Raw genomic sequence first — 128,820 nt, 5'->3', positions numbered from 1 at the left:
GAAAATATTAAAAATATGTTTTTGTTACCTTAATATCTGCCTTAAATCACATTGCTATTTGCCTAGCGTACTTGTTTGTAGCCTAAATACTGAAATGTGCACCTAAAAATGTAATTTAGTAATTTTTGTGAAATGCCAGTAAAAACATGGCTGCGCCAGTAAATTTCGGGTGTCGTGCCAGTAAATTTCAATCTGGTAGGTTGGCAACACTGGTTGTAGGAACTCTATTTTTGTTCTTGTTTACAAACTCTGAGGTATGTGGTAATAACCTATTGAACCAATATAAATGAGAGAGTGGGTAACCGCTCAAAGAGAACCAGGTAATCTGATTCCTGTGGTCCGAGCCAAGGGTGCAGGCAGTGCAATCAAAATGCAGGTTAGGATGAAGGAAAAAAGCTGGGACAGCTGCACTCCAAAAAAACTTCTCCTTTAATTAAAAATCACAAAATACATGCCACAGCAAAAAACAGCACAACAAAAGAAAAGCTGACTTTTCGCACTATGCCTTAGTGCTTCTTCATAGCTAGTGTGTAAGCAGTAAAATGAGTGAATATATACCTTACAACCCAATGAGTGGGAGGGGGCTCTGGAAACAATTAAGTTGAACAGGGTCCCCTGTGAAGTTTGGGTGTGTCTCGACAGACAATCAGAGAGTGTCTCATGTGGACTATGTCTCATACAAATTCATAGTGAATAGTGAACATTGGATAAAATGATGTGTTGACCCAATAGAGAAGTGGGGTGCAGAAAAATGTGAAAGAGAGTGTAGGAGTATGTGTAAGTGTGAAGAAATATATTTGAGTGTAAGAGAAGTGAATTAAGGAGGACAGGAAATGGAATGATATGTGTAAAACATGTATAAGTAACAAATAAAATGAAATGAAGAAAACAAAAAATATGATATGAATTAAAGTGCAATAAAGTAAAGTGAAATGAATTAAAAAAGAAGAAGAAAGAAAAACAAATGAAAAGTGAAATGGAAAAAAAAAAAAAAATGGGGGTGAATATGACGGTGAACCATATGAAGGACGATGCATAGACCATAAAATAATATGGTGTAATGTAGTGAACAAAAAATGCCTAAAGATTAATACAATTAATACAATCATAATACAACAAAAACAAAAATAATATAACAATAATCATAAAAATAATAAAAAACACAAGTTAATATACTATAAAACAAATAAGACCATTAGAATTAAGGTGCACCTTTTCACTATGCTCAATCTTTAGGCATTTTTTGTTCACTACATTACACCATATTATTTTATGGTCTATGCATCGTCCTTCATATGGTTCACCGTCATATTCATCCCCATTTTTTTTTTTTTTTCCATTTCACTTTTCATTTGTTTTTCTTTCTTCTTCTTTTTTAATTCATTTCACTTTACTTTATTGCACTTTAATTCATATCATATTTTTTGTTTTCTTCATTTCATTTTATTTGTTACTTATACAAGTTATACATGTTTTACACATATCATTCCATTTCCTGTCCTCCTTAATTCACTTCTCTTACACTCAAATATATTTCTTCACACTTACACATACTCCTACACTCTTTTTCACATTTTTCTGCACCCCACTTCTCTATTGGGTCAACACATCATTTTATCCAATGTTCACTATTCACTATGAATTTGTATGAGACATAGTCCACATGAGACACTCTCTGATTGTCTGTCGAGACACACCCAAACTTCACAGGGGACCCTGTTTAACTTAATTGTTTCCAGAGCCCCCTCCCACTCATTGGGTTGTAAGGTATATATTCACTCATTTTACTGCTTACACACTAGCTATGAAGAAGCACTAAGGCATAGTGCGAAACGTCAGCTTTTCTTTTGTTGTGCTGTTTTTTGCTGTGGCATGTATTTTGTGATTTTTAATTAAAGGAGGAGTTTTTTTGGAGTGCGGCTGTCCCAGCTATTGAACCAATATACATGTTGCTGTAATTAAGATTGGAATTGACGTTTACAATAATTCTTATTCTAGTGCTCAGCTGCAATATATTGCGGGCTGAAGAAGCAGGCTATGTCTCGTGAAACGCATCTGCGACGAAATCACAGCAAACTACTCATCCCCTAACTGCAGAGGGGTCTATGAGAAAAATGTTAAGAAAATTACACATATTGTTATTGTCATATCTGCATAGCTCCCAACTGTCCCTGTTTTCGAGCAATGTCCCTCTGTCCCTCATTCCTCCTCATGTGTCCCTAATTTTGGTCTGATCTATATAGATTTATATAAAATGCACTTTCTATTTATCAAAAAGTGTTTTCCAGTGATAAACCTTTCATCTGATTTCTAAATTGCTGCATTTGTAAATTCCAAAAGCCAATATAAGGAAATAGTAGTGGTAAAAAAGCACTTGTGAGTTTAACCTTTTTTTTGTACAATTCTCCTTTAAGGGGGCCTAACAAGGGTTGTGTTCTATGCCTGCATACTTTTGCTGATAGGTGTCCCTCATTCCCATCTCAAAAAGTTGGGAGGTATGTATCTGTTTGTGGTATCATTATATCTGTCTTTATTACATTACAAAGACAGATATAAATATACCACAAACAGAAATTACAATAACAATGGGGTAGATTCAGGTAGATTTGCGCAGTTTTTTACGTAGGCGCAGGGCACCGGTTTTGCCCTGCGCCCCCGCAAATTATCTGTGCTACCCTTGATTCACGGAGCAGTAGCTCCGTAAATTGCGTGGGCGCTCCGGCAAAATACCCCGCGTAAGCGCGCGCAATTTAAATGATTCTGTAGGGGGCGTGGATCATTTAAATTAGGCGCGTTCCCGCGCCGAGCGTAGTGCGCATGCTTCTTTGGGAAAATTTCCCGACGTACATTGCGGTAAATGACGTTGCAAGGACGTCATTTGCTTCAAAGTGAACGTGAATGGCGTCCAGCGCCATTCACGATTCACTTACGCAAACAACGTAAATTTCAAATTTTGCGACGCGGGAACGACGGGTATACGTAGCATTGGCTGCCCCTGCTATTAGCAGGGGCAGCCTTACGCAAAAACCGACGTACGCAAACGACGTAAACTGCGTACGCAGGGCTCGCGTAGGGTTGTGAATCGGCGTTAACGTGCAATTTGCATACTATATGCTGACCACAACGGGAACGCCACCTAGCCGCCTGCGTAAGAATGCAGCCTAAGATATGACGGCATAAGGAGCCTTATGCCAGTCATTTCTTAGGCTGCAGTCGGCGTAACGAGGTTCCTGAATCAGGAGCATTCGTAACGCAGGTAAGCAATTGCGCTGTGTAACTATGGTTTCGCAGACGCAATTGCTCTTTGAATCTACCCCACTATGTGTAATGTTTTTAATATGTTTCTCATCGACCCTACTGCAGTTAGGGGATGAGTAGCTTGCTGTGATTTCTGTGAAAATCAGTGTCTCTCTTAGAAGAGTTTATAATCTAATGTCACTTATGTACACACGATTGGGCTTTTGCCGGGCCAAAAGCACATCGGAATTCCGACAGAATTCCAACGGAGTAAAATAGAACATGTTCTATATTAAAAATCCGATGGAATTCATCGGAATTTTCGATGGATTTTCTCCGATGGGGCATACACATGGTCGGAATTTCCGATGGAAAAAGTCAGTTGGACTTTTTCCATCGGAAATTCTGATTGTGTGTACGCGGCATTACAGCAGTTACAGCAGGTTTTTTTTTCCTTTTGGGATAAAAGTTTACCATGCTGATCATTATAAGCACCCCTGTCAGTGGTAAATGATTTGTCACAACAATCTAACTGCTAACTTTTCTGCACAGCTTGCTTTGTTAAAAGCTGTTGAAAGATAACAGACTTGCTGGCAGGTGGGAAAAAAAAAGAAGAAAACTAATGATTGGTAAAGGATTGGTAAACTGCAATATAATAAATTATAAATAATGTTTGCTTTTGTGTTATAAATCAAACATATAATATTGTTGCGCTGTAATTTGAAAAACTCAGATCAATAGTGCAAATACAGCTAAAGCGCAATTCATTAATGAGCAAATTATTTACTGTGTAAATATCATAAATAGTGCAAATATGCAAATAAATAACACATTAATCAATATAAAAGTTCATAGCTTGTATCATCAAATAATAAAGTTCATTCCATTATTCCATTCTGTGCAAACACTGTCATGTGATATGTACAGACTCCTCTGTGGCATATACTGTAGATGACTCCTCCACTCCACCACATATTAATATCAGCCTCTTACCCCAATATTAGACCCCAGGTTATAGGTGATCACCTTGAGAACATCTTCCTATGATCAAACGTATTTCGATGGGGCTAAGCTGATGTCATCACACTCCAGGACCCACAGCTGGTCCATCTGTAATGCTGCTCTGTTTCTTGTAGACATGTGCGCCGTCAATAAATTTGTTTCGTTCCGTTCTGTTTCGTATTAGGCTAAAATTAGTATTTCGTAATTCGTGTCCGAAATTCAATTTGGATTTGTTACGTACGAAATACGAATTTTCGTTAGATTCATTAAATTTTTATAACAATTACGAACATTCGTTATGATGAATTTAAAAAGCAAAAAATACCTTTCTTAATATGGCAGTCGTCAACTCATTATGCTCATTATGAGGGGCTCCCACCATCCCTGTGCTGTGCTCATTATGAGGGGCTCCCACCATCCATGTGCTGTGCTGACTTCCTCCTGGGGCTGTACCCCTGTTGTGCTCATTATGAGGGGCTCCCATCATTCCTGTGCTGTGCTGACTTCCTGGGTTTTTAACTTCATCATAATGAATAATCGTAATTATTATGACAAAAATAAAATGATATTAACCACTTCCCGACCGCCGCATGTAAATGTACGTCCACAGAATGGCACGTACAGGCAAATGGGCGTACATGTACGTCCTTGCCTTTCCGCGAGTCGGGGGTCCGATCCGGACCCCCCCCCCCCCCCCTACATGCGGCGGTCGGGTTCCCTCAGGGAGCGATACGGGACGACGGCCCGGCTATTTGTTTATATCCGCTCCGTCGCGATCGCTCCCCGGAGCTGAAGAACGGGGAGAGCCGTATGTAAACACGGCTTCCCCGTGCTTCACTGTGGCGGCGTATCGATCGAGTGATCCCTTATATAAGGGAGACTCGATCGATGACGTCAGTCCTACAGCCACACCCCCCTACAGTTGTAAACACACACTAGGTGAACCCTAACTCCTACAGCGCCCCCTGTGGTTAACTCCCAAACTGCAACTGTCATTTTCACAATAAACAATGCAATTTAAATGCATTTCCCAAAAATGTGTCAAAATTGTCCGAAGTGTCCGCCATAATGTCGCAGTCACGAAAAAAATCGCTGATCACTGCCATTAGTAGTAAAAAAAAAATAATTAATAAAAATGCAATAAAAATATTTTGTAAATGCTATAAATTTTGCGCAAACCAATCGATAAACGCTTATTGCGATTTTTTTTAAAATAGGTCGAAGAATATGTATCGGCCTAAACTGAGGGAAAAAAAATGTTATATATGTTTTTGGGGGATATTTATTATAACAAAAATTAAAAAATATTGCATTTTTTTCAAAATTGTCGCTTTATTTTTGTTTATAGCGCAAAAAATAAAAACCGCAGAGGTGATCAAATACCACCAAAAGCAAGCTCTATTTGTGGGGAAAAAAGGACGCCAATTTTGTTTGGGAACCACGTCGCACGACCGTGCAATTGTCTGTTAAAGCGACGCAGTGCCGAATCGCAAAACCTGACCTGGGCATTTAGCTGCCTAAAGGTCCTGGGCTTATGTGGTTAACGAACATCCTTATTTTGTCCTATTCCAAATCTCCCATCGACTACTAGTATCAGTCTGAGCAGTCTCCCACTCCCAAAACAAAATTCGTCAACAAAATTTCATATAAAATTCATAAGAATAGAAATTCGTATTTCAGATGCTTCCGAATGTACGAATTTTTGGAAATTACTACAAATTTTTGATTCGTACAAATTTTTGATTCGTACGAAATGAATCGCACATGTCTAGTTTCTTGTGAGTACCTTTCTTGTCACAATAAAAGCGGCATATGGGAGAGAGGTGACTACCAGACCGTGCGTAGGAAAAATAATGGATCCATTCAAAATAAAAGAATCATCATTTTTTTTTGACTGTGGGCCTCCTCTTTAAAAAAAATAGTTAGGGGTTTATTATTATTTTAACCCTTTCACTGCTGTTTTTTTTTTCCATATACATTTTAAAATCCCAAATGCATACTTACATTGTGCCAAGCTGTATGTAGGCAGGTACAGTCTGTACTCTCCACTGTAGGTATGCGCTTGATTGAAATTAAAATAAGTTTGGACTTTTTAGGCACGGGTACACATATTTTTTTCATAAAAATAATGTTTTATTACAAAAAGTTAAAAGCACATAAACAGAAAAATTCACATTAAACACAAAATGCTAGGAGGAATAAAAACATAACCAAAACCACTCGCACCACCATAACCTTGTATTTATAGTAATCATGCGTCTATTGAGAGACGATAACATGTATCCATAAAGGCTCGGTGAACGTGGATATGGTGTAAAATTGCTTTGCTCTACATGTTGCACGCCTTAGCGCTTCCTCAGGAGCTTTAGGTAAGTGTTAAATTGTACAATGCAGCCAGGAGGATTTTTTCCTGCTTTATCACCTGGTTGGGCTACGTTCTATCTTTTGGTAGCCCCTTACTCCTCGTGAGCAACAGTCTCCTTAGCCATTTGAAAATTACTCCTGGCTGTATTGTATAATTTAACACTTGCATAAAGCGCCTGAGGAAGCGCTAAGGCACGCAACATGTAGAGCAAAACAAATTTTACACCATATTCACAACCAAACCTTTATGGATACGTAGACCAGGAAGAATTGGGTCCGACTAATGGCAGAAACACCCATAAGGATCAGCACCTCAACCCATAGATAAAGTATATAAAGTAGGAAGGAAAGGGAGAGGACTTTTGCGGTGAGGTACATATAGTAATTATATATATTGTGACAGGAAGTCAGGAAAATCTGTGGGTGTTGTCACATTCTGCCTTGTTTAGACAATATACCAATTATTATCAGGTGTCGACTGCAGAAGCAGCCAGAAAGATTTAAGGGCGTTGGAAAACTTCAGCTGTTCAGAATGAGGCAATTAAGGCCTCTATAAGTAATCCAGAGGATTACTACTGATTGCTGCATCCTGAGGCTTTTTGAGTGAAAGAGAGCAGTGAACAGAAATACTTCTGAAGAAGTGAGGTGCTGTTGATTTTTCTGTGTGATAAAAATCAAAAAGACTATTTGTTTTTCTGCTGTATGACCAGCAGTGTCTGCTCAGCAGTAGACTGTGCCAGACTCCATAGATAGGTTCCTGTGTGGTAAAGGTAGACGCCCCAAGTGGAGAAAATGTTGTCACTGAGCAATTGAGGGACCCCACATTGCTAAGAGCCCGGGAGAATGTAGTGAAGATAGACGGGGAGTTAGTAAACCCTGACGAGAGGGTTGCCCTCCCTTACTTCATTATTGAAAGGGACCTGTTATATCGAGTGTCACAGAGGGTAGAGGACACCATTGAGCAACTGGTAGTGCCTAAAACGTACCGCAAGATGGTTTTGGAACTGGCCCATGGGCACATTCTTGGGGGACATTTGGGAGTAGAAAAAACCCGGGAGAGGATCACCCAGAGGTTTTATTGGCCTGGGATCACTAAGGAAGTGAAATTGTACTGCTCTTCCTGTCCAGTGTGTCAGATTACTGCACCCATGCCACATTTCCGCAGTCCGTTGGTACCCCTGCCCATTATCGAGGTCCCTTTTGAGATCGCCATGGACTTGGTTAGCCCCTTACTGAAGTCCACTAGAGGGCACCAGCACATCTTGGTAATAATGGACTATGCCACCCGTTACCCAGAAGCGATTCCTCTCCGAAACACCTCTGCTAAAACCATTGCCAAAGAGTTATTTCAGGTTTTCAGCCGTGTGGGTCTTCCTAAGGAAGTCCTAACTGACCAGGGCACCCCGTTTATGTCTAGGGTGACCAAATAACTTTGTAAACTCCTGAAAGTAACCCAATTACGTACATCAGTATATCACCCTCAAACAGATGGGTTAGTGGAAAGGTTTAATAAAACCTTAAAACAAATGTTGAAGAAGGTGGTGGATAAAGATGGAAATAATTGGGATTATCTGCTCCCTTACCTGATGTTTGCCATAAGAGAGGTTCCCCAATCGTCCACAGGGTTCTCTCCGTTTGAGCTACTGTATGGGAGGCACCCCCGGGGCCTACTGGACATTGCCAGGAAAACATAGGAGAGTGAGAGTTCCCCTCATCAAAGTGTGATTGAACATGTGGCCCAAATGCAAGATAGAATTGCCCAAGTGATGCCGACTGTGAAGGAACATTTAGCCCAAGCCCAATTGGTTCAACAAAGGATTTACAATCGTGGGGCCCAGATCCGTTCCTTTGCACCTGGTGATAGGGTGTTGGTGCTGGTCCCCACGGTCGAAAGTAAATTCATAGCCAAATGGCAGGGTCCCTATGAAGTGTTGGAGAAAATGGGGGTGGTGAATTATAAAATTAGCCAAACCGGGAAGACGAAAACCTGAGCAGCTCTATCAGGTGAACTTGCTGAAACCCTGGAAGGATTGAGAGTCCTTGGTCGCTAAGACTACCCGATTTTCTGCTCCATTTAACCTGGATGTCCCTGAAGTTGGGATAGCGGAGACTCTTTCCAAAACTCAGCAACAGGAGGTTAAAGAATTTGTGCTCCGTAATAAGGAGACGTTTTCAGACCTGCCAGGTTGGGTCTCCGGAGTTGAACATGACATTATCACCACACCAGGGGATAAGGTCACTTTGAAGCCTTATAGAATTCCAGAAGCCCGGCGAAAGGCAATTCGCCAGGAAGTAAAAAAAATGCTTAAGCTGGGGGTGATAGAAGAGTCAAATAGTGATTGGTCAAGTCCCATTGTCTTAGTGCCCAAACCAGATGGAAGTTGGCGGTTTTGTAATGACTTTCGCCGCCTGAATCAAATCACTAAGTTTGACACCTATCCTATGCCCTGCATAGATGAACTGATTGATCGCCTAGGCCCTGCCCGGTACATGACGACGTTAGACCTGACCAAGGGTTATTGGCAAATACCTCTCTCAGAGTCGACCAGGAAAAAAACAGCATTTGTAACTCCAGACGGATCTTTTCAATATCGGAGGATGCCTTTTGGGTTACAGAATGCTCCCGCCACATTTCAACGCACCATGGATAAGACCCTTCGGCCTCATCGAGCCTATGCTGCTGCATACCTCAATGACGTTGTCATCCACAGTGAGGATTGGGACTCACACTTACCAAAAGTTCAGGCTGTGTTGGATTCCATCTGGAAAGCCGGGTTTACAGCCAATCCAAAAAAATGTACCCTTGGGCTAGAAGAGGCGAAGTATCTGGGGTATACCATTGGAAGAGGTCTAATCAAGCCCCAAATAAACAAAGTTGAGGCTATTCAGGATTGGCCACGTCCCACCAACAAGAAACAGGTTCGTGCATTTTTGGGGATCGCGGGATATTATTGCCGCTTTATCCCCCATTTTGCCTCACAGGCTGCTCCCCTGACCAATTTGACCAAAGGGAAGGAGTCTGTCATGACCAAATTGACTCCCGAAGCAGAAACAGCTTTTCAGGTTTTAAAACAGGCCTTATGTAGTAGGCCAGTTTTAAACTTGCCTGATTTTTCACAGGACTTCGTGGTTCAGACAGATGTGTCAAATGTGGGGTTAGGAGCTGTACTGTCCCAGATTATCAAGGGGGAGGAACACCCTGTTATGTACCTCAGCCGAAAGTTGAAGGCCCATGAGGAGAATAATGCCACCATTGAGAAAGAATGTTTGGCGTGAAATGGGCATTGGATTCTCTCCGGTACTACCTCGTGGGTAGACAGTTTGAACTGGTGACGGATCATGCCCCATTGAAGTGGATGGCACAGAATAAAGAGACCAATAGGAGAATAAATAGATGGTTCCTGGCCCTCCAGGAATTTAGTTTTGTGGGAACGCATCGCCCCGGTGCTAAAATGGGGAATGCAGACGGCTTGCCCCGAGTGCATGCCTGCCTGGCAACCCGTGTCCCAACCCTAGGGTTGAAACAAGATGGGGGGTATATGACAGGAAGTCAGGTAAATCTGTAAAGCCCCATACACACTATCAGTTTTCCTGACAGTTTTCTCTTCAGGTTTACCAAAACCATCTAATATGAGGTAAAACCTCAAGAGTTTCAATTTGTATGCAATCAGGCAGGCCCTTGCACTACATGGTTTTGGTAAACCTGAAGAGAAAACTGACAGGAAAACTGATAGTGTGTATGGGGCTTGAGTGTTGTCACAGATGGGAGATACATTTCTGCCTTGTTTAGACAATATACCAATTATTATCAGGTGTCCGCTGCAGAAGCAGCCAGAAAGATTTAAGGGCGTTGGAAAACTTCAGCTGTTCAGAATGAGGCAATTAAGGCCTATATAAGTAATTCAGAGGATTACTACTGAATGCTGCATCCTGAGGCTTTTTGAGTGAAGGAGAGCAGTGAACAGAAATACTTCTGAAGAGGTGAGGTGCTGTTGATTTTTCTGTGTGATAAAAATTAAAAAGACTATTTGTTTTTCTGCTGTATGACCAGCAGTGTCTGCTCAGCAGTAGGCTGTGCCAGACTCCATAGATAGGTTCATTTGTGGTGAAGGTAGACGCCCCAAGTGGCCAGGGTTTATTTTAAGTTTGATTTTGTTTATGCTGTTTGGATGCTTGCACTTGTTTCCAGCAAGATGGAAGAATAAACCAAATTCTTTGTTCTTTGTTTTCAACCGTCTTCGGCTGTTTCTCTGTATCGTTCCGTGTGTAGTGAACCCATCCAGGGGGTCACACACCCCCGCTACCGAGCTAACCCCTTACAATATATATATATATATATATATATATATTAGTACTATATGTAGAGCACCGCAAAAGTCCCCTCCCTTCCCTTCCTACTTTATATACTTTATGGATACGTGTTATCATCTCTCAGTTACGGTGGTGCCAGTGGTTTTGGTTATGTTTTTATTCCATCTAGGCATTTTGGCCCGGATTCACATACATCGGCGCATATTTATGCCGCCGTAGCGTATCTCTTTTACGCTACGCCGGCGCAGCGCACAGAGGCAAGCACTGGATTCACAAAGCACTTGCTCCCACTTGCTGTTAAAGATACGCTAGGTTTCCTCGGCGTAAGCCAGTGTAGGTGGAAGTGGGCGTGAGCCATGCTAATGAGGCGTGACCCCATGCAAATGATGGGCCAAGCATCATAAAAGTACTGAAAATGAACAACGCATGTGCCGTCCCGTGGCCGCATCCCAGTGCGCATGCTCAGAATCACATCGAAACAACTGGCTAAGATACGTCGAATCACTGCCTACGACGTGAACGTAACATACGCCTAGTCATATTCACTTACAACGTAAACTACGTAAAATACGACGGCTTGTGTTCCCTGGTCCATTACTTTGCATGAGTTGCCTTCTATATGGGGAATAACTTTACGCCGGACGTACGACTTACGGAAACCGCATATATTATGCGCCGGGCGCAACTACGTTCATGAATCGCCGTATCTCCCTCATTTGCATATGTGCATAGAAAATCAATGGGAGCTGCAAATGCGCCCAGCGTAAATATGCGCCCACGATACGACGGCGTAGGAAAGTTACGTTGGTCGGATAAAGCCTATTTTCAGGCGTATCTCAGTTTATGGGCACGGCGCATTGATACGACAGCGCATACTTACACTTACAGTACGCGGCGTATCTGAAGATACATCGGCGTAAGTGCTTTGTGAATCCGGGCCCTGCTGTTTAATGCAAATTCTTCTGTTTATGTGCTTTTAACTTTTTGTAATAAAACATTATTTTTATGAAAAAAATATGTGTACCCATGCCTAAAAAGTCCAAACTTCTTTTCAATTCAAATCTAGCCCTATTAGGACATGGCACTGTTTAACCTTTATGTATCCACAGTTCCACCCTGTGTTGATGCAAGTTGTTTTATCTAATGGGCTCGATTGAAGCGACAATGCAGTAGAGGAATGAAGTCATGAGGAACTTGGTTCCTCTATGATTTCTTGCAGTCTCCAGGGAAACAGTTGTCCGATAGGAACGCTGGTGTCCCTCATGACATTGGCGGCCATCTTGGGTCAGGGCAGTGTCTATTTAAGATTTTGTTCACTGGGTGTGGTGCTCAGTGTGCGAGTGGTTAGTGTAGGGACAGCCAAAGCTATTTTGGCTATACTTCTCCTATGGATCACAGAAGTGCAGTTAATTCTGCACTCCTGTAACCCCTGAAACCTGCTGTCAGCTGATATCACAGAGCCGGTCCAGACTCTGAAAAGATCCACCCAGAACCCTGGGCCCATAGCTGGCTCAGCATCTCAGCGAGCCACTGGTATTCAGGTTGAAATAGTTTTTTTTTTGTTTCATAAAGTTTTATTAAGTGAGTATGGGATCAAACATAATATCGCATAGATACATCATATGAATGCATATTAAAACAATAGAAAACCATATCTGAGAAAAATGATGACGCAAGTCAGAATCCTATGTTAATACAGTCATCACTCAGAGAACATAAACTATGAAGAGAGATCAACGAATGAGAGAGCATTATATAGTATATATATATACATATATATATATATTTTTTTATTATACCTATCTCGACCAGGGAGTGTGTTGTTCAATTGTGTATTGCTTCTGTGGTCGAGGTATGGGGAGAAGGGGTGGGGGAGGGAGGGGTAAGGGAAGAGACAGAGAGAAAGAGAAAGAGAAAGAGAAAGAGAAAAGAGAAAGGAGAAAAAAAAAATGGATTTATTTGCTAGACTTAGGATAAATTACTGGAATACTCCATTCAAACTAACGAGATATTCTATAGCCTCGCATAGGGTGATACTGAATATTACTGAATGAGAGTTTTATATGATTGTGAGTCTTTGAAAACCGTCCAATCGTACCAAGTCGACGAGAGATTCGTTATCTTTTCCTGTGAAATGCTTATGAGTTCTTCTATTCTTTCTATGTAATTGATCCGCCTGAACCATTCTGTCTTAGAGGGTGTATTATTTGTGAGCCAATGGGCAGGGATGCATTGTCGTGCGGCGTTTATCATAAACATTGGTAGCGACTTTAGATAGCGCTTTCTTGGGAGGGAATTGAAGTGGAGGAGGTATTGCGCTGGAGTAAAGTCAAGGTTTTCCGAAGTGACTAGAGAAATGGTGTTATGGACTAATGTACAAAAGTTCTGTATCAGTGGGCAGGTCCACCATATGTGGAGCATCGAGCCCTCTCCCTGTTTACACCTCCAGCATCTGTCAGAGATAGATGGTGAGAATTTGTGAAGAATAGAGGGTGTCCTGTACCATCTAGTGATAATCTTAAAACTGCATTCTTGTGTGGCAACATTTAATGACCCTTTGTGTGCATACGTATATATTTTTTCCCAGTCTTCATCAATCAGGGAGGTGCTTATATCTTTTTCCCAATTTCGACATGAGGAGCTGGAGAAATCTGTCCTATCCTCAAACATTGAGTTGTACAATGATGAAATAATATGTCTTTGGGGCGTTACTTTTGTGCAGAGGTCTTCTAATTTCGTAAGGGGTTTTGTCCAGTAGTGCGCTGTGTCGGTCTTAGTCAAATAATGTCTAATTTGGATAAACGGAATTGAGAAAGGCTTGATGTCTCTGTTCAGGTCTTCTCTAGACAACAGCTTCTTATTTTTGAAGAAGTGTTTGGAAAGGATTCGGTCATGTGGCCAATGAAGGCTTAAAAAATCCCATGACACTTTCTGACCACCATCCCATAACTACTACGCTGACCTTCCCTGAAAAAAAAACAATCACAAAAATGTGGAGACTTAACCCTACGATACTGAAAGATCCAGCAGATGTACTCGAGATACAGGACAAGCTTTCAGATTACTTCGAGAGGAATGAAAATGACGACACTTCTTCTCTAGTCCAGTGGGAAGCACACAAATGTGTAATCAGAGGGGAATTTATTAAAAAACTAGCCAGGTTAAAAAGAGAGCGCCAATCGAAAATTAAACTCCTCATAGAACAGATCCACAAATTAGAAATTTTGCATAAGAGAAACTTGGCTGTTTCAACACTCGAAGAGCTAACTAAAAAAAGAACAATCCTGACAGAGGAACTTAATTTAAAAACGAAAAGACAATACGTGTTGCGGCATAAGGTTTATTATGAGCAGGGTAATAAAAGTGGGAAACTTCTGGCCAAGGCAGTTCAAAGCAAAAAAATATCTTCAACTGTACACCAAATTAGAGACTCCCAAGGGAAATCACACTCCACTAACGAGGGGATCGCCAAACAGTTCGAAGCATACTACCAATCCCTTTATGACCTCCCGTCAAACCCAAAATGCCCTCTAAATTCAGAAAAAAGATCAAAAATGATTCGGGATTTCCTAGAGAAATATAGCCCACCTAAGCTAACTAGCGAAAAAACACAGGAACTAGAAGCCCCTATATCAGGCCCAGAATTCGATAGAGCTATCAAGGAGATGAGAATAGGTAAAGCACCTGGACCAGATGGCCTGCCCCTACAATATTATAAGACGTTCACCGATATCTTAAAACCAAGATTTTTAAAGACCTTCCAATCACTTGCATCAGATCGCCAACCTCCTTTACAATTGCTAGAGGCACATATTACAGTAATTCCTAAAGAAAGTAAAGACACAACGCAAGTCACGAATTACAGGCCCATATCATTAATAAATGTTGATGTAAAAATCTACGCAAAAATCCTAGCTAACAGGTTAGTGCCCTTACTTAACTCCCTTATATCCTTAGATCAGGTGGGATTCATCCCAGGTAGAGAGGGACGCGACAACACAATTAAAGCCCTTAACATTAGCCATTGGTTGACTTCCAACAAGAAACAGGGCTTCTTTCTTTCCCTGGATGCCGAAAAGGCGTTCGATAGAGTGGCCTGGGACTACATCGACGCAGTTCTGGATCACATAGGCATCTTACCCCAAATGAAGGCTTACATTACTGCACTCTACACTAACCCAACCGCTAGAGTGCGAGTCAATGGTCACCTATCGGACGCCTTCAAGCTTCGCAACGGAACGAGACAGGGATGCCCCCTGTCCCCTCTACTTTTCGTATTGACCCTCGAACCACTTCTAAATAAAATTAGAGCCAACCAAAATATTAAAGGGATTGAGATACAGAAGAATACTTATAAAATCGCGGCATTCGCTGATGACATGCTACTGTTCCTCTCTGAACCTCACATTTCCATCCCAAACCTCTTAAAGGACTTAGACTATTTTAATCTATTGTCTAACCTAAAAATCAATCACTCTAAATCTAATGCCCTAAACATCACGTTACCATCAAGAATTGTAGACATATGTAGGACAAATTTCCCGTTCACATGGGCCAAACATAACATAACATACCTTGGAATAGAAATCCCTAAAAATCTAGAAGACCTCTATAAACTAAACTTTTTGCCTATTTTAAAAGAGACACAAGAAGACCTAAAAAGATGGAGCTCTTTGAATATCTCCTGGTTTGGTAGAGCCTCCCTAGTCAAAATGACAACATTACCCCGTTTCCTTTACATTATGCAGACAATTCCCATTTTTTTACCTTCATCCTTCTTTATTACCTTTTGCAGAGCGTGCTCAAAATTTGTCTGGAGAGGCAAATCCCCCAGGATAAAAATTTCCAGACTATACTTACCTAAAAACAGGGGTGGAATAGCACTACTGGATCTTAAAAAATACCACCAGGCGGCTCTTCTGACACGTATTGTAGATTGGAACATACATCAATCAGTTAAGGATTGGGTAACATTGGAACAGGCGCAGTTCACCCAAGAACTTCGTACCCTACCATGGTTAGACCCTAAATATCACTTGAAGATTGTTAAGGCACATCCCCTTGTTAGCCCTACTCTAAGAATCTTTCATAGCACATTTAAATCCTCAAATACCACCCCCTGGCTTAGCCCTTTGACTTCTCTGAAAAATAATCCTGAAATAGTTAAATAGTTGCTGTGCAGGCTGGAATAGTTGTTGGAGTGGAATAGAGTTGGTGCAGTAGAGCCCAGAGGGTTGAGCTGCAAGGCCCGTAAGGGATGAGGAAGGCCAAAGAGACCTGTAGGAGCAGGAGGATGTCACTCATCATGGCCTGCTCATAGAGACTCTTTACTTGGGGCTTGCCCTGAAGACGCCATTGCTGGAGAAAGCCTCTTAAGGACTGCAATTACTGGAATACTATCACACAAGCCTGTAGCCATAGTTAGGGAACTAGTAGCTAGATTCACATACATGGCCGCAACTTTAAGGCGGCGTAGCTTAAGGCATTTAAGCTACGCCGCCGTAAGTTAGCGAGGCAAGTACATGATTCACAATGTACTTGCCTGCTAAGTTACGGCGGCGTAGCCTAAAGCGGGCGGGCGTAATGGCGCCTAATTCAAATTTAGCTGAGGGAGCGTGTTTTATGCTAATGGGGCTTGACCTGACGTTTTTTACGTGCGCCTACATTTCCCAGTGTGCATTTCGGCTACGTCCGCCGCACAGGCCTATTGATTTAGACGTGGACGTAAACGACGTAAATCCCTATTCACGGACGACTTACGCAAACCACGTAAAATTTTCAAATTTCGACGCGGGAACGGCGGCCATACTTAGCATTACTATTCCATCTATTTGATGGAATAACTTTAGGCGGCCTATCTCTTACGTAAACCGCGTAAATGTACGGCCGGGCGTACGTTCGTGAATAGGCGTATCTACTGATTTGCATATTCTACGCCGACCGCAATGGAAGCGCCACCTAGCGGCCAGCAGAAATATTGCAACCTAAGATAGGACGGCGCAAGCCGTCGTATCTTAGATATGTTTAAGCGTATCTCTGTTTGAGAATACACTTAAACATAGGTCGGCGCAGATTTTGAGTTAGGTCGGCGTATCTACTGATACGCCGACCTAACTCTTACTGAATCTAGCTATAGGAAAATATTATGTTTTGCCTGTTGGACTGTGAAATGTCTATTTTTGCACTTCTCTAGGCAAAGTATTGAAACGTTGTCCATGCCTGGTCTGAAGTTACTAAAGAGGTGTATCGTAAGTAACCAGCGCAGACATAGTTCACCGATTGGGTCTTAGCACATTGGGGTAAGATGATATTGGTGTGGGGTGAAGTAATGTAAAGACACATGTGGTTGCAGCCTGTTGATAGCATGTACCTGTTTTATTGGCATGGCCTCTAGCAGCGAGGGAGATATTGTTGGCACTTCTTCCAGCGATCTGTCTCCCATAGCAACAGGAGCAGATTTCACTGCAGATTTCTATACAGATGTACGGAAGAGGTGCACTGTGGAGCCGTGCAGAATGGGAGTAGTAGTGGAAAATGCTGACCAGTTGCATGTGGGCATTGGCTCAGCATGTCCCTCTAAAAGTCACTGAGAAGGTGTGCATTGTCACAGAGAACCGGGAGTGAACTGGAGAACAGTCGCGGTGCCAGTGTACATGGTGTACGTTCATCTCTAATCTTCCCACAAATAGAGCTTTCTTTTGGTGGTATTTGATCACCTCTGCGTTTTTTAGTTTTTGCGCAATAAACAAAAATAGAGCGACAATTTTGAAAAAAAATAATATTTTTTACATTTTGCTAAAATAAATATCCCCCAAAAATATATAAAAAAACATACGTATGCATATTTTCCATTAAAAAAAAAAAAACGCAATAAGCATTTATTGATTGGTTTGCGCAAAAGTTATAGCGTTTTATGGCATTTTTCTTAATATTTATTTTTTTACTAGTAATGGCGGCGATCAGCGTTTTTTTTCGGTACTGTGACATTATGGCGGACACTTCGGACACATTTTTGGGACCATTGGCATTTTTATAGCGGTTTTATGCGCGCCCCTATTGGCTGCTGTGAGAGATGACGTATAGCTACGTGATCTCGCCCAGCAGAGCCAACCTGCCGGCAAGCAGTTAATAAAGTAGCTGAAAGCCACGGGGGAGAGGAGGAGAAATGTCTGTCAGCTGCTTTAAGCCTCGTACACACGGTCGGACATCCGACAAACTTTCCCTTGGATTTTTGTCCGAAGGGAGTTGTCCGGTCACACCCATAGCATACACACGCTCGGACTTTTCTGCAAACTTTTCTAAAACTTTTTCCAACATCACATGGTTTTTCTGCTCTTTACCGCCACCCTTTGGTTAACTTCTGCTATTGTTGGTTGATTTTAACCACTTGCCGCCCGCCAATGACAGATTGACGGCGGCAAAGTGGTTGCTTAATCCTGACTGGACGTCATATGACGTCCTCAGGATATTGAGCCGCTGCGCGCCCCCGGGGAGGTGCATCGCGGCGATCGTTGTTGCGGGGTGTCAGTCTGACACCCCGCAACACCGATCTAGGTAAAGTGTCTCTCACGGAGACACTTTACCACGTGATCAGCCGTGTCCAATCACGGCTGATCACGATGTAAACAGGAAGAGCCGTTGATGGCTCTTCCTCACTCGCGTCTGACAGACGCGAGTAGAGGAGAGCCGACCGGCGGCTCTCCCGACAGGGGGGGTTTATCAGCGCAGCCCCCCCTCGGATCGCCACACTGGATCACCAGGGAATTAAAAAAAAAAAAAAATGGGCAAAAAAAAACTGGTAAAAAAAAAAAAAAAAAAAAAGATGCCAATCAGTGCCCACAAATGATTGGCAACATGGATCCATCAGTGCCACCCCTCAGTGTCCATCAGTGCCACCCCACAGTGCCAATCCATGCCCAGTGCCCACCTATCAGTGCCCATCTGTGCCACCCATAAGTACCATCAGTGCCACCCATAAGTGCCCATCAGTGCCACCCATATGTGCCGCCCATGAGTGCCCATATGTGCCGCCTATGAGTGCCCAGTGCCGCCTATGAGTGCCCTTCAGTGCCGCCCATCAGTGCCGCCTATGAGTGCCCATCAGTGCCGGATACCAGCGCCCATCAGTGACGCATACCAGCGCCGCCTATCAGTGCCACCTCATCGGTGCCCATCAGTACTACCTCATCGGTGCCCATCAGTGCCACCTCATCTGTGCCCATCAGTGCCACCTCATTGGTGCCCGTAATTGAAAGAGAAAACTTACTTATTTACAAAAAATTAACAGAAAAAAATAAAAACTTTATTTTTTTTCAAAATTTTCAGTCTTTTTTTAGTTGTTGCGCAAAAAAAAAAAATTGCAGAGGTGATCAAATACCACCAAAAGAAAGCTCTATTTGTGGGGAAAAAAGGACACCAATTTTGTTTGGGTACAGTGTAGCATGACCGCGCAATTGTCATTCAAAATGCGACATGGCTGAAAGCTGAAAATTGGCTTGGGCGAGAAGGTGCGTAAGTGCCCTGTATGGAAGTGGTTAACATTGGTTCTGAGCATGCGTATTTGCACTTTGTACAAAAGTCCGATGGCTTGCTGTACACACGGTCGGACTAGGCACCATCGGGACTTTTGTTGTCCGTTTGCAAACCAAACTTTTTGTCCGATGAAACCCGAAAAAGTTGGTCCGATGGAGCGTACACACGATCAGACAAATTTGAAAACTTGGGAGATTTTGAAGTTTGTTGGCAAAAAGTCTGACCGTGTGTACGGGCCTTTATTGAAATGTATACAGGGAGATCGGTGATTGTAATGCCTCCCCAGCACCGCACCGATCACCCCTGACCGCCCAGGTATCAGATTAAGCATCAGAGAATTTGCCTGAATACAAGTACACGGGCAAATGCTCAGTATCCGGTATTAGTGCAACCCTAAGTTCTAGTGAAGAAGAAAAGATAATAATGAACAATCTAGGAAGTCCTGAAAAATGCCCTTTACAAAGTGATGAAAAGTAACTGGCACATTGCAAAGTCCAAAGGGCATCACAAGATATGCAAAGTGCCAAAAGCGAGTCAGGAGGACCTTCCATCCCAGCTTTATAACCCTACTAATAAACCCCTCCCCCCACAGACGACTGTCTGCCAAACTTTACACTCCCATATTAGCGGTGTCACGTGACACAGGAGAAACACACAAAGGAGAAACATGTATCCCCACAGCCTGTACTCCCACACAAAGACAGGGGCGCCCTACCTATAGTGTCAGGAGGAGATATGAGGATAATCGCCCCCTTCTCCATAAGCCCATACTGATCTCTGTAACGTCATTCTACCTCATATACAATACAATCCACAAACCCCGCCCTCTTCACTGACATCACCGCACACGAAAACACCACAACGGCTTTGTGATTGGCCAGCACTGTAGCCGGTCACGTTGCCACACTGTTTACATCCTCTCAGCTGTTCACCCCCACCTTCTCCCACAATGCACCGCACATATCAAAACAAATAACGAGTCGGGATTTTCCCACAGGAGGCATCCCCGGCCTCCCTTTAGATGTGTGTCCCTCTGTCAGCTCAGACACCCATTGTTTACAGGGGGGGGGGCTAGACCTTGTATTGCTGGCACCGACCCCTCTAATTGTACTGAAAGTGAGGGGAACATCAACATTTTACAGGTGTCCCCAGAAGAAAAAGTGAGGCACATCCTCCGATGGGGGTTACCTGTCTAAGAGGGGGGGGGGGGGGGTTCTTCTCACTTTGGGGGATTTACTTTAACGGAAGATTTACCCCCTTCAAGACCAGGCCATTTTTTTTGCGATACTGCACTACTTTATTTTTTATTTTTTAATTGCACAGTTATGTGACACTGTATCAAAGTACAATTGACGTCGCCCCCCCCCCCCCCCCCTTTCTTTTGGTGGTATTTAATCACCTTTGTGTTTTTTCTTTCTTGCGCTAGAAACAAATAACGACAATTTAAAAAAATAAATAAAAAAAATTAACTTTCTGCTATAAAACATATCTAATAAAAATGTAATTTCTTCATCAGTTTAGTCCAATATGTATTCTGCTACATGTTTTTGGTAAAAAAAAATCCAATAAGCATATTTTAAAAGTTATTGCATCTACTGGCCGCTAGCATCTCATCAACCACTGTGCGACCTGGCCGCTAGTATCTCATCAACCACTGTGCGACCTGGCCGCTAGTATCTCATCAACCACTGTGCGACCTGGCCGCTAGTATCTCATCAACCACTGTGCGACCTGGCCGCTAGTATCTCATCAACCACTGTGCGACCTGGCCGCTAGCATCTCATCAACCACTGTGCGACCTGGCCGCTAGTATCTCATCAACCACTGTGCGACCTGGCCGCTAGTATCTCATCAACCACTGTGCGACCTGGCCGCTAGTATCTCATCAACCACTGTGCGACCTGGCCGCTAGTATCTCATCAACCACTGTGCGACCTGGCCGCTAGCATCTCATCAACCACTGTGCGACCTGGCCGCTAGTATCTCATCAACCACTGTGCGACCTGGCCGCTAGTATCTCATCAACCACTGTGCGACCTGGCCGCTAGTATCTCATCAACCACTGTGCGACCTGGCCGCTAGCATCTCATCAACCACTGTGCGACCTGGCCGCTAGTATCTCAGCAACCACTGTGCGACCTGGCCGCTAGTATCTCATCAACCACTGTGCGACCTGGCCGCTAGTATCTCATCAACCACTGTGCGACCTGGCCGCTAGTATCTCATCAACCACTGTGCGACCTGGCCGCTAGTATCTCATCAACCACTGTGCGACCTGGCCGCTAGTATCTCATCAACCACTGTGCGACCTGGCCGCTAGTATCTCATCAACCACTGTGCGACCTGGCCGCTAGTATCTCATCAACCACTGTGCGACCTGGCCGCTAGTATCTCATCAACCACTGTGCGACCTGGCCGCTAGCATCTCATCAACCACTGTGCGACCTGGCCGCTAGCATCTCATCAACCACTGTGCGACCTGGCCGCTAGCATCTCATCAACCACTGTGCGACCTGGCCGCTAGTATCTCATCAACCACTGTGCGACCTGGCCGCTAGCATCTCATCAACCACTGTGCGACCTGGCCGCTAGTATCTCATCAACCACTGTGCGACCTGGCCGCTAGCATCTCATCAACCACTGTGCGACCTGGCCGCTAGTATCTCATCAACCACTGTGCGACCTGGCCGCTAGCATCTCATCAACCACTGTGCGACCTGGCCGCTAGCATCTCATCAACCACTGTGCGACCTGGCCGCTAGTATCTCATCAACCACTGTGCGACCTGGCCGCTAGTATCTCATCAACCACTGTGCGACCTGGCCGCTAGTATCTCATCAACCACTGTGCGACCTGGCCGCTAGTATCTCATCAACCACTGTGCGACCTGGCCGCTAGCATCTCATCAACCACTGTGCGACCTGGCCGCTAGTATCTCATCAACCACTGTGCGACCTGGCCGCTAGTATCTCATCAACCACTGTGCGACCTGGCCGCTAGCATCTCATCAACCACTGTGCGACCTGGCCGCTAGTATCTCATCAACCACTGTGCGACCTGGCCGCTAGCATCTCATCAACCACTGTGCGACCTGGCCGCTAGTATCTCATCAACCACTGTGCGACCTGGCCGCTAGCATCTCATCAACCACTGTGCGACCTGGCCGCTAGTATCTCATCAACCACTGTGCGACCTGGCCGCTAGCATCTCATCAACCACTGTGCGACCTGGCCGCTAGTATCTCATCAACCACTGTGCGACCTGGCCGCTAGCATCTCATCAACCACTGTGCGACCTGGCTGCTAGTATCTCATCAACCACTGTGCGACCTGGCCGCTAGCATCTCATCAACCACTGTGCGACCTGGCCGCTAGCATCTCATCAACCACTGTGCGACCTGGCCGCTAGTATCTCATCAACCACTGTGCGACCTGGCCGCTAGCATCTCATCAACCACTGTGCGACCTGGCCGCTAGTATCTCATCAACCACTGTGCGACCTGGCCGCTAGCATCTCATCAACCACTGTGCGACCTGGCCGCTAGTATCTCATCAACCACTGTGCGACCTGGCCGCTAGCATCTCATCAACCACTGTGCGACCTGGCCGCTAGTATCTCATCAACCACTGTGCGACCTGGCCGCTAGTATCTCATCAACCACTGTGCGACCTGGCCGCTAGTATCTCATCAACCACTGTGCGACCTGGCCGCTAGCATCTCATCAACCACTGTGCGACCTGGCCGCTAGTATCTCATCAACCACTGTGCGACCTGGCCGCTAGCATCTCATCAACCACTGTGCGACCTGGCCGCTAGTATCTCATCAACCACTGTGCGACCTGGCCGCTAGTATCTCATCAACCACTGTGTGACCTGGCTGCCAGCGTCCTAGCAACCAGTGATAATGTGTGACCTGGCTACCAGTGTCCTAGCAACCAGTGATGCTGTGTGACCTGGCCGCTGGCATCTCAGCAACCACTGTGTGATCTGGCTGCCAGCGTCCTAGCAACCAGTGATAATGTGTGACCTGGCTGCCAGTGTCCTAGCAACCAGTGACGCTGTGTGACCTGGCTGCCAGCGTCCTAGCAACCAGTGACGCTGTGTGATCTGGCTGCCAGCGTCCTAGCAACCATTGACGCTGTGTGACCTGGCTGCCAGTGTCCTAGCAACCAGTGATAATGTGTGACCTGGCTACCATTGTCCTAGCAACCAATGATGCTGTGTGACCTGGCTGTCAGCATCTCAGCAAACAATGACGCTGTGTTTCCTAGCAGCCAAGGGTTTTTGCAAAAATGATGCCGCCACATGCTTCCTAGCAACCAAAGATGCTGCCAGCATCCTAGCAACCAAGGACAGGAAGGAGAGATGGCAAACCTCAAGTGGCGTCCGCCCTCAGCACTGCTCCACATCATTGATCTGGCAGATGAAAAATGCTCCGATATTTACACTAACAAAAATGATGAATTTCCTTTCTTTATTCCCCCCAAAGTTTGAAACCAATCACATGATCCTGTGTAAGTTTATAGGAGATTGTAGTTCTTCGATCTATTGAAGGGCTGTGGGGAGCCCCCTGGTGGCTGATGGAGGGGGTGTTTTCCCGTGTAGAGGGAGGCTGGGGATGCGGCCTGACAGAACCCAGGCTGTACACGGGCCTGTATGCGCTCCGCACTCCCCCCGTGTCCTGCATCGCCACAGACAGCTCGGGTCAGATCCTAGAAGACGGCGGGCGAGCAGGGACCGAGTGTGCCGCCAACCCTGACACCCTTCCCCGCTTCTCATGGTGAGTGGCTCAGGAGAAGATAAAGAGGAGATCTCTCCCCCTCCCGGCTTGTGGCGCAGTCACAGCTGTTTGTGTGCCAGGCAATTCAGGGGCCCTGACAGGAGGAGGGGGCGGGGCCTGCTGCTGCTGGGACTTGTAGTTCTTCAGGGTCATCCTTGTTTAGTGTCCCCCCCCCCCTCTGTACATGTGGCATTGTCTCCCCCTCCCCCACTGACAGCTCTCCTATGACAACTGTGACTGAACTTTTCCCTGTCTTCCCAAATCCTGGGGCTCATTCACACACTATAGAATGGTTCCCTGTGTGCCCATCACACCGTATCGCTGTGTAATGCGTACACCTGGCTGCCGGGTCACTTTGTGACACTCTAATAAACTTTAATCTCTTGCTGACCACCAGCAGTACAGGTACCGAGGGCGAGCAGCTGTACTTCCTGGTTTAGAAGCGTGCGCCCCCTGGTGGCATGTGCTGTGATCGGACACGAGTTTGTCAGCAGGTTACAGCCAATTGTTTTGGCTGTATGCCTGCCGATTGTCTGTAGCCAATCACAGGACAGAGATCTGTCTGGGTTTCTCCCTGCTATCAGGCACAAGATGTGATCTCGGGAGTGTTTGGGATCTTAGTCCCAATCCACCTTTCCAAAACTCAAAAAGAAAATATGGACGGCCGCACACCAAAAAAACTTTAAAAGTTAGCCTTTAATGGTAAAAAAGGAACATTTTGTTTTAGCTATGACTAAGCACTGAACCCCAGTGTGAAACGCGTCAGATATATACCCCACTGCTCGCTGTGCTTTGTAGTGCTGTTTTCCTTTTTTACCATTAAAGGCTTTTTTGGTGTGCGGCCGTCCATATTTTCTTTTTGAGTTTTGCTTCGTGCATTGCCGACACCCACGGTTCCTGAGAGGACACTGATTGCACTCACCTAGAGCGGCAGTTTCTCCCTTCCCACCTTTCCAAAACCCGCCAGGAAGTCGACACCACATGCCGCTAATCACGGGCTCAGGTGTGTTCATAACCCGCACGTGCAAAGCCCGCCAGGAAGCCGACACTACATACAGCTAATCACTAAGGATGGGCTCAGGCGTGTTTGTAACCCACACGTGCAGAGCCCACCAGGAAGCTGACACTACATACCACTAATCACTAAGGATGGGCTCAGGCGTGTTTGTAACCCACACGTGCAGAGCCCGCCAGGAAGCCGACACTACATACCGCTAATCACTAAGGATGGGCTCAGGCGTGTTTGTAACCCACACGTGCAGAGCCCGCCAGAAAGCCGACACTACACAACGTTAATCAAGAATGGGCTCAGGCGTGTTTGTAACCCACACGTGCAGAGCCCGCCAGGAAGCTGACACTACATACCGCAAATCACTAAGGATGGGCTCAGGCGTGTTTGTAACCCACACGTGCAGAGCCCGCCAGAAAGCCGACACTACACAACGTTTATCACTAAGGATGGGTTCAGGCGTGTTTGGAACCCACACGTGCAGAGCCCGCCAGGAAGCCGACACTACATACCGCTAATCACTAAGGATGGGCTCAGGCGTGTTTGGAACCCACACGTGCAGAGCCCGCCAGGAAGTCAGCACAGAGCTAATTGCAGGCAGTGAGAAATTTCTCGATCTCTGCAGCCACGGATCAGGAAAATGTCTCACTGCCTGCGATAAGTGCAGTGCCGACTTCCTGGTGGGGGTTCTGAACACGCCTGACAAATACAGGGGGAACGCACAAGAAGTAAGGTAGGCACTACTTTTTTAAGGTGGCACCGTACCAAACTGCACAGTACCATGCAGTTTGGTGGCTGCAAACAGCAACAAGGTCAGGGTGTTCCTGTGCGGCGCAGGAAATGTACACAGCGTGTGATTTTCCCATAATTGGCATGGGCCGTGCCAGCGATGTAAGCTGAGCTGCGCATGCTCGGCTCAGTCTACATACCAGGGAAGGCTGCAAGCAGGCAGGTAGGTGTAGTTGCAGAAGAGGCATTGCAGAAAAGAGCCCCCTTCTCGCAGTTTGTGACTTTAGTTAGGTTTTAACTTACCACAGATCCTTAGTCAATTCTGGGGGCTCAATTAAACGCTGAACTATATTTAGTTTGCCCAAGCAAGGTTTTTTTTTTTTTTTAAACCCTTTAGGACAGCATTATGTATATACATCACTGTTGTGGGGTGCACTCTATTAGGGCTCCCAGAACTGTGAAAAATGGGAGCCAGTAGGCGTGACTCCCTGTGATGCCAGCACTGTGTAGCCAGTCACAGTGTGGGAAGATCGGGAGCCCCACCCACCAGCTCCTGGCATCACAGACAATTTAAAGTGGAACTAAATCCATCAACTTAAAGGGGTTGTAAAGGTACAATTTTTTTCCTAAATAGCCTCCTTTACCTTAGTGCAGTCCTCCTTCACTTACCTCATCCTTCCATTTTGCTTTTAAATGTCCTTATTTCTTCTGAGAAATCCTCACTTCCTGTTCTTCTGTCTGTAACTACACACAGTAATGCAAGGCTTTCTCCCTGGTGTGGAGTGTCGTGCTCGCCCCCCTCCCTTGGACTACAGGAGAGTCAGGTCTCTACGTTGCAGATGGAGAAAGGAGCTGTGTGTTAGTGGGCGTCCTGACTCTCCCGTAGCCCAAGGGAGGGGTCGAGCGCAACACTCCACACCAGGGAGAAAGCCTTGCATTACTGTGTGGAGTTACAGACAGAAGAACAGGAAGTGAGGATTTCTCAGAAGAAATAAGGACATTTAAAATCAAAATGGAAGGATGAGGTAAGTGAAGGAGGACTGCACTAAGGTAAAGGAAGCTATTTAGGGGGAAAAAATTGTACCTTTACAACCGCTTTAAAGTAAAACGAATGGCAAATCCTTTTTTCATTTTGGGTAGCGCATGGGATAGATATACCCCGTAATTTCTTTATTTTAATTTTTTTGCCATCTGTGTCCTATAGGGGAGATTGCCCTTCACTTCCTGTCCCATAGCCAAAGCAGGAAGTGAGAGGGAATACCTCCAAAGTGAGGAAATCCTGGGTTGTCATAAGAACTAGTGTCTCCACTTTCCCTTTCAATGATATTGGTAAACAGAAGAAAATAGAGAGGGTGGAGCTCCCCAACAGCAGCACATAAAAACTGTCAGGTGTTCTAATCCCTCTCCACTTTTATCCAAAACCTAAAAGTAAAGTTTGCCTTTAGTTATACTTTGTTTCCAAAAACTGTTCCTGTACATTCAAGACATGCCTTGAATGATGGCTGGTGTCATAGCTGATCACATGTGCAGCACCATGGCAACTGCACATCAAACAGAGGCTAGCTTTCTTGGCTGTAGGGGTTTAGTTCTGTTTTAAAGCCCTGGCAATAGCCAGTATAAAAGGGGTTAATAAAATACTTATTAAAGTGTTACTAAACCCAGAACCCTGCATTCTCTATATCTGGTCTCCCACAGAGCATGGAAATGCAATTATTTTAGTAAGTATAAACTGCTAAATACCCTTTTTCATCAGCAGTATATAACAGTCTTATGACTTTTATCAGTGTCTGGTTAAAGCTTGTAGGAGGAGTTTTCATTCTCCTCTGACTGTCCTATGAGGCTGACCCCTGACCCTCTGTCTGGACAGTGCTGATTGGCCCTGTGCTGATCACATGCACTCTCCCAAGTAAAAGAAAAGCTCTCTAGCGATACCCACCAAACTGAGCATGTGCAGAGTGCCCCAAAGGCTCTGTACTATCAGAAGATGGTTAGGGGACAGTTGAACAATGGGAGGATCAGAGAACACAGGATCAAACAGCCTTTTAACACAGTGCAGAGGATTAACCCTTTAGGTTCCACAGCAAGTATAACAAGGATGCTTTACTGAATATACAGACTCATTTTACTGTTGTGGGTTTAGTAACACTTTTTAATACCTTTCTATCCTGTGTTACTTCTCCTGCAGACCCTTTGCAGCTACTTGTACATATTTGGCATTTCTCAGCAGGTTCAGATGGTGAGAATACCCGATCATGCCTGTGTAATGTACACTGACATGGACGCTTGTAGTCTCCATTGGGAGAGCATGTGACAGGGTGACAACGCAGGAGAACAATTAGGAACAGTAAAGTCCTGTACACACGATCGGATATCTGATGGACTCCAATCCGATGTATTTTTTCGCCGGATATCCGATGAAGCTGACTTTCATCAGTCTTGCCCACTCACCATCAGACTAAAATCCGACCGTGCCAAAACGCGGTGACGTAAAACACTACGACGAGCCAAAAAAAATGAAGTTCAATGCTTCCGAGCATTCCGATGGACTTCCACACACACGATCGTTTTTTTATATCGTTTTTTTATCCATACGAAAAATTTTAAACGTGTTCTATTTTTTTTTCACCGATGAAAAACCAAACCGATGGGGCCCACACACGATCGGTTTGACAGTCCATTGGTCTGTTTTCATCGGACAAACCGATCGTGTGTACAGGGCTTAAGTGTTGTCACCCTATGAGGACATATTCAGACTGGCGCATGCCCGTACACACGATTTAAAAAGAGGGGGAAATATACTGCTTTTGATGTGATCGTGCGATAATCGGATCGTTAGTACAGAGATTTTGAGAGCCAAACACAACAGTTCATCCGGACACGAAAATTTTCCTCGTACTATACCTAATTGTACAATTTTTGTTTAGTCAGTACAGTTGTCATCCGAAAATACACTACAACACATTACATCAGGGTTTGACAAATTTGCTTGGAATCTAGGAGCCAGCTAAAAAAGTTAGGAGCCAGAAAACGCACCCGTCCCAACGAGCTTGCGCGCAGAAGCAAACACATATGTGAGTAGCGCCCGCATATGTAAACGGTGTTCAAACCACACATGTGAGGTATCGCTGCGATTGGTAGAGCGAGAGCAATAATTCTAGCCCTAGACCTCCTCTGTAACTTAAAACATGCAACATGGAAATTTTTTTAAACGTTGCCTATGAAGATTTTAAAGGGTAAAAGTTTGTCGGCATTCCACGAGCGGACACAATTTTGAAGCGTGACATGTTGGGTATGAATTTACTCGGCGTAACATTATCTTTCATAATATTAAAAAAAAAAAAATGGGGATAACTTTACTGTTGTCTTATTTTTTTTAATTAAAAAAAGTGTAATTTTTTCCCAAAAAAGTGCGCTTGTAAGACCGCTGCGCAAATACGACATGACAGAAAGTATTGCAACGATCACCATTTTATTCTCTAGGGTGTTAGGATAAAAAATATATATAATGTTTGGGGGTTCTAATTAGAGGGAAGAAGATGGCAGTGAAAAATAGTGAAATGACATTAGAATTGCTGTTTAACTTGTAATGCTTAACTTGTAATACCAACGGCCACCACCAGATGGCGCCAGCTCACATCTGGTGGTAATAACTTGTAATACCAACGGCTCACCACCAGATGGCGCCAGCTCACAAAAAAAAACAACATTTTTTTTTGGCCCACCTTCCAAGCCAAGTCGCCAGGACACTATTTCTAGTCGCCATGGCGACCTGGTGACCGGGATTTGTCGAGCCCTGCATTACATCACTTCCGATTTTTTTTTTTTGCTGACATTTTTTTTTTTTGCTGACTTTAGTTACCTATTCAATTTCTACTTGCGACTAGTAAGCGAAAAAATTCGGACGATCTGTCGTCTGATTTTCGGGTCGTGTGTACGGGCATAACAGTACAATTTTTTCTGTGTGTGAACATCTGTAGCCAGATTTATACTCCCATTTGTAGAAATCGATGGTCGGCGCCGCTATCGTTCTCATGTAACTGCTCATCTGCAGTTGCATACAATTACCGCCCCCCACCGACAGTTTACATCCAAGTTCTGCCTGCACACAAGCTAGACACAGCTGATCATCCAGTATGTATACAAGCATTGATCAGAGTGACACCTCTGAATAGAGACCTTCATATCAGGATCACCCTTCAGAGCAGAGCCTATATCAGATTTTAGTAGTTGGCTTTCTGTATACTGTATTTGGACTGCTGACCATCCATCAGCAACAAAGTACCGTTTTTCTCATCACCCAGGCGGTGGCGTCATACTGCCTGTGTTGTCACAGCAGTGTTTACCGTGAGCCTCGGAGCAGTTCTCATCTGTCATACAGTTCAGCAAGCTCTAAACTCTGCTTAGAAGAAAGCCTGAAGATCTGTCAGGTTACTTCCACTTTCTTTGTTCTTCTCAGCTCAGCACTGCACTTGGACGTTATGCAACTTGCAGGCCCTTCCCCATAAATAGACAGACGTTTACCTGCCATAAATAATAATAAACATGACATCAGTGCAGCTCCGCAAACCAAACAACTGCTTCAATGAGTCATCCTTATCAGATAATAGAAACATGGATTTTCATAGTCATGATCCTTATTTAAAAACATGTTGTCTGTGTGGGAAATATGCTAAATTGTTTCACATGCTGACAATAAATAAACATCCCAAGACACGTGTGTAGGTAATCTATGGAGGATACAGTTACCTGTAGAATGGGCAGATTGGGTAAACTGCAGTGCAAAGAGCAGATTGCAGTCTATTGCTGCAAGGTTAGGATTTGACAGGAGTAGCGAATATAATAAATGGCCAGGTTGTGTAAGCTCAGTGTTTTTAGCATTTTTCCAGGATTTTTTCTAACCTTTGTATGGACACAGGTGTCAGGCTTTAACGTGTTTTTTTTTTTTTTTTTTTTTTTGGAAAGCTAGTTACTAGGCAAGAAAGCACACAAAAACGAGTGTTACAGGCATGTTCACACAGTCCCATAGAAGTCTGTTGTGGTCAAAACATGTGAAGCTCCCTTCTTTTTTTTTTTGGTTGAGTAGGGGGGGGGGGGGCTTCAAGCAACACTGTGCTCAGGTATGATTAGTCTTCTATAAAAATAATAGTTCTAGTGTAGTGCTCTAAAGCATTTCTGGTAAAGCGTAAAGTCGTGCTTCGAATGGCTCGGCCTTATTCTAGACGCTACAATTTTCATCCAGCTTTTGACCTCAGAAATAATAGAGGGATCAAGGCAATCTGCCACAAACTGTTTTGATTGTGACACAGTTGGGACCCTTACACAAGGGGTGGGCTCCGTTGGAGTCTGCCTGCTTAGCGGGGAATCTGTTTGCTGGTCTGTGTCCGAATCGCTTATGCAGAGGAGATGCAGCCTGCTCTCCTCTTTGGGCAGTCGGAAGTAAACAGACCACCTGTCCTTTTACGTTGATAAAGGACAATCTGCAACTCCATACATGCTTGAGCATGTATGGAGTTGCGGATGGTCATTTATCACTTTGGCAGCTGAGCAACTGCACATCCTGCACCCGACTAGTCGCTCAGGAGGAGTTTCACTAAGGCCCCTTTCACACTGGGGCGGGGGTGGCGTCAGCGGTAAAGCGCCGCTGTTTTTAGCGGCACTTTACCGTCAATTTTGTGGCGCTATTCGGCTGCTAGCGGGGCGCTTTTACCCCCCCCACTAGCGGCCGAGAAAGGGTTAAAACCACCGCAGAGACGCTTTGCCGGTGGTATAGCCACGGTGCCCCATTCAATGGGCAAGAGCGGTATGCACACCGCTCCAAAGATTCTGCTAGCAGGACTTTTTTTTACCATCCTGCTAGCGCAGCGCTCCAGTGTGAAAGCCCTCGGTGCTTTCACACTGGAGAGACAGCAGCGGCTCTTTCAGGGCGCTTTGCAGGCGCTATTTTTAGCGTTTATAGTGCTTACAAAGCGACCCAGTGTGAAAGGGATCTAATCTGGGGCAGTAGCACCTTTTTGTTGTTGTTTATGTCCTGTCCGTTTACACCTGACTGCCATCCGATCCACTAGATGGATGGGGATCGGATTGCTTATCCATCTGTTTTTAGCAGACAGGATCGGATATCGCCGGATGTCAATGGACATATATCCATTGACTCCATAGGGGAGAATGGAGTGTCCGATAAGATCCACCTGAAAAACTGACAGACCGACCCGACGGATCCGCCCGTATGAAAGTGCCTTTAGTGGAAGGTTGTGTTTATCTTTTGATGGTTGAAAGCTGTTTGAAAAGCATGAAATTGCTTGAAAATTGTCATGTGTATAATCGGCATTGCCAAGCACCCGGTACCATTAGTACCATCTTTCCTTTTGTGGGCTTCCAGTGAAAGTATCCTTTGACTTTTTCCTGTGGGATAGTTTGAATCAGTCCTGATTTTGTACCATGTGCTTTAACAGTATATAAAGAGTTGCATGTAAACATGACTGACCATTTTTCTCTTGGTTTTTATCTGTGGTTTACAGAGTAGTGTGGTTCTATAGCTGGCCCACCCCTTCTCCACCATTATCTGACCAGGCTGAACTTAAGAGACAGACTTCTGACTGACTGCTCACAACCCCTGCCTCCTTTGAACACTGCCAGAAGAGATATCTGCATCCCTCCTTGCCATGCAACCCTTTGCCTCTTCTGTTTTCTTTGTATTAACTGAGCCGAAGACCAGCTAGTTCGGAGAACTTTACTACCGTAGTAGCCACCATTTCCAAATAAAACAAGCTGACAACAAACACGTTGGCTACTACATTTGTTCCAGAAAGAATATTGTGTGTGTGTGTGTGTGGTGTATTGGTCTTGTGTTTTAATGAATTACAGGGCTTCTCTTAAAGTGGAGGTTCCATCAAAAAAACAATTTTGCTTTAAACTGTAGCTTGCACCTAAAAAAGAAAAGAAAAAAAGATTTTTTTTTTTTTACTCATCTGGAAATGCCTGTTGCTATGTGGTCCCACGAAATCTGCCTTTGAAACCACCTAGGATTCTGACATCCTCTCCCTCTAATGCTCCTGGGAAATGTGTGTCATCATTTCCCATGATGCAGTGCGCTGTCCAATTATCACTCTCCATCCAAGACTTCCAGGAAGTTAGGCCCAGATTCACAAAGGAGATACGACGGAGTATCTCAGATACTCCGTCGTATCTCAGATACTCCGTCGTATCTCTCAGAGTATCTATGCGACTGATTCATAGAATCAGTTACGCATAGATAGCCATAAGATCCGACAGGTGTAATTGTTTTACACTGTCGGATCTTAAGATGCAATACCGCGGCTGCCGCTGGGGGGAATTTGCGTCGTAAACCAGCGTCGGGTATGCAAATTAGGAGTTACGGCGATCCACAACGGTTTTTCGCGTTTTGCTACGTTGCTGCTCGTTTTTGGTGCTTTAACTTTACACAGCACACGTATGTGCTGTATAAAGTATGGCCGTCGTTCCCGCGTCGAAATTTAAAAAATCACGTCGTTTGCGTAAGACGTCCAGGAATACGGAAGTACGCTACGCACGTCGCCGTTCGAAAAAATGACGTCACTTCGCGCAAAGCACGGCGGGTAATTCAAAAGGGAGCATGCGCAGTAGGTCCGGCGCGGGAGCGCGCCTAATTTAAATGGCACACGCACCTTTGAATTACGCGGGCTTACGCCGGAGGCCGCCGGCGTAGGTTTTCATTGCAAGTGCTTTGTGAATCAGGCACTTGCGATATACGTTACGCCGCCACACTTCTACCTGAATCTGGGCCATAGTGCTTGTAGGCTTCACAATGCCCACAAGCAAAATGACAATGGTGTAGATATAGTTTTATAAACTCTCTTTTTTGAATATCTATGCGGATCGGCGGCGGATTCTAAAATAGTAAGTGACCGGATTTATATTATAAAAACGCAGGATGAAAGGACATACATTTAAAAAATGCTAATTGTGGTTGGAACTCCGCTTTAAGCCACTGCCATTTACAACACAATCCACTGCTACTGTCGTAATCTTCTCTGAACTAGCTGGCAGCTCCACGAGGTCACGGACTTAGTGTTTTATTAGTACAAACAGAGGAGTTAAAACCTAACCAGTTTCTTGTGACTTTAAATAGTTTGGACCAAGATGGTCCAACAAACTTTTTGCTTCACTAACAGATGCAGCGACTGTGAATGCTGTATAAACTGTATGTAGTCTCAGCTTCCTGCTCCCAGGAGAAAATCAAGCCAGGCTGAGCGCTGCTCACCATTCACAGGAAACCCTGTATTTCATCAATGGATTCAAGGCTACCTCTGAGGTGGAGAGGCAGACAGATGCTGTCACAAACCCCACCTCACTCAATCAGAGGAAGCTTTGTATTGATGAAATACAAAGCTTTCCTGTGAATGGTTGAGCAGCACTCAGCCTGACTTGATTTTGGTCTAGAAGCAGGGTGGAAGTCCCTCATCTTACTGCTGAACACAGAGCTGTATACTATATGTAGCTGTACAGCACTTCCAATGGGTGCATCTGTTAGTAAAGCAAATAATTCAAATTGTGAAAGGAAAAAAAAACCTTTGTCCGACCAAACTCGCATCGGAATTCCATCGGAGTAAAAGAGAACATGTTCTCTATCTAAACTACGACGAAATTCATCAGAACATCCAATGGGCATACACACGATCGGAATTTCCGATGGAAAAAGTCAGACGTTTTCCATCGAAAATTCCGATCATGTGTACGAGGCATAAAACTGCGCACCCTAAACTAACAAATACCAATGAGAATTACAAGTGAATGCAAATACTTGTGTATGCAGAGCTGCTCATACTGAGACCAAAGGTCTAAAAAGTGAAGGGAACATTTTGCAAAAAAAAAATTCATACCGCGCTCTATCATAAATATAATTCAATGTTAAAGTCCATAAATTGCCACTGTGAATGTGCGCAAATCTCCTACTCACCACACAAACACGACACCCATTACAGATAGTATAATGGGCCTGAGTGACACCAGGATGGATCCTCCAATGGAAGAAACGGTCAACACCAGTATAAAGCAACACGATATGGTTCATATATCAAAGAGAGAAAGGGAACTCCTCATGGTGTAGTATAAAACTAATTTATTTCATAAACAAACATAGGCACTTACAGTTCAGTAAACTTCAAACGGCTTGTGGACAACAGCAGGTATGCCAATTGCATTGCATCTGCATTCCAGGGAGCAGAAGTGACGTGTCACGCACTAGCGAACCAATGCGTTTCTTCAGGGGTCATATCATAAAAAGTATATTTACTTCACTTGATTGGAGATTTATCGGCGGCAGTTTATGGACTTTAATATTTATTTATATTTATGATAGAGCAGGGTATGAAAATTTATTTTGCAAATTTTTCCTACAAATAATTTAAATAGACTAGCTTGGTCCAACAAATTATTTATTTTTAACGCTTTATTTTCATTTTATATAGAGAAATACAGGAAAATATGTGAAACTTTAATATGTTACAGTTAAAAACAGGTCACAATAACGTTTCACATTTTTTTAGACCAATCGTAGATATTACATCGGTCAATATTCTCTAGATGAAATCTACCACAAAAAATATCACATCTTTAGTAGTACATCAGAAAACAAGACTATATCATTAAAGTGGAACTTTAGCCAGCAAATTTAGTCCTGCTCCTCGCTTCAGGCTGCCCTCTTTTGCAGGTATAGCGATGGAAAACATAAAAAATATGTGTCTGTACTCTTTAAAATCCAGTAATACCCTATCACCCCCTGCTCTGCACATGCTCCGTTGCTCTCCATTTTTAGACACTGCCGAGTTTGTAGAGACCGATCTGCTGACAGCTTTAAATTGGAATTAAACCCTCCTATCCTTTACAGCCAAGGAAGCTGCTTCTGTTTAATCTGCAACTGCCATGGTGCTCACACATAGAGTTAGCTCAGTTGTGACACCAGTAATTTGATGGTTTGACAGTTTGGATGAGGACACAAGCAAATGTGACAGTTGGCAATTCCAGGAATGTAACTGTTTTTTAAAACTGTTAAATCAATGTGTTTAGTTCAGCTTTATGATTTACTGCTGTTCAGGGGCTCTGGGCTTCAGCAAAATGGCAGCAAGAAGAAACAGGAGCAATGCTGGAGGCAATTTACAGCATGCACTTATTTTGGTAGCATAATTATTAAAGCTGAACTCCACCCAAAAGAGGAAGCTCCGCTTGTTAGCACACTCCTCCTTTTCACTGTCACATTTGGCACGTTTTGGGGGGAGCACAGGTACCCGCTCCCACTTCAGATTGTGGCCCTCCTCCTTCCCCCACAGTCTTCTGGGACACAAAAAAGGTCTAAATTTAGTTATTGGTACTGTACCACCAAAGTCCATTCTTGCCTCCTATTCCCAATTTCTTGCTTTCATACTGTCGGGACAAATGTACCATATATAAATACTCTCTGTTGTGGCACTCCTCTTCACAATTCTGCAAAGAAACCAATCGGCTTCCAGATTTTATTGCCAAAGCTTAATTGAACAAGCTGAGGTTAGAAGCTGATTGGTTTCAATGCAGAAATGTGACACATTTTGCCCTCTCTAGCTTTTGTAAATAAACCCCTCCATGTCTAATGGGGTAAGAGGTGGATCCAAGTTAGTCAAATGCAGTCTAGTTTAGGAAGTAGCAAAGTTGAAAAGCCTGCCACTGGGAAATGGGAGGGTCTGTCGTGCATTGAATTTCAGATAATGAACTTTTGGCTAAATTCTATTTTTTTTTTATGTTTCCTATCATACGATTACATGAATTACTTATTTAAAGCGGAGCTCCACCCTAAAGTGGAACTTCCGCTCATCGAATCCCCCCCCCCCCTTCGGCGCCACAATTGGCAACTTTCAGGGAGAGGGGGGACAGAATACCTATCTTTGACGGGTATCCTTTCCCACTTCCGGGAGTCTGGCCGTGGCCGTGATGTCACCGTGGGGCTCCCTCCTCCCCCCTACCCTGGCCATCGGCTACAAGGAGAGAGGAGTGGGGCCTCGCACATGCGCAGTAGGGTTCCCGGCGTGAAGCCAAAAGGCTACACTGCCGGGTTCCCGTACCCGCAATGGCGGCGGCAGTGTAGCCTTTCGGCTTCACGCCAGGAACCCTACTGCCGACATCGCTGGACTCCAGGACAGGTAGGTGTCCATTTATTAAAAGCCAGCAGCTGCTGTATGTGTAGCTGCTGGTTTTTATTTTTTTTTTTCCCCGGAGCTCCTCTTTAACGTCACAAGAAACCTGGAGTTAGACTTTAACAAGCCTTTTAAAAGTGTATTTGTGGTTGGCATGCAACGTGGACCCAGCTTCATCTTATTTACTAAGCTAAATGAACATAAAATTTGCTAAAAGAGCATTCACTTTGATAAGTGGACAGTCTCTACAGCTTTAAAATTAAAATCAGATGTTAATTTTTCACTTTGTATTTCAGTTATTTATTAGCTGACTCCTATTACTCTAAACTATCTTGAAGTTTGTAAACTCACTTTGTGAAGTCCCTACACATTTTCTTCTTTGAATTCTGTGACACGTATTCATTATGCCCTGTGAGTAGGCACTGTTGTGTCACACATTTCACAGAGCCTGCCTTCTGAACTACAGAGGTGCTGAGAGGAGTCTCAGGAGGCAGAGTCAGTACAGGAATCACTGCTTGCAGGCAGCAAGGTACCATGGGATATATAGTCCTTAGAAATCGAAAGTAAACATCAGAAGAGAAACTGCAAAGCATGCAGGGAATCCAGGACGTTGTGGAAAGAGATGGTCAACAGACAGAACAGAGATTTTTCAAGTAAGCTTATATTGGATTGTAAAAAAAAATAACCATTGTTTGTATTGTTGTTACAATGCTGTTTAAGAATGAAAGTGTATGCTGTGACCATAGAACCTCTGGTGAGAATTAAACCTTAAAATCGAGTAGCTTGCAATGTGAATAACAAAAGGATGTTATTCACAGTGATGTAATGCACAGAGCACAACACATTTCTATATATTGCATCAATGTTGGAATGTAGTAGTAGAAACTAACACCTGATTATTTCTTATACAGGTGGTTCTCAAAAAATTAGCATATTGTGATAAAGTTCATTATTTTCTGTAATGTACTGATAAACATTAGACTTTCATATATTTTAGATTCATTACACACAACTGAAGTAGTTCAAGCCTGTTATTGTTTTAATATTGATGATTTTGGCATACAGCTCATGAAAACCCAAAATTCCTATCTCAAAAAATTAGCATATCATGAAAAGGTTCTCTAAACAAGCTCTTAACCTAATCATCTGAATCAACTAATTAACTCTAAACACCTGCAAAAGATTCCTGAGGCTTTTAAAAACTCCCAGCCTGGTTCATTACTCCAAACCGCAATCATGGGTAAGACTGCCGACCTGACTGCTGTCCAGAAGGCCATCATTGACACCCTCAAGCAAGAGGGTAAGACACAGAAAGAAATTTCTGAACGAATAGGCTGTTCCCAGAGTGCTGTATCAAGGCACCTCAGTGGGAAGTCTGTGGGAAGGAAAAAGTGTGGCAGAAAACGCTGCACAACGAGAAGAGGTGACCGGACCCTGAGGAAGATTGTGGAGAAGGACCGATTCCAGACCTTGGGGGACCTGCGGAAGCAGTGGACTGAGTCTGGAGTAGAAACATCCAGAGCCACTGTGTACAGGTGTGTGCAGGAAATGGGCTACAGGTGCCGCATTCCCCAGGTCAAGCCACTTTTGAACCGGAAACAGCGGCAGAAGCGCCTGACCTGGGCTACAGAGAAGCAACACTGGACTGTTGCTCAGTGGTCCAAAGTACTTTTTTCGGATGAAAGCAAATTTTGCATGTCATTCGGTAATCAAGGTGCCAGAGTCTGGAGGAAGACTGGGGAGAGGAAAATGCCAAAATGCCTGAAGTTCAGTGTCAAGTACCCACAGTCAGTGATGGTCTGGGGTGCCATGTCAGCTGCTGGTGTTGGTCCACTGTGTTTTATCAAGGGCAGGGTAATTGCAGCTAGCTATCAGGAGATTTTGGAGCACTTCATGCTTCCATCTGCTGAAAAGCTTTATGGAGATGAAGATTTCTTTTTTCAGCACGACCTGGCACCTGCTCACAGTGCCAAAACCACTGGTAAATGGTTTACTAACCATGGTATTACTGTGCTCAATTGGCCTGCCAACTCTCCTGACCTGAACCCCATAGAGAATCTGTGGGATATTGGGAAGAGAAAGTTGAGAGATGCAAGACCCAACACTCTGGATGAGCTTAAGGCCGCTACCGAAGCATCCTGGGCCTCCATAACACCTCAGCAGTGCCACAGGCTGATTGCCTCCATGTCACGCCGCATTGACGCAATCATTTCTGCAAAAGGATTCCCGACCAAGTATTGAGTGCATAACTGAACATAATTATTTGAAGGTTGACTTTTTTTTTATTAAAAACACTTTTCTTTTATTGGTCGGATGAAATATGCTAATTTTTTGAGATAGGAATTTGGGGTTTTCATGAGCTGTATGCCTAAATCATCAATATTAAAACAATAAAAGGCTTGAACTACTTCAGTTGTGTGTAATGAATCTAAAATATATGAAAGTCTAATGTTTATCAGTACATTACAGAAAATAATGAACTTTATCACAATATGCAAATTTTTGGAGAACCACCTGTATATGTCCGTGCCCTTTGCACATCATCATAACTCCTTCTACTACGCTATTGAATAAGGGCCATTTGACCTTGTCCATTTCCTGACAGTAGAAAGGATTTCAAGTAGAAACCCCATTCATTCTTTTATGGCTTTTTTACATCTGTGCAGCCCAGTGTGTTTTTAAAATATAAAATGTACTGTATTTATTTTGTTTTTACGTGTGTTAAAGTGACAAACATTTTTTTTTAAAACCGGTACAATAACATTACTTGCATATATATAATTTTTTTTTTTTTTTGCAATAAATTTCCTCCTCTGAGTTTCCTTTTAAGTTGTCCCCTGGCAGCACTGCCACGTTCTCCATTCTGTGTCTGTCCACTGTGTCCCTGGGACCTATGGCTTTCTATATGATTCTTTTGTACATGTGCACTCGCACCCTGTGATACAGCTCTACATACAACCTCTGCAAGAGCCACACACACAGGCAGCACAAGAGTGAGGCTGGGTTCACGCCTCCGACATATGCGGCTCGCAGCAGGGGTACGATGCGGCCCTGTTCTCTGTTTCAGGGACGAATCTGGCCCAAACTTTTGCCTGAATTTAGACCTGAATTGGAGCCAAAGATGCACTGCAGCTACAACGGAGATATGTGAACTGGCTCCGTATAGAGGCGGTCACAATCTACTGTCATGCGAATATCTAATTCGCATAGTTGTGAACCCAGCCTAAAAAACACAGCAAAAGCTGCTGTCAGTCACTGCTGTAGAGGAGGAGAAGCATAGATTTCGGTATGTGTCCCTCTTCTGCTGCGTGTGTGTACGTACGCACGCAAGGTGCCTGCAGCGGCTACATATAGAATTCTAGTACAAAGTGGGAGCATGCGTGTTCAGGGGTCTAATACGGGACTCCATTATTCCCAGGGAGCACAGTGGGTAGACATCGAATGGGGAGTGTGCCAACATGGCCAAAAATTAAACTCAAAAGAGGAAATTTATAAAAAAAAAGATAATACATGTAAGGGCGGCCATACATGGATTGAAAGGGACCAGCTGAATTCCTATATGTGTATGGGCAGACTGGTTGTACACAAGTCGATCTATTGATCAACTTGTGTACAACCAGCCTGCCGAGTTTTTCCTAAATGATCACTGTCACCGACTGTAGCTGTCAACACTGATCAGTGTGTCTTCAAAGCTGGCTTCCGACTGTGAATGCATGAGCTGCGCTGCTGTATGATTGGTCCCGCAGTCTTCTGGGACCTGTGACGTGTCCTACAAGGCTGTAGAGGAAGGAGGGGGCCCGGACTTCCTCTCGGATCGCAGCGGCGACCTGACCGGAATTGGGGAGCGGGTACCTGTCAATCAGGTACCCGCTACCTCTCCCCCAAAAAAAATCCCCAATGTGAAGGAGGAGAAAGAGCGAAAATTTCGGTTTTGGGTGAAGTTCCACTTTAATTGCATCTGTTTTATGAAAAAAATATTTGGACTTTAACCTCTGGAAGATTTTACCCCCTTCATGAGCAAAACCTTTTTTTTACTATTCAGCACTGCACTACTTTAACTCGCATTTGTGCGGTCATGGAACATCTTCATGTTCGCAAATTACATTTATATAATTTTTTTCCCACATAAATAGAGCTTTCTTTTGGTGGTATTTGATTACCACAGTTGATGATTAAAAAAAAAATATATATATATATATATATATATATATATATATATATATATATATATATATATATATATATATATATTATTTCTACTTTCTTAGTGTCAAAAAGACAGCACTACACCATATTAACCAATTACTGGGAACTTAAACCCCCCCTCCTGCCCAGACCAATTTTCAGCTTTCAGTGCTGTCGCACTTTGAATGACAATTGCGCGGTCATGCAACACTGTAGCCAAATGACATTTTTATCATTTTTTTTCCCCACAAATAGAGCGTTCTTTTGGTGGTATTTGATCACCTCTGCGGTTTTTCATTTTTGTTAATTTTTTTTTTTTAAGACAGATAAAAAATAAAAAAAAACATTTTTTTTATATTTTGTTATAAAATTTTGAAAATGGGTAATTTTTCTCCTTCATTGATGTACGCTGATGAGGCTGTACTGATGGGCGGCACTGGTGGGCACTGATAGGCGGCACTGAGAGGTGGCACTGAAGGGCATTGATAGGTGGCACTGGTGGGCACTGAGAAGTGGCACTAATAGGTGGCATTGATAGGTGGCAGTGATGAGCACTGATCTGTTACACTGATAGGCAGCATTATTAGGTGGCACTGATTGGCATCACAGGTGGGCATTGATAGGTGGCACTGCAGGCATTGATAGGTGGCACTGTGGGCACTGGTAGGTGGCACTGGCAGGCAGTATTTTTGGGCACAGAGGAGGCAGATGTGCCTCCTTCCTCTTCGGGACCGATGTCTCTTGTAAACAAGCCAGTGATCTACTATTATCTACAAACGATTACCGATCCTCTGTTTACATCATGTGATCAGCTGTCATTGGCTGACAGCTGATCACATGGTAAGGGGCCACCGAGTCTCAGTGACTTGGTGATCACAGCGCGCGCCATGCGCGTGCAAAGGGGAGGACGTCTATTGACTTCCTCCAGGATTTTCAGGCCCGCGCTGTAAGCCGTCATTTGACTATAGCAGCGGGCCTCTAGTGGTTAAAACCAGCATCTCTATGTGTAAGTAGATTACAAAGAGGTGGATAAATATAAGAAACAAAGTCTCTATATTAACAATAACAACAAGTTTTGAAGTTGGTTCATCCAAATATCATGGGTGAGTTCTTAATGTTCAGTCCTCATGCACACAGGGGGTTAAAAAAAAACGAGCTGCAAAGCCAGTACCGATGCCAGAAAAAAGCGGCTGTAAAAACGTGATTTTAGTAACTTGTTGTACTGGCGTTAATGCGCATTTAGCCGCGTTAGCAGCCTTCATTTGCCTCTTCTATTTTCCACTCCCAAATACAATTGCTACAGAACACAAGTTGCATGACATGTCAAAATCAATGGCTCTCTATGAGAGCCGTCCTAACCGATCCAACTTTCAGCCCGTTGATTTGAATGGGAGGAGGGGGGAATGGCCTCCCAAAGCGGGGAGCACACCACCTGGTGGTTTCTGTCTTGGGAAGGAGACTGTACCCTGGTGTGGTGAATCTGGGGCTTTGCCTCTTCTCTTGTTTGGCGTTTTCTCAACTCCTTTCATGCACTTCCATCCCTACCCATATATTTGGGTGGTCCCTTGACACTGGTACCCTGCCTTGAGCACATAGGGGTGTGTGAATTTCTTAGGCTAGGAGCAGAGTGTTGCAGGACAGCTACAACACTTTTTAAATGATGTTGCAAGGCCATGCTGTGCAACACTTTTCTGCATTGTGTGTAAACTGTCGTATCTTCTGGGAAACCTTCCATTTGCTGTGATAATTGTCATCTCTTCTGAGACACAATCCCTTTGCTGTGGTACTTGTGCTGTAACTTCTGCAACACATTTGGGCAGGCAGTGGACCGCTCTGTGTGCATAATCCTGTCTCAGGTTTTACCTCAGCCCAAGTGGCATCTTGAGCACAAGAACAAGGCACTGCTGTTTCAGACATGACCCTGCTCCATTTTGAGGCCCTGCTCTCCACGTTCATTGCCTTCATTGTGTTATCCAGTAGCCTTTAGTTGTTAGTCACAGGACAGCTGCATCCCTTCTCCTCCAAAGCAACAGTTGTGAGTACTCCTCAAGTGATCGCATCATGGCAGACATCGATCAAATGGACATGAAAGAAGGGCTGCAAGCATGCTGTGCACAGGACCTTGATGGAGTTATTTAGGGTTCCACTCCTGCCACTTTGTAACTCAGTCTCCACATATTGGCGTCATCCCTTATATCCTCAGATTCCTCCCTTTTACCTAGAGTAGAATTTTCAGCCACTATGCACTAATGGAGACCACGGGAACACACAAGGTGTAAGTACTGCCCTTCGGGGGTCCCCTGCTGAAAATGAGGAGGATGAGGAAGAGGAAGTGGAATTTGAATCCTTGGAGTCGGAGGATGGGCAGTCCCCTCTGATCTCTTCCAGGCTGAAAGAAAGCATTAGGTTCTGGTAAATAATGTGTTCTCTTATGGCTTGCTAAAAAACAACAACTTGAGAATGCTGGGAGTAGGAGAGGTTATATTGGCTGCTCTAAACACTTTATTTGCCAGTGTCCTCTCCTGAAGGTGGCCGCATACAGTATATAACCCATGGTCTTGATTAATGAAAGCCAGTGTTATATTTGTTGCACACATTTGAAATTGCATGGGAGAATTTTTTTTATTACCTACTGTATCATCTATAAATTACATTGGCACCACATCCCCTTAATTGGTAACAATTTAAAATAGGGTTTGGGGATTTTGAAGGTGCAAAATTACAACAACATTTAAAGGAAAAAAATATTTATTTATAAAAGTTAAAAATGACAGAATATAGAAAATCCATCCGATGATACAATACAGTTTCAAGAATGTGCAAGCTGAAAAATTCTCTCCACATGTTTCGCCATGATTAGTAGCTTCCTTAAATTTATCAGGCACTATCTACTGGAAATAGAAAGAAAACAGTACAAAAAATTACAAAACAATACAAAATTACAAACAAAGACCCCTGAAACCTAGATGATAATTGTGCAGTCACTAATCTAATTGGAAAATATAAAAAATGTCCCCATAGGTGAGTAGGTCTGTTTACCTGAAGCAGCGGTTCCAAAGTATACTCCTTCCCCGTCCTGGCCCTATACTGACATCCTCTACCAGTGGGTTTAAATACCACCCTCCACCACCCTATTGGGCGTCTGGTTTGACGCCAAACAGGATGCTTCAACTGTGTCCAACCGATTGGCTAGGTCGCACCGGAAGTGCCGAAAATCGCATCATGGACCAAACCGAAAGTGACGCTGCATCGTAAATGGCACACCGAAAATGATGCACAAGCCTCCGATTCGGCGAGCCGAAGACACCGTCGGCAACACAAATGGAAATGGCTTCAAAGTGCACACCCACACATTCTGCCATATTAGGATAGAGAAATCCAAACAGACTAAATTAAGTCAATGTTGGTAAAAATCTCTCCCGGCAAAGTTGGTTAAACCGGCCTCTCAGGCAAAGAAACTAAGTGGACTAACCATATAGCACCTAGCATGAAAAGGGGAGGTTTTTGACCAAGACACACTAGAGACGTATGGCGCCATCCAGTGGAGCCAAAAATTAGGGCAACACTGGAAAAGACTCCCTGAGCATCCATATGGTCACCTAATCCATAAAGGGTTCCTCAAGGGATAAATATTAAACAAAGTCTTTTAAAGATCAAGGTAATTAGCAAATTATTAATAATCCTTAGCCTCATATTCAAAAAAATATCTATTGGTTAATAATGAATATTTTATATTTTGGCAACCTAAAACTCAAAATGTCAAAAGCATGATGGGCCATTCACCTCTGCAGCTAGGGGTTCGGATCCCGGTCTCGGCTACATGTGAATTGAGTTTGGTGGTCTCAGCCCGACTCCCGGTGGGTGTGCTATGCGAGGTAAGCCTGCGCTTAGTACGCCCACCCCCCTCCCACAAAAAAACACCACACTTACACGCACTAGAAATTGGGTTAACATGCACGCACTTTGACCACGCGGTCTCTAAAAAAGAGAGGCGAAGGATTAACGGGGCTGGTTGAGCGGGCAAATCCTCTCACTCCCTTATAGGGAGTCCCTCTGCACCGTTGGGCTTCAAAGCGGAGCAGGTAGGGCGGGCTGTGTGGGAGGACCCCTCACACACCCGCCATTGCCACCCGGGGCATGGAGAAAGGTGGCAGATTGCCTCTGGGGGAGGCCTGCCTACTCCCAACTCCTGCAGTCCAGCTCCTCTCTCAAGTACACGCACAAAATACACAAAAAAAAAAAAAAAAGCATGATGGGCTCAGCCAAGCACAGGTCACAAATAACAAATTGAAAACACATAGCCCAAAGACTCAATAATTAACCAGATCAAATTATGAAATAGTTATTGGGTAAACATCTGCAAATATAGCCGATTTTAAGAAAACCTTTTAAAGGAACGAATTGTAGCTGATGGACTCATTCAAACCTGGGTAAGATGTGGCTGCCAGGGAATGAATCCGTCTCATTTCTCTTTGTAAGAGACGTTTATCCATTTTAGAATAGAATATATATTAGAATATATACCCACTCATAGGGGGGGGGGTGGATAAAAGTCTCTTACGAAGAGATCTGTGAACATGTGGAATAGACTCCCTCAAGAGCTGGCTCTGGTCAGTTCAGTGGAATGCTTTTTTAAAAAAGGACTGGATTCTTTTCTAAATGTACATAATATAACTGGGTACTGACATTTATATGTAAAGTTTGTCCAGGGAATATACGATTGCCTATTGGGGGATCCGAAAGGAATTTCTTCCCCCTGCTGTAGCAAATTGGATTATGCTCTGCTGTTTTTTTTTTTTCTCTATTATTGATTGCACTAGATGGACTTGTGTCTTTCAACCTGACTATGTAACATTGCTGCTTCCCAAGGGTGCTCCTTTATCCAGAGTGGCAGCACCATAACGCAGAATGTGTATTACTGGCCAGATTACCAGGGGAGAACAGAGGGAAAAAAGCATAATAAAAGAAAATGAATGAATGCAGCCACTACATCTAATGGTTTGTAAGCTGCAATATATTACATTTTTGGTTTGGGTTTTAATACAGCTTTAAGGTAAATTGAGGGAGACATCTGACCACAGCTACCATGTTTGCTGGACAGCATTTGTAGCTCACCGATGGTTTTTATCAGTTGTCTGGAATGGCTTTAAAAAAAGAAAATGGCAGCCTCTAAAATGTGTTCAGGCGGTGATCCTAAAAATCGCAACCTTTGCTCTGGTTTAAATATTCACTGTGGCCCAACAGCTAGAAATTAAGTAGTAAAAGGGGTGTTCCATCATAGGCATTTGCTTATTGGCACAGTCCTCTGATTCTGTTCACAGGACATAAACAAGCATCAAACCTTTACTCTAAGTGATTGGTTTGCCCAGCAAAGTGAATCAGCAATCCTAGGCAACACCCAGATCCCACAGATTGTTTCACTGCAAATATCGATTTGCTCACCACTGCTCCAGAGTATTGTAATATGTGGTGTGGCAGAGCCAAGACACTTTTGGGAGGGTACCCAGGACCATTCTACACTGCAGGCACTTAGCAATTCCTCCAGGGCCAAACTTTGCTAAGTAGACTATAATGGCAGTAATCTAGCACAGTGTTTGGCAATTCATCTTTTTACTGGCTTACTGGACAGGGGACAATTACCAGTCCATTAGGTATAGGTAAGTGGCACATAAAACTCCCCACACCAACATTTTGGTAAAACTTGTGTCTATTTGCATTAAGATGATAGTTGTAAAATGGATTCAAGTGCCAGGGTGGACCTTTTTTGCGCCAAGCATCTAATTGGCATATGGACCTTAATGCTGCAGGGATACCAATCCATATTCCATTATAGTGGGACTAGCAGGTTCTGTGATATCACCCTAGTGTGGTTATATTTATCCACATTCTTTGTGAGTTTTTTTTGTGAAATCATCCTGGGCCCTCCTTCTGTGGCTTACCATATGCCACCCTGGGCTCTGAAGAGGAACAATTTGTGTGGGACTCTCTTCTAGGGGGTTATATAGTGCCTTGAGGCGATCAAGTTTGCATTTGTTGCGCTATACAAGTTTCTCACTCACTCTATATCCAGTCGTTTTGTATATTAAATTAACTTGTTAGCTTTTATGCAATTTAGTGGAAAGTTTCCCAATGAAGCCAAATTAAAAGCAAAACATGTTAAGATGACTACTTCTGGTCACCATCAGTGGATATGCATTAAAAGCTTCATCAATTTATGTATTTGGTGTAACTTACATTTCTTGTTTTTTCATGTTTTTATCCTTTGAAACTTGTTGGGGTTTTTTCTGAGAAATTTGTATATCAATAAAAATGTTGTGAATCTTATATCATGTATGTTGATATCCTGTGCCTTAAACGTCTCAATTTTTATTTAATCTTTTTTTGTTCTTGCATTTTTGAGGGATGTTGGTGCCCTTGGTTTCTCGCCTATTATCTAAATATACAATACATAAAGTATTCAGACCCCCTTCACTTTTTAAAATGTTATCATGTTGCAGCCTGATACTTTAGTTTAAATTCATTCTCGTTAATCTGCATTTAGTACCCCATAATGAAAAAGTGAAAACACAGTTTTAGAAATGTCTGAATTTATTAAAAAGAAAGCCCTAAAATATCACATGTACTTGTGGAGATTATTACTTTTATTATACACAATTTACACAGCGCTTTACAATGTAGAAGGGGACAGCACAATTACAGTACAGTTTAATTCAGAAGGGACAGGAGGGCCCTGCTTGTAGAGCTTACATTCTAAAGGAAGGAGGTGGTGGTACAAAAGCTAATAGCTGCAGGGGATGATTTGATGGGGCTGACTCGGGTACAGTTCTTAAGTGGGTTTTCAGGGATCTCCTAAAGGTGGACAGGGTAGGGCAGGCCTCAACAAAATCCGGGCGCCAGGTCGCAATTGTGACAAGAAATTGTGACCTGGCGCCCACGCCTGCCGGTAATTGAGGGGGATGTGGAGGTGCACAGAGGCACAGGATCCTGTGTCTCCGTGCGCCGACTGGTAATTTAGGCCACGGCTTTGCAGCCTTGTGAAAGCCCAAGCTGCCTTCTGTGACCTGGCACCATCTGGTGGTGGCCGTTGGCATTACAAGTTAAACAGCAGTTCTAATGTGTGTTTTTTTTTTTTACTGTTTTCACTGCCATCTCCCTCTGTCTAATTAGAACCCCCAAACGTTATGTATATATTTTTTTCTGAAACCCTAGAGAATAAAATGGCGATTGTTGCAATACTTTCTGTCACACCGTATTTGCACAGAGGTCTTACAAGCGCACTTTTTTTGGGGAAAAAATACACTTTTTTTTAAATAAAAAAAGTTATCCCAATTTTTTTTTTTATACTGTGAAAGATATGGTTACGCCGAGTAAATTGATACCCAACATGCTACATTTCAAAATTGCGTCCGCTCGTGGAATGCCGACAAAGTTTTACCCTTTAAAATCTCCATAGGCGACGTTTAAAAAATTCTACAAGTTGCATGTTTTGAGTTACAGAGAAGGTCTAGAGCTAGAATTATTGCTCTCGCTCTAACGATCGCGGCGATATTGGCTGGCTTCTAGATTCCAAGCAAATTTGTCAAACCCTGGGGTAGGGGCTGATCGGACATACTGGGGCAGGGAGTTTAAGAGGATGGGAGAGGCTCTGCAACATGCCTGAAAGTGAACTTGGGAGGAGGTGACAAGGGAGCTAGAGAGCAGGAGATCCTGGGAGGAGCGGAGGGGGGCGATTTGTGCGATATCTGCAGATAAGGTTGGTAATGTAGCTGGGGGCAATTGTTGTGCATGGCCTTGTATGTTGTGGTTAGTATTTAGAATTTTATACGGTGGGGTAGCTGAAGCCAGTAAAGAGATTGTCAGTCATGGATCAGCATTCATAATAGACTGAAAGGGGGATAGCCTGTGTAAGGGTAGGCCATTATGACGAGAGTTGCAGTAGTCACCGCGGGAAATAACCAAGGAGTGAATAAGTTGCTTTGTGGTGTTAGTCAGAAGGGGTCGAATCCTGGAGATGTTGCAGAGGTTAAGGCAGCAAGATTTAGCCAGTGATTGGATGTGAGGGCTGAAGAAGAGGATTAAACCCAGCACCCTGGCATGCTAGAACTCCCTGCATCTATAGACACCCGCGATCTAACACTAACCTATCTAGCTCTGTAAAGAAATAATGAGTATACATACCTTTTCTGAAGCTGATCTGACCCAATCGCATGCTCAGCTGTCAGCCGTGGCTTCTCTGTGTAGGCAGGTGCAGAGGACACGTCCAACAAAGGAAGCCCCATAGTAACTCTATGGGTGACATCACTTCCCATTTATTTCACAGCTGTTGTCAGCCATGTCTTCTGCAGAGCTTCTGCCGCTGGAGATCAGGTCGGATCGGCTTAAGAAAAGGTTATGTATACTAATTTTTTCTTTACTGGGCTAGAGAGGTTAGTGTTAGATTGTGGGTGTCTATAGATGCAGGGATTTTAGTTTTAGCATAGACTTCCACCTTAAGTATTCAGACCCTTTACTCAACTTTTGGCAGCAATTACAGTCTTTGTGGGTATGACACAAGTTTTGCACATCTGCATTTGTGGATTTTCAGACATTCTTCTTTCCAAATCCTCTCAAAGGCAATCAGGTTTGATGGGGACTGTCAGTGGAAAGCCATTTTCGGGTCTTTCCAGAGATGTTCAGTAGGGGTTTAGCACAGGGCTCTGGTTGGGCCACTCTAGGACATTCACAGAGTTGTGTGCTTAGGATCGTTGTCATGTTGAAAAGTGAACCTTCGGCCCAGTCTGAGGTCCTGAGAGCTGTGAAACAGGTTTTCATTGAGTATATCTTTGTACTTTTGTTTCATTCAGTGTTCTCTGAACCCTGACCAGTCTCCCAGTCCCTGCTGCTTAAAATTTACCCCACAGCATTATGCTGCCACACGATGCTTCACTGTTGGGATGGTATTGGGCAGGTGATGAGCAGTGCCTGGTTTCCTCGAGACATAACTTTAAGAATTAAGGCCAAACAGTTCGATTTTTTTTTTCATTAGACCACAGTCTTGAGAGTCCTTCAGGTTCTTTTTTGCAAAATCCAATTTTGCAAAAAAAAACATTTGGATCCAGTCTGTGGTATGTCCCGAGTCTTTAAACATTTTCTCAATTTAAATTGCCAAATACAGAACTGTTCATTATGTTCTCAAATGTATAAATTACCACCTACTGTGAAATACTGTAATTAAATGCACAGTATGTAATGTATGTGTGTGGAAAAAAAAAAAAAACAATGTTGTACAACCTTTGTAAATAATGGGGATTTACATAAATGGAAATACTGTCTATGCAGTAACAAATCTTTATCTCTCACAGCTCTAAACGGCAGGAAACCCTAAATATGACCACAGAATAAAAGGATTCTTATTGTGAGTCATTATATTGTATCATGCCATGATGGTACACGTGATATCTGAAATTGTGGCTGCTTCAGTAAGAGATCCTGCTGTGTTACTAAAAGAAAGGGTCAAGAAAACACAAATTGTTCTCTTGAAATGCCTCTACCACCTACCCTGTTAATGTTTGCTTTTGTTCTGTTTGTTTATGAGAAACTCAAATCCATTGCATCTTTCTTTTTTTTTATTTCCACAGGGTGCATACACTGAAGTTGTAGCAAAAACCTGCTAGAGGTCAGCTGAGTCAAATTGGCGATCTCATTAATACTTTACTCTTCCTTTGTCGAATGTAACAAATTCATTTTAAACTGTTGACCTATCATGGGAGGAGCAGTGAGCGCCGGGGAAGACAATGATGATTTAATTGACAATCTGAAAGAGGCACAGTATATACGTACTGAAAAAGTAGAACAAGCCTTCAGAGCAATTGACCGAGGAGAATATTACTTGGAAGGTTACAGGGACAATGCATATAAAGACTTGGCATGGAAGCATGGGAACATACACCTATCTGCACCTTGCATCTATTCAGAAGTCATGGAGGCTTTAAAGCTTCAACCGGGATTATCTTTTCTAAACCTTGGAAGTGGAACTGGATATTTAAGTACAATGGTGGGCTTAATTTTAGGTAAACACGTTTTATTTTTTCTAATTAATATCATTTGGTGCTGTAAATGGTTGTAAGACATTTTTTCAGATTTGGTTGAGCAATATATTTAAGAAGAGTATATTGGAAATCAAGACTCTAAGAAATATAAACACTTCATATTATTTGTATTAAATCATTAGATATCTGTTTGTTATTGTTCACATCTATAAGGATGTTATATAATGACACATGGTACACATGTATAGGTTAGTGCATACTTACTATATTAAAGAATTCCAGTTATGAAATTTTTTACATAGTTACATTATGTAACTATGCATATACCATACTTGTTGGATCCCTCTAAAAGCTGAAAATCAAAGAAGTAGACACTGCTATTTCATTGATCTCCACTAGCTTCTGGGTCTCGTGCTGGGCTGCTGGCTTGCTCCATTGTGAATACAGCAGGTCAGCCACTCGGCAGATGTGTATTTCAGAGATTGCTTTGCATAACCTCGCTGAATGCAAAGCATTCTCTAATTGGATAAGGGGGAGAGGTGGGGCGGTGATGTCACGCTCTCCACCTTGTATAGTCATAGAACATTTTGCATTTGTGAATGGCGCAGTGATTTCCAGCTTCTAAAGTGATCACACAAGTTTGGTATATGCATAGTTACATTGGTCCAAGCTGTTAAAAGTGCAATACCTTGAACACTTCTTAAAGCGGGGGTTCACCCTGTTAAAAAAAAAAAATGTTTTTTTTTATTAGACCATTACATTCGGCATCGTAGCGCGAGCTACGGTATGCCGGTCTTACATTTTTTATCCCCGTACTCACTGTGCTATCGATGATTGAAGAATCCGGGGAATGGGCGTTCCTATGGTGAGAGAAGGTGATTGACGGCCGGCCCTGGCACGTCACGCTTCTCCGGAAATAGCCGAAATAGGCTTGGCTATTCACGGCGCCTGCGCATAGCCTGTGCGCAGGCGCCGTGAATAGCCGAGACCTACTCCGGCTGTCTTCGGGGAGCGTGACGTGCCAGAGCCGGCCGTCAATCATCCTCCCTCTCCATAGGCACGCCCATTCCCCGCGGGAGTCGGATTCTTCAATCATCGATAGCACAGTGAGTACGGGGATTAAAAATTTAAGACCGGCATACCGTAGCTCGCGCTACGATGCCGAATGTAATGGTCTAATGATGTGAAGGAGGGTGAACCACCGCTTTAAGGCCCCTTTCTCACACTTTGCCATAGAGCTGCATGATTAATCGCGAAAAGATCGCAATCTCGATTCACGCTCCCCCCACGCGATCTCCAGGCTGGATGACCCGCGATTTTCTGATCCAGCGTGGAAGGCAAATGGCGCCGATCGAGCGGTACTGCTACTTGGGTGCGACCATAGGAAAGTTCCCGGCTTCAACCTAGCTCCGGAGCGGCGGCCATCTTGGTACCGGGTGTCTCGTCAGGAAGTGATATTTTGTCGCCGCCATCTTTCTCCACCCCACACTCCTGCACAGTAATGTTGATGAGAAGGGGCAAGTGGACATCTTGTTACACCCAACGAAGTTTTAGATTTCACAGTTATTTTCAACACAAAACGGAGCTTGTGTGCTTAACCACTTCCATACCAGGTACTTACGCAGCTTCCCGCCCAAGCCAATTTTCAGCTTTCAGCACTGTCGCACTTTGAATGGCAATTGTGCGGTCATGCTACACTGTACCCAAACAAAATTGGCGTCCTTTTTTCCCCACAAATAGAGCTTTCTTTTGGTGGTATTTGATCACCTCTGCGATTTTTTTTTTTTTGCGCAACAACTAAAAAAAGGCTGAAAATTTGGAAAAAAAATTACGTTTTTATTTTTTTCTGTTAATTTTTTTGTAAATAAGTTTTCTCTTTCACTTACGGGCACTGATATGGCGGCACTAATGGGCACCGATGAGATGGCACTGATGGACATCGATGAGGTAGTACTGAGGTGGCACTGATTGGCGGCGCTGGTATGCGACACTGATGGGCACACATAGGCGACACTGATGGGCACACATAGGCGGCACTGATGGGCACACATAGGCGGCACTGATGGGCACTCATGGGCGGCACTGGGCACTCATAGGCGGCACAGATGGGCACTCATGGGCGGCACTGATGGATAATTATGGGTGGCACAGATGGGCACTGCTAGGTGGGCACTGGGCATGGATGGGCACTGTGGGGTGGCACTGATGGACACTGGGGTGGCGCTGATGGACACTGGGGTGGCGCTGATGGACACTGGGGTGGCGCTGATGGACACTGGGGTGGCAGCACTGATTGTTGCCAGTCAGTGCCCATTTGTGGGCACTGACTGGCATCTTTTTTCTTTGTTTTTTTTTTTTATTTATTTTTTAGACTTTTTTTTTTTTTTCTGTCTTTTTTTTTTTTTTTTGCCCACCCTGGTGCTCCAGGGTGGGCATCCCTGGTGGTCCAGTGTGGCGATCCGAGGGGGGGCTGCGCTGATAAACAATCAGCGCGAACCCCCCCTGTCAGGAGAGCCGCCGATCGGCTATCCTCTACTCGCGTCTGTCAGACGCGAGTGAGGAAGAGCCATCGGCGGCTCTTCCTGTTTACATCGTGATCAGATGTAAATCACCGGAGATGCGGGGTGATCACCGGAGATGCGGGGTGATGTCAGACTGACACCCCGCATCACCGATCGCCGCGATGCGCGCCCCCACGGGCGCGCGCGGCATGAAATCCTGCAGGACGTTCTAGAACGTCCTGTCAGGATTTCATAACCACTTCCCGGACGTAAATCGGCCATAGGCCGGGCGGGAAGTGGTTAAATACAGTATATGTAAATCTGACGGACTGTTTACATGTTAAATTTTAAAAGCGGCAGCAAACCTTACATGCTTGCTAATGTAACAAAACACTAGGGGAATCCCTCCCTCCCCCCGTCTGAAACAGAGATTTGCCTTATCAACAATGTGTTTAGCTGTTTTATACTCCATACCATTAGTTAATAAATTTAAAGGTGGGCATTAAAGAAGTAAGTACATTTGCAAATGGAAGGAAAACGTGAAGGGGAAAAAAAGTATTTTGATCCCCTGCTGATTTTGGACCCTTCAAAAAAGTCATAAATTGATTTGCATTTTAATGCGTGAATTAAGTATTTGACCCCTTCGCAAAACATGACTTGGTGGCAAAACCCTTGTTGGCAATCAAAGAGGTCCGACGCTTCTTGTAGTTGGCCACCACGTTTGCACACATCTCAGGAGGGATTTTGTCCCACTCTTCAAGTCATTAAGGTTTCGTGGCTGACGTTTGGAAACTCAAACCTTTAGCTCCCTCTCCATATTTTCAATGGGATTAAAGTCTGGAGACTGGCTAGGCCACTCCAGGACCTTAATGGGCTTCTTCTTGAGCCACTTTTTTGTTGCCTTGGTCGTGTGTTTTGGGTTATTGTCATGCTGGAATACCCATTTTTCCCGGCGGCTGTCTCGTCAGGAAGTGACATTTTGTCACCGCCATCTTTCTCCACCCCACACTCCTGCACAGTAATGTTGATGAGAAGGGGGCAAGCGGACATCTTGTTGCACCCAACAAAGTTTTAGATTTCACAGTTATTTTCAACACAAAACGGAGCTTGTGTGCTTAGATACAGTTAGCTAGATTCTGGTAGAGTTAGGTCGGCGTATCAGTAGATATGCCGACCTAACTCGGAATCTACGCCCACCTAAGTTTAAGTGTATTCTCAAACAGAGATACACTTAAACCTATCTAAGATAGGACGGCTTGCGCCGTCCTATCTTAGGGTGCAATATTTAGGCTGGCCGCTAGGTGGCGCTTCCATTGCGGTCGGCGTAGAATATGTAAATCACTAGATACGCCTATTCACGAACGTACGCCTGGCCGACGCAGTACAGATACGCCGTTTACGTAACGCTATATCAGGCCTAAAGTTATTCCATCTAATAGATGGAATAGTAATGTTAAAGTATGGCCGCCGTTCCCGCTTCGAATTTCGAAAATTTTACTTTGTTTGCGTAAGTCGTCCGTGAATAGGGATTTACGTCCACGTCAAATTCAATAGGCCCGTGCGGCGGACTTAGCCGCAATACACACTGGGAAATGTAGGCGCCCGGCGCATGCACAGTTAAAAAAAACGTCAATCACGTCGGGTCAAGCCTCATTATCATAAAACACGCCCCCTCAGACAAATTTGAATTCGGTGCCCTTACGCCCGCCCGCTTTAGGCTACGCCGCCGTAACTTAGCAGGCAAGTACTTTGAGAATCAAGTACTTGCCTCGCTAACTTACGGCGGCGTAGCCTAAACACGCTAAGCTACGCCGCCGCAAAGTTGCGGCCATCTCTCTGAATCTAGCCAAGTATATGTAAATCTGACAGACTGTTTACATGTTAAATTTTAAAAGTGGCAGAAAACCTTACATGCTTGCTAATGTAACCAAACACCTCTAATTTTCACATTTAGTTAAATGTGAAAATCAGAGGTGTTCTGTCACGTTAGCAAGCATGTAAGGTCAGCAGGATTGCTGCGGCTTTTAAAATGTAACATGTAAACAGTCCGTCAGATTTACATACAACTGTATTTAAGCACACAAGCTCCGTTTTGTGTTGAAAATAACTTTAAATAAATACATTTTTGAGAATCGTGATCTTAATTTTATGCAAAAGAATCGTGGTTCTCATTTTTCCCAGAATCGTGCAGCTCTACTTTGCCGTGACTTTGACACAATTTTGACGCCACTTGAAGCAATGCCTGTGTAAATGTCGCATCAAAGTGGGATCAATGTAGTGTATGGACTACTTTGAAGTCGCACAGATATGAACGGTACTCATTGGGAATCTTGAGATACGACTTGTCATGTGACTTTGTAGTGCCAAGTCCCACAAGTGTGAAAGGGACCTTAACCATTTTAATTGCACAATTCTAAGTGCCAAAATGATAGATAACAGGAATTACATGTGTTGCCAAACTGTAGCATTTATGTTATGGTTAAAACAAAAAATCCTATCACATGATTATCTTGTTAAAACTTATCTAAACTCACATTGAATATATCACAGATTACCAATACTTAAATGTGGTGGCTGTGTTACATTTTTCTTTTAAGGCTGTTTTTTTACTCTATTTTCACCTGGTGACCCCGCTAGTATGTCTGTCTTATTTTTCAACTTCCGTTAGCAGACCAAGCTGTCCAGCAAAAGTGGGCAGATAGAGAGTCCAAAGAAATTATTTAACACTTGCAATGTCCAGCTTTTTTTCATTTTTGTAAAACTTTTATCACAATCGAAAAAAAAAATTGCTGTTTTGTTTAACCGCTTCAGCCCAGGCCATTTTGGTGGTCAAAGACCGGGCCACGTTTTGCGATTCGGCACTGCGTCGCTTTAACTGACAATTGCGTGGTCGTGCGACATGACTCCCAAACAAAATTCACATCCTTTTTTTCCCACAAATAGAGCCTTGTTTTGGTGGTATTTGTTCACCTCAGCGTTCTATTTTTTTATTTTTCGCGCTATAAACAAAAAAAGAACAACAATTTTGAAAATAATTCAATATTTTTTACTTTTTGCTATAATAAATATCATATATATATATATATATATATATATATATATATATATATATATATATATATATATATATATATATATATATATATATATATATATAGAATATAAACATTTTATTTTCACAGTTTTCCGATACGTATACTTCTACATATTTTTGGTAAAAAAGATCGCAATAAGCGTTTGATTGGTTTGCGCAAAAGTTATAGCGTCTACTAAATAAGGGACTTTTTATGCTATTTTTATTTTTTATTTTTTTTACTATTTTTGGCGGCGATCAGCGATTTTTTTTTTTTTTTTTTTTTTATGGGCACTGTGACATTATGGCGGACACATTGGACACTTTTGACACCATTTTGGGACCATTGTCATTTTTACAGCGACCAGTGCTAAAAAAAAAATACACTAATTACAGTAAAAATTACAATGGCAGTGAAGGGGTTAACCACTAGGTGGCGCTGTAGGGCTTAAGTGTTCCCTAGGAAGTGATTCTTACTGTTAGGGGGCGTGGCTACACGTGACACATCACTGATGACCATTCCCGATCACGGGGAGCGTTCATCAGTGACAGTGTCACTAAGCAGAATAGGGGAATGCCTTGTTTACAAAGACATTCCCCTGTCGGGAACATCCAGTTCCCGGGACCCGCGGCCGCACTCGCGAGGCACGCGGTGCGCGCCCGCTGGGCTGCAGATTTTAAGGGACATACCTGTACGCTAATCTGCCTGCCCGTGCCATTCTGTCGACGTAAATAGTCGTGCGGCGGTCGACATGCGGTTAAACACTTGACCTCCAGAAGATTTACCCCCCTTCATAACCAATCCATTTTTTTGCGATACGGCATTGGGTTACTTTAACTGACAATTGCATGGTCATGCAACGCTGTACCCAAATAACATTTGGCATTGTTTCTCGCGAATAGAGCTTTCTTTTGCTCACCACTGCATTATTTTTTTTTTTTTTTGCGCTATAAACAAGAAGACAGACAATTTAAAAAAAAATAAAAATTTTACGTTCTGCTATCAAACATATCCAAAAAAACAACAACAAATCTCTTCATACATTTAGGCCAATATATATTCTGCTACATGTTTTTGGTAGAAAATAATCCCAATAAGCGTATATTGATTGGTTTACGCAAACATTATAGCGTCTATAAACTATGGTATAAATTTATGGATTATTATTTTTTTTTTAATACTAGTAATGGCAGCATTCAGCGGTGATAGCAGAACTTCAATATTGTGGGGGACAATGGGATACTAATTGACACATTGGGGGAACCAGTGACACTAAGGCTGCATTCACATCTAGACGGACGAAATCGCGGCGTTTTGTCGCCGCAAATCGCGGTAAAAATAGCGGCGTTTTGTACCGCGATTTGCGGCGACAAAACGCCGGTATTGTCCGCCTAGATGTGCCCCAAGATGACCCCCTCTATGGAGATGATTGCCATCTCCTAGCCGAACGCTCGAAGACGCCTGAAAAAAAGGTCCGGGACCTTTTTTCACGCGGCAGGCGACAGGCGTCCGGCGTTCGGCGTGGAGATGTGAACCATCTCCATAGAGGGACATCTGTTTTCAGCCCTCTGGCGGCAGCGGCGTAGCGCTACAGGCGTAAAAACGCCTAGGTGTGAATGGGGTCTAATACAGTGATCAGTGCTAACAATTTGCACTGTTACTGTACTAATGTCACTGGCTGGGAAGGCGTTAATCATCTAGGGCGTTCAAAGTTTTAACTGTGTACCTAGCCAGTGTTTTTGTGTACTGTTAGATGTTTTTACTAGGGGAATACCCCCCCCCCCCCCGTCGGAAACAGAGATTTGCCTTATCAACACTGTGTTTAGCTGTTTTATACTCCATACCATTAGCCAATAAATTTAAATTTAAAGAAGTAAGTACATTTGCAAATTGAAGGAAAACGTGAAGGGGAAAAAAGTATTTTGATCCCCTGCTGATTTTGGACGTTTGCCTATTGGCAAATGATCAGTTTATAACTTTAATGGTAGGTTTATTTTAACCGTGAGAGACAGAATAACAACAACAAAAAATCCTGAAAAACACCCTTCAAAAAAGAAAAAAGTTATAAATTGATTTGCATTTTAATGCGTGAAATAAGTATTTGACCCCTTCGCAAAACATGACTTGGTGGCAAAACCCTTGTTGGCAATAAAAGAGGTCCGACGCTTCTTGTAGTTGGCCACCACGTTTGCACACATCTCAGGAGGGATTTTGTCGCACTCTTTAAGTCATTAAGGTATCGTGGCTGACGTTTGGAAACTCAAACCTTTAGCTCCCTCTCCATATTTTCAATGGGATTAAGGTTTGGAGACTGGCTAGGCCACTTTAGGACCTTAATTGGCTTCTTCTTGAGCCACTTTTTTGTTGCCTTGGTCGTGTGTTTTGGGTCATTGTCATGCAGGAATACCCATCTTTCTCACCCAAGATTTGACGGTATCTTGGCCCTGTCCATCGTCCCTTTCATGCGGTGAAGTTGGCCTGTCCTCTTAGCAGAAAAAAAACCCCTAAATCATGATGTTTCCACCTTCATGTTTGACGGTGGGGATGGTGTTCTGGTGGTCATAGGCAGTATTCCTCCTCCAAACATGCGAGTTGATGCCAAAAAGCCAGATTTTTGGTCTCATCCGACCACAACACTTTTCCCCCAGTTCTCCTCTGAATCATTCAGATGTTCATTAGAAAACTTCAGACAGGCCTGTACATGTAATTTCTTGAGCAGGGGGACCTTGCAGGCACTGCAGGATTTTAGTCCTTCACGGCCTAGTGTGTTACCAATTGTTTTCTTGGTGACTATGGTCCCAGCTGCCTTGAGATCATTGACAAGATTCTCCTGTGTAGTTCTGGGCTGATTCATCACTGTTCTCATGATCATTGAAACTCCACGAGGTGAGTTCTTGCATGGAGCTTATCATTAAAATTGTAGACTGATCATTTCTTTGTCAGTGGGCAAACATACAAAATAAGCAGGGGATCAAATTCTTTTTCCCTTACTGTAGATGTTGGTAGGTTTCTTTCATCTATTAACCACCTTAGTACAGGGAACTTTCACCCCCTTCCTGTCAAGGCCATTTTTCAGCTTTCAGCGCTGTGGCACTTTGAATGAAAATTGCGCGTTCATGCAACACTGTAGGATTTGTTTTATCTTTTTCTTCACACAGATAGAGCTTTCTTTTGGTGGTATTTAATCACTGCTGGGATTTTTATTTTTTACAAAAGAAAAAAGAAAGAAAATTTTGATTTTTTTTTCTTAGTTTCGTTCAGTAAATTGTTTAAATAATTAATTTTTCTCCTTCACTGATGTGTGCTGATGAGGCGCCACTGATGAGGCAGCACTGATAAGGAGGCACTAATATGCCGCACTGATGGGCAGCACTGATAATCAGTGCCCTGATTACCTACCCAGGTCTCCCCTGCGAGGAGATGCTGCTGATTGGCACCCCTTGCCACACACTGTTAGTGTTAAGCGAGGAGAGACAATTCATGGCACTTCCATATTTACAAGTAACCGGCTATGATTGGACACAGCTGATCACATGGTGAAAGAGCTGCGGCCGCAGCTCTTTACAGAGATCAGGGTCGTGTCATGTCCTAGCAACACGTCTTGGTTCATGGGCTCCGGCTCTGTGACTGCCCGGAGCTGCGCTGATGTCACTCCTGTGCATGTGTGTGGGAGCCGTCATTCGCCGCACATCGCCCGTGGCTGTTCCTTCAGATCGCATGCGCCAGTGATGTCACTGGCTGTATGTAATGTAAATATCTCCTAAACGGTACACGCTTAGGAGATATTTACACCATCTATAGATGAGCCTTATTATAGGCTTACCTATAGATAGATGTCAACAGAGGAAGTTTACTTCTTATTTAAAGCGGGGGTTCACCCGTACATAACACTTTTTACCCTTAGATTCCTGCTCATTTTGTCTAGGGGAATCGGCTAGTTGTTTTAAAATATGAGCTGTACTTACCGTTTACGAGATGCATCTTCTCCGCCGCTTCCTGGTATGGGCTGCGGGACTGGGCGTTCCTATTTTGATTGACAGTCTTCCGAGAGGCTTCCGACGGTCGCATCCATCGCGTCACGATTTTCCCGAAAGAAGCCGAACGTCGGTGCGCAGGCGCAGTATAGAGCCGCACCGACGTTCGGCTTCTTTCGGCTACTAGTGACGCGATGGATGCGACCGTCGGAAGCCTCTCGGAAGACTGTCAATCAAGAAGGAACGCCCGCTCCCGAAGACCATACCCGGAAGCGACGGAGAAGATGCATCTCGAAAACGGTAAGTACAGCTCATATTTTAAAACAACTAGCCGATTCCCCTAGACAAAATGAGCATCCATCTAAGGGGATTGTTTGAAAAAATTGTTTTATGGGTGAACTCCCGCTTTAAAGACTAGTCACCAGTATTGCCTGTGGTCTTTCTAAAGTTTATTTTCTCCATGACTGACACTTGTTCTTCACTGTCTCAGTGTGGAGGTGACCATCTTGGTAGAGAAGCAGGGTCTTGTTTCTTCTTATGCAAGCTTCCCCTTGATGACTTATAACCTAGTAATAAAGCTCCACATTGCCTGCATGCTTCTTGGAAGCATTTTGTATACTTGACTGATCTAGATGGATTGTTGTCTGTTAAAAATCAAAACCTCTCTTGTATGAACATCCATTTTACATGAATTAAAATAGGAATAGAGCCCTTTAATAACATTACTCATATTGCTATCATTGTTTTATGGCAGAGTTTGACTTGTCATATGAGTCAGGCAATAACAGCAAGGACCATGTCTTACAGGCTATGCTGTCACTGATGGCAACTCACCACCAACAGGATTGCTGAAAAGAGTACTCTGTTGCTCCTATGATGTTGAGCAGCAGTGAAGCAACTTCTTCCACTGTGTTTTTTCTGTTCTCTTAGCAGGTCTGTGAGAGGACAGGATCACTAGTGTGGCATGAGCCTAATGTTGGCCATAAAAGAGTTTTACTTGTCATCTGCAAGTGTACGTGATGAAAAGTATGTGTTTTTTAATTTTTCACTACAAGTGTTATACTTGTTCAGTGATAAATGCAAAGGGCAGTAATGGTATACATTGCCAGTGTACTTATGTCCACTATCAACCAAACTTTTAATTAGAGATGGGCTTGGGCGTGTTTGGGATCCTAGTCCCAACCTACCTTCCCAATCCCTCCAGGAAGCCAACACTGCCAATCACAAGCTGTAAGCCATTTCCTGGACTGTGCAGCTGCAGACCAGGAAATGTCTCATTGCCTGTGATTAGCAGTGTGCAGTGTCGACTTCCTGGCGGGATCGGGCAGGTGGGTTGGGACTAGGATCCCAAACATGCCCGAGCCCACCCTTACTTTTAAACTATCAAATGGCTGGTGTCAAAGCTGATCACATGTGCAGCACCATGTCAAATGCAATCTAAATAGAGACTAAGATAATGCCACCATCATGCCCTGTACACGTGACTGGTTTTCCTGACATGCCAAAACCTGAAGTTTTTCCCGACGTGATTCCTCTCAAGCCTGCCTTGCATACACACGTTCAGTCAAAAAAACCCTCACCAAAGTGCAGTGACGTCCAACACGTACGGCGGCACTATAAAGGGGATGTTCCATTTAAATGGTGCCACCCAGCTTTTGCTGATCCTCGCGTTAGTAAAAGTTTTTGGTGAGAGACAATTCGCGTTTTTCAGCCTTGTGCTTTTCAGTCCCTTACAGCGTGATGAATGTGCCATCTCCATTACATCTGGACAGGAAAAAATAAAGCAGGTTCTATTTTTTTTGCAGGCAGTTTTCTCGTCGGGAAAACTGCTATGGAGCATACACACGACCGGTTTTCCCGGCCAGTCTAAAAAACGGCAGTTTTCTAGTTGGGAAAACCTGTTAGTGTGTACGAGGCATCAGCTGTAAAAAGATAAGAGGGTTTTAACCTATAATAATCAGATTTTTATGAAGCAATCAGGAATTGTAATATCACATTATAACCTGATTTATAAAATAATTTCCACTCTCATTAATGAGATAGTATACAGAGTTGGCACATACTTGCATCAGCCTCTAACACCTCCACGTATAGTGGATCCTAGGCCATTCTTAGGGATAAAGCTCAAACTCTTCTAGGTAATGTTGCGGGCTTGCTGCTTAGCCCTGGTCTCACAGTTCCGCTTTGAAATCGCTATGATGGGCTGCCTTACTGAGCAGGAGGTAGAAAAGGTTAAGTAAGTGTTACTAAAACTTTGTTTATTAGACTGGGCTGGGATTTGATCCTGATAAGGAGCATTTGTGAGGCTGCTGCACATGCACCTCTTGTACGGTGGTCTCCAAATTAGGATTGTTAAAAAAGGAAGAAACGCCTAAACTACCCCTTTTCCTCCTCCTGCCTATTCTGCATACCCTGTTTACCCTGCTTACCCTTTTTAAAACTGGCCTAATCACTTGCTCGCATGAATGTGTGGAGTTCTTGCGGGGAGGACCAGAGACAGCTGCCGAGGGACCCCAGAATATGTGGATTGGGGCCACTCTGTGCAAAACAAGCTACACAGTGGAGGTAAGTATAACATGTTTGTTATTTTAAAAAAAATAAAAAATTCTTGACAACCGCTTTAAGGCTTTTCTCCCATTATTCATATATCGGTATCAGTAGTTCTGAATGTCCAGGTGAGGTATATGTCCTGCAAGAAGTTCACTGTCCTGTGATTAGTGCGTGATAATTGGTGCATTGGTTGCCTAACGGTAAAATCTAAAAAGGACAGATGTCCCTTCTAACCTGTGCACATCTGCATCATTCATTGGGGCAGGGCAGAAGATTGGAATGAAGTTGACCAAATACAACGTTAACATCAAAGTAAAAGGGTTATTCAGAATAGGTGAAAATGTGAACTCACTGCGGTTTATTTTCGGGCTCTTATTATAAGTAACCCTTAGGCCTCATGTACACAGAGTGTCTGTTTAGCCCCTCCGAACGCCAGAACTCATGGCAGGAAAAAGATGCTTAAACAATGCAATAAAAGCCTCATACTGCACATATGTTTAGGCATGTCAGACGTTTGGGCTTTCATGCGTTCCATCAGCCAGAATATTAAATAATTTTAGACATTGGAATGCATTAACCCCCCTGGCGGTATTCCCGAGTCTGACTCGGGGTTAGATTTTTGTGCTAGGATCGGTAACCCCGAGTCAGACTCAGGCTCGCCTCGCTGGATCCACAGACAGTGTTTACTTACCTTGTCCCTGGATCCAGCGTTGCCACCGCGCTGTGTGAGCTAGCGGGACCTCGCTCGATTCACACAGCGTCCTCCTGTGCCGCCGATCTCTGTTCCCTGCGACGTTACGACGCACGGGAGCGGAGAACGGCGCCAAATTCAAAAACGTAAACCAACACATTACATACAGTATACTGTAATCTTATAGATTACAGTACTGTATGTAAAAAATACACACTCCCCCTTGTCCCTAGTGGTCTGCCCTGTGTCCTACATGTACTTTTATATAATAAAAACTGTTCTTTCTGCCTGCAAACTGTAGATTGTCCATAGCAACCAAAAGTGTCCCTTTATGTCAAAAATGGTTTTAGAGCAGCTAGAAAACAGCGATAATAAATTATAATCACTTGCAGAATTGTGCGAAAGGGATTTGTGGGGAAATTCGTCAAAAAAATAAAAGTAATGACAGCGACAATTTTGCAACTGAGCAAATTTCAGTGATTTTGAGTTGATTACATTATTGAATATTTTTTATTATAATTATTACCATTTGTTATCATTTTTTATTATATTATAATTTATAATTTTGTTTTTAAAAAAAAATCATACCCTGGATGCCTACAAGACTCTTGTTTGGTCAGATTTAAGTGAGTTATTCCTAAGAATTACAGGCCTACAGTACAAATCACCAAATTTCCTTGCAAATAATGGTACCGCTTTCAGCACCTTTTTTCTGAAAGAATCATACCGCCAGGGAGGTTAATGCTCAAACACTAGATGTGTTTACACACGCTTAGGCACGTCTAGAGCTTTCCTGCTCCTCTCTTAAACATGCCCTTTTAGTGTTTTGTTTTTTTAGCCTGAAAGCACTTCTATTCTATCACAGTATTTCTGTAAGCGCCTTTGTGTGCATGGACACATAGGCTACATAGAGGTGCTTTTACAAGCTAAAAAAAATGCCAATGTGTCAATGCACACATGGGTATTTACAGGAGTATTAGAATAGAGGCATTTACAGGCTAAAAAAAAAAATCATCACACGCCTGTATAAGCAATGTTTTATTAAGCGCTGTGTGCATGAGCCCTTATCCTCTAACTAGTTTTTTTAAATGTATAGTTCTGCTATAACTTTATAGATATTCCTAAAAAATAATTTTTCATCTCTTTTTACGAGGGAACAAAAGAGGCAAGTGGTGTAGGAGCAACTGAGAAGTAGCAAGCAGTGGCGGCCCGTCCATAGGGGCGCCCGGGCGCCGCCCCCATCCCACAGTCAGTAAAAAAAAAAAAAAAAAAAATATATTTTTTTTTTAAGTCTGTCCCTTTAAGAATTTTTTTTCCCCAAAAACGGGCTTTATGTGCTTTGTGTCCGCGCGCCGGACGCCGGGAACAGTGCTGTTGGAGTAGCGCCACGTCTGTGCAATCACGAGATTGCAGACGCGGCGCTACATTGGCACAAAAAATATGCCATTGTGGCGTTCTCCATCGCGCCACTCGCTTCCGGCGCGATGGAGTGTATTGTTATGGCCGGGCGGGTGCATACACTGTCTGTGTGCACCCGCCCGTCTCTGTGCTCGTTCCGACGTCACTGGGAAAACAGGAAGTGACGTCGGGTCAGCTCGAGCTCAGTGCGCCCCACCGTGGAAGAGGTAAGCCTGCCTGTCTCTTCACACCATCCAACCCCTCCCGCGATTTCCACAAAGTATTTTCGTATCCGCCCCCCCCCCCCCCCCCCCCTTATTCAAACTTTTTTTTCTATTTAGTATTCGGCGGCAACCCCCCCCCCCCCGCTTATTCAGGTTAATTTTTTGCATCTAATATTCGGCGGCCCCCCCCCCCCCCCCGCTTATTCAAACTTTTTTTTATCTATTATTTTAATATTTTATTTTATATTAGTTAAATATATTAAGCTTATTAACAGTTTATTTTTTTATATTTGATTCAATTTAGCATTAAGTATAAAAAAAGTTTTTTTTTTAATAACTGGGGGGGGGGGGGGTGGTCTGGTGGGGTAGTGTTACCGCCCGCTGTAGTGTTACTTGTGCTGTAATGAATTTTTACATATAAAAGAAATGTTGTTAATAAATGGGTAAATGAATTATAAAAAAAATATTTTTCCAATAACGGTTATTAAAAAAATATTTTTTTTATAATTAATTTATCCATTTATTAACAACATTTCTTTTCTATGTAAAAATTCATTACAGCACAAATAGCGGGCGGTAACACTACCCCACCAGACCCCCCCCCCCCCCCCAGTTATTAAAAAAAAAACTTTTTTTATACTTAATGTGCAGGGAAAATATCGGCCGTCAACACCACCCCACCCCCCGCTTGCAAATTGTCCTGCGACTTGGGACTGGAAAGTTGCAGGATAAGTTGGACCCGATGATTTCCAATGAGAACTGTTCATATCTGTGCAACTTTGAAGTAGTCCCTGCATTACTTTTGTCCCACCTTGATGTGACTTGAGGTCCATAGACCTCCAGAATACATAGGCATTGCTTCAAGTCGCTGCAAAATCGCACCAAAAAATTGTGGCAGAATCTTGCGACTTTCAGGCTAATGCAGTCTGAAAGTTGCACAATTCTACTGCAATTCTGATGTGACTTAAAGGAGTTCTCTGAGCTAAAACTTTTAACCCCCGCTGTGCCCGGGCTGTAAAACGATACAAAATAAACTTTCACTTACCTGCCTACGATCCCCCGTTGTTCCGATATCGCCGTCCCGTTCTCCGGTCCCGGTCTCTTCCACTTCCTGGGGGTCGGTGACTCACAGTGCGCTCAGCCTATCAGCGGCCGCAGCAATGTCACGTCGCGGCCGCTGATAGGCTGAGCGCACTGTGAGTCACCGACCCCCAGGAAGTGGAAGAGACCGGGACCGGAGAACGGGACGGCGATATCGGAACAACGGGGGATCGTAGGCAGGTAAGTGAAAGTTTATTTTGTATAGTTTTACAGCCCGGGCACAGCGGGGGTTAAAAGTTTTAGCTCAGAGAACTCCTTTAAAGCAATGCCTGTGTATTCTCGAGGTCTACGGACCTCAAGTTGCATCAAAGTGGGACCAAAGTAATGCAGGGACTACTTTGAAGTCGCACAGATATGAACGGTTCTCATTGGAAACGACTTGTCATGCAACATTTAAGTCCCAAGTCGCAGGACAAGTAATTCCTGCAGTCTCTGGTAATCTTGTGCAGTATGTCCGCAGTCTCTGGTAATCTTGTGTAGTATGTCCGCAGTCTCTGGTAATCTTGTGCAGTATGTCCGCAGTCTCTGGTAATCTTTTGCAGTATGTCCGCAGTCTCTGGTAATCTCCTGCAGTATGTCCGCAGTCTCTGGTAATCTTTTGCAGTATGTCCGCAGTCTCTGGTAATCTCCTGCAGTATGTCCGCAGTCTCTGGTAATCTCCTGCAGTATGTCTGCAGTCTCTGGTAATCTTGTGCAGTATGTCCGCAGTCTCTGGTAATCTTGTGCAGTATGTCCGCAGTCTCTGGTAATCTTGTGCAGTATGTCCGCAGTCTCTGGTAATCTTGTGTAGTATGTCTGCAGTCTCTGGTAATCTTTTGCAGTATGTCCGCAGTCTCTGGTAATCTCCTGCAGTATGTCTGCAGTCTCTGGTAATCTTCTGCAGTATGTCCGCAGTCTCTGGTACTCTTGTGCAGTATGTCCGCAGTCTCTGGTAATCTTGTGCAGTATGTCCGCAGTCTCTGGAAATCCTGTGCAGTATGTCCGCAGTCTCTGGTAATCCTGTGCAGTATGTCCGCAGTCTCTGGTAATCTTGTGCAGTATGTCCGCAGTCTCTGGTAATCCTGTGCAGTATGTCCGCAGTCTCTGGTAATCTTGTGCAGTATGTCCGCAGTCTCTGGTAATCTTGTGCAGTATGTCCGCAGTCTCTGGTAATCCTGTGCAGTATGTCCGCAGTCTCTGGTAATCTTGTGCAGTATGTCCGCAGTCTCTGGTAATCCTGTGCAGTATGTCCGCAGTCTCTGGTAATCCTGTGCAGTATGTCCGCAGTCTCTGGTAATCTTGTGCAGTATGTCCGCAGTCTCTGGTAATCTCCTGCCCATTTCGAGTCCTTCATTACTAACAGTGTCATATTTTAGTTTGTTTGCACCGATCTGTAAGGCTGCGCTATATACCATGATTTGTGATGCTGGGGCTATATACTCTGTTCTGTGACGCTGAGCTGTATACTCCTGACATTGAGTGGAATACAAGGGACGGAGTGGTGGATTATATAAGGGGTGTGGCTTATGAGAAGTGGGAGGGACCAAATGTGGAAGGGCGGGGTATTGCGCCCCCCCATCATAAAACTTCACCAGCCGCCACTGGTAGCAAGACTTTCAGACTTTATCAGTGCACAATGAGTGTCAGATGAAGGAAGAGGAGGAGGGGTGTAACAAAGCCTTTTTAGTTCAGTGGTTATGATACCATATATCAGTAGAATATGCATGAAAGATTATCGGCTTTGAACATCCCACAGATCACAGAAACATCCACATGTCTTTTGATAATACAATGCAGTCTACAACAAAGTATTATGAAATCATAATTTTGTAATATGTTCTGTAAAATAGTGATTCTTTATTCAAAAAACAAGGAATATGGATGTTGCTAAATCTGAATGTATAGATGACTAGTACACATATTCATCACACATTGTATAGTCTGAGCATAAAGTGTTAGTGCACCTTTTCAATCAAATATACCATGCAGTCAAGGGGACCCAGTGTGTTCAAAAACCTTATGCAGCTTTGAAACATTGTGCTTAAAGCTGAACTTCTTTCCTTTCTTCCTATACCTGTACCCCCCCCCCCCCAAATCAATTACGTGCCAGATGCACAGTGAGCAGCTTCCCACAGTTAAAGTGATTGTTAACATTTACACACCACTTTTACCTACAGGTAAGCCTATAATAAGGTAGGTACTGGAAATATATCCTAAACCTGCACAGTTTAGCTTATACGCTTGTGCTGACGTCACCGGCACATGCACACTAAAGTAAGAGCACAGTTGTGCCGTTTCTATAGTGCCCATGCCATGACTGTCGGCTCCCGCGACTCCGGACAGTCACAGAGCCAGAGTCCATGGCCCCGGAAGGAAGAGGCGTGAAGATGCCTGCCAGCACACCATGGATCAACAAGGAAGTCCAAGCAAATTGTTTTACCTCCCTGGCAGTATTCCGGAGTGTGGCTCAGGGTTAAATTTCAGTACCATTAGCGGTAAACCGAGCCACACTCGGGATTGCATTGCAGGATCCTGGTGCAGTGTACTTACCATGTCCCCAGGATCCAGTGATGTTCCCCCACTGTGACTGTAGGCTGTGTCCTCCACCCGATGCTCTGCGTGCCGGGCTCTGTTTCCTGCGAGCGTCACAACGTATGGTAGTGGAGCCCGGCGGCAAATTCAAAAAGAACACATACAGTACAATGTAATCTTACAGATTCCATTACTGTATCAAATAATTTCTCATCTTTTTTGTCCCCAGGGCTTTGTCCAGTGCCCTGTATGCACTTTTATATATTGTTTTTTATATATATATATATATATATATATATATATATATATATATATATATATATATATATATATATATATATATATATATATATATATATATATATATACACTGTTTTTTTTCTGCCTGGAAACTTGAGAATGTCCATTGCAACCGAAAAATATGTCAAAAGTGGTTTTAGACCAGCTTGAAAACAGTGATAGTAAATAAGAACACTTGCAGAATTGAGCGATTGGTGAATCATGAGTAAATTAATTTTATTTGTTATAAATATTTATAGTTATTTGTCATATTATAATTTATGATTTTGTGTTTCAAACTGTATCATACCCGGGATGTCTACTAGACTCTTGTTTGGCCAGATTTAAAGGGGTTGTAAACCCTCATGTTTTTTCACCTTAATGCATCCTATGCATTAAGGGGAAAAAACACCTGGAAGTCACCACCCCCCCCCCCCCCCCGTTTTACTTACCTGAGCCCGTTCATCTCCTCCGCAGGGACACACTGTCTCTCTCTCTCTCTCCACGGGGTCCCATCTCTTGATTGGCTAGATTAATAGCAGTGCAGCCATTGACCCCTGCTGCTGTCAATCAAATCCAATGAGGCGGTGGGTGGGGCCAAGTCCGGCATTTGTGTCTGTGTACACTGGCTTTCCACGCTGGGAAACACTTTTTAAAAGATAAAAAGTGCATTTTATATACAACTATATAAAATTAAGAACAAAGCGAGGAGCAGAGCAAAGAGGGACTTTGGTCCAAATCAGGGAGCTTTGGTTGTGTCCAATAAGACATGCAAACATGTACAAAAAATTCACATTACAAAAATGTGCATTGCTGATATCTTAAAGCGCGAGTAAACTGTCTTTTTCAACTTTTTTTTAAAGTAAGCTTACATTCAGGCTTACCTGTAGGTACAAGGAGCATCTCCTAAACATGCACCGTTTAGGAGATATTCGCTTCAGCAATAGCCAATTATATCATCCGAGCATGTGCAGTGATGCTCTGCCTTCAGTACATTCAGTATACGCATACAAGGCAGTAGTGTCATTGTGGCCGCCATTCAAACTGCCTGAGCCTGCAAATTTGGAAGGTAGAAGATGGAAGCGCTGGGGAGCTGTCACACTGCTGCACTAGAGAGCTCCAGTCCCAGGTAAGTCTGTCATAATGTGCTAGTATGCGGTGCATACTAGCACATTATATAATAAACTTGCAAGGGGCCCACATTTTTTGTTTTGTTTTGGCGGTTTGCTACCGCTTTAAAAACCAGTGTAATAGAAATGCTTGCAGACACAGCCCATATAAATAAATCGAATCTGTCATGAGAGATGTAAGGGAGCTCCCATTGCTGGCCTTCTTCTGAAAATTCATATAAAATGTACCAGCGCTATACCAAAATAGACAAAAAAAAATTATATATATACTCGATAATACAAGCTGCAAAAAATTGTGAAAAATTATTTAGCAGCGAAAAATTTATATTAACAACCCAAGAGCGAAAAATGAATTTAATAATTCATGAACGTGTTGATTTCTATGTGCAAGCAAATAATTCATATATTCATAAATACATTTTAATGTGTAAAAAGTTCATATAAAGTGCAAAAATAGGGCAGTCGGTGGAAATCTGTCAACTTTTTTTTTTTTTCCTTCCAAGTGCTGCAGTGCAAACCAATACAAAAAGTAAAAAAATGCAGTCCAAATAAGTTCCCTTTTGAGAACACCTCGCCATAACCGAAACGCCCAATCTAAAAATTGTTTCATGTGGTAAAGTATCTCTTTGATTAGGTAAAACCACTTCTCTTGACAGACAGAGAATCCTCTCCCACACATAAGGGGTTAATACTTATAGTCGGTATTCATCACTTTCTCTCACATGGATGTGGAGGAAGAGAGGCATCCATAGTGTAAAATCTTCTTGCTATTTATTAAACATCAGGGAAAATATTGCAGTTACGTTTAAACTGACACTTGAGATACACGCTCAGACTCATTAGCACTGTTGGCTCCGGTTCTCTCTCTGACTCTGAAGCCGTGAGCCAAACAGACGTGCAGAATGATGTCACAATCCAAGCCACGCCTTCAGTGGCGGCTGGTGCTCAAAAATTTTGGGTGGGCGCAAACGGAAAAAAAAAAACAATTGCAGCCTCACTGTGCCCATCAAATGCAACCACTGTGCCATCGATTGTCACCACTGTGCCATGCCATTAAACGCAGCCACTGTGCCATGCCATCAAACGCAGCCACTGTGCCATCAATTGTCACCACTGTGCAATGCCATCAAATGCAGTCACTGTGCCATGCCATCAAACGCAGCCACTGTGCCATGCCATCAAACGCAGCCACTGTGTCATGCCATCAAACGCAGCCACTGCCATTAATTGTCACCACTGTGCCTTGCCATCAAATGCAGTCACTCTGCCATGCCGCTGGCTCTGATAGGCACTTCCACACAGCCAACCAGCTGCCGTTATTCAGGAGGCCGGCGCTCGCCATCCGGCCATCTGAATAGTCGGCGGCAGCGGCGAAAATACATAGATTCATGCAATGCATGAATTTATGTATTTCAGTGGCTGTGCGAGAGCCAGAGGGGGCGGCGCTCCAGCGCCCTCTATGGACGAACCGCCACTGCACGCCTTACATATCAAGCCATCATCGGAGGTAGGTTGTATAGTGCGATTACATTTTATATGACACTTTAAACATCCCAGTTTTTAGTAACTGCAGCTAAGTACGTAAGAAAGCATTGTTTTATTTTCCCATTTGGTGCAGATCTCGTTTGTCTCTAACCTTCATTCTGAAAATACTAGTTTCTTGGCTATCAGAGCTTAGTAAATAAGGGGAAGCTCCGTTGACTTCCATCCTGTGCAAACATAAGGTTCACAGTTTTTTTTTTTGTTTTGTTCGCATGTGACTGGGTATTTTTTGCTTAAGGGGATACACGTTTTTATTTTGTTTGTTTTTTTGAGCAAAAAAAACTGGCAGCTCAAGTCGGAGCCACTACACCATACTATATGCTAGGTTAGTTCAGTGAAATCCCCCCTGGGTGAGCTGTTTTGCTCTGACAGGGGGACGCCCCCCAACCAGAGCACTCCATTGGCTGAGAGTGCTGATTGGGAGTTGGTCGGATATTGGTTTCCCAGAATGATCGTCTGACGGAAGCTGGCCAAATAGCCGGTTTCTGACGGACAGACCGGCATACACATAGGCTTTGTGTCGGCTGTTTTTTTTAAACAGTCGTTGTCTGCCAACATTTGGCCCGTGTGTACCTGGCTTAAGTGAACCTTTACTTTATTTTCTAAGCCTAGGAGAAACTCCACTTGCAAAATGCACACACTAGTTACGTTTAGCAAATCAACCCCACTGTCTTCAATGCTTTCTGAGTAACTGACCTAAATCAAGTGAATAGATGAGGAATTCTGACACTTGTTTACAGTATGCATGTCCTAGGCCAGTGACTCAAAGTATTGAAGCAAGACGCACGCCCTGCATTGTACAGGATGATGCAGGAGTGCCTGCCCACATTCTGACTGAAGAGAAGGGAATTGTGGATGATCGGCTGTTGCGACAATATGGCGTAAGTGAAGTATTACTCTGGGTTAGATCATCATCACCCCATAGATGATGATCCTATAGATGCAGACTGAATAGATTTAACTTGCAATAACTATTCAACAGCTAAAAGGGGAATAAAAGTGACTATCTATTTACAGTGGATATAAAAAGTCTACACACCCCTGTTAAAATGTCAGGTTTCTGTAATGTGAAAAAGATGATTAATTTCAGAACTTTTTCCACCTTTAATGTAACCTATAAACTTTACTACAACAAATTGAAAGCTTTTAGTTGGAGAGAAGGAAAAATAAAATAATGTGGTTGCATAAGTGTTCACACCCTTAAACTAATACTTTGTTGAAACACTTTTTAAATTTTATTACAGGACTCATAGGACTTATATGAAATATTTGCCCACTCTTTGAAAAACACTCATTCTGTCAGATTGTAAGGACATCTCCTGTACACAGCCCTCTTCAGATTACCCCACAGGTTTTCAATCAGATTCAGGTCTAGGCTCTGGCTGGGCCATTCCAAAACATTCTTCTTCTTCTGTTGAAGCCATTCCTTTGTTGATTTAGTTGTATGTCAAAAAGTCAACTAATAGGATTCCCTCAACATCCCAGAAAACAATTGCCATAATATTTCTTCCTGATCTCTGTCTCATTCTTCTTTGAAACAGGCTATCTATTTGTAAATTGCAGATTCTTTTAGTGAATCCTCCCCATAAACTTTAATAATAGCAGTAATGATATTGTCATTCTTCCAACCAAGTTTCACCATAAATTTTATGTTAGTTCTTGCTTTAGTTTTGACAGATCATGTTGCTCCAAAGATGGTTGGCTTCACACTGGAATACGTTTTAATCTCGCACTATTAAATCCTACCTATGCAGATTTTAAAACTGTTAAAGTAATGGGTTTAGTTCTGCTTTAATCTTTAGGCTGTCAGCAGATCGGCCTCTATAAATTTGGCACAGTGCCGAAAAAAAGAGCAACTGAGCAAGTGCAGATCAGGGTAAAGCTGTATTACTGGAATTTAAACAGTATAGGTACTTATTTTTAATGCAATGCAAAAGGGGCCAGACTGGAGTGTTCTAGCAGGACTTAAAGCGGGGGTTCACCCAAAAAAAAAAATTCTAACATTACATTGAGCCGAGTTGTGAGAATGATATTAGGCTGTTTTTTTTTATTTCCTTGCCGTACATACTGTTTTATCTATATTTTTACCGCGGCTTCCGGGTATGTAATCTGCAGGACTGGGCGTTCCTATTCACATGTTAATTCATTGACATGCTTCCGACCGGCGCATACAGCGCGTCACAAGTTGCCGAAAGAAGCCAAACGTTGGTGCGCAGGCGCCGTATAGAGCCGACTCGCAGTCCGGCTTCTTTCGGCAACTCGTGACGCGCTGTATGCGCCGGTCGGAAGCATGTCAATCAATTAATATGTGAATAGGAACGCCCAGTCCCGCAGATTACATACCCGGAAGCTGCGGTGAAAATATAGATAAAACGGTATGTACGACAAGGAAATAATAAAAAAAACAGCCTAATGTCATTCTCACAACTCGGCTCAATGTAATGTTAGAATTTTTTTTTTTGGGTGAACCCCCGCTTTAATTTTCTGACTAAAGTTCCACTTTTATAAAATGATTTTTCTTCATCTTTTTAAACACCTCTAGTGTGGTGTGTGTTTAATGTTTTGCAGCTGGTAAAGTAGAGTATTTTATATGATTGATTTGAGGAGGCAAAAGTTGACAATATTCTAAATCTATTTTGAGCATTTGCTTAGTTTATCATTACTTCATATGTTCGTAGGAACTGGTATTGTGCTTGTTTAGCCTTTTAAAAAATATTAATATTGAAGAGGCTAATTTTTATTTTTTCTGATGAGCCAGCACAGATTTCACCAGGCATTATCTCTGCTCCTATTTCAGGTCCCTTTGGCATTAATCATGGAGTTGAGCTTCATTCAGATGTGGTTGAATATGCAAAGGAGAAATTGGAGTCTTTCATTAAATACAGTGATAGCTTTGATAAGTGAGTATTGTCTTTGCCATTGAGAAAAAACATTTTGAAACACAAGGTGGAGGGTATTCAAACTTGGGGGGGAATGTTAAAAAGGTTTATGCAGTTAGAGACCTTGAAGGACTTAAATCTATCTGTTGCAAGGCTGTTTATGTATAACCTAGGTATTCCCTTGTTTGGGTTTTTCAGCCCTTCAATAACTCCAATGGTTCATTGACACCAGGTGTGTTGGGACTGTGCTTGTTTACAGTCAGCTCAGTTTACACCAATGCAATGTGGTGTTGTGCACTAAAAAAAATTAGAGCATGCAGTAGGTTTTCTCGGCACACCATGTTTCGATACAGCCCATCACATCATACAGCACTGTGACCAATAAAACTGAATGAAATGCCTCACTTCATTAACCCCTTCCCACCACCTTGGCCTTTACATTTTTTGGACCACCCTGGTGACCATGTGATCATTGACACAGTGGTCACATGATTGAAAGTTGGCCCCATTGGCTGCAGATTTTTACCCCAGACTGAAAACTGTCTTTTTGTGCGCTCTCTAAGCACATAAACATTGTCTGCCCAATGTGGCTCATTTGTGCGATCTGTGGGCGTTAAAGCTCACTCTTTTGCTGCAGCACAAATGTGTTGCGCAGTTGCAAAGGGGTTAAAGTTGGGGGAAGAAAAGAACGCCATAGAATACGCTGTTTTGTAGCTCATTGGCATAACACACTGGGGGCTGTTTTCCGAAGTAGCTGCTGTTGTAAATGAGCTGTTGTTCTGTACATTCATGTATGTAGCATCTTGATGTGTCCAATTGTTCTCTAAATAATTCCTTATGGTTTTATATCACTAAAAACGTTCTTGTATTATGGGGTACAGAGAGAGAGATATAATTTTGCCCCTGTACAAATCATTAGTAAGACCCCATCTGGAATTATGCATTTATAGGTGAAGTTGATCCAGGAAATATCCGAGTGCCTTTCTCGCTGGAGCAAATTGGATCATGCTTTTTTATTTATTTATTATGGGGGGTGGTTGAACTTGATAGACTTGTGTCTTTTTTTTTCAACCAGATTAACTGTGTAAGAGTTTAGTTGGTTGTGTAAGCAACATTAGAATTTCAGAATTTTTTACCTTTTTATCATTCTGCTATATAATTTATGACATTTGAAGAATAACAGTACTAAGTCAAATTAAGTTATTGGGGAGCTGTAAAGTAATCAAATGTCCTACCAGTTCAAATTTCCTTCATTTTACAAAGTCCATTATAGACACAGGATTACCTGAATCCCTTAGCTTTATGTGCTCACTAACTAATCATTGGCCGACAGGTTCCAGCAGGACAGCATGTCTACCTGAACTGAGCCCTTTGATACTGTAAGGGATTAGCTCAGTAGCAGGGTGTGCAGGGCCCCCTGGATGGGTCACCGCACAGTTATGTAGGAACGGACAGATAGGAGTGAAAACAAAACAGTGGTTTATTTCCAAGTCTTTGGTTACAAGTGCAGGTATCAAAAACAGCAAAAATAGAACCGAAAGTAAACCCTTGCCACTTTGGGCATCTAACTGCAAAACACAGGAGCCTATATACCTGGTCTGGAACAGCCTACTGCCGACACACAGAAAAACAGTCTTTTAGTCATACAGACTTAATCTCACAACTCAGAAGAAGCTGCTCCCCAGCCCTATGCAGGAATCTGGTTCCAGGGTGGAGCCCCTTGTTGAAGCAAGCTGGGAGTGTTATAGAGCCCTGAGTGCTTCATCTGTTACACCTGAGCTTGATAACCCACATTGAGCCCCAAACAGGCTCACTACCCAGCAGAAACCCAAACGCAAATCAGTGTACAGCATAAACTGGGGACAAATATATCTCCCTTCTTGGACACAACCCATAGATTTTCCTGGCTTCCTGTCACAATACCTACTTTCGTCTAACCTCTCCATTGTACATGGTTTCTGATTTTTCACTAAAGACATACATGTTTATAGGAAACATAGTATTAGGCTGATGGGGATTAAAGGCAGGTTTTAGATGCAACAGCTAATACAGTAATGATGAAGGCAGTTGGAGACAAGGTAGTTGACACTCCCATAAGTGTTGTATTCTGTAGGATCTTGAGCTGGCAGTTTATGCAGGGGCTTGAGCATCAGTAGATGAAGAACTAGAGGTCTTCTTTGCAGGAGGCCCTTTATCTTGAACACAGATTTTTTGGTATAGTGTTGTTTCATATACTTATTGAAGACCAGAGGCCCAATCCAAGATACTGGACACACTGTTCAGATTATCTTTCTACATTTTGGATCACAATCCTTTGTGATCTTAGTCAATAAATATTTGTGCCATGTACAGCCCTGGCCAAAAGTTTTGAGAATGGCACAAATAATAATAATAATAATCAGACCTGCCACTAAAGGGCCAGCTGACATGTTATCATGTTAGTGTTTCTCTTGTTAACACCGGTGTCACTGTTGACGAGGACAAGGCTGGAAATCACTCTGTAATGCTGATTGAGTTAGAATAACAGACTGGAAGCTTTAAAAGGAGGGTGGTGCTTGAAATTGTCATTCTTCCTCTGTTAACTATGGTTACCAGCAAGGAAACATGTGCAGTCTTCATTGCTTAGCACAATAAGGGATTCACAGGTATGGATATTGTTGCTACTAAGATTGCAGGTAAATCAACTATTTATCAGATTGTCAAGAACTTCAAGGAGAGAGGTCCACTTGTTGTAAAGAAGGCTTCAGGGTGCCCAAGAAAGTCCAGCAAGCGCCAGGACTGTCTCTTAAAGTGGATTTAGCTGCGGGATCAAGCACCACCAGTGCAGAGCTTAATCAGGAATAGCGGCAGGCAGGTGTGACTGCATGCACAGTGAGGCAGAGACTTTAGGAAGATGGTCTGGTGGCAAAAAGGGCAGTAAGAAAGACACATCTCTCCAGGAAAAACATCAAGGACAGACTGATATTCTGCAAAAGGTACAGAGATTGGACTCCTCAGGACTGGGGTAAAGTCATTTTCTCTGATAAATCCCCTTTCTGATTGTTTGAGGCATTGGGAAAAAAACGGAGAAGAAAATGTGAGCGCTACAATCAGTCCTGTGTCATGCCAACAGTAAAGCATCCTGAGAACAATCATGTGTGGGGTTGCTTCTCAACCAAGGGAGTGGGCTCACTTCACAATTTTGCCTAGGAACACAGCCATGGAAAAATAATGGTACAAAAACATCTGAGAGCAACTTCTCCCAACCATCGAAGTTGGGTGACGAACTATGCCTTTTTTACAGCATGATGGAGCACCTTGCCATCAGGCAAAAAGGATAACTAAGTGGATTCAGGGAACAAAACATTGACATTTTGGGGCCATAGCCAGGAAACTCCCCAGGCCTTAATCCCTTTGGGAACTTGTGGTCAATCCTCAAAAGGCGGATGAACAAAAAAGACCACACAAATTCTGACAAGCTCCAGGCATTGATTATGCAAGAATGGGCTGCCATCTGTCAGAGTGTGGCCCAGAAGTTGATTGACAGCATGCCAAGGCGAATTGCAGAGGTATTGAAAAAGAAGGGTCAACACTGCATATATTTTTGCATAAACTTAAAGTGGATGCAAACATGATTCATGAAATTTTACCTAGGCACATATATCTGTAGTTTACATATCTCTCTCTCTAAAGCCCTAAGTCATGTATCTTTCTACTGCTCCGTTCTTCTGTTATCAGCATGATAATTTCTGACAAGCTCTCGGACATTGGAGATAAAAGCAGCTGAAAATTTGTGTAGAGGAGAGTGCTATAAATAGATTAGCAGAGAGCTGGTCTATTCACAGCTATGCACGTTTCTTTGTTCCTCTGCCTATGTGGAGGGGGGATTGTGTTCCTTTCCTCCAATCGGCTGCCACACAGTGTGTGCCAAGAATCCACACCCAATGCTGGAACGGGAAGAAACATTTCTAACATGATGTGCATTTTTAAAGAATATAGAAAGCTGAAGACAGCAGATATGCATGTAAAGCTTATATATGGAGATTTGTATCATCTGAGGCTGTTCACTTCACTGGGTATAGGAGAGGGTTTACATCTACTTTAATGTAATTGTCAATAAAAGCCTTTGACGCTTATGAAATGCATGTAATTTTACTTCAGTATACAATAGTAACATCTGACAAAAAGATCTAAAAACACTGAAGCAACAAACTTTGTGAATTTTTTTATTTTGTGTCATTCTCAAAACTTTTGACCAGGGCTATTTACTTGCGTGTTTAAGATGACTGACTGTAATTATAAAGGTAGAAGGAAGTTTAACAGAAAAAGTATTTGGTAGTTTAAATGTTGGGTGTGCCTTCATTCTACTATTTTTTTGGTATGGCTTTGTGCATGCTTTTAATGATGTAGTTCTAGTCCTTGTATAACCTAACTTTATATAGGGCTGCAAAAGATATTAACGCTGTGTAAACTAATATTAATGCATTCAAAATAATAGTAATGATAACATATAAAGTGAGTTCATACTGTTGTGCTGTGGCATTGGTGCTGTGTGGTGCCAATCATTAGTAATGGTAACCTACTGCTCATGCATGAAAGGGCACAGTAACGCACTACTACTAAAAATCGGTTGATGGATATTTTTTGGTGTGTGTCACTGCGTGTTGACGCACTAACCTACCAGATCGGCGTAAATCCAGCCCGAAGACGCCACATAATAGAATGTTGTATTTATTACAGTACTCTTCATAAAATGTGATTTTCTTTTTGTCCGTTTTTTAGATTTGAATTTTGCGAACCTGCTTTTGCAGTTGGCAATTGTTTGGAGATTGCATCAGATAGTCCACAGTATGATCGAATTTACTGTGGAGCTGGTGTTCAGAAGGACCATGAAAACTACATGAAAATTCTGTTGAAAGTTGGTGGTATTTTAGTTATGCCTATTGAGGACCAGGTGAGACATTGTTGAATATTGTTCTTGCTGTGTTTGCTTTGGAAAAATAACAGTACAAGCCAGAACATGTGAAGATTATAGTGTCTGAAAGTGATTACCAGGAGTCCAAACAAAATTATGTAAAGTAATAAGTATTTATAAATACGGCCTGGGCAACAAGCGATTGTACTAGTATCATGGCTGCAGCCATGATCGTGGGATGGTTTTTTAAAGTGGTCTTTTGGCTTTCCTGTAAAAATAATCTAGGCTTGTAACTTTTACAGCACTCAGAAGGCCTGCGCCACCACTTTTCCTGGGTTTTCCGATTCTGTTGTTCTCCACTGTTCCCATTCTGATAGACCCCTGATGTCCCCATAAAGAGTATTAGTCGCTACCCAAAGCTTTTACAAGGGGTTTGTTCACCCCTTGTGATGGCAATAAGTTAAGTTCACCTTCAGCAGCATGTTACACCCATATTTACCTCTCCCCCTGATCCGCCCCTCCTTGTAACAGATGGGGGGACCTTCTTTCCCCACCTGCTGTCACATTTTGAAAACAGTGCAGCCACCCGGGGCTCCCCCCACACAGCCACGTGAATCATTCACAGACTTCTGTGAATGAATGCTTACAAGTACTGTCGGCCATGGCAGCTGATGGCTTGTAGTTCGTAATGAACTGCGAGGGCGCTGGTGAATTCTCTTGTAGTCCATTGAGCTTCCTGGATTTCAGTGACTGCCTGCCTGTATCAGAGGTACAGGCAGACAATGTAATACCAGTCTGCAAGAGCCTTACTTTGCACTCACGATCTGCTGATCACAAGCGGAATTCTCTACAAGCTCACAAGCTTACCTGCTAACAAATGTACACTTTTTTTTTTTATTTGAAGGATACGTTCACCTTAAAAAAAAAAAATGCAAACTAATTTTAACTAAATAAAAATTCAGTTGCACCCCTGTGCTCACGCCCAAATGCAAATTCAGACGTAGGTTTCGCATGCATATGTAAACGGTGACTACACTAAACGGTATCTCACATTTAACTCTAAGCTGAAAACCTGTAAAGACTTTTAAACAATTTTAGGCTCCATAGTTTGCCGCCAGGCATGCGCAATTTTAAATCTACATGTTTGGGATCTATTTATGCAATACAGCATCATATTTTATATTTTTCCAACACATTTTTTTTTGCAGGAACATTAATTTGGGTGTATTTTTTCCACAAAATTTGCATTTGATAAACGGTTACACAAATATCTCATGACATATAAAAATGCAGCTGCCACTGTTTTATTCTCCAGGGCCTCTGGTTTCAGAAACATTTTGGTGGTTCTAATACATTTTCTAGCCAAAAATGCAGATTTTAACATTATATTTGTAACATCAAAATCCCTGGTAGGCAAGCAGTTAAAGTGGATGTAAATCAATCTGACCTGGACACATATATCTGTAGTGTTTACTTTTCTCTCTCCAAAGCCCTAAGTCATGTGTCTTTCTTTTGCTCCGTTCCTCTGTTAACAGTATGATAATTTCTGACAAGTTCTCCGACACAGGAGAGGAAAAAGCAGCTGGAAATTTGTGTCAGGGAGGTAACTCGGAGACAGATATGCAGAGAGCTGGTCTATTCACCACATAGCTCTGCAAGTTTCTTCACTCCCCTGCCTATGTGGAGGGGGGGGGGGGTTATGCCTTTCCAATCTGCTCACAGTGTATGCTCAGACTTCGCCATCAGTGCTGAAACAGGATGAAAAATGTCTAACACAATGTGCACTTTCTAAACAGTATATAAAGCTGACTACAGCAGATATACATGTAAAACATATGTAGGGAGATTTGTTTCATCTCTGTGTATCATCTGTGGATGTTCGCTTCACTGGGTATATGTGAGAGTTTACATCCACTTTAAGGTAAGGGGCAGTGAACAGTGCAAGAGTTTGCCCAGAACCTACAAATGTGACCTAGGTCATGATGTATTGAAGTAATGTGAAATTTTAAATGTGCAAACCTTTTCTTCGAAAGTCTATCTGCTTGGTAGATTTATTATTTTTTTAATTCAGTTTATTGTTGTTAAACATGTGAGGGAATATGTATAGCTGAAGAACTGCATGTTCTCTTTATCTTTTTATAGCTTACTCAGATCCAGAGAACAGGGCAAAACACATGGGAAAGTAAAAATATTTTAGCGGTTTCATTTGCTCCCCTAATGCAACCAAGTAAAAACGACAACCACAAACCTGAGACTGTGAGACTACGTAAGTATTTACATGATGATTGATTGCTAGTTTGAAATTATTACTCATCCTAATATACAGGGTTATACAGTCCAAAACACAGCTCTAAGCGTCTAAGGAACCTGACATATGCCAATTTATGGCCTGTGCAAGTCCTAACTAAATTTTGCATTTATTGTATGCCCATAAGGTAGGGTGGAATTGTTTGGTCATGCTTGTTATAATGGCTGTTTAACTATATGTTATCTGTGATTAGTCACTTTAATGCATGTAGTAAGAAAGATCAGTCTATCATGAATTCAGTTGTTTGACAGTTTAAATCGTTTGACACAGCAAATAAGAATATTTATTTGGAATTTTTCACCAAGACCTATTGTCTCTTTTTGAATAAAATGTACACATTATTGATCAAATCCCTTATTTGTTTTGAAACATACATTTCTTTCATCAAAAACTTAGTATATAGAGCAATTTTATCATTGGCAGGCATACAATAAATACAGATATCATTTTGAAAACTGACTAAGGCTCCATTCACATCTAGGCGTTTTCACGCCAGACGCCCGCCGCTATTGCAGCCTGCAATACGCTGGAGGGGGGATTTTACATTGTCGGCTATGGAGATTGTTCACATCTCCACGCCGAACGCCGAAACGCCTGAAGCTCAAAACAAGTCCCGAACCCTTTTTTTGGGCGGCTTCGGCGTTCGGGCATAACCGACAGTGTAAAATCACCCCTCCAGCAAAAAACAAGGCTGAAAAACGACGCGTTTTGTCACCGCAAATCGCGGGACAAAACGCCTATTTAATGTCGCCGCAATACGCAGCATATCGCCGACGCAAAGGTGTGAATGCAGCCTAAATGTTACGGGTTGCACTGTATGTTGCACAGTTTGCCGAACATCTCCTAGCAATTAAAAGATTTAAAATGTTATATAATTGAGGTTACCTCATGTTCCATGCAACAACTGCTGTTTTTATCTTTAACCCACGCTAGCAGCACGATTATCTTCCTGTCTGTGGTGATTGTCTTTCTCTTCTTAGCTGTGGATGGTTACCTCCAAATGGATTATTTTCCAACTGCTTCTGCCATATTGGTGTGCTAGTTTGAAAGTATTAATTATCTTAATTTACAGGGGGATATAGTATACAATTCTAAACACTCATAAACATTTGTCCAAATTTTGTGTTGGAAAGTATTTGCATCCATAATAGATTTTTATATTATTTTTATTACCATTTTTGGTTTTGAAAATGTTAATGTGAAAATGCATGTGATCACACAGTGAGGTGAGAAATGGTTTTACAGGTAGCATGCGACTCCAGTGATGGAGAGAGAGACAAACATGCACCTTCTAAATGTAGCTTTTAAAACAACTTTTAATCCAACCTAAAAAATGCTACTCACAAACCAAGCTAAGGTGCAAGCATAAATGTAATTAGATCCTCAGTATCGTGTATCCCGATGGAGTCTGTCAGCAGAAGGTAACCGGGTCCGGAGTGTCCAGTGCACCCGTAGGTAGGCTGTGCTTCCTGGTTCCATTGATTAATAGTTGCATAATACAGATAAATATGCATATGGAAATAAAGAATATAAAAACAAAATTACAATAATCTGACACAAATTATGAAAAAAGAGGAAATGAACACAAAAGAGCAACTATACAAACTATATTTACTAACTGCCTATGTTTTAAGGAGTATGGTTCATTAGGAATTTGTTACATACCAATTTCTAATATGAATTATAAACGCCAGTGATGGAGAAAACTCATGACTTTGTGGTTGTAAATGCTGAAGGTTTTTGATTCTATGCATGAAGGTAAAAAAAAAAACTTCTGTGTGCCGCACCCCCCACAGCCACCCTTAGGCCCCTTTCACACCTGTGGACCGTATGTCCGCTTTTTCATCCATCTGTTTGCGGATGAAAAGGGGACATACATTGGTCCCTATGAGATCGAGGATGTCAGCGGATGAACATCCGCTGACACCCGATCTCGTCCGTCTCCGCAATGATCCGATTCTGCTGACAGAAGAAAACACTATTTTTCCTTCCGTCATCGGATCTGATGAACACGGACATGCGGTCCATGTTCATCCGATCCCCCCATAGAGGAGAGCGGAGAAAAGACAGAGCGGTGTCATCCGCCGGCTCAGCGGGGATCAACGGAGCAATCCCCGCTGAGCAAGTGGAGGTTTACGGGGCGGATCATTACTAATCCGCCATGTGTGAAAGGGGCCTAATACTCACCTGAGCTGTATCTCGATCCAGAAATGTGCACGAGAGCCTCGGCTATTCCGAGACTCCCTCTCCTCATTAGCTCAGGCAGCAGCGGGAGAAATCGCATTGAGGAGAGCGAGCGGCATGGCTGAGTTGCAGCTCTATGTTAATTATGGATACATAGTTGAGAAGAGCTTAAGAGCCCCCTTGCTATGGTGCTGGTCAAGGATGAGGAGCCAGGAGCACCAGCAGGGGACCCAAGAAGAGAGGATCAGGGCTGCTCTGTGCAAAACCATTGCACAGAGCAGCTAAGCATGACATGTTGTGTGTGTTTTTTTTTTTTAAAGACTAACTTTAATACCCCTTTAACATCACCTTGGTATGTCTCACAGAAGAATGTATTACCATGTGCCCTAATCGCCTAAACTCGGCTAATTTCATTTAATTTCAGTTTTGGGTAGTCTTTATTTTTAAATAATAATGTATGGTTTAACTGGGAACCTCCACAATTATGGTGGTTGTGTCTGGTATATGAAACAATGTGGCAAAATGAATGACTTTCTACTGTAAGCATAATTGAATTTCTTTTAAACAGCCGCGTGTAATGTCCGGAGCCTTCAGGACTTGGCCCGCATCTATATTCGTCGCACACTTAGAAACTGCATAAATGAGGAGATGCAGGCCAAAGGTATACCTCCAAAGGCACCCCCAAAGCGGAAAAGGAGGCGGTGCCGCAGGCGCCGCATAAACACCTATGTATTTGTAGGAAACCAACTTATTCCCCAAGCCTTAGATAGCGACGATGATGAAAAAATTGACGAGGACAGTAAAGAAGAAGAGAAGGATCATAATGAGGTGATGAAAGCTGAGGAACCGCCACCAAATCTTCTTCGAGAGAAAATTCTAAGCTTACCTCTCCCTGAATCTTTAAAGGCATACTTGACCTACTACAGAGAGAAATGATGTATGTGAAACTAAAACTGTAATGCCTGCTGATTTCATTTCTTTCTTGAAAATGTAGCATTTGTTGATAAACTATTTGGCAGTTAAACCTTTTAGTGACAGTTTCAGTGGACACCTAAAACTGTCTAGATTCCATGCAGCTCTTCTTTTTTTTTTTTTTTTTTTTTTTTTTAGGATTTCTATATTTTCTCTACATTTTCAGATACAGTATGCACACATTTTTAGTGTAGCAAGTTATCCCTTTGTAGCATAGCTTTCAATTTGGAAAGAACTTCTGTAGCCCTGAGTCGAGATACAGGACAAAACGCACTTAAGACAGGTCCAAGTGAATAGCAGTTGGCTTATACAGCCATCGAAGATGCTTCAGTCACATTGAAACATTCCATTCTGTTTCACCTTTTAAACATTTCTTTATATATTGCAGTTAAAAGCAAGTGTAATAGATTAGCACAATAACATTTTGTGGATGCCACAAATTGTGCGATTTGTTAAAAACGTTGAAGGTGTCGGATTAGGAAATCATGCTGCTTTTTGAAGAAATTGTTGCTAGTTACAATCTTCTCTAACGTAATCAGTTCTGTGTATGTTCTGTATAACCAATTTGTTGAACTCTTCACTGGATATCTATGAATACCCTGTTTTATAGTGGTAAAATATTAGTAGTTTGCTGTAATTAAGGGAGTTTTCAGTAGACATTTTCACTGTGCTCGATTACAGTTACATTTTCCTGATATTCCATCTGGCTATTTTTTTTTTTTTTACATTTTTCTATCAAGAGAAAATTTATGTTAAGTTAAAAAAATATATATATATATATATAGGCCTAATGTTCCATGAAACAAGAGGGCATGAAAGTAATTCTAGACAATGGATGGAGCCAGTTGGATTCCCATTGTAACAAAATACTATGAGGCTGGTTTTGTAGTTAATGGAACTGGACACAGCATGTGTTTTAATATCCATAATAAATATCTGTTCAGGTTTGGTGATCATTAAACTCTATAATGTTTGAAACACAACTGCATTTTCTGCAGTTACTGTTTCTGGTAGTTTGTAATTCAACGAGTGGTAATGCACCATGAAGCAAGTTGTGAATAGCAAAAGCCTCATTCGTTTGGTGTAATCTTTTACAAAAATGTCTTGACTTATCTAAGTTTAATTATCAGAGGATTGTAAGCAGACCTCTCTATTGACACATACTATATGGCAAAAGGCATGTGGATATCCCTCCAAATTATTAAGAAAAGCTGTTTCCTGTGCGGGGTACTTTTAATGCTACAGCATGCCAAAATATTTAACCACTTGTGTACATCCTGCCTTGTAGCACCAGTTTGGGGGAAGACCTTTTTCTGTTCTAGCATGACTTTGCACAAAGCCAGTTCCATAAAGATATGAGTTTAGTGTGGAGAAACTCAAGTGGCCTCCGCACAATCCTACTGAACATCTTTCAGGTGAATTAGAATGCCAATTCGAACAGGGTCTTTTCATTCGTCATCCTTGCTTAACCTCACAGATAGCTTCCGAGAAGAGTGGAGGCTGTGTTCTAGCCATGGTTTTGGAATGTGATGTTTTTCCAAGCGTGATGGTCAGGCATCTATAAACTTTTGGCCATATAGTATATTTACAGTTTTTTTTTTTTTTTTTTTTGCACTACTGATTTTCGTTGTATACCATTAGTGGACTTTTTAAAGGATGAGTAACTTTCAGTTCCTCTTGGGATGCTTCTAGTCCTCTGACCTTTATACGCTGGGTCTCATAATGTAGGAACGTTTGTGACAGGTTAAGCTTGGCTTTTCAGCTGAGCCTCTGATGTCCTCTGCTTAAGTAATCTGTACATAGATTCCATTTAAAAGTCCAATAGAGGGCACAGGAGACTTTTATCGCTTATCTTTCAATGGACTTCTCGCATGAACATATAAAGAACTCTCTTCAGCAGATGATATGAGATGTGCTGAAAAGCCAAGCACAATGTCACACCAACGGCAGGAGTTGCAGCAAGTTCATCTATAGAGTTGAAAGGCCGAAAACTTGAGTAATTGTTGTTATTTTAGTAAAGGCTATTTAAGTGAGCAGACCATATTGAATACCTGTTTTTGTTGGCTCCTTGTACCAGTGTAAATGAAAGATTTTAGCAGCAATTTTCATTAACTTGTGCTGTCACGTGGTCTTAAGGTTTGAAAATGTGTCTGTGACATTTTTCAATAAATAGGCTCTAAATTTATTGTAAATCCTCTGCTTATTTTCATTGTATCATTCAAATAAGTGACGATCTTTAACTTTCAGATGCACCTAGACATTTGTTCCCTCTAATCAACTGAGCTGCCATTCTCCCAAAGTGCCTGATTTACTTTCACCTCAAGCATCCACTCATATGAAAAATATGTATTTTTTAAAATTCCCCCTACACGTGAGTGGGAGCTTGAAGTACACGGAGATGCACTTTTCTTTGCTTTACACTTTAACAGTGGGAGAGACCGCATCGTTCAGAGATGTGGAAAGTGGGAAAGTATGTCTGAGTGCAAACACAATTGCTTGTAAAAAATACAGCTTTTCACTCTTCTGAAGAAAGCCAGTTGACCATATTTTCAATTTCTACAACATGACTTTTTAAACCTAACTGTATAGTTTTCTGAGAGAGAGTTTTTAACCAAAAGTTACAAAGTAATATTAACTTGGCCTCTGAGCTAACACAGCACACCTCTTCTGCATGACATTACTGGGCAGCGTTTTTAATAAATCTCTTCCAAGTATATATTGTTAATCCTTTAGTAAAAGAAACGTGCTGAAATACGTAGTTTCTGTGAAAGCATAGATCAATCGTACTTCTGTTTTGTTTCTGAAAAAAAAAGAGGGTAGGGTATAAAAAAATGAATACAAAAAGCTCTTCTGCCTCCCTATTCACCAGGCAAAGGAAAAATGCTCATATCTTACTACACAAAGGTCAGTTCACACTTCTGTACTTAAAATTCATGCATTTGTATTGTTTTTGTAATTTGTGAAGAACTGTTTACTTTGTGCTTTGTTTTATGGAAAAGAAGCACATGGCCATGTAAACGTTAAAATACTTATAAAACATGTTGTACATGGGCTTCTTTTCCCCTATTAAAGCACATTTGCAGTTGAATGCACTTAAGCATGCATGATTTAGAAAACTAGATTGCACTAAACTAAACTGCACCATTAAAAACAAAGACTTCGATCCCACTATTTTAGTGCAGTTTTTAATGTCTGTAAGGTACAGAAGTGGGAATGGGCTTCAGAAGGCTTATAAAAGTTCTGCAGCTAATTATAAAATGTTTTCTACTTGTTTCTATTTGAGGTGCTGGTACAGCAGTGTTCCATGATATACTCTACTCAGCTCATCAGGGATCAAGAGAGTCTGAACTCCCTAAGTAGGCTTGTTTCGTTTAGCAGCAGACTGTTACAGAATAAATTGTGACATAAATAATCATGACTAGGAATTAAGTACTGATATGCCATTCTATTCTACAGTTCCTGAGAAATATGCAATTAAAAAGAATACAATTCAGTAGAATTGGTATTGAATGTGGATACATTTAATGCGCACATTAAGGATAATGCTGAGTGTGAACTGGCATAATTGCTAGACACAAGCATACTAAAAATGTTTTTATTAGTTGGCTGCAAAAAAAAAAAGCAAGCTTTACTAACTCTCAGGAGAAATGTACTTTCTTTTGTGTTTGTATATAAGAAATACATGCTTACTCATACTTGGTGTATTACATACACATTATCACCTTGATATATCATTAGCGGCAAAAAAAAATTTAAGTTTACTAATAGACTGTTCGATCTTGCATCTAATGAATACAGGATATTCACTATTCTCCAGCACACTAGAAATGTTTTATTAGTTGGGCACATTTTGGCAATGCATAGGAAAACATATCTACCAGGTGTAATCAGCATTCACAAAGAGAAGACACTTTAAAAGTACAATGCTTTGTGAATTCAGATAGAATAGAAGGGATAAATCTGAATGTATTCATGCAACTGGATCATTGGTAACAAGTGCTTAGTCAATGTATTGCGTATAGACTTAAAGCCTAATTGAAGTCCAGAAATAGATGTTTTGGTGGACAGAAATTGTATGGACCATCTCCATTTTCATAGTATTACCTCTACTTGTATTATAGCTGTTGTGCAGCGTCTCTAAATGTGACTGTGCAGCACCAGAGTTTGACCAGCCTGTCCAGTGCACACTAAAGCCTAGTACACATGATCAGAAAATCAGACAAAAAATACAGTTTTTGAAGCAATCTTATGATAATATGATCATTGGTACACAGATTTTGAGAGCCGATCACAACAGTTCATGCGAAATATTATCTGAAAAGACAAACACAAAAAAATGTATCATACAATGCCAGAACATACGATAATGGTTTAAACAGTACAGTATTCGGCCGAAAAAAAACGATTACCAGAAACAAAACAATACATTACATTACAATACAACACATTACATCACTTATAAAGTTGTATTCTATTGTACGAGAATCTTCGTAACTTAAGTAACCTTACTTCTGACATGAGACTGGCATGCAGAAAAAAATAAACGAGCGATCATTCATCTGATATTCTCATCATGTGTATGAGGTTAAGTGACTTGAATAGATATGCTCCTTTTTCCCTGAGGGTCCCATTCACACCATTGTGGTGCATTGCTGTAATGCAAGCTATGTGCACAAACACCTTGCAGTGCCAATTATTTTAACCACTTGCTAACCACCCTATAGCAGTTTTACTGCTACATGGCAGCAGCTGTGCACAGGATCCCATATATATATATATATTAGGGTTGTCCCGATACGATACTAGTATCGGGACCGATACCAAGAAAATGCTCCCGATGCTTCACCCGATGCTTCACCCGATACTTGTGGTGTCAGGGGTTATCGGTGCATGGTGAAGTTACAGGCACCAATCACCGCTATATAGTGTATTCTGGCATGTATTCCCGCCGTGTATTCCGCCGTGTATTCCTCTGTGTATTCCTCCGTATATTCCCGCCGTATATTTCTCTGTGTATTCCCGCCGTATATTCCTCTGTGTATTCCCGACGTGTATTCCGCCGTGTTTCTCTTCCCTTCTGTGCTCCTCCTCCACCCCCTGGAACTGTCAGGATGGAGAGCGGGGTAGGAGACGGTAAATCCGGCTCCTTACTGCTCCGAATGGACAGAGTCAGTGATCACTGACTCGGTCCATTCACATAACTGACACATCGTAAACTGTGATTACAAAGTTTCAGTTTATGAATGAAGAGAAGACGCTCTCTTCACTCCATTCATTTTCAGCGCAGCTGATGCTGCTGAGAAAGGGACTGGGGAACATGTGTCCCTTTCTCTGTCTCAAAGGGGAGATGTCAGAGGTCTGTTAAGACCCCTGATATCTCACCAAAGCCCCCCAACAGGGCTGAAGAAAGAAAGAAAGAAAGAAAATTATTGTAGAAAATAATAAAAAAATAAAAGAAAAAACACACTGACACGGTCCACCCCCCCCTAAAAAAAAATAAAGCATTATAAATAAATAAAAAAAAATTTAAAAATATATTGTAAAAAATTAAAAACAAATTGTTAAAGATAAAAAAAAAAAAAACTACTGACACATGTGCTGCTGTCACATGAGAAAAAAAAGTATCGGTGCTTGTACTCGGTCTTAAAAAAGTGGTATCGGGACAACCCTAATATATATAATATATATATATATATATATATAGTGTGTGTGTGTGTGTGTGTGTGTGTGTCGTGAGCGATCGTGGGTGCCTGGCGTACATCGCACCCATCGGGCACTCGCATTAGCTCCAGGCCCCTAGTTTTCAAAAGAAAAAGCAATCTAAGGTAACACCGATTTGCCCAGCTGAGCCAACTTGCCGCAGTAAAACTGTGGCGGCTGGTCGGTAAGTGGTTAATGAACTGCAAAGGTCTGCATTGACCCTAACGGTACACAAATGCATAAAGTAAATGAGGAGTATGAACAGTACTTAATTGTATAGCAGCATAGAGCAGTAGTGAAGTGGGAGGTTGGGAAATACATTTCCACTAAACAAAAGGGTATTTGAAGGCATTTCCATGTGGAAATGAATTACAAATTGTAACACATAGTACTACAGAACTATAAGGACAAACGGTGTGAGACTTCAGTTGAGCTTTAACACAATTCTCTGCTGTCCCAGCAAGTTGATGACAAGCTGTATATCACAGCACAACCTTTCCAGTAGAAACATTTTATATTTCCTGTAGCCAGAGAATCTCTGGAATTGTTGGATACCAACTATGTTGACTTTTTCTTTTGCTTGGGCACAAATATCAAACATTCCTTTTAGAATAGCATCACCAGCTATAAAAAAAAAAAAGAAGAAAGAAAGTTGCTAGCCCAACACATAATCTATTTTGACAATATAAAAGATAGCTTTCTTACTAATACTCAAAATTACAATAAATATTGTGGGAATATATCGAAGCATTTTAAATGTAAATACCCATTTCAAACACCTATAGTGCTCATTTTGAATACAAATAAACGTAAATCCTATAAATATTTTAAAAAGATGTAAAAAAATCTTATAAATGTAGCTTCAGTTAGTCATGCTTTCTATACTGTGTGTTGTTTTCTTTAAACTGATACATAGCTGCTATATTTACCCTCAACCTATTACTGTTCTATTGCTTAAGTTAGCAGCATAAAATGACTTCCTCACAGTAACAGGTTAAATACCAACTCAGATGTTTTTCTTTTAATGAAGAATTTTCAAAACCTGTAGTGGTGTTTCTAATGTGTGGTTCTCTGGGCCTGTTGGACAGCCGAGGTAGTTAGTACATTGTACTTGTAACATGCTTTTGTAGAAAGACTGACTGCACTTTCATTTGATTGTACTCTTTGCAAGCGGTTAATAGATATGTTTTCATGACTATTTTTAAATGTTTGGTTTATATATGTATTTTCAAGAATTGCTTGTCTCATCCTTTTCACCAACTTGACAGCTGCATTAAATGAAAATAGAAAAGCAAGTAAAAAAATAAGTGGTTATTGAAACATTTTGCATATGCTGTTGATTGGGACATTATTGCAATAAAAAAAATAAAAAATATAAAGTTGTGTTTCTTTATTTTTTCTTTCTTCAAAGGGCCAGTTTACCCAGAATCAATATTTATGTTTTGGTAGTTGCTAGAATTTAGACCCCTTTCGCACTGGTGCGCTTGCAGGACAGGAAATAAAAGTCCTGCAAGCAGCATCTTTGAGGCCGTGGAGGAGTGGTGTATTGACCGCTCCTCCACCACCCCTGCCTATAAAACTAAAGGAGTTGTAAAGGAATTTTTTTTTTTTTTGCTGAAATGACAGTTTACAGGGTATAGAGACATAATAGTTAACTGATTGCTTTTAAAAATGATTAAAAATAGATAAAAATCATATAATGTACCTACAGTTTCAGTTTAGTTTTTGCATGCCGTTTCATGCTTCTGTGATGAACAGAGACAAAGAGCCAATACAGGGCAGTGATGGTTTGGAAAACAAAACTGATTGGTGTTGAGGGGTTTTAGACACACAGGGGCAGATCCACATACATCTGCGCCGGGCGCAGCGTATGTAAGATACGCTACGCCGCTGTAACTTACTTTGCTTTGGTTTGAATCCTCAACGAATTTGCGCCGTAAGTTACGGCGGCGTAGTGTATCTCTCGCTGCATAAGGGCGCGGAATTCAAATGGATCTAATGGGGGCGTGTTTTATGTTAATACGTCGTGACCCGACGTAAACAACGTTTTTGTGGAACTACGCATGCGCCGTCCCTGGGGGTATCCCAGTGCGCATGCTCGAAATGAAACCGGAACCCGCCAATGCTTACGACGGTGACGTCATTCTACGCAAATTCCTATTCACGAACGACTTACGCAAACAACGTAAAAAATTCAAAATTGTACGCGGGAAGGACGGCCATACTTAAAGGATCACTAAAGGAAAATATTTTTTTAGCTAAATAACTTCCTTTACCTTACTGCAGTCCTGGTTTCATGTCCTCATTGTTCGTTTTTGCTTTGAAGTTGCTGTAATTCTGCTGTGATCTCCACTTTTCCTGCTGGAGAAAGTGCAGAGAAGGGCAACCAAACTGATAAGAGGCATGGAGGAGCTCAGCTATGAGGAAAGATTAGAGGAACTGAATTTATTCACTCTTGAGAAGAGGAGAATAAGGGGGGATATGATCAACATGTACAAATATATAAGAGGTCCATACAGTGAACTTGGTGTTGAGTTATTCACTTTACGGTCAACACTGAGGACAAGGGGGCACTCTTTACGTCTAGAGGAAAAGAGATTTCACCTCCAAATACGGAAAGGTTTTTTTCACAGTAAGAGCTGTGAAAATGTGGAACAGACTCCCTCCAGAGGTGGTTCTGGCCAGCTCAGTAGATTGCTTTAAGAAAGGCCTGGATTCTTTCCTAAATGTACAGAATATAACTGAGTACTAAGATTTGTAGGTAAAGTTGATCCAGGGTAAATCCGATTGCCTCTCGGGGGATCAGGAAGGAATTTTGGATCATGCTCTGCTGGGGTTTTTTGCCTTCCTCTGGATCAACTGTGGGTATGGAGTTGGGTGTATAGGATTTTACTGTGTTTTTTATTTTATTTTTTTTATTTTTTGTGGTTGAACTGGATGGACTTGTGTCTTTTTTCAACCTGACTAACTATGTAACTATGTAACTATGCTTGTCTGGCTCCTTATGAAAAATCTCATGGCAGCTTTTCACTGTGGTCCAAGCTGTGTGTCTAAAACTCCTCGGAACCAATCAGATTAATTTTAAAAACAAAACACTGCCCTGGATTTGTTTGTTTTTTGTTCTGTCTCTCTCTACTTCACAGAAACATGAAACCAGTTTAAAAGTGAAAGTGAAACTGTAGGCACATTATATGATTGATTTTTTATGTATTTTTATTCATTTTTAAAAGGAATTGGTTAACTTTTATGTCTCTATACGCTGTAAACAGTCATTTCAGCAAAAAAAATGTTTTCCTTTAGTGACCCTTTAACATTGAGTACGCCTCAGTATAGCAGCTTTAACTATACGCCGGAAAAAGCCGAACGCAAACGACGGAAAAAAAAGCTACGGGCCGACGTACGTTCGTGGATCGCCGTAAATAGCTCATTTGCATACTCAACGCGGATTACGACGGGAACGCCACCTAGCGGCCGCCGAAAAAATGCATCTTAGATCCGACGGCGTACGAAGACGTACGCCTGTCAGATCTAGCCGAGATGCCGTCGTATCTTGTTTTGAGGATTCAAAACAAAGATGCGACGCAGGAATTTTGAAATTACGCCGGCGTATCAATAGATATGCCGGCGTAATTTCTTTGTGGATCTACCCCACAGTAATCACACCTCCTTGATTAGTGACCACAGAGAGAAAGCTCCCATGACTTTTAGCTAAAATAAAAATTTCCTTTAGTGACCCTAAAGCAACACATCCACTTGTTGTCCATCACTAAGAAAGGATCACAACTCCTTACTTAGGAGGGTCAGGTGTATGAAATGTTACTCCTACCGTTGGGATGAAGTAAGAGTTCTTACACTTGCCCAATATGTATATCATGGCGTGTGAGCTATGATAGTGTGCGCTTTTACACCCAGAACAGTACTGTGGAAAGAAAGGCATGGGACTAGCGATGAAGGTGTGGAGCTTTGCAGTACCATAATTCAATACATTTATGAAAGAGTGCTTTTATTTTCAAATAGGTTGAGGAAGGTGATTCATTTGACTGTCATCAGTACAAGGACACACAATTTTAAAGAAAGCTTTAAATTTTTTTTTATTATACTCAACTCCTCTGCTGGCTCTAAGACTTAGGCCCTGTACACACGACCGAGTTTCTCGGCAGAATTCAGCCAGAAACTCGGTTCAGAGCTTAATTCTGCCGAGAAACCCGGCCGTGTGTACACTTTCGGCCGAGGAAGCCGACGAGGACCTCGGCGAGGAAATAGAGAACATGTTCTCTATTTTCTCGTTGTTCAATGGCAAAAGTCGGCCCGCCGAGTTCCTCGGCGGCTTCCACACTGAACTCGACGAGGAACTCTATGTGTTTGGCACGTCGAGTTCCTCGGTCGTGTGTACGGGGCCTGAGAACTAAGTGATCAAACACTGCTTGCTTAAAGTGGTTGTAAACTCTAGGACAAAAGGGGGAAAAAAAAACCTGAAGACAGGCATAATGAGCTCTGACATTCTGACTTTCAAGAACGCGGTGACGTACAACACTATGACGGGCCGAGAAAAATGAAGTTCAATGATTCCGAGCATGTGTCGAATTGATTCCTAGCATGCGTCGGAATTGCATACAGACGATAGGAATTTCCGTCAAGAACTTTTGTTGTCGGAAAAAAATGAGAACCAGCTCTCAAACATTTGTTGTCGGAAATTCCAATGGAGCATACATAAGGTCGGAATATCCGTCCAAAAGCTCACATTGAAAAATTTGTTGACGGAAATTCCGATCATGTGTACGCGGCATTACTCTGTTTTCAGCCTGCTGAGAGGCTGAGCGAGCTGCTGGTCAAGGCATCTGGGTGGATCCTGACCATATGATAGGGATCTTTTCAGAGCCTGGAACGGTTCTGTGATGTCAGCCAACAGTGGGCCACAGGAGTGCAGTTTGTTTTAAGTAACTATCGGAATTTCCAATCGTGTGTACAAATCCTGACGCGCTAAATTCCGACGCATGCTCGGAAGCATAGAACTTAATTTTCTCGGCTCGTCGTCTTTTACGTCACTGTGTTCTTGGCAGTCAAAAGTTCACCGAACTTTTGTGTGACCGTGTGTATGCAAGACAGGCTTGAGCGGAATTCTGTCGGAAAAACCATCAATATCTTTCAAACATTAACCCATTTTTTTATGTGCTTTACTGGTCCTCTAGGATGAATATGCAATTGACCAGCTTCATGGCAATAATTACTTGCAGGGCTGGACAAATCCCGGAAGCAGATACAAATGTGCTTGAGGAGATTATGGATGGTGCTTTAACTTTGGTATTCAGATCCATTGCAGTGATTCATCTTGTCTGGGACTAAGAATTTATTATGGAACACTTAAAGTTGATGTATGTTCTATAACAACCCTTACTCTAGAAAAATCTATTGTCGCACCAATTGAAAACTCTAAAAAGTACATACAGATCAGAATTGTTGTACTGTTTTCAACAGTTGTTCTTATGACCAATGCAAAGATGATGGTCATGTGTTTATTGCCTGAACTTTAATATATTCCTTCAGCACAGGCAATGGTGTTGATTTGCTAAAGGCAAATAGGCTGTTCACTTTGTAAGAGATTTTTTTCCCTAGCTTAGTGAATGTGGTGAAAATTTATTTTGTGAAGATTACCCAATCATGTTCAAAGAACATGTGTTCTTTCTTTATTAAATCCCATGAATACAGCTGTAAAACAGCCAAAGCATTTTACAGCTGTATTTCAATAGTTTGTTATTGATATTTTTCAATCTAGCCGACGGATTTCCAGCGGATAAAAATTTCTTAGCATGCTAAGAAATCTATCCGCTGGAATCCTGTCCTTCGGACTTATCCGGTCGTCTGTACAGACTCACCGGATAAGTCCGTCCGATCCCCATCCCTCGCATGCGTCAAAGTGATTCGACGCATGCGTGGAAGTATTTACCTTCCAGGGTCGAGCACATTGTCGCGGCCACGTCACCGCGGATGTTTTCCGCGGGGATTTTGATCTGATGGTGTGTACAAGCCATCAGATCAAAATCCGGAGGAGGAATGTCCGCTGGAAACGGTCCGGCGGACCGTTTCCAGCGGATATCCTCTGGTCTGTACGAGGCCTTATTCCTGTTTCCATTGAAGTCTAGGTAAGCGTCAAGAATGTCTTGGCTAAACAAGAACTTGGATCCCTCCAACAAATGCACAAGTGTAATTTTTATATATACGGTTTTCAACTAAGAAGTAAGTCCGCAACCCAAGGGACACTTTGCATTGTCTCTTGGGTTGATTTGAAAAAAAAAATGTTTAGCAAACATAGGCTTTAAAAAGTTAGTTCACCTTTTTCACAAAAATAGAAAAAGTGAACTAACTCCCTACACCTGGGGTCCCTACTGCATTATCTCCTTTCTTGTTTATGTTGTGCCACCCATGCAGCTGGTGTAGCAGTATGGACATCTGAAAAATGCAGTATACTGTCTGGAGACCATGTAACATCATGGTGGCGAGGGAGCATTGGTCAGCGCGAGCACATGAACATGCTGATCGATGAGAATCTCTCTGAGCCATTTCGGAAGAAAGAAGGGTGGAGAAGAGTGCAGCTTTCAAATACTTAAACTGCTAAATCAGCTAGCTTGGACAGGTAAGTGCACTAGGGAGACTAGGGGTGTGGGAAGGGTGTTGTGCGTTAGTTCACCTTTTTCACTTTAAAACAAAGTGTGCTCTTTAGACCGGGTTCACATATGTGCGGCCGTGTTTTCCAGCCTGGGGCCAGGTGCTTTTCTGTTTACTGGTTCAGGTGCGATTCGGGTCCAAATTTTTGCTTGAATTTGCACATGAACTGGACCCAAAAATGCACAGGACCCTTTTGGAAACCTCACCACGGCCTCCCCAGACATGTGGGCCCAGACTTTCTTATGGCCTATTTGACAATTTCAGACTCAAATAGCTAGATTCAGGTAGATGGGCGCATCTGTGAGGCGGCGTAGCGTATCGTATTTACACTACGCCGCCGTAAGTCAGAGAGGCAAGTGCTGTATTCACAAAGCACTTGCCTCCTAAGTTACGGCGGCGTAGCGTGAATGGGCCGGCGTAAGCGCGCCTAATTCAAATGAGGATGAGGGGGGCATGTTTTATGTAAATTACTCGTGACCGGACGTGATTGACGTTTTTTTACGAACGGCGCATGCGCTATCCGTGGACATATCCCAGTGTGCATTGCTCCAAAGTACGCCGCAAGGACATATTGGTTTTGACGTGAATGTAAATTACCTCCAACCCCATTCACGGACGACTTACGCAAACAATGTAAATCTTTCAAATTTAGACGCGGGAACGACGGCCATACTTAACATTGACTAGGCCAGCTATTTGTTCGACTAACTTTACGCTGGGAATCGCCTTACGTAAACGGCGTATCTTTACTGCAACGGGCAAGCGTACGTTCCTGAATCGGCGTATCTCGCTGATTTACGCATTCTAGGCGTAAATCAGCGTTCACGCCCCTAGCGGCCAGTGGAACTAGACAGCTAAGATACGACGGCGCAGGCCGTTGTATCTTAGCTAGGTTTAAGTGTATCTCAGTTTGAGAATACACTTAAACATACGACGGCTTAGATTCCGAGTTACGCCGGCGTATCTACTGATACGCCGGCGTAACTCTTTGTGAATCTAGCCAATAGTTCATTATGTGCCCACGATTGTGGATGGTGTAAAGGGTTCCTAATTAATGATGACCCCTTTATAAATCCGTAAGAATGTCAAGTAAGGTAGATTTTACCATTCTCTTAAATTAGCAATAACGTAGCAAACTGCAGTTTGAGTGCATTTTTGCTTGTAGCACACTGAAAACTATCCCTAAAAGGATGCCTTTAGGAAACCAGAAACATTTTAAAAACACAGATTGTTTTTTTATTGATTTTTCTGAAGCTTTAGTAAAGATGAGCTTTAATTCTCATCTGGAGTTGTAGCCAGTAGTGTATCCACTTGATGGCAGTAGAGCACCATTTCTACTGTCCCCATTGAGATGTTTAACTGAATATAATTTGCAATACAGTACTCTGTAGGACCTTTACTGAATAAATATTAGAGATGTCTCCACTTAGATATTGTATTTTTATCAGTTAAACCCAGGCACAATTATATCATTTAAAAAAAAGCATTAAATAGCAAAAAAGTTTTAAATCTTGGAAAACAACACAATGTATTCTTACAAGGTTTTGTTTAATAACAAATTACAAGGGCCTGTTACATACTGTAATCTATAGAATTATTTTAGTACCTTAAAGAGAAAATCTTGTAATACACATTTTACATATGTATACGTTTCATGGGCTGCAATGTATTTTTTTTTTTTTTTTTGCATTTCATGTTCCTTTTCTAGCAAAGCATCATGTATTTAAAAAGCAGGAAAAAAATATGTGTGTGTGTATATATATATATATATATATAATGTGTATGTGTATATATATATATATATATAATGTATGTATGTATGTATATGTGTGTGTGTGTGTGTGTGTGTGTGTGTGTGTGTGTAATTATATATATATATATATATATAGTGTTACAATAAAAAGTATGTGAACACTTTTGGAATGATATGGATTTCTGCACAACTTGGTCATAAAATGTGATCTGATCTTCATCTAAGTCACAACAATAGACAATCACAGTCTGCTTAAACTAATAACATACAAAGAATTAAATGTCACCATGTTTTTATTGAACACACCATGTAAACATTCACAGTGCAGGTGGAAAAAGTATGTGAACCCCTAGACCAGGGATCCTCAAACTACGGCCCTCCAGCTGTTGTAGAACTACACATCCCATGAGGCATTGTAACACACTGACATTCACAGACATGACTAGGCATGATGGGAATTGTAGTTCCTGAACAACTGGAGGGCCGTAGTTTGAAGACCCATGCCCTAGACTAATGACATCTCCAAGAGCTAATTGGAGTGAGGTGTCAGCCAACTGGAGTCCAATCAATGAGATGAGATTGGAGGTGTTGGTTACAGCTGCCCTGCCCTATAAAAAACACACACCAGTTCTAGGTTTGCTTTTCACAAGAAGCATTGCCTGATGTGAATGATGCCTCACACAAAAGAGCTCTCAGAAGACCTACGAATAAAAATTGTTGACTTACATAAAGCTGGTAAGGGTTAAAAAAGTATCTCCAAAAGCCTTGCCGTTCATCAGTCCACGGTAAGACAAATTGTCTATAAATGGAGAAAGTTCAGCATTGCTGCTACTCTCCCTAGGAGTGGCCGTCCTATAAAGATGACTGCAAGAGCACAGCGCAGACTGCTCAATGAGGTGAAGAAGAATCCTAGAGTGTCAGCTAAAGACTTACAAAGTCTCTGGCATATGCTAACATCCCTGTAAAACACTAAACAATAATGGATTTCATGGGAGGATACCACAGAGGAAGCCACTGCTGTCCAAAAAAAAACATTGCTGCACGTTTGCACAAGAGCACCTGGATGTTCCACAGCAGTACTGGTAAGTACTGTGGACAGATGAAACCAAAGTTGAGTTGTTTGGAAGAAACACACAACATTGTGTGGAGAAAAAGAGACACAGCACACCAGCATCAAAACCCCATCCCAACTGTGAAGTATGGTGGTGGGGGCATCATGGTTTGGGGCTGCTTTGCTGTGTCAGGGCCTAGACGGATTGCTATCATCAAAGGAAAAATGAAGTCCCAAGTTTATCAAGACATTTTGCAGGAGAACTTAAGGCCATCTGTTCACCAGCTGAAACTCAACAGAAGATGGGTGTTGCAACAGGACAACGACCCAAAGCATAGAAGTAAATCAACAACAGAATGGCTTAAACAGAAGAAAATACACTTCCGGAGTGGCCCAGTCAGAGTGCTGACCTCAACCCGATTGAGATGCTGTGGCATGATCTCAAGAAAGCGATTCACACCAGACATCCCAAGAATATTGCTGAACTGAAACAGTTCTGTAAAGAGGAATGGTCAAGAATTACTCATGACCTACAGGAAACGTTTGGTTGAAGTTATTACTGCCAAAGGAGGTTCAGTCAGTTATTAAATCCAAGGGTTCACATACTTTTTCCACCTGCACTGTGAATGTTTACATGGTGTGTTCAATAAAAACATGGTACTATTTAATTATTTGTGTGTTCTAGTTTAAGCAGACTGTGATTGTCTATTGTTGTGACTTAGATGAAGACCAGATCACATTTTATGACCAAGTTGTGCAGAAATCCATATCATTCCAAAAGGGTTCACATACTTTTTATTGCAACTGTGTGTGTGTGTAATATACACACACACACCTTTTTTTTTTTTTTATGTGGCACCATTTAGCGTTATAGAAGGTGCACTTGTTAAGCCCCTGTGAACTTTGGGGGTTCTTTAGCTCAGCGAGACAAGTGCTTAAACCGTAATAGTGAATAAAAAGGGTTTTTTATTTGAAAACCAAACAAAACAAAACAACGCTTTCTTCAGCATAGGGAAAATCATCAAAACAAAAGTCCTGCTTATCTTCAGCACAAATGAAAAAGTCTGTTTCACCTTCAGCACAGCAAACAAAACAAAACACAGGCACATACGGTTTGGTAAGTATTCCAGTCCTTTTCAGCAGCATACAACCTCTGCAGACACCTTCACTTCCACACTCCTCCACCCTCTGTCAGCACTTCCTCTCCTTTTAGCTGACTTCCTGGGAGTTGTTAACCCCCTGTGTGCCTGAAAGCCTGGGGTCAGAAGGGACTAGACTCCGAAAATTGGCGCTATGTAGCGTCCATCCAGGACCCAACCCTGGCATCCTGTACACCCCGTACACACGATCCGAAAATCATACGAAAATTGCCGCTTTCGAAACGATCGTACGATAATCAGATCGTTAGTACAGAGCTTCCAAGAGCCGATCAGGACAGTTCATCCAATTTTATTCTATCGGACATGCACGGAAATATTTTTCGTACGATGCCAGATCGTACGATTTTAGTTTAACCAGTGCAGCTGTCGTTCCAAAATGCAATACAAATGCATTACAACACATGACATCATTTCCGTTTTTTATTCTGCCGTACGAGAATTTTTGTGACTTTAGTAAACTCATCAGATTCTACGTGAGATTAGCATACAAAAAAAAACGGACGATCATTCGTCAGATAATCAGATCGTGTGTACCGGGCATTAGGAAGCTCACCTAATATAAGACTAATAGGATTCTTTAAAACAGTGCCAAATACAATTCTACAACAATAAACAGCTTTTGCTGCGATAGTCACCTTTAAAGGAGAATTTAAAGCCAAAGCTCATTTGGCTGTACTTCTCATGTGGATCACAGGAGTGCAGTTCATTCTGCACGTCTGTGACCCGTTTTTCCCCCTGCTGAGCGTTTCCACAAGCTCTGCCACAGAGAAATGTATTGGATCTTCTCTTTGAATGTTTTGACCCCTGTAGGGTTAAATGAGGACTTTGAAATTAGTGCCATACTTTAGAACTTTATGTATTGTTATATCCTCATTTTCAGATGCATAGTCATTATACATTGCCTATATTCCTTTTGGGTATGTTCTCTTTTGGGCAATTGCATTTTGTTCCTCCCAGGATATATATATATATATATATTTTATATATACATATTTTATATATTGTTGTATATATTTTCCTTTATATACCTTTTTATAAATTTTCCATGTGCAATTTTATCATATATATATATATATATATATATATATATATATATATATATATATATACACACACACATTTATTTTATATGATGCTTACATCAACCATGTATTCAAGTATTCCCCTTATAATATTAACTTTTAGTCCTTAGGGACATCTAGGAGCTATTTACGGCTTGACTGCTGTGTTCCACCTCACATTTGTTTCTTGCTTTTATGCCCTTTTCCCCTATTGCAATGTCTTGTTGCATTTGTCTTGCCGTTTTTGTGTGCAGGATGCATCCTGGGTCGTCTTTATGTTACACTGTGGAGCTCTGTGCCCATAGATCACAATACTATTTGTTGGTCCCTGGTTACTGCAGCATTGCCTTTCCTCCCCCATTACCGCCCACATTCACGCCCACAGCCCCGCCCACAGACTATAAGAAGCTAAGCTTCTATTAACCTGTTGTCATTGGCTTGAGGAACGAACAGTAGTTCCGAAACGCATCCCATTTTGATAACCTATTTCCTGTTTGTGGTCCATGCTGGTTGTTGTCCCCTTCTGCTGACGTCATTTATGGGATTCCTGCTCCATGCTGATTCAGACGGTGCGACTGCTTCACCTGTGTTCCAATCTGTCTGTTATCCTGGGTTTTCTGCTGCAAGCTGCAACATACTGGGACCTTCCTGATGCCGGATCACCTATCATATACATTCATGACATGCCCCTCTTTACCTATGATTCCATAAGTGTTTTTAATCCTTTTTGGGGATATTAAAAGATAAAGGCGCCTCTAAGTGCAGAATTAAAACTTGTATCTGTTTTGCATTAGAGATTGCTTTCCTCTCTGAGTGTGACCTGAAGTGTTTGAAGATCACATTACCTGAATACCATTTTCCAATGTAGACATTATCTGCCTGGTCCTGACATTCCGGGCGCCCTTGATATATATGTTTTATCTGAAGCCCACCGACGGCTGATGTCACAAAGCCGGTCCAGGATCGGGAAAGATCGCGTCCAAATGTATCCGCCCACATGTCTGGACCGGCACCCGGCTCAGCCTCTGAGAGCCTGATCTGGCTGCCCCTGACCTCTGCACAGCCCAGCACTCCAGTGAGTGGAGGGGGGGGGGGTGGAGGTAGAGCAGAGAGTGGTGACTGACACTAGTTCTCTGCTCAGGAAGCTCTGAGAACCAAGCGATTGGCAGTGTTTGATCGTTCGGTTCTCAGTTTTAGAGCCAGCAGGGAACAGATGCAGAAGAGCACTGATGCTGCATCCACCTAGGTAAGTATGATTCCATCAAGAACTCCATTCTCATACTTCTCTTTAAGCTAAAGGTTTGCCTTGTAGTACTTTTTCTGCCACTAGATGTCCTCAGTCTGATGGTCAGCATTATTCAACCATCTTTCTCTAGACCCAAGTATTTTTGGACCTGCCCCCAGCCTGTGACTGGATAGTAAATGTGCTTACTCCATTACAAACGCATGCACGTTTTTTTCACGTCATTAAAGCCCACACACGACCATTTTTTACAACCTTAAAAACGACAACGTTAAAAACATTGTGAAAAAATGTTCAAAATTTTTAATGCCCGTTTTTTATATCGTGAAAAATGCTCTGGAGCCCACACACAATCGTTTTTAATGACATTAAAAAAAAACTTCATTTTTTAGAACCCGAAAAACAGTCGTGTGTACGCGGCATAAGTCAATATAAAACATCTTTCCCATCACAAATTATCTTGGGAAGGTAGACTGGCCTTCTTTAAGATGCTTATCCTTCCCCAGATACTTTATCTCTTCCGCAAACTTCCCATTCTGCTCATGGCATTCATCATAAATCAACTAACATCCCTTCTCAAATGATTTTTTACATGGAACCAAAAGCGAGTCAGATGCACGCACGATCAGCTTATTAAAAACATAAATGGATAGGTGGGATAGGGATGGTGGATATTAAAGGCTACTATCATGCAACCCTTCTTGACCAAATACGTCACTGGTTTTGCAGGATTATATGAGTGTTTATTAGTATGGTAGTCTTTTCACATTTGCAAATCATGTTTTTTTTTATTTAATATAGTGATATATAGCTAGACACTTTAGCATTCTCTTTAACATTATCATAAACCGTAAGGACCACCCAGCCTAAAGAAGAGGTGAAGATGTGACCAACCTAAACCGACTTCGGAACAGGCCACTAAAAATAAAAAAATAGCATAAAATAAAGTTGGAAAAGGGGGTTAATTAGAGGAGGGAGGGAACACATTTAGAATAGAATATATGCTATCTATCATGTTCTCAAATAATAAAAAAAACTTATAAAGACAGATTGGAGATGAATGTTCTCAAATCTGTTTAGAATGCTCTGTGTGTTGCAGAGAATATTTATGAAGTTCACAGAAACTCTCATTCTGTCATTTTGATGGATACCAGTGTGAGAAATATGTTTCTACTACAGCTGAAGACACATCTGCCATTACAGCATAGTATACACTGAATTAATTATTACCTATATTTAATAAAAAAGCAAATGTCCATTCTATAGCACCCTTTTTTAAGGTATACCAAACACATAAGTTGAAAAACGTAAGCTTCCTTAACCCCTTTGCATCCACAATCTCTATATTCCTCTTGCTGGGGATACATTAGAAAGCATCCTATAGCAGAAATAGTGGGCATAAATGGGACCCATGACTTTGCTTGTATATAAAAACAAAGTGAAAACAAAGCTTGCACTGCACCACCTATTAAACAAGTAATCTAGAGGTTTCTAAACATTTATACTCCATGTCCTGCTGTCTGATATAATAAAGGAATAAACAAATGCTGTGATGTTTCTGACAGCGATACAACGACCAATCTGCATGGTTCCTGATCACATGATTACAATATTCTGGCTGTGCTGTCATTGTGCCTAATACAACACCACTCTTATAGAAGCAGCCAATAGGCCCCAGCTATTAAAGTAAAACTTAATATTTTGGTCTATTTATCATTTTATAATTGAAAAAAGCTGGATATTTATTAAAATAATACACCAAGTAAAAACCATAGATGTCCTCTTAAAACTGATGTAAAAAATACATTGCATTTGTTCATCCCCAGCCCAAAGCCTGATGACGCAAAGCTCTGTATTGCTACCCCGTAGGAGCCGCTGGATGATGCTTGTCCTCCGGTGCTGCTTTGACCTTGCAAACTCCTCAACCCCTTTGACACTTTAGGTTCAGACATGGTTAGATCAACAGTGTTCATCAAACTAGTTACCAGTAATGCCCCTTTCACACTGAGGCGGGAGCCGCGGTGGCGGTATAGCGCGGCAAAAAATAGCGGCCCTATACCGTCGTAATTGTCACGGGATTCGACCGCTAGCAGTGGGGTATTACCCCCGCTAGCGCCCGATAAAGGGTTAATACCGCCCGCAATGCTCCTCTGCAGAGGCGCATTGCGGGCGGTATTACCCCGGTTTCCCATTGTTTTAAATGGGAAGGAGCGGTATTAGGGTTGCCACCTCATCCCTTTAAAACAGAACACATATTATTTACACATGTTCTGTGGCTGATTAATGTGGTAATTAAACTCACTTGTTGCCTTATCTGCATTCAATTAGCCCCAGAACCTGTGTAATTAATATGTGTTCTGTTTTAAAGGGATGAGGTGGCAACCCTAAGCGGTATACATACCGCTCCTCTCACCGCTCCAAAGATGCTGCTGGCAGGAGATTTTTTTCTCTACTGCCAGCGCATCGCCTCAGTGTGAAAGCCCTCTGGCTTTCACATTGAGGTTCCTGGCAGGAGTTTTTCAGGCGGTATAGCAGCGCTATTTTTAGCGTTGTACCGCCTGAAAAACTCCTCAGTGTGAAACGGGCCTAATACTCTGCACAGAGTAAAAAAAACAATGAACACAGTATTTCAATAACACAGTTGTATTGAACATCTCAAGGATGGCTCAAGTTAACACTTAGGGGATTACAAACTGTACAGCAATGTATACAATTTGAAGCATTAAGCAATGGTAACATGAGGTGAATATTAAAGCTTAAAGTGGATTATTATTTTTTTAATTAAAGCTTGAATCGTATACAGTATAAGATTTAATGTCATCTGTGCCCAGTCTCATTATGAAGAGTTAATCCAGCTCTGAGCAATCCTCTTATCTTTTTTCAGTGAGATAAAACGGACAAACTGGTATTTCTTTTGTCAGTTCTTCCCCCATGCTGTGAGTGACAGATGATTTACATATCTCATGCAGGAGCGGCTCCTCTCCATTCATAAACTGAAGCAGAATAACATACAGTTTACTCTGCTCAGTCATCACAGGTCTAAGAGAGCGATCAGTAATGAAAGCTCTCTATGTCCCATTCAGAAAAGGAAGGGACCTTCCTCTGCCCTCTATCCTGACAGATCCCCCCCCCGCAGCCCGTGGGAGAGGAGAGGAGGGAAGCCGGCTGTGGGGGACACGGAGGGTGGAGGAGGAAGACACAGAGACACAGCAGTTGAATGAGGACACGGAGGGGCCAGAGATGAAGGGGGGGTGTTGGAGGAGAACACGGGTGCTGGAGGAGGAGGAAGACATGGGGGCCAATCGGGGATGCTCGGTGCAGCTGGGGACAGCAGTAAGCACCGATCTCCCTGCATGGCTTTTCATCAGCGGCTTTTAAAAAACGGTCGTGTATACGCGGCATTAGAGCTCATTGCTGCCCCTCTGAAAAGTGTTATGCGGTGGATAGCATTTCAGAGGGCATTTGACACGCAGTAAGGTGGGGATATGTTGCATCCTCACTGCCTGTTTCAATCCTACTGACCCACCGCACTACATGTGGGCCTCAAGCAATTAAATGGGTTGTGTTTGGCGGCGGTACCGCAAAGCATTGCAACTGCAGAATGTGTACAGCCCTAAAAGGTTGCATGCCGTTGTTTGGGTGGGTGGTAAAACCACAGATCAGCAGCCTGTTTTTACACCCCTCTGTTTACACCTGTGATTGCGCTACATAACGTATAGCAATATGAATGTATAGTACCAATTCGCACTTGTGCAATTACAAGGTTTTTTTTATGAGGCCGTATAAATCTGGTATCCTGGGAATCAGATAGAGGGTATAATGTGCTCGTTTTGGGCATTTTCATGAACATTTCACTAGTAGAGAAGTAATAGAAAGACCTCTTACCAGTTCATTTCTGGCGTCATAGAATGGCAACGAGCAACAGGAATCCTGCATATTCTTTGGGTGAGGACCCTATTTTAAGTTTCTGGGGCTTATGGGATGAGAGTTCTCCTGTTCCTGTCACAAGAATAGTCACTGATGCAAAAAAGAAATTTAAAAAAAGAAAAGAAAAAGAGAGTATTCTTCAAAACAGGATTTTTTGTATGAGGAACAGAACTGACCAAAACTTTTAAAAGGACAAGACCAAGAAGAGCTGGGATGACACATCACCATCCCACTGCCTAACAGTAATTAAATTGGCTTATGTAGCCATTGACACAAAACAATGTCTATGGGCCAGATTCACGTAGAGCGGGCGCAATTTTACGTAACCGGTTTACGTTACACCGCCGCAATTTTCCGATTTAGTGCCCAATCCACAAAGCGCTTACCTGGAAATTTGCGGCAGTGTATCGTAAACAGGTCCGGCGCAAGGCGGCCCAATTCAAATGGGGCGGGTACCATTTAAATTAGGCGCGCTCCCGCGCGGACGTACTGCGCATGCTCCAGTCGCAAATTTCCCAACGTGCTTTGCGCGAAATTACGACGCGGCGACGTTTTGTGAATTGCGACGTGAAAAAAGAGTTACGCCGGGAAAATTAAATTTTTTTAAAATAATTCAAAAGCGACGTGGGAAAGACAGGCATACTTTAACATGGTGGAGTACTTTTACACCATGTTAAAGGTGCACTATCTTTGCGACGGAAATCTAACACTCGCGACGACGGGAAAAAGCTTTGTGGATCGCCGTAACTCCTAATTTGCATACCCGACGCTGGTTTACGACGCAAACTCCCCCCAGCGACGGCCGCGGTACTGCATCCTTAGATCCGACAGTGTAAGTCCATTACACCTGTCGAATCTTCTGCCTATCTATGCGTAACTGATTCTATGAATCAGTCGCATAGTTAGAAACAGAGATACGACGGCGTATCAGGAGATACGCCGTCGGATCTCTTTTGTGAATCTGGCCCTATGTTCACTGAGAAAGACACTGCAGTAGAAACATCAAGTGATGCATTGCGTTCTCTCCTAGAATGAATGCATACTTCCAAATAAATTCTGACCTCCTGACATGGCAAGAAGAAAAAAAAGGATCACTTTTAATCCCCTGAGGATATAATGTAGAGTGACATAAAACAAGTGACTTATATTTGCCACACAGGGGAACTAGAGGTTTACTACAACAAAATAATATCACAAGAGAGTCATCATGTATACATACAGTATACCGTTGCAAAAATTTACCGTGTGAGTTAAAGTGCCCAAATGTCAGAAAACCATAGATAATTGGAAATCTTTATGAGCCTGGGAGCCATGATTTTATTTTCCATATCACAGAAGATGTCCTCCAAGTGGTAGCTAGTAAAATACAATATCTGTTCAAATCTCACCTACATGATTAGCTAAACAATATTGCTCCCGCTCAACCTTCTCATAACAGTATCTTAATAGCACCTCATCTGTCAAGATTTATCCATTAACAATCTATAGAAAAATGCTCTGTAATAACATGGGGCTACAAGTCTTGAATGGATATCTTGAAAGCTGGTAACAGAACATTTTATTATTTCATTTTCCCATTTTGTACTAGCTGAATGCTTCTGTAAAACAGTGGTGTCAGTCACTGGATTATTTTATTTTGTTGTCCTGCATCAAACTGTAATTTTTTTTTTTAACATTAGATTCATGCTCATTTTGTCTAGGGGAATCGGCTAGTTTTTTTTAAAACGAAGCAGTACTTACCGTTTAAGAGAGCGATCTTCTCCGCCGCTTCCGGGTATGGTCTTCGGGACTGGGCGTTTTTCCTATTTGATTGACAGGCTTCCGGCGGTCGCATCTATCGCGTCACGAGTAGCCGAAAGAAGCCGAACATCGGTGCGGCTCTATACGGCGCCTGCGCACCGATGTTCGGCTACTTTCGGAAAATCATGACGCGATAGATGCGACCGTTGGAAGACTGTCAATAAATTAGGAACGCCCAGTCCCGCAGCCCATACCCGGAAGCGACGGAGAAGATCGCTCTCTAAAACGGTAAGTACTGCTTCATTTTTAAAAAAACTAGCCGATTCCCCTAGACAAAATGAGCATCAATCTAAGGTTAAAAATTTACATTTCCGGGTGAACCTCCACTTTAAGTAAATTGGACACATTAGCTCAGCCTTATAAAATATTAAAATGTGTTTATTTAACTTGAAGGCATTTTAAATCTTCCTACCTGCACCTTTTGTCTTTCACCTGCATAGGATGTGCATTAATCATGTAGTTTTATGATGTCATTTGTTAACCCTGTATTCTCAGCCCACACAGTATGTAGCGCTTAACCCCAAAAGGAGCCGTTGTTTTCTTGGGTCCCTTGTTCCCACTGCCCACAACTCTCCAAGCAGCACTACACTCTTCGACACATCATCATGAAATAGAAATGTCAATAATCACAAAGATGGGAAACAGGTGATAAATAAAGTATGCAATTAGCAAACAGACAGACCAGAGAATAACCCTTAATCCTTATACCGGGAAAGGTCCTGGCTATAGGGGGCAATGCTATGACAATGGTCCAACAGTGTTTGCCAAACCCTTCCCTAGTGACCAGTACATTGGGCTCAAACCTGGCATTGGAGCGCTCATAATTAAGTTTCTCTGACCATAGGTGCCAGAACGATGTTCCCAGTAGGAAATACTGTTCCTTTAAATAGGGTGTGCTAGGTTATGAACAAGGACCTCTCAGAAACTCCTAACGTGTTGGCTTGGCTCCTTCAGCTCTCCATCCAGGGTTCAGCAGTGTCAGCTTCAGGAACATCCTTCCCATGATCAGGCTGTGACACCAGCAGGGTTGCCACCTCATCCCTTTAAAACAGAACACATATGAATTACACAGGTTCTGAGGCTAATTTAATTTAGATAAGGCTCCACTTGAGTTCAATTAATCAGCCACAGAACCTGTGTAATTCATATGTGTTCTGTTTTAAAGGGATGAGGTGGCAACCCTAGCACACCAGGCTCAACAATTGTGTTACCACAGACCAGGGAATGTCTGGTACTCAGCCTCCCTGAACCCTGACACCATGGCAAACTGTATAAAAAAAATCTTGTGCTCCAATACAACGACTATAATCAAATTCTCTTTATTAACGTCTGTATAGTACAGTCATAAAAAGTCAATGCGTGTCAGCCATCAGGACTTTAAGAAAGAGCATTTGACTATAGCCATTGCACTGGAGAACCAGCTTTCTCTAAATACTATTTGAAGATTGGAGGTTACTAGAAACCTTTCTAGCTGGAAGCCCATGCTTGCAAGCTGTGAATGATTAAACACTTGCTTACTGGGCACTTAAACCCCCTTCCTGCCCAGCTTTCAGCGCTGTCACTCTTTGAATGATTGCACGGTCATGCAACCCTGTACCCATGACATTTTTTCCCCACAAATAGAGCTTTCTCTTGGTGGTATTTAATCACTGCTGAGGACAGAAAATTTGGGAAAACACAAACAAAACAGTTTTATAGTTTGTTAAATTTGTTTGCAAACAGTAAATTTTTCTCCTTCATTGATGTGCGCTGATAAAGGCTGCACTGATGGGCACTAATGTGCTGTACTGATGGGTACTGATAGGCTGCACTGATGGGCACTGATAAGGCGGCACTGATGGACACTGATAGGTAGCACTGGTGGGCACTGATGAGGTGGCACTGAGGGGTGGCACTGATGGGCACTGACTTCTGTCAGCGCAAGCAGAAAAAAAGCCGATTACCGATCTTTTGTTGACATCACGTGATGAGCTGTCATTGGCTGACAGCTGATCATGTGGTAAGGGGCCAGGATCCGATCTGTGATCAACCAAGTCTCGCAGGGGATGCACAGGCAGCTCATGCATGGGAGGACATTTATTGATATCCTCCCGGCAATTAAGGTCCGCACTGTAGCCATCATTCGGGTTAAGGAGGTAGCAGCTTTGTTTCACCTGTCTTAGCCTTTGTTTCATTTTCAGAGCTCCCTCCTATTTGGGTATATTCCCTTTACATTCCTAAACTGGAGGTTGGCTTCATTGTCTTTGCTCTTATGGAAAGATGAATAATGTGTATACAGCCATGGATGTGAGGCCTGCAAACAGATCCATCCCTATTTTCTAGCTGCTATGAAGATTCCATTGTGTGTATTTGAGCTGCTCAGGCTGCAAGTAAGTGTGGTCCTGTGCCTGCTGCTGTGAGTGCTGGCTGGGAAGGAGCCCACCCATGCTCCAGACAATGGTAGATAAGAGCTAAAGGTTCCTGGAGCCGCACATCAGAACAAGACCCGCTGTTTGTCAACAAGTGGCAGTCTCGTCTGGACCCCCTCCAGGCCACACTTCCAACACATTTAACACCACCCACTGGAGCCTACTCATGGTGATCCCCATGAGGAAGCTCCGGTGGGTGGAGTGAAACGTGTTGGGACGCAGTGGCTGCACAGACACAGCTGCTGCTCCCAATTAATGCGAGTGCAGGGGCAAGGCCCTGAAGGCAGACAGTATGAGTTTGGGGACATGCACGTGCACTCACATGGATGCCAGATTGGGAGACGCAGCTGTGTCCATACAGCTGCTGCATCCCAGTTGACATCACTGGGGTTGCCTGCATGAGGATTCATGAAATACCTGTGCATCCCTCTGTGGGTAAACATGGCCTTACACAGGCATACACTGTAGTACACCCTGTGTCAACAAGGCCTTAGTATGTTTTTTTACAATTTTATTTATAGTAATGTCTTAATATTTTAATATTTAAAAAATAAATAAAAATAAAGCCTTGTTTGGGGGCTTTGATGAGACATCAGGGGTCTTTTTTTTTTTTAGACAGAGCAAGAGGCAGAGGACAGACATAGAGTCCTCATTTCCTTTCTCTGCAGCACCAGCTGCACTGCAGATGAATGAATATAAGGCTCCTATTCATTCATAAACTGAATTCATTCATAAACTGAAGCATGATAAACACAGTTTACTATGCTTCAGTGATGAATGAACACTGATTGCTCACTGAATTCATTCAGGAAGAAACTTAAGACCCACCTCTTCTGAAGGATAAGGAAGACAACGAATGGAAAAAGCGCCTTGAGGCGATTTAGTTTGCAGGTGTAGCGCTATAGTTTTTCACTCACTCACTGACTCACTCACTCAGGAAGTGACTGGTGAACATAAGATGTTTACCAGCCCCCCCCCCCCACCCTTCATCCTAGCTCCAATCTCACACTTAGCAGCAGCTGCAGCCGGTGGGTGGGGAGTTGGGATGGCATGTTGGAACAGCAGTTGGGGATTTTGTTTAATAGGTTCAATCCTCCTGCGTTTCCCCTGCATCATCTGAAGACAGCTGCAAGGGAGAGGAGGAGAAGCTGTTAGCAGGGGAGCCACAGGATGGTCGGTGCTGGGGGGTTTTCAGAGATGGGGGAAGAGAAGAGAGGCGGGGGTGTTAAAGAGGATGCAATGAGAGGTATAGCGGTGAGGAATGGTTCAACAGCAGTGAGAGAGTGCAGACAGGGCTGCTGCGGTCCTTGTGGCTCTGATTCTTGGGATAAAGCCCAAGAAACGGCCATGGTGAGACAGATTCCTGAAAATTGTGACTGTCAGGGACTTGCTGGCCATATCGCTACTAATGCTCATGGGCGCACGCAAATGTGCAGGCGTGATGGGGTGAGTATTACCGCGCTTACCACGAGAGTGGGGGAAGGGGGAGAGAGAAGGGGTACAGCTGCTGCACTGGATGGTGTATCAAACCAGGAACAAACAAAGAATAAAGGCGCAGCACTACCCCTTTATTCTTTAAATGTGCAGGCGTGATCCTGCAGGTGCCAATTGTGCCAGGCACACGATTGTGCGCATGCACACAAATATTTGCGTATGCGCATGCCAATGAACATTGGCACCAAGTGCCATATATAAGTGCAGTGGTGATTTGCTGTCTGATCTGCAGCCGTACCTGTTTTCCTGAAACATGATCCTGTTTGAACCTGTCCTACCTTGACCATGGCCTGTATCTGGACTTTGTTTCTTGTCTCTTGCTCATCTGCCTGAACCCCCAATGCTGATCTCTGCCTGTACCCTGACTATTATTTGCCTGCTGTCTATGCCTGCATCTGATCGTCTGTTACCAACCTGGGTTGTCTGACCATTCATCCAGTGTCTCTTCTGCTCCTCATGCAACGACCTGGTCCCTGCTGCCTGCTGCCAGCAGCCTGGCTCAGCTGTCAGATACATGACGGTGTCTGTCCTGGCAAATCTGGGACAGTTAGAAACTATGGTACTTTATGAATGCCTATGTGCAAGAAACCAATCAGGCTTCATTTTATGGTTTACAATAGTTATCTTAAATATTATTATTTACCGTACAGTGATGTGTGGTGTCAGTGCCAGTATACTAAATGTAGACTATACTGCTTAAACAGACAGTGGTGTATGTGTGTGGTATTAGTTACAGTATAGTAATACCAACATACACGAAGTGCTAACTTCTCCTGGTGTCAGTGCTGAGGAACAGACATTGAATTTGTAAGAATATTTTTTGTTATGCTATTATCAATCTTTAAAATAAAAAATTACATTTGGTAAAAGGGTTTCTTTATGGTTTATATTTGGAATCCTTCAATTTGTTTTAATAACCCCCAAATTACCTCACCTATAAACTTCAAGTGTTTTACGTTTTTGAAGGTTATTTTTTTCCTCTAGGGTATGGAGTGTCAGGTTATGTCTAAACATCACTACACCATATGCTGTATTTAGTGGATGCTGAGAGAGTATATATAACTGAGGGGGTGGCTGGGTTATTTCTATTTGTCCACGTTGCTTTTTGTTTACCAGAAATGTATAGAGATCTGTTTTAAGAGTGTCACACGTCTCTCTCAAAACCGTCTCGCACGACAATATCAAACTGTGTGTGGCTGTCTGCCAGGTTTAGCATAAAGGCTTTCTCCTGTGTGTTTGCAATAAACCATCTGGTGTCTTGGTAGGTTCAAGAAACAGAGACTTATATCTTTAAGGAAAATGTTTTTTTTTTTTTTTATGAAAACCAATGCTGCAATGTACAGTATGTATACCCTAACAATGAATTTCTTGTTTTAGCTCTCTTTTGGTCAATTAAACATACTGGGGCAGATTCAGGTACCTGCGCGCCTAGTTACGGCGGCACAGCGTATTGTATTTACGCTACGCCGACGCAACTTACAGGAGCAAGTGCAGCATTCACAAAGCACTTTCTCCGTAAGTTGCGGCGGCGTAGAGTAAATGGGGCCGGCGTAAGCCCCCGTAATTCAAATGTGAAAGGGGGGCGTGTTTTATGCTAATGTGTGATGACCTGACGTGATTGACGTGTTTTACGAACGGCGCATGCGCCGTCCGTGTACATATCCCAGTGTGCATTGCTCTCAAGTACGTTGTTTTCCAGGGGTTGGGATTGGCCCCTTAATTCCAATAAAGGGAATTATTAAGACGTCAGCATACCAAGACATTTTGGACAATTTCATGCTCCAAACTTTATGGGAACAGTTTGGGCATGGCCTCTCGCTGTTCCACAGTCTGTGATGATGTGGGGAGACATGTCATCTGCTGGTGTTGGTCCACTGTGTTTCATCAAGTCCAAAATCAGTGCGCCCTCTACCAGGAAATTCTAGAGCACCTCATACTTCCCTCTGCTGACCAGCTTTATGGAGATGCTGATTTTATTTTCCAGCAGGACTTGGTACTTTTGGCATTGTGGGCAGGTGCCAATACCTGGTTTAATGATCATGGTATCACTGTGCTTGATTTGCCAGCAAACTCGCCTGACCTAAACCCCATAGAGACATAGAGGAAGATGAGACATCAGACCCAACAATGCAGATGAGCTAAAGGATAATTCATGCAAAAGGAGCCCCGACCAAGTATTGAGTACATACTATACTGTACATGGACATACTTACCGTATTTGCCAGCGTATAAGACGACTCGGCATATAAGACGACCCCCTAATAGTCTGCTGAAAACGGTGGGTTTGTGGTCTACTCACCGTATTAGACGACCCCCTTGTGCGGTAGTAATGCCTTTTAAATTAAACGAAGAGGCCGCCGCCGGGTGCTTTGTAAGGCTTAATGTAGTCTGTATATGCGCCGCTCAGCCAATCCCGATGCACTGTGTTGATGACAGAGCATGCTAAGCCTGCTCGGATTGGAGTAACAACCTCTGCCAATCCGAGCAGGCTACATAATGTTATTACTCCAATCCGAGCAGGCTTAGCATGCTCTGTCATCAACAGAGTGCATTGGGATTGGCTGAGCGGCGCAGAATACAGAATACATACAGCCTTACAGAGCACCCGGCGGGCTGATATCGATAGAGCAACACCTGGCGTATAACACGACCCCCGGTTTTTGGCTGTGTAATTCCAGTGTAAAAGGTTGTCTTATACGCCGGAAAATACGGTATCAGTAAGCCTATGTATTTCTGTATTAAAAATTCCTTTATCTGTAAGCCATAATTATCAAACTTAAAAGAAAGAAATGCTGGAAATATATCACTCTGTGTATAATGCATCTACTGTATATAAAACCAATATAATTGAATTGAATTACTGAAATAAATTATTAATTAATTAATGCATTTTTGAGGATATTCAAATTTTATGAGATGCACCTGTATATATTTATGGTCGGAGCCCTCCAACCGAGACAGACATGGAACCACATGAAGACGCCACAAGGCTCACAACATAACACAGACCTGAGGTTGTGCCCTGGTCAGCTGGTCAGTATGCCAAAAAAGGGGGCATACCCAAGATAAGTAATTGATGATTGTAGAAGAGGGATGTGCAAGGAAGTACCCTGAAAAGTGGAATGGGTGGGAGAGTATTGTGCACCGGAACTGACAAGGAATATAGGTGAGTGGGCTGTTTAAATACCCCCTGGGCTCCTTCCATAAGTTCAGGCCACCATACTGGCCTTCTTATTTATGGTTGGGGCCCTCCAACTGAGACAGACATGGAACCACATAAAGACATCTCAAGACGCATAACATAATACAGACCTGAGATGTGACCTGGTCATCTGGTTGGTATGCCAGAAAAGAACATATAAATGTAGCGCTAAAAAATGATACCAGGTGATATGAACACCATGTGTAAATTCAATAAACATGTGTCTGTGAGTACATATGACAAATAAATATCAAGAAATTAATCTATATATAACCAAAAATGATAGTAGTCCAATGAAGGTAAAATGTGATGGTGATCCCTAATCCAAACATAACAATGAATGTGCAGAAAAGAAGAAGCCGCCACCATCTGGAGAGAGGCTTACCGAAAGTATTGAACCCTGAGGAACATACGTTCAAAAGGGTCAATCAAGCGTGATAAAAATCCTGTAGGACCAATCATCAGCTGCAGCTCTTATACGACATCTGGCACTTCAAGGCGTGATGCCCAAGGTGAGTAGATATTGGATGCTTGTGAGGAATGACCCACCAAAGGTCAAACAACAATGTGTAACGGGCGCTCCACGTGTCCTCTTCTTAATGTTATGCGCTCCACGCTGGAGTGCCTTGCGGCGACCGTGCGACATCATCGCCCGGGGCCGCATGCGTTCCAGAGTGGAACGTGGAAGTGCGCCGCAGCATTCGTCGCTTCTTTTCAAATCAGTGCTAATGCACTGCACCTGAGCCCTATCTTTAAACAGAGCGGTGTGCCTCCTGCACATCGTTCTATTATTGTCAGCCGTAGCTTGGCCACGCTACTGATATTGGTGCCATCACTCCCCATCCTGCAACACTGCTCCAGCCGCAACTACTACTTTAGTGCTATTGCTTCTACTGCAACAGAGAGCCATTGCTGGGGACAACCTTTGAGGCCTTCTTGCAGAACACCCTTTACCACGGAATCCCTATTGCCTACACTGAAGCCTGCAAATGGATAAGTAACTATTGTGTCACTTGTAGTGCTATAGGAAGATCTGCTACTTTTGTTCCATCCATACAATTGCCGTTATTTATCATGCCTTCTGACTATTAACATACTCTTTGGGATATACTGTTGTGCTAAAGGACTGTTTGCTAAGGAATATCTTAAAGAGACATCTACACTCAAATACTCTGAGCTATATTCGCCTCTTATATGTAACTATTAGTTGTCGCTACAACTCCTAATTACTACGTGTACTCTCAAAGTACCTGAGATATATTGCCTGTCATACGTAACTATTAGTTGTCACTACAACTCCTATTTTACTATGTGTACTCCCAAAGTACCTGAGCTATATTGTCTCTCATATGCAACTATTAGTTGTTACTACAACTCATATTTACTACGTGCTTGACATAAGTATAAATTGCTTATAGGCCCTGACTTAAGTTGTTGAACATGTTCTCGCTAACTTTTCTATGCTAAGGGTTGATGGTATTTCATACAACTCCCTTAATGGCCTAATACATCCCTATATGTTTAAGTGATATATTGTAGAGAACCCCCAAACTCCTGTTTGTGTGGAGTGATGCCTGGGGTCCCGTTCTGATAATTACTTGCATATAGAGGTGTATTGGAATCTCCAAAGTATACATAATATAATTTTAAACGCTAAGCTCTGGTCGCATGTTGTAATGCGTCCATCCTTAGTAGCTCAACGCCTTTCTTTATGTGACAGAGAGATGATGTAGAGATCCCCCAAACTCCTGTTTGTGTGGAGTGATGCCTGGGGCCCAATACTGAGTTGTCACATAAAGAAGCACATTAAAATCCTTGCTAACTGCTGTTGTGGTTTACTCCGTTCACCAGTGTTGTTACACAACGCCAAAATGTGGAGTGTTCAAAAAAAGGAAAACAAAATGGGCACATAGCATAATACTGTAAAATGAATGAATTTAATGCAGGTAGAAACACTTACATTAGATGATGAAAATGAGCACTGATCAGATAAAAAGCGGCAACAGTGGGGTCTTCCAATGCATTTTGCAACCTAGTGCATCGTCTGGGGTGTACCCCCACTGCTGCCTTCACCAAATATATACACAATATGACCTTACATCAATAGGAACCTCCCCCGGGTGTCCAACCAATGAATGACTACTTCCAGGTTTCCTACAAGACTTCCAGCCTGCACTCCAAGCCTCTATCTGGGGCTGGGTGACATCCTGAAATCAATTGGTTCGTGGAACCCAGGGGTGTGTCTTTTCAATCGCAATAGCTTCATGACCAAAGATAGGAACGAATGAAGGGGACTCAGCCCTCCTCACTCACATCATCCTCACGTGCAGCAATCACTGACGGCACGGGCCAGGCACACCCAATCCCGGCATGTCATTAGCAAAACATGTGACATATCACGTGACACGTCACATGGGGCGTGATCATCAGCACGTCACGCGGAAGCTGTGTGTTGCGTTCCATCACGGACTGACCAGAAAAGGGGGCAAAAATACCAGGATAGGGAAATAATGTTTTATTGGACATGTGACAGTAATTGAGCAAGCATGATAAAGGCTGGAGCTAGACTGGTTAGGCAGGTGTGACAACAACTGGCCAAGGACCGCTACTGGGCACCAATCGTTGTGGGTCTGGAAGAACTTGATGTCGACCCCGATGCCAGACAGTTGGGTTTTGTTCACTGCTAGGTGTAGAACGAAATTATATTGGAGGCAGGCTAGGTGGCACCTGTGTAGAACCTCGCAACCGGGGCCACTGTAGATAAACTTGTTTAGCCACAGGAAACCATAGAAGGCCAGGTATATAGACGCTTGTAAGACCAGGCTGAACAGTTAAACCGAAGGGGGGATTGCGACAGTATAACCAACATGTTTGGGAATGAGGCATTTGATCTGGGTTAGCGCTCGCTACCGGCTATTGGCTGATGTTTCTGGATGCCGCAATGGATTTGACAGCGTAGGCCGTTAACAATGAAGGCTCTTTAGGGTCCTGGAGGGACAGTTGTATGCAAGCCAAGGATAGCCTGATGGTGTTTTGAGACAGTTAGCTGCGTGTGACAATAGGACATGAAAACCAGGACATGCTTGATGTTGCCTGTCCCCGACCCAGGGCACGGGGCTAGAAACCTGGAGTAGGTGTTCCCGGTGGTGTGGTAGACCTTCAGTGTGTTGCAAGACCATGATCGGTTTATTGTTGGGTTGTGTTGCGAAGGTAGTCCTTCAGCCCAACGTCAGCTGTGACCAAAGTGGGATAGGAGAAGTGGTTGGTCGGCTCCGGCTTTCTGCAGGAAACAATGGGAAGTAAAGGTGATACAGAATGTCCGCTGTGAGGTTGTATTGCCAGGAATGTAGGTACAGTACACATTGAATTTGTACTGAAGGGATATCTGCACCAGCCTGCGTAGGAAGGACATGATGGCCAAGGACTTGGACCTGCCTTTGTTGCCAGTGTCGGCCATGGCTAGGTTGTCTGTGGAGATTTGCACGTCTGCCCTATCCAGGTGTGGCTTCAGACCTGAGCTGCAGCAACGATGGGGTAGAGTACAAATAGGGAGGACGACTGGCTAAACCCGGGGACTAGAGATGAGCCCAATGTTTGAGTCGAACAGCGAACATTAAGCAGTGTTTTCAGCAAATTCGAAGGCCATGGAACACAGTTAAAGTCTATGGGACACTAACATGAAAAACCATAAGTGCTCATTTTAAAGGCTTATATGCATGGTATTGTCATAAAAAGTGTTTGGGGACCCCCAGGGGACATGTATCAATGCAAAAAAAAGTTTTAAAAACTGAGTTTTTTTCGGGAGAAGTGATTTTAATAGTGCTTAATGTGAAACAAAAATGAAATATTCCTTTAAATATCGTGCCAGGGGGTGTCTATAGTATGCTTGTAAAGTGGCACATTTTTCCATTGTTTAGAACAGTCCCGCAGCAAAATGAAATTTCTAAAGGAAAATAAGTATTTTAAAACTGATCGCAGCTGTATTGAAGTGCTGGGTGTATGCACAGTGGACCGGTGGACTGTGTTGTTGTAGGCCCACACCACAGTCCCAACATGCTGATTCTAATGATCCCAGTAATTCAGTTTTAAAGTCTATAGCATGCCAAGCAGGGTGCAGTTTAATGACTCACATGCCCCATTCCCCTAAGGGTGCTAGGGGGTGGAGTGGGACTTCCAGGTGCCACTGAGGCAGCACAGTTATGATCACAGATTCAAAGTTTGCACCTTGATCCAAAAGGATTTGCTTTGGGGTGCTGTAGGGTTAAATAATATGCTCCTAGACAACCTCCGGACCCTAAAGGCTCCCATCCATGTATACCTAGACTCGCTGGGTGTAGTCTACATAGGCCAGCAATGGGGCTGAGGTCAGTCTTTGGGATGAAACACTGGTAGTATCCCACCAGGCCCAGGAAGTAACGTCGTTCTGTAATGGTTTTAGGGTTTGCCAATATTGTACCGCCTTTACTTTACGCGGGTCTGGGGAAACACCTCCACATGCCCCAAGTACTGGAACTTTTGCAACATCAGGCGGCACTTGCTGGGAATGAGTTGTAGGCCATATTGTGCCAAACGGAAGAATACCCAGTCCAGATGTTTCACGTGTTCCTCGAATGTCTTGGAGAAGAAAATAATGTCATAGCAAACAAGCAAAGTCTCGAAATTTAAATCACCAAGACATCCCTCCATTAGGCGCCGGAAGGTGCTGGGGGTGTTGCCATTGTTGCCAACCATCAGTAAATTCACGGACAGCTTGAAAATATCTGTGATATTTGCAGCTGTCCATGAAGGTCTGTTACGGACAAAAATGGCCAGAAGGATTACTGTAAATGTGCGTGCTTAGTGTAGCAACCAATAGCACTGCTTATTTGAGTATGAGGGAGAGCCTGCCGACAATACAAATACACTGCACTGGCATCAGTGACAGTTTCTCCTCCTGCCACCCGCCAATCAGCAAGCACTGTAACATGACCCTCCTCCAGCTCGCCACATTTGACTGTAAACAGAAGATGCTGGAGCCTGGAGTGGGGCTAAATAGGAGCACCTGGAGGGAGAGACACAAAGTAGCAGGAACTAATGCCCTATACACACGATCGGAATTTCCCATGGCCTAAAATCCGATGGAATTTTTCGTCGGAATTCTGTTCAAGCTGTCTTGCATACACACTGTCAGACCAAATTCCGACCGTCCAAAACGCGGTGACGTAAAACACAACGAAGAGCTGAGAAAAATTAAGTTCAATGCTTCCGTGCATGCATCGACTTGATTCTGAGAATGCGTTTGGTTTTTCTCTGTTGGAGTTCCACACAGACGATCGGAATTTCAGATAGGACATTTTTCCATCGGAAAAATATAAAACGTGGTCTATTTCTAAACTCCGACGAAAAAAGTCAGATGGGGCCCTCACACGCTCGGAATTTCCGATGAAAAAAATCCATCTGACTTTTTTCATCAGAAATTCTGATTGTGTGTACGCGGCATAAGAGAAGAAGGTATGATATGAATTTGATAGGGAAATTGCATATTTCATATTTCCTATGGCTCACAATATCTAATAATGAATTCTAAACCAGGTTAAGGGGCCATACAAGCCATATAAGGACATAAAGTATTGCTTTACTTAGATGACTCAAAAGGAATGTTATTGTTAACTAACCAGGATGTGGCCTAGCCCACTTTCTTCTCTACGATTGGCCATTTCTTACATTCAAGTCCTATATTATCGGCAAAACTTGTAGGTTTTTTCTAGTGTCAGAGCATGTGTCTGTAATCATCTGTGTGCCGTGCCATGTATATTGAGAGAGACCCATGGCGGAAACAGCATCTTTAGATAAGTTTTCTTGTTATATTCAGAGCTTTTTTTCTCAAAAAATAGGTGCAGGAACTCAACCACGACCCGTTCAGATTTCACAAACAGTAAAAGGGTCTTAAAGGGGCATTAAATACCAGAATTGCATTACATACAGAGTGCAGAGTTCAGGGGGTTACAAAGCTGTCACTTGTAAACACAGAAACCAGACTTCTGTGTTTACAAGTGATTGTGGTGAGCAGGTACCAAAGGGTCTGAGCCAGAGGTGGTGGAACTGAGTTCCCCCAAGTTCCCCCTGAAAAAAAGCCCTGGTTATATTTATTAATATTATCTGTATCTGTAATTACCTTTAATAAATGCTATACTTGTATTTGTGTAATCTCTCTTTGCACATTTCGAATACAACCCCAAAAACATAAACTATCACGTGACCATGATACAAGAGAATTACAGCAAGCAAATCACGCAGCACACACAGAACTTCAGCCCAAATAGCGCAATAGAAACTGAAGCTCATCAGCAGTGTCTCACACTGTCACCTGCGGTTAGCCCCTCTCCTGACAAGTGCAGCGTCAGTAGATCACTGTCACTTCTAATACATTGCATACAAAACCTCAGTGTTAGCAAGATCAGGCATGATCTCTGCTAACACTAGCAGGTCAAATTAATTTGTAGCGGTTTAAGCAGTCCCTGACAGCCAGGTGTTATTTTTCCCATCACATTAGGTACCTATATATTTAGTGCCTGAAATATCCAAAGAAATCTAGACTAGTGGAGAGGCCTACATGAGTCTGAATATGTCAGATAAGAGTGAAGGGGAAGCTTCACTGACAGAATCAGGCTCAGAATATGAACCTGTAGAGAGCAGTGGCACCATAACAGATAGCTTGGATGATGAAGAAGAGGTTCCTGCTAAGGTCAGGCATACCCAACCCAATGCCCAGGTTGCTGTGGTGTTACAATTGCATGATGATTCTAATATGCATCAGAGTGCCGAACTAACTTTCGGTAATCCAGCAGGATAGTATTGGTACATGGCTAGCACAAGTAGCATCTCACAGCCACCAAGAAATAGAACACAGGCCGTAGACCCATAGTGTCCTTCTGGATGTACTCACAAGTCCTAATTGGCAGCCCACAGATTCTGCAGCACCCTTAATTTCCTAATTCACTGCCCAACCCGGACAGGTGGAAACAGCAAATTTAACTACTCCCCTTGATTTTTTTTAAGCTGTTTTTTAACAGAGGATTTGTATCGATCAATTGTGGACCAAAGCAATTTATAAGCTGAGCAATGTACAGTATTGCCGCCGACCCAAATTCAAACCTTGCCAGTAAATACACATGGAAACCTATCACGATTTCTGAGTTTAAAACTTTTAGGGGCCTAAACCTCAACATGGGTATTACAAAAAAAAATGAGTTGAAGGCATATTGGTCCACAGACCAAATTCATCATATGCCCGTGTTCTCTGCTGCCATGGCCAGGCATAGATATGAGACTATAATGCGATTTATGTATTTTAACAACAATGAACCCTGTCATCCACAGGGTGACCCTGAATATGATCGGCTCCACAAAACTTGGCCACTTGTAAAACAACATAACCACAAATTTGCAAATGTGTATATGCCCCAACAAAACATCTGCGTAGATGGGTTTCACGTGAATTTTTCTGTCCGCCTTGCATTTAAACAGTATCTCCCCAGTAGGGATGAGCCGAACACCCCCTGGTTCGGTTCGCAGCAGAACATGCGAACAGGCAAATAATTTGTTTGAACACGCGAACACCGTTAAAGTCTATGGGACACAAACATGAAAAATCAAAAGTGCTAATTTTAAAGGCTAATATGCAAGTTATTGTCATAAAAAGTGTTTGGGGGGGCTTACTTAGGTACTTACCTCTACTCCTAAAACCCCTGAGTCCCTCACTAATCGATCTCGACCTTTTCTGTCACCTCAGAAGCATTACACAGAGATGAGACATATCAAATGGCAGACTTTTTTCAAAAGTTTTCAGACCTCCTGGATAAGGGACTAGCAAACAGCTGCCAAAATAACAAATGACCTAAAAGCTGACTTTCAAAACCTGGGGTCAAGAATTGACTCCATTGAACATAAAATTGAATCTCAAATCTCAAACAATAACAGCATCTAACCAAAATATGAGACATATTCATACAGTCCAGGAACAACTGGAATATGCCATATCCAGAATTGACGACCTTAAAAATAGGTCCTGCAGGTACAACATCAGTATTAGGCCGAGTACTCATGAGCAGACATGTCCGATGAAACCGGTCCGCGGACCGGTTTTCATCGGACATGTCTGCCCGGGGACTTCTGTTCGATGGCTGTACACACCATCGAACAGAGGTCCGCGCGTAAACAATATGCGGGGCGTGGGCGGCGACGTGGGCGGCCTGCCTTTAAAATGCTTCCACGCATGCGTCGAAGTCATTCGACGCATGCGAGGGATGGCGGGCGGCAGGACATGTACGGTAGGTCTGTACAGACGACCGTACATGCCTGGGCGGACAGGTTTCCAGCGGACTGTTTTAAAGCAAGTCCAGGAAACAGTTGTCCGCTGGAAACCTGTCCGATCCGCCCGAAAATGGTCCGCTCGGGCCTACACACGGCCAAACATGTCTGCTGAAACTGGTCCGCAGACCAGTTTCAGCAGACATGTTTGGTCGTGAGTACGGGGCCTCAGGGGACTCCCAGAAAATGTACTAGATGTCTCCATGGCAATTCAGGACTTATTCAAAACCATGCTTCCTAATACCCCCCCAATCGCCTAGAACTAGATACGGCCCACAGAGCCCTAGGACCCCCCAGAAAAGATGGAAAACCCAGAGACATTATTGTAAAACCCTGTAAGATCTTCCCCGTAAGTTTTGTACCAAGGTCATCCACTCCAATTATTTGCGGATCTCTCCCACTTTTCAGCGCAGAAGGGCATTGAAACCGCTATTATTAGTCCTGACACAGAATGATATCAAATATAGATGGGCTTTCCCATTTGCGGTCAAATTTTCTGATAAGGGTAAATCTTATTCCTTCTCCAATCTTATGGAAGGTGAACGACTACTGCTACAACTTAAGTTGATTTCTCATGAAGCGGACATGGATACTTCTCCTGCCAGCTCCGGTTCGACCAAAAGACCCATTCCAGCAAGTCCACAATCCCTCTTACGAAATACAAGAAAAGTGAAGAAAGTCAAGGACAATGGCCCCAATGGAATGAGGAGTTTCTCCTACTTTTCCACCATGATTATATCTTGGACCCAGAGTCCAATCTAAACACCACACACAGAAATTTACTTGAAACAGCCTTTACAGTTGAGGAAGTTTTAGTGGTCATTAAAGGCCTCAAATCAGGTTCAGCTCCAGGCCCTGATGGCCTATCCATTCCCTACTATAAAGCCTTTGCGGAAACATTTGCACCACATTTAACTACGTTTTTTAATGATAAATTGTTAGGAAAACCTTTGGATACCCACCTTAACACAGCATATATCACAATCATACCTAAACCTGATAAAAAACCTGAAGAAGTCAGCAACTACCATCCAATTTCTCTCATAAATAACAATGTGAAGATTCATTTGGCTTCCTTTATCAATACATATATACATAAGGACCAAGCAGGCTTTATCCCAGGGAGACAGGGACCTGATCAAATAAGACGGGCTATAGATGTGATCTCAATGCTCCAATTTAACTGGGAGGGGGTGGGAGACAGCAGGGGTTTCTTCTAGCTCTAAACCTTCAGAAGGCCTTTGATACAATTTCTTGGCCTTATATATTTACCGCCATAGAACAATTGGGTTTCCGAGAACGCTTTAAGGGTCTACTACATTCCCTCTATTCTCATCCTAAGGATCTAATTCGCCTACAAGGACATTACTCTAAACCGATAGATATAGTAAGAGGCACTAGACAAGGGTGCCCTATTTCCCCACTTAAATTTGCTATAGCCATAGAAACTTTAGCAATAGCTATTCATCATAATCCAGACATACAGGGAGTTTCCTGTGGCGATCAAATCCATAAATGTGGCTTGTTTGCAGATGATATCCTTTTATTTGTAACATCTCCACTGATCTCACTACTAAACACTACCAAACATCTGCCAAGTCCTCAAAGTAAATTATACAAAATCACAAGCCCTTGACGTCTCACTCCCCCTTCCAAGTGTTTCCTTATTGAAGCAGTCGTTTAGTTTTGAATGGAGCGTCTCTTCAATCAGATTTCTTTGTATCACACTGACAGCTCGCACGGAGACTCTATACGAATACAATTATCCACCACTATATAAAAAATTGGAAAATTATCTTAAAACTTGGTCCAAACACAAATTATCCTGGCTAGGCAGGATCAACTTAATCAAAATGACTCCCTAGAATACTTTATTACTTTCGATCTTTCCCCATTCCTATTAAAAAAAATCACTTAAAATCACTTCAAAGCAAGTGTGACAGGAAGTCAGGTAAATCTGTGGGTGTTGTCACAGACGGGAGATACATTTCTGCCTTAATAAGAGGGAGGAGATGATGGACAGCCGCACTCCAATAAAGTGTAAAAAATGGTGCCTTTTATTCCAGTAAAACGAAAACTACAACAGCAAAAAAAAAACTCCAAACAGTGGGGTAACAGAGCTGACGCGTTTCACATCGATAGCCGATGCTTACTCATAGCTAAACATAATGATAAAAACAATCTCATTTATAGAAAAAAGTTCAAAAACCATCTGATTTTCAATTCAATTTGTGATAGGTCCTGGCTGATGTCAGTAATCACACACACAATCTTTGATTGCTGATCTTTTTCCAGCATTTATATGACCCTTTGTTGGTCTGATCGACTCCCCTTTCACACACTAGTTATGACACTATCCCGATGACCTTATTGATTGTCATCTCCTCCCTTTTTTTGCAGCACACCACACACAAAGATATCATCTTTTCACTAGCCACGGTGTTATTCACACACCCTATGAAGGGTGATTCACACTATCAAAGGGACTTAAATTTTGTCCCACAACACATTTCAACCTCTTCAGTACAATTCTGGATGTTAACAAATTTAACAGTCTCACTTTAAAGAAATACTTCCATTCGACCACACCTGAAAACATACCTACCTGTCCAGAAAGTCCGGAGATCGGTAAGTGTTTACCCTCCCCTACTTTATTTAAAGACGTTTGTGCCCTACAAGACCTTATTGATTTAGCCTCTGAGTCCAATCCATGCACCATCGATCCCACAGACCCCGATACCACACTGACTTTTAAATTACGATCGGAGTTCTACCCTGTGGGGTCTAGGGGTAAAGACTTAGATCTTTTCCAGAAGATGGTTGAAGGGGACCTTGTACGTTTAGCCCAGAAATTTCATAAGAACCCCCCTATAAATAACTTGTCCAAAGAAGAGTCACTTGCATTTAAAACATTGAGTGCTGATAATAGCATCATTATCAAGAACTCTGATAAAGGGGGCACCGTGGTTATTATGGACTCCCTCATGTACAGAGAAGAGGCCGTACGGCAACTATCTGATACCAATACATATTTACCATTAAGATAACATCCAACCACTGCATTTTGTAAAGAACTGGCTACACTTCTGGACCGAGCCGTACAGGTGGGGATTTTTTCTGTCAAAGAAAGTGACCTTTTCATCTCAGTGAACCCCATAATACCCACATTCCATCATTTGCCCAAGATCCACAAGGGTCTTTGCCCGTTGACTGGCAGACCTATTGTGGCTGGCATTGGGTCTCTAAATGAACACCTAGGTGAGGGGGTTGATAGCCAGCTTCAACCCCTAGTTACAGAACTTCCTGGTTACATTCGAGACACCAAGGACCTACTCACCAAATTGCTTGATTTTGAATGGAATGACAATCACAGATGGATCAGTTGTGACGTTTCCAGCCTTTACTCCAGTATCCCCCATCATTTGGGAATCCAGGCAGTGAGCAGTTTCTTGAGGGAA

The 128,820-nt window shown here is 42.7% G+C and overlaps 1 protein-coding gene across 2 annotated transcripts; it reads left to right on the top strand.

The window, feature by feature from the left end:
* Positions 1-24,045: 24,045 nt before the first annotated feature.
* PCMTD1 (protein-L-isoaspartate (D-aspartate) O-methyltransferase domain containing 1) lies at positions 24,046-90,084 on the top strand. 2 transcript variants are annotated; one of them, XM_040354182.1, is made up of 6 exons: positions 24,046-24,226; positions 50,929-51,360; positions 75,112-75,214; positions 79,955-80,126; positions 82,230-82,353; positions 85,148-90,084. In XM_040354182.1, the coding sequence occupies exons 2-6, from the start codon at positions 51,054-51,056 to the stop codon at positions 85,513-85,515; spliced, it is 1,074 nt and encodes a 357-aa protein (XP_040210116.1). In that variant the 5' UTR covers positions 24,046-24,226; positions 50,929-51,053; the 3' UTR covers positions 85,516-90,084. The 2 variants fall into 2 exon arrangements, with proteins under 2 accessions (XP_040210116.1, XP_040210118.1); XM_040354184.1 differs by lacking the exon at positions 24,046-24,226 and adding an exon at positions 37,608-37,779.
* Positions 90,085-128,820: the final 38,736 nt, after the last annotated feature.

The sequence above is a fragment of the Rana temporaria genome, chromosome 5 (assembly GCF_905171775.1).
Source record: "Rana temporaria chromosome 5, aRanTem1.1, whole genome shotgun sequence".
NCBI classification, from domain to species: domain Eukaryota; kingdom Metazoa; phylum Chordata; class Amphibia; order Anura; family Ranidae; genus Rana; species Rana temporaria.
The sequence above is the reverse complement of the archived record's forward strand: the minus strand, read 5'-3'. Positions and strand labels throughout refer to the sequence as shown.

Coding starts and splice junctions, on each gene's coding strand:
- PCMTD1 (XM_040354182.1), top strand. CDS start 51,054: ATGGGAGGAGCAGTGAGCGCCGGGGAAGACAATGATGATTTAATTGAC. Junction 51,361..75,111: donor AATGGTGGGCTTAATTTTAG/GTAAACACGTTT, acceptor CTCCTATTTCAG/GTCCCTTTGGCATTAATCAT. Junction 80,127..82,229: donor TTATGCCTATTGAGGACCAG/GTGAGACATTGT, acceptor ATCTTTTTATAG/CTTACTCAGATCCAGAGAAC.